At 41.1% G+C, this 133,376-nt stretch overlaps 6 protein-coding genes and 1 non-coding gene across 16 annotated transcripts; 4 read left to right on the forward strand and 3 right to left on the reverse strand.

Annotated features, from left to right (window-relative positions):
- Positions 1 to 4,457: 4,457 nt before the first annotated feature.
- On the forward strand, positions 4,458 to 10,002 carry sgo1 (shugoshin 1). 5 transcript variants are annotated; one of them, XM_040120841.1, is made up of 10 exons: positions 4,458 to 4,617; positions 4,696 to 4,967; positions 5,149 to 5,357; positions 5,534 to 5,586; positions 5,708 to 5,772; positions 6,024 to 6,893; positions 7,010 to 7,141; positions 8,602 to 8,769; positions 9,003 to 9,174; positions 9,264 to 10,002. In XM_040120841.1, the coding sequence occupies exons 2-10, from the start codon at positions 4,823 to 4,825 to the stop codon at positions 9,421 to 9,423; spliced, it is 1,974 nt and encodes a 657-aa protein (XP_039976775.1). In that variant the 5' UTR covers positions 4,458 to 4,617; positions 4,696 to 4,822; the 3' UTR covers positions 9,424 to 10,002. The 5 variants fall into 5 exon arrangements, with proteins under 5 accessions (XP_039976775.1, XP_039976778.1, XP_039976776.1 ...); XM_040120844.1 differs by having other exon boundaries at positions 4,713 to 4,967; XM_040120842.1 differs by having other exon boundaries at positions 4,747 to 4,967.
- A 142-nt stretch (positions 10,003 to 10,144) lies between these two features.
- kat2b (K(lysine) acetyltransferase 2B) lies at positions 10,145 to 18,879 on the reverse strand. Of its 2 annotated transcripts, XM_040122618.1 has the most exons (18): positions 18,587 to 18,879; positions 17,354 to 17,480; positions 17,064 to 17,209; positions 16,875 to 16,961; positions 16,579 to 16,760; positions 16,283 to 16,474; positions 15,968 to 16,071; positions 15,670 to 15,795; positions 15,049 to 15,182; positions 14,377 to 14,585; positions 14,168 to 14,294; positions 13,956 to 14,066; positions 13,278 to 13,421; positions 13,053 to 13,167; positions 12,888 to 12,918; positions 12,400 to 12,463; positions 12,175 to 12,259; positions 10,145 to 11,673 (listed from the first exon to the last, which is right to left on the reverse strand). In XM_040122618.1, the coding sequence occupies exons 1-18, from the start codon at positions 18,785 to 18,787 to the stop codon at positions 11,480 to 11,482; spliced, it is 2,379 nt and encodes a 792-aa protein (XP_039978552.1). In that variant the 5' UTR covers positions 18,788 to 18,879; the 3' UTR covers positions 10,145 to 11,479. The 2 variants fall into 2 exon arrangements, with proteins under 2 accessions (XP_039978552.1, XP_039978553.1); XM_040122619.1 differs by lacking the exon at positions 15,670 to 15,795.
- A 2,753-nt stretch (positions 18,880 to 21,632) lies between these two features.
- LOC120786746 (ras-related protein Rab-5A-like) lies at positions 21,633 to 27,707 on the reverse strand. 2 transcript variants are annotated; one of them, XM_040122359.1, is made up of 6 exons: positions 27,490 to 27,707; positions 24,103 to 24,321; positions 23,435 to 23,586; positions 23,152 to 23,274; positions 22,791 to 22,884; positions 21,633 to 22,554 (listed from the first exon to the last, which is right to left on the reverse strand). In XM_040122359.1, the coding sequence occupies exons 2-6, from the start codon at positions 24,266 to 24,268 to the stop codon at positions 22,439 to 22,441; spliced, it is 651 nt and encodes a 216-aa protein (XP_039978293.1). In that variant the 5' UTR covers positions 24,269 to 24,321; positions 27,490 to 27,707; the 3' UTR covers positions 21,633 to 22,438. The 2 variants fall into 2 exon arrangements, with proteins under 2 accessions (XP_039978293.1, XP_039978294.1); XM_040122360.1 differs by having other exon boundaries at positions 24,103 to 24,324.
- Positions 27,708 to 29,181: 1,474 nt separating this feature from the next.
- Positions 29,182 to 29,254, forward strand: trnaf-gaa. The gene has a single exon. It is a non-coding gene; the product is annotated as a tRNA-Phe (tRNA).
- Positions 29,255 to 29,571: 317 nt separating this feature from the next.
- On the forward strand, positions 29,572 to 33,165 carry otud6b (OTU deubiquitinase 6B). Its single transcript, XM_040121798.1, has 8 exons — positions 29,572 to 29,877; positions 30,617 to 30,765; positions 30,921 to 31,019; positions 31,318 to 31,518; positions 31,682 to 31,802; positions 31,927 to 31,988; positions 32,083 to 32,189; positions 32,671 to 33,165. Exons 1-8 carry the CDS (start codon positions 29,802 to 29,804, stop codon positions 32,753 to 32,755), a joined length of 900 nt encoding a protein of 299 aa, XP_039977732.1. The 5' UTR covers positions 29,572 to 29,801; the 3' UTR covers positions 32,756 to 33,165.
- A 489-nt stretch (positions 33,166 to 33,654) lies between these two features.
- On the forward strand, positions 33,655 to 35,718 carry lrrc69 (leucine rich repeat containing 69). The gene is made up of 8 exons (XM_040122468.1): positions 33,655 to 33,851; positions 33,960 to 34,086; positions 34,189 to 34,261; positions 34,460 to 34,655; positions 34,816 to 34,887; positions 34,991 to 35,092; positions 35,228 to 35,407; positions 35,604 to 35,718. Exons 1-8 carry the CDS (start codon positions 33,678 to 33,680, stop codon positions 35,709 to 35,711), a joined length of 1,032 nt encoding a protein of 343 aa, XP_039978402.1. The 5' UTR covers positions 33,655 to 33,677; the 3' UTR covers positions 35,712 to 35,718.
- Positions 35,719 to 57,913: 22,195 nt separating this feature from the next.
- runx1t1 (RUNX1 partner transcriptional co-repressor 1) lies at positions 57,914 to 116,121 on the reverse strand. 4 transcript variants are annotated; one of them, XM_040122531.1, is made up of 11 exons: positions 115,451 to 116,121; positions 79,215 to 79,352; positions 77,156 to 77,397; positions 74,371 to 74,460; positions 70,329 to 70,510; positions 66,325 to 66,587; positions 65,373 to 65,461; positions 64,337 to 64,532; positions 63,435 to 63,503; positions 60,603 to 60,793; positions 57,914 to 59,692 (listed from the first exon to the last, which is right to left on the reverse strand). In XM_040122531.1, the coding sequence occupies exons 1-11, from the start codon at positions 115,476 to 115,478 to the stop codon at positions 59,372 to 59,374; spliced, it is 1,809 nt and encodes a 602-aa protein (XP_039978465.1). In that variant the 5' UTR covers positions 115,479 to 116,121; the 3' UTR covers positions 57,914 to 59,371. The 4 variants fall into 4 exon arrangements, with proteins under 4 accessions (XP_039978465.1, XP_039978463.1, XP_039978464.1 ...); XM_040122529.1 differs by having other exon boundaries at positions 60,603 to 60,835; XM_040122530.1 differs by having other exon boundaries at positions 65,364 to 65,461.
- Positions 116,122 to 133,376: the final 17,255 nt, after the last annotated feature.

Consider the following 133,376-nt stretch of genomic DNA (forward strand, 5'->3'; position numbering starts at 1 on the left):
TGTTAGACAGCGCTCTCCACCACCATCATCAAAACAATCCCAGGATTCCAGAGTCTTGTAGGATCAATGCCAAGCTGCACTGAAGCTGTTCTAGCGGCATGTGGTGGCCCAACACCTTACGCAGACCCTTTATGTCCGTTTTTCCTTCGATTTGTCACCGTTTGTCACCACTCATACTTCTAAGACGGCAAAAAAAGTGAGAGAACTGACTGAAAGAATAGGTCGACATTCTAGAAAATACAATTAGCTTTCTTGATGAGAAGACTGATATCACTTTCATATCTGTACAGCAAATGTAAAGCTACATCTAGCAGCTGGTTAGCTTACCTAAGCATAAAGACTGGAAACAGGGGGAAAAAACTAGTCTGGGTCTGTCCAAAATTAAAAACCAAAAAAAAAAAACAACAACAACAAAAAACAACTGCCTATCAGCACCTCTAAAGCTCAAAGTGTAAAAAAACAGGTTGTCATGGACATTTTGGGGTTTACGTAGTGTACTATTTCTTCACCAGGAGCAGTAACTTCATGGAGTCTCTCTGCTTGCACAGATATAGTCTGGAACATAACACCCCTTTAAATGGCTAATTGTTTGTACACTTTGGTTTTTGTGCAGCAACCAAGATATGCAGTGTTTATTAGTGAGTTCTAGAGGTCCTGGTACGCGGGTTTGGTTGCCTTCTGACAGAGGGAGGGTAGCTGTTTCCCTCCCGTTTCCAGTTGTCATACTAGGCTAAGCTAACCAGCTCCTGGCTACAACTACATATTTACGGTACAGACCTAAGAGTAGCGTCAATCTTCTCATCTTATTCTTGGCAATAAAGCAAATACATGTAGTCCCAAAAAATGCTGAACTATTCCAGCATTTAACAGCAAAGTCAAATATTTATGTCTGTGACCTTAATATGGTATTTATTTACAGGATCTGATTGAAAAATAATCACGTGATTCAAAAATTTAGTAAGTTAGTATTGTCAATGTTATGACTGACTCATTCAGAGACCTCACAGTCTTTGACCATTTTATCAACAGCAATCCCTACAGGTTAGACCCGCATTGTACGTTTAAGGCTGGGAGTCGTACACCACAAGACCTGTACAAGCTGCCCTGTTTCTCCTGCTCTAGTGGGCAGGCAGAAGTTGAGTGGGCAGAGGGGAGCTCTGGCACAAGCATCATCTGTCTCTTCCACGGCTGTCCAGGGAGCAACAGTTGAAAGTTCAGACACAGCCGTCAATTCCAGTTCTACCCTAATTTACCCTATTTATTGTTGCTGTTGCAGCATCAGTATTATTTAGTCCCTGTGAGGCTTTACAGTCCTGCGAAGGCAGTGTAGCAGTACGGCGCGGAGCAAAAGATCAGTAAACGGAGGGGATGTTGGCTTTGAAGTAAATGGCTCAGCAGGGTGTTCAAGAGCAGGCTGTAAGGCATAATGACCAAACTGCAACCCACAGGGAGGCGATTGTGTGTCTGTGGCTCAGTGCTGCTGTCGTCTGGGTTCAAAGAGATGTGCTGTTGAAGGACTGCTCCTTCAGTTTGGTTTGTTGGCAGTACAGTCAGACGCTGGACAGCCTTACATCCATAGAGGGAAAAACTGTCATGTTAGAATCCCTCTGCAATATGAAATCCATAGGATGGCCCAGTTATAGTAGTCACTGCACCATTAGACCAGTTATTCCCTCTAAATATGGTCATTTTGTGAATTATATGATACATTTTCTTCTAATGTTGGTGTGGAGGAGGCATTTGGGGCATTTTTTGGACAAGAGACTATAAAATTTAACTCTGATTGTCACCCATACCCACCAGATTAGGGTTTGTGTTGCCGACTTGTGCCTACCAAGGTTTAATACCAACATGGGTACCTGTTCTTGTAGGTTCCGTGCTGCAAGAAAATGTACCTTTTCACATTAAAATCAGTAAATATTGAAAATTCAAAATTAATTTTCAATTCTTGCTTATGTGATTTTTTTTCACAACACTGGTTAAAATTGTATTGTATTTTTTTTAAATAATCTTTTTTTTACATTTGATTTGGGGTGATTTTATCCATGATGATATAATTTTTAATTATGTTGGTAGGTTGTTAGTGTAATGTCACTTGGTGTTCTTGGACTTCACTATGCTATGATGTTCTCCTTCTTGTAATGTCAAATAAACTAAACTAAAAAAACATGGTAAAGATGTAGGTGGCAACCTGGTTATCTGTCTACAGTCTCCCATCAACATAAGATGCATAAAACAAGATATAATCTTGATTTCCTGAGCAGTTTCTGCCTTAAAGTTTGCTCTTGGGGTTGAGTACACAACCTGTGTTATGATTTCATTACCATAAATAGTGAGTATGGCGCCGTACGTGCATTTTCCATATTAAAAAGTAGGGCTGTGTATTTTGGCCCCAGCTGAGGTGAGTACACGGATTAGAGCTAATACTTTTCATCTGTTAGAAAAGCATATAATCTTTTCACTGGCCAGTCAGACTTTCTGGACAGGGATGGGTGAGTTAGAGATTTCTCACTGGACAGACCTGAGTTTGTCATTGCTTAATAATGATGTCAGTGCATCACACTGGTAGATGAATACAGTTGTACTAGCTGGTGTTACACTAAAAAAGGTGATGTGTATCTGTGTTGACATCCATAGTCATTTGTTCTTTGTATCTTTACTGTGCTTAAATTTCTCTTTTTCTTTCGCTGCCACAGCATTCACTCCATTGTTATTTTCAGTCCCTCCTATTCTGTCTTTTTCCTTCATGTGTGATAATAAGTTTCTCTCCAGGCATCTGAGACGTGGATAGTCAGGGGTCGCATGAAATGACTACGTGATGGATTTGTCCATTAAAGCAAGCTGAGCTAAAACCTGCGGAGTCCCTGTGGGTGTCTTTCTGTCTGTCGTTCTATGTTTCGCTCCCTCCCTCTGTCTCTCTTTTTCTTTTTAATATAAACGGACTCACAAAAACACACCACTCACTATTTCCCTACTGTGAGCGAACAGTTTTAACATTTACTTGCTTTTAGCAAGAATAATACACCTTTTAGGTAAACAGAAGTGATCTAATTATTAAAACAATGAGTCATTACAGGTTTGTAATGACTCATTTAGTCACAGAGCACTCATACCTACAACACTTACTCAGAAACCTGACCCATAATAAAAGGCCATGCCTGTTACTAAAAAGAACTTGTGATATTAGCTGCAGTGTATGTGGGATTTTCAATTTTAATAAAATTTTTATTTATTTTGTTTGTAATAAAGCTTAACTGCTACATATCCTTACTTAAGGAATATGGAAATAATCCCATTGAGAACATCTGTGAGAAAAGTAAGCTAAGTCAAGAACTGTCCGTATGCCTTTCGTGAGAGTTTCGGCTCAGCTGAGGCACCCTGCTGAAGTCGATTGTTTTCAGAGGGTGACACTGACAACACCCAGGCTTTACCGTAGCCCTTTCTGTAGCCTCAACATGCCATTCAGTTGGCTGTCATGGACACTATATTGGATCTTAAATGACAAATGGTCCAAATGGATGTTACATTAGCTGCAGTGCCATGCAGGAATGGGGTAAGTTTCTTCCCCGCACCCTGCCAAGTAAGACATGCCTGTTTGACTTGGGAAAGTAAATGGGATCATGACTAGGTATTCACTGTAATCCAATATTTACGGAACATTTATCGAGCAAAACCTGAGAAGGGTAGGAATGGACACTTATGGCATCGAAGCAGGGTTTTAAGAGAGAAAGGTGGATGTATGCATACATGTATATGTGTGTATATAGGCCTTATGTAAAAAAAAGAAAAAAGAAAAAACAAAACACAAGAAGATAGGAGGCTGGACACTGGAGCATAATGTCATAAGACCTACTGGCTCAAATTAAATTGTGCATTCATATAATAATTGACTTGCTTTCTGAGCTACCGTGTTACTACTAAGTTTCAGAAAAACCTCAAGGAATGTAACTCAAACACCGGCTGTCTGTGAAATTTCAGATTAATACAATTATCAACTCCATCCACATGCAGCAGAGCACTTCATAGGGCACCGCTCAAGCTCTAACCTCCAGCAGTCAATTATAAATAATCAATTAGTCATTTTGGAGGGGCTGAATGAGCCTGACCCTTGATGAGTATTCATCTAATTTCCATTTTTAAAGAAATGTACTATACCTCCATTTCCAAGTGGTGCATGTTCTCCACCTTGCTTTGTTTGTTTCACACAAGAGAGACAGACAGGAAAAAGGTGAAAAGATTCCGACCGAAACGCCAAGAATTATAATTAGATATTTGGTGTGCAGTGTGGTATTCTACTGTTGTGACTTAGATGACCGGTGTATGCAGACGAATTGCGAACACCCAATCAATTACACCTCCTCTGCGGGGAAATTGAGTTCAGTTTCCGCTGTACATTAGCGCCATCTAGCGAACGGTTACTTCACTGGGAGGAAGTGTCGTCTTCTCAAATTCCTACCAATCAGCAGCCGCGGCTCAAAATTCGAACGTCAACTCGCCGCGAGAGTCGGATAAACTGAGATCAAATTGATTATCTTGGCTGTGTAATTTGAATAATTAACGCATTTTTGTTGAAGTTATAAGTAATTTACCAGCTAGCTTGGCGATATACACATGCTGGTAAGTTGCTTTCATGTATAACGTCCTACTAGTCTGCTACTGAAGATTGCCTGTCGGATTGACTAACGTTAACGTCAGCTGGCGTGCTAACGTAGCTAGCAGGTTAGCTTTGTCATTTGTTTTGCCGAGGTTTATCATCACCATGCTGCGCGGTTGAACGGCTGGACACCGTAAAGCAGTTTGAACTGGTCAAAGATCCTGAGCCATGGTGAAAGAACGGGCCCAGAAGAAGTCCTTCCAGCAGAGTCTGGAGGACATCAAGGAGAGGATGAAGGAGAGGAGGAACAAACGGCTGGCCAGTGCCTCAGCTCCCAGCAGAGGACGGTCCAGAATGATAAACAAAAGCAGTGGTGAGGAAAAGAGAGCTTAACTCGCATTGCAACAGTTTGATTTAAGTTCAGTACTTTCCCCACAGTTAGCCTGACTTAAATCAAAATATACCCATTGATTGATTGAAGGATGTACTTGCAAGATGCAGGAAGTGTTGACGTGAAGATAGGATTTTGCCTATATTCTTCTGTTTCCTCCCAGGGGCTAACTCCACACACACCATCCTGAAGGGAGTCCAGTTGAACAACAAGGCGCTGGCCGTAGCCCTGCAAGCTGAGAAGGACAAAGTGAGGCAGGCCAATGCAGTGATCCTGCAGCTGAAACGAGAGCAACAGGCCCTGTTCCTTCACCTGCTTCTGCTCAAGAGGAAGCTCAAGGAGCAGGAAGCTCTGGCAGCGAGTGCTTCAGAGGTACAGTTTGGAGATCTGTCTCCGTTCGTGTCCACGTCCTCTCCATGTTTCACATTGAGGGGGTTCTGGGTTTTCCTCAGGGTTACTCAGATAATTCAATAAGCCATGTAAATATTTTTAAAGTATCGTGTGTCATCGTAAAGGGAAAATATTACTTTCTTTGTGTTTTGATTTAGACTAATACTACAAACATCCTTGTTGAACCTCATCACCACGTGAATGCGGCAAGGTAACTGTTTTTTTGTTTTTGTTTTTTGTTTATTAAATCAAAAATTCATCACAGAAAATGTTATCACATCCTTTATCCTGAGTTTTACGACTTTAAATATCTGCAACCTTTCAATTTACAGGAGAAAGCGGACCAGCCAGAACCTTAATGAGCCCACTCTGTGCAAAGCCGCACCAATTTGTGCAGGTATACACACATATATTCTCTGTTGTTCCCAGTCAATATTTGGGATTAGCTATAACAGTTAACTTATTGTCAGCTGAGTATTTTTATATCACTGACCTGAAGCTATAGATTTTTAGATCTTCACATTATGTTACGGCTTTTGTGTACAGTTTACATTATTTTCATAAACTATTGTATTTGTCCTCATTCTCAAATAGAACAAATGTAATTTATAACATTGATTTATTTTTTTGTGGTCTTTTTCTTCACAGAGCCTCAGCCCTCTGAAAAGAATGGACAACCTGAATGTGACAAGCAGGTTATCTTGCCATCTACAGTGGGTGTACGGCGTCGGCACGCAGATAGAAGAAGCAAAAGGAGATCCGAGCGTGTGCGGGAACAGAGGTCGTTGAGTGAGGGGGACTGCATCGCAGGCTTAGGGGCTTTAATAGCAAGTCCTATAAGCAGTGACGATAGAAATCAAGATCGGCCACAGCAAAGAGCAGAACAAGAAATAGCAGATCCTATGGACACTGAGGAGTTTCAGCACTCTACTCCTGAACCTGTCCCACCTAAAAAAAACAACCAGCAGCAGCCCAATAGGAAACAAGCCCAGCAGCAGCCCCGCACCAAACCAGAACTGGCTGCACGGAAACCTGAGAGAGGCCGCAGACCAGAGCGAGCCCAATTAAAGAAACCATGGGAAAATCCCAAACCCAGAGCCCGCTCCAAGAGTCGGGACCGTTCAGCCACACGTTCCAAAACAGCACCTCCACCACAGGGCAATAAGCTCAACACCTCACTGGGTTTTAATGACACGTTTGACTTTAACTGTGAAGAGACAGTTCATGTCACACCCTTCAGGGCAAAGGCAGAGGACAATCAGCTGGCCGCGCCCATCAGCGAAGAGGCTCCACAAAGAGGACAGCCCCAAACTGAAGCATCGCCTGTCACTTCCCAACAGAATGAGTCCAGCTCGTCATCACCAACTTCTGAGTCAGAAGACAGCCTTTATGTCCCTCAGAAAACCAGGAGGAGACAGACTTCACCGGACAAGACCAAGGTGATCACCACTCGTAGAGGCCGGCCCTCTAAAGTCGTCAGACAGAAAGAAAGCATCCCTCCAAAACAGGAGATCTCAGGTGAGAATTTAGGCTTGTCGTTTAAACTCCAATTTCCTTTTCATTTTAAAGCATCTTAAGAGAAGTTTAAGTGATTACAGTAAAACAATTTTTTTTCATTGTTTTGTGTTATGTAGTCTTTAGAGATGAGGAGTCAAGTCCTAAGGCTGCAGAGCCTGAAAAGGAAGAAGCCCATCTCCATCACTCCCCTGACTCTAGTTTCTCTAACAGCCCTGACCCTGCGAGGATGGGACAGGAAAACCACCAAGGTGACTAAATGTTCTGAAACATGTTGACTTTGTTATTATGTTATAATAATGTTATAGTGTTCACGTTCTTATGCCACAGGCAGAATGAAAAAACATGGTGATATCTGCATCATGTCTGAGTATTTAGGCAGTAGTAATAAGTAGTAATAAGCAGCTTCATAATTTATTTTTTATTGATTCCCTAACGATTAATGATCAGTTTTCTGTGTGGTGAAAAAAGTAGACCTACACAGGTTTTCAGCATGAACACAACTGTTTTATTCTCTCTGGGTCTGAACACTATGTAGAAACAGTAGGAAAAGTCATGCATGTGACTCAGTTGTGCAAAAGCTCCACTAATTAACCACCCTTTTCATTTAGATTTTCTCAGTGAGAGAAAAAATCTGCTAAGCCTGCCTGCATGGCGCTAATGTTATTATAACATAGGATATTTATCCTCTGTAATCCTCGGGAAGCTGTTGCACTCGAGCGTGGAGCGTCAAATACACGGCATTCCCGTCATTTAAGTCCATGTTGCGTAGAAAGACGATTTGGCATATTGCTGGTGTTTCCACCCGTACTTGAAATGACCATTTCACAGAAAGAACAACTTGCACTGCCTTCATGTTTCTTCATGAAACGAAGCCACGCTTTGGATGTTTCTTCCTCTGCTACGACCTTGTTGAAAGTTTCCAGCAGCGTAGACACATGAGTTTGATGTCATTGTTTTGCAATGTGTGACTCAGAAAAACACGCTGGCATTCATTAAAGGAATTGAAAAGCTCGAAGGCACACAATTCTGATGGTTCAGACAATTTGGAACTAGCTCTAAACTGGAATCGGTTCTTGATTCCCATCACTAAACAGGCAACACATTTCCCTTTTCTTTCCCATTGTCCATAGTGCTCCTTGAAGGCTGGGTGAATGTGCTTGTTTTGATAGGATGTTAATTTTAAGCACACTGGGTATTTGCTGGATTTCTCAAAGCTATTTCATGACAATACTCACTACTAACCGGTGTTCCAAAAACATAAAAGAGTTGATAAAATGAATTGCTTGCCTTCAGGCCTTTTGCAGTGTGATGTTAATAGAAACTTTATTGACATCCATCTGTTGGCCAGACGAATGAGACAAGGAAGTTTTTTTCCATCTGTCATATTCCTATGTGAATTTGGGTTTGCATCAACTAACTGCTACTTCTGAAATTAAATCTATGGGCACATAATGAAAATTGTAATTTTTTCCTAGTTAAACGCATTTCCTGCGTAATGTTTTCATTTCACTCAGGCATCTCTTCACACAGTTCATCTTCAGTGTGTCCCAAAAAGCTGGCCTGGTGTTATCATCCTGTCTCATGATGAGGTTACTGTGTGATGTTTTATGTGACCTAATAACAAAGATGTCTGAATGGCTTGTTTTTGCTACTGGTAATTTTGTGAATTAAAGATGGTTATGTGTGTTTGTATGTCCTGATTTCTCAGAGCCTCACAGGGAGGTTATTGAGGATTGTTTGCTCCCTGTCAGCCCTCTGGTTGAAGCTGAGATGATGAGGATAGACAACGTCCTGTCCAATTTTGGAGATTCGTCCTGCGACGCTCCATCTCTTTTACCCCACCAAACGCCCCAGAGGATCAAGACGTGCAAGAAACGTAAGTTTAGAAATCTCACACTATGACTGCTAAGGGACAAGAGCTTCGTCACAACATAAGTGAGCACTTGGGAGGCTTGGCCAGATGATGTTTTCATTGTATTATCACTTCTCTATGCATTGGCTTCAATGCATTCTGTTTTAGCTGTTCACTGGTGTATGGACATGAATACACACAACTCCTGTTTCCTTTTCTCTTTCTTGTGGATCACATCTTCCCCCACGTTTCTACAGGCGGGCTTGGTGTAAGGACAGCAGGGCGGGGCTTGAGTCTGTGTGATGTGACCAATCTGTCCCCTGCAGCCTATCGCAAGTTCTCCTCTGATGCCCGATGCTCCACTCCTGTTCCTGCTCGCAAGCGCCGCTGCACCATGGTGGTGGACTACAAGGAGCCCTCACTAAACGCGTGAGTTCACACGTTAATGCTGCTCTTACTGTAAATGGTTCAGTTGTCTGCTGCATGAATGCTCAACAGTTATACTCTAATCATGACAGGAAACTTCGGCGTGGAGACAAGTTCACAGACTTGCAGTTCCTCCGTTCTCCTATTTTCAAGCAGAAGTCGGACAGGAGGTCTGTGCAGAAATCAAGGAAATCCATGAGTGGCCAGCAACCATTTGAGAAATACAATGAGTCGTTTGTTGGATGTCGCTGAAACTAGCTACCTTGTTGTGAGTGTTGACTGGCATTGTCAGTTTTAAAGTGCTTTTAATAGAGTTTTGACAAGTGACCATTTTGTTTTCACTCTTAAGGTTGTATTTCTTTTATATGATGTGATTTGTGTGATATGTAATGCGACTGTGATCAGTTTGTTTCATGCTTATTTTGCATGTTTATGGTTTTTCTTCTCTCCTCCATTTCCCATCTTCATCTCTAGGTAAACGTAGTAATTGCTATTTTCTGAAGAAAATATTTTACAATTTTTTTTTGTCGTCATCTTACCTCTGTTTCTATTATGAGATCCTGAATATATTAATATTCCAATTTATATCTTTCTTTAATTGCATCTTCTACTGTATGATGTGACAATAAACTTTCTTTCTTCATTTGCTCTATTGCATTATACAAGTTTATATTGATGGCTGTGCTGGAATGACAATGAATATGATGAGCTTTATTGGAGAGGGGTTTGTTTATCCTGACAGGCTTACATCTGAACACATCAAAGTTTAGATGGAACTTGATTTGTGTCATGTCATTCTTGAATTGTTAATTAAAATCTTTTGAAAATGAATCTTGGCCAGTTTCCCTTATTGGACCTGACTGGCATATAGAAAGCTGTGTCCTGTCATCTTTGCAATTGTAACTAGAGGTGTAGGCTAGGAAACTTTGATGTCCTTGAATTGAAACACTACAGACACTAAATTAGCCTCACTTCTGTTTTATTCAGTCTATAAAATAGGCTAATACTATGTCATTAAAACCAATTGTACAAAGAGCATGAAATCATTTTTCCAGACATATTACAAAATGTATTTTTTCCTAAAGTTTGAAAAGTACAAACACCCTTTTACAAAACAGCAAAACTACATAGTATTGCACAATCTTGTCATTTATCTCCAAAGTATAAAGTTATCAATCTCCATCTGCAGGACAAAAATAAGAAATAAATTAACCTTGTCTTAAGCATAATTCTTTTAAATTACAGCACATAAATAAGATTAAACTCTAGATAATTAAATTAGTAATTAGTCAACAGCTGTAATTTATACGTCAAACAAATTCTGAAGAAAAGATGCTCTTATTATGCTTACTAATACTTGGAAAAATAAAAGTGCATTTCGATAGTCAAACTGCCCTAGGTGGCTTATACAAAAAAAAAAAAAAAAATTTTTTTTTAGTTCTGAAACAGAAAATATATGTTATATACACATTTAAAATATACAGTGGGTATAAGTGCTTTAAAATAATTAAAATCTGTACAAATTTAAAGTATGTATTCCTCTTTTGGCAGGATGAACTCATCACAGACAAACTTTGACCTCATTAATGGCGAGCATGCTCACAGGAACAAGATTATATAGACAGGAAAATCTGATCTCTCAGTCACGGTCCTCAAAGGTAACACTTGTTTAATGACTTAATACACAGTATATGTCATTACTGCTCGTGACATCTCTACCTGAGTCAACTGAGAGGAGGAGGCAGGCATTCAAGAAGGCAGGCGATGAAAGTATAAAGGGACAGGAGAGAAGAGATGGAGAGAGACAAAGTAAGGTGTGTGGTGACTCTCCAGTCAGCTGTCATTCTGTGTTCCCCTTCAATGTCTAACAAAAAAATAATAACACGAGCTTTCCACCCTGTTTAATATGTGTGACTATTACACCTTCCACTGTCCTTTCTTTCCATGGGAACCTGGGATACTTGATGAACTATGAAGACACAATGCTTATTTTGTTTCATATCAGCAACAGTATCACAGGTCGTCCCTTCTGGCCTATCTTTCAGTGTAAATATCAGTCTAAGCTACTGATTCAGAATCTGGGCCTGCATGCATCAAACCCTAAAAGAGTGCTGATCTGAGACCCGTGTGCACCTTTTACATTAAGATATGTTTCTGAAACCTAACCGCTCCAGAATCAGTAGTCCTACTCTCGGATTGCCCATGCACATAGCTGTCATTTGCATTACTTATTCCCTAACCTTGACCACTTATAGTCTGAGGACCGACTCATCTTTTTCTAAGGTAAGGAGAACCATCTTCTTCTCATCTACTTCTCAATCAGGCCTGCTTCTTTGATCTTGGTGTAGAAGAATTTCTCCAGTAAGTTGGCACACTTGTAGTACTCGCTCTCTGGAGGGTTGTATTCACGACAGTTGGTGAAGATACGCTGCATGTCGGCCATGAACAACTTGCGTGTTGTGTAGTACCTGCTCTTCAGACGCTCACTCATTGTCTTGAGGTCTGTGAGGAGAGAAAAAAGTGAATTTTTTGAATGTGAAATGTGATTTCTATGACTAAATTTTTTTTTTTACAATTATGATGCACTCAGTGGTTCAATATTGTAAGTACACTACTAAAAACAGAGCTCTCCTCTTTATCCACAGAAGACACACTTAGTACTGGTTTTGATACCACTTGAACAGAATTTAACAGTGAAAACCACTGAAATATTCTAAATGTGATGTTTTGGGAGCTACGTTTTTATTCCAAATGATCCACACTGGTTCTGTTAAATTGAAAAACAATACAAGTGCAAGTACCTTTTGATTAGACTGATAAATATAGAGCATGGGTGTCATGGACTGCAGTACTTTCATCTGCAGTGTCTCACTCCTTACCTCCTTACTTTTCAGTGCCATTCTCTCTTTTATTATTCTTTACTAAGCCTGATTTTTGGCAAATGTGTTCCACTTTACCTTTTACTGCACCCTGTTGAACGACTGTGGTCATGTGAATACATACCCATGGGGAAGCGAATCACTTGGTAGTACCCAGGTGCCTCAGTTTTCTTCACAGGCTCCATGAAAGGCCAGGCGTTTTGGTGACTCTATGACATGAAGACAAGTCTCGTTAGAAAAAGGTGTGTATATGTGATAAAGGTACTCTGAATGTATGTGTGTGTGTGTGTGTGTGTGTGTGTGTGTGTGTGTGTGTGTGTGTGTGTGTGTGTGTGTGTCTGTCCCTCACCTTCACATGTTGGAGGATGGTCTTGAGAGTGCTGTACAGTTGATCAGGGTCCCTCAGTTCTTTCCTGGAGTAAAATAAATAAAAATGCTAACACATACCATCACAGTTGTAATAATGACAAACAGTGGTGGAACAGTAAAGATAACCGGATTGGAAATAGTTGAAGTGCTGTTTGCTAGTTTGACATGTCCAGGTGCATGATGTGTTATATCCAGGACATTAATATGAGCTATTTTCCCACTGTTGTCATGCTTGGGTCTTAACTTAATGAAGTGCAGACAATGTAAGACTCTTCTCCTCCTATCATTGCTGTTTGCAACACTGCAGACCTAAGAGATCTAATTATGTTTCTGTCATCTGGTCTCCAGGCCTCAATTTAGAAATCCTGCTTCTTGCCAACATGGGGAAAACATTAGCCAAGTCATTTGGTGGGCCAATGCAAAGGCAGTCTGCTAAGTTCAAATCTTTTACAGTCGGGTCACACTTACCCTTTGCCTACAGGTTTCCAGCCAGTTTCACCTGTTAATATAATGAAACCAAGATTAGTCCCATATATATTACTAAAACTGTGGAAAATTGTTAAGTATACATTTGAGAAACTATAGGATAGAGACATACTGCATACTTTAAAGTCCATAGTATAAGTAACGTACGTATGCCAGGAATGCTTTCTATGGGAATTTGCCGAACTCCTTCCTTAAAACAGGAAAGTCCTGGATAGACTTTTCTGATCTGAGCCTGCTTCCTCTCTATCAGCTTCTTAATTATCTGAGAGAGACAGATGACAATTGATTAAAAGATTGTGAGTGCAGGGACAGAGAGAGAAGGAAGGATTTTAAACTTTTAGGTTTTAATTTAAAATTCAAACACCCACACACCTCCTTCTGCTTCTTGATGATAACAGAGAACTCTGTGTAGGGGATGCTGGGGTTGAGTTCACAGCCCATGAGTGTGGCTCCCTCATAGTCCTTGATGTAGCCTACATACTTGGCCTTGGGAACTTTGATGTCCTTCGAGAAACCCTGAGAGAGGGGAGGAGATACGTATCTGTTTTCTGGGAGAGGAATATACAGCAACCACTGCAAATAATTAGCCCTCTTAAAAAGCAGACCCACCCTTTTTTTAAATCTATTTTTATTATGAGATTTTCAGGACAACGTAAAAATCAAAAGACTTACAAAAAAGTAAGTCAAAAGACCAGTGCAAATACTGCCAAATGGTAGCAATTAAAAATGTTTTGAAGAAATTTGTAAAATGTGTGTCAGTAACGTAAAACACAGGAGATGGCAGCATTATCAAAAATAGCACAGTTCAATATAATTCCTTAAAACAAGTTGATTTAAATTGGAAGCAAGTGAAATCATCATTACGTAAATGGTAGATTTTTTTCTGCTTGTTTTATCAAACTTCTTTTGTTTTTGGAGGTCATGAAAAGGATTTTATGTCTACAGGGTGAAGAAGTTCAGGAGGGACAGGGGACAAAAGCATTGCATCTTGTGACCAAAGCAGCTATAATGTAACAAAGCGTGTACCATGCACATTAAAGGACATGTTACCTGTTTCTTGAAGTAGCCAATGGCGTACTCATCAGCATAAGTGAGGAAGTTGAGGATTTCATGCTTAATGTGATATTCCTTCAGGTGGTTCATCAAATGGGTCCCATAACCCTGTAGCCACAAAGCCATACAAGGCAAAGGTCAAAACTGACCGATTAGACATAATGAACTTTTCATGGTACACCAAGATGAGAAGCAGGGAGCGCTCTCACCTTGACCTGTTCGTTGGAGGTGACGGCACAGAAGACGATTTCTGTAAAGCCCTGCGACGGAAACATCCGGAAGCAGATCCCTCCGATCACACGACCGTCCTTGATCAGTGACAGAGTCTTGTGCTTCCTGTCAAAGAAAAGATGAATGTTACTCACCTCCACCATGTCTCTGAATCTGATAAGTGATGATGGAGTACGGTTCTACCCACGGATCAAAGACCAGCCGTGTGATGTACTCCTTGGGCATACGGGGGAGCTGGTGGGAGAACACATTCTGGAGGCCGACGAGCCACATCAAGATCCTCTTATTGGGCTTCTGGTTTAGGGAGTTACCGATGACGTGGAATTCAATCACCCCCCTGCGCTCCTCTAGACGGGCAGCTTCATCACGTGCGGAATGGGCTGACAGCAGACTGGTCTGAACAGGAAGGAAGGTACGAAGTCACGATTATCACCCTTGCTCTCATCATCAGTATCCTCATTAAAAAAAAATCGTTTTATAGGGTGTTGATATACATTATTTTCACTGTCTGTGTGCACAGATTACTAATTCTAATGTAGTCACATATCTACAGATCAGATCAAATGCAGTTTTCTGGGAAAGATCTAGAAGACAGTCTGAGTGTAGATTTCATTAAATGTAATTCAAAAATTACTCTTAATTAGATTTTTTTTTTTTTTTTGCCAGATGGAAAACACTATTTTCTCTATAATCTCAATTTGTGGGGAAAAAAAAAATCACAAACTAATAAAACTCATACTGATTAAATTTTTAAAACAAGCACAAAGCCTTGAATTCAGCGTGACATTTATTACGAAACTCTACCTGTAAGTCAGAGGGACATAGTTTATATTGTTTCTTTGATTTTTTCTGCCTTTACCTCAGGAATGGCGGTAGGGTCGGTGATGGTAGCCATGACTTCATTGATGAGGTCCATGGGGATGTCACCCACCACCCTGGGTCTCTTGTTTTCCTCATGGGGAAGGGGGTCTGAGGCTTTACGCTTCTCTCCAGCTATGACAGTGCATGGACAGAGAGGAAGGTACTCATCATCATCACATATCTTCTCACCAGTGGAGTATTGTAGCTAAATCCAAACAAGAAGTTAACCAGCATTTAAGATCAGCTTACAGTGGATTCATCTCCAGTTGTTGCCTATGCATGATGGAAAGAACTGACCTACTTTCAGTATGTTAGCAGCAGTTCTGGGGTGCATTTCAGTTCTGTTTCTTGATACAGCTTTAGGGCCAAAATTCAGTTACGTTTCTCGGGAAATGTGTTAGTTGCACTTTTCGGTGATTCCAAGTCAAAGAAAATTTCTTTGAGGCAAAGGAATCTTGTTTTAAAGCAGTCATGTGCCAGTGCTACCACAGCTCATAAACAGGGTTTAAACGTGTGTAAAACACAAGGCTAACTTTACTCTGGTGCTCACTGTTTACTGTCAGATGTGAGATGTTACATAATAATGTGGCATCACTGCAATCAGGTTTGACTGTAACACCTGGGTTTGGCTCCAATACAGATGCTGTTTTCCTGGCTGGACTGACACTGCCACCGGAGGATGGGTCCACTGACACAGGACTGGTGCTGTAGTACAACGGCCTGGCCACAGGGGGCGCACTGATAACTGCAAAGCAACAGAGAGCTCAATAACAGTATTAGAACATGTTCTTGTTCAATCATATTCTTAAGTGACATTTATTACATTGTCTAAAGAGGGTTCAAAAACCAGGAGTCGGCTTGAATGGTGTGTCTGTACGGGTGTGTGTTTCTGCTAGGCCTGTGAGGTTGTGTCTTACCTGTGTGAATAGGAATCTGCCCTCCTGACGCTCCTGCCAAGTAGTCTTGGCTCCAGATCGGAGAGCTGTGGCTATACACCTCCTCCTCCAGCATAGACAAGAACCTGAGACAAAGAAAACACAACAAGCGACAACTCTACTATGTTAAAAAAGGTTGTCAAGTATGCATATGTAACTACTGTGTGGTTTGATACTGATAATGCGCAGTGTATGAGTGAGTGATTGAACTGTATAGTTATGCTGAATATATATTAAGGTTTGTGGTATGTTTCTCTGTGCACAGTCTCAGAGTTTCTGTATGTTTGTTTTTCTTACTTGGGAAAGTGTGTGAGAATGAGTGTGCGCTTCTCAGGTGGCAGCTTGTCCTTTTCCTGTCTGGCCTGCTCCAGCAGTTGTTTCCTCATCACAGTGAATACTGAGCGCAACAGCGTCCGGCCGAAGATCTGAGTGGTCTCGTACCGGGGTAGACTGTCGCAGAACTGAGGCACATTGCAGTAGCAGAGCCATCTGTGGTGAGTACACAACAGAAGTAAATTAGTTTAAACATGACTATGATCGTGGCTGTAAACAGGTGTAATGCATGTTGATAGGACATGTTCTAGTCTTGCTACCTGGTGTAGTTGGCTTTGTATCCAGCTGCATCATCATTAGGCACCCTCTGGCGTCTCTGGGAGGGTGTCTCCAGCTGCCAGTAGTTGATCTGGTTGAGAAACATCTTAGCAAGCTCCATGATTGTTTGACGTTCCTTCGATGGCAGGTGGCTGAATTTGTACTGGACAAAATTGTTCACCCCCTATTTGGGAAATGCAGGGAAAGAGAGAATTAACAAATAAAAATGAGGACACACTAAAACCCTAACCTGTCTCAAAGTGTTAGTTTTGATGCGCATCTGGACATGTAATATAACCTGCTCAATGCTGGGTTTTTCAAATGGAGGACTCTCCTGTGCTTCTAACATTGGTTTACCCATCTGTAGAATGGACTTCCGCAGCAGCTGAAAGATAAACAGAAAAGGAACATGTGTGTTTACTTGTACACAATGCAGGTTGGAAAATCCTGTGTTTGTATATTTCTGACTGTAAAAGCAGAGGCTTACCTTGAAGAGGGAAAAGTAGACCTGCTTAGTGTCGGCATCCTCCTCTTTGTGAACACATGTGTAGAGGTACTCCACGTCCAGGACAATACCTAGAAGTCTGTTCATTTCATCCTCGGAAACATTTTCTAGATGGGTCACATGATCACCTGGGAGACATGAACAGAACACAGACTGTCAATATGGTAAGTGAAGAGTTAAATTACCCATCCGCAGCACTACCAATACCTCTAACTCTAAACATGTTGGTATTATTTTCTTCTGTAGCTTCTTTCCTAGACATGCCGACATACCCAAAGTGTGAGAGCAGCTCCGACAGGGCTCCTGCAGGTTGACTGTGTTGGACTGCTGGTCGGTTCGGGGGGGTGTAGGAGGAGGGTTCTGACTTTTCCAGCCATTACACTTACACGCTCCCTCAGCCTACGAAAGGCACAGTTCAAACTAGTAAAAGCAGGATCAAACACAAGCATAAATTCCCCTCATATTCAATGAACCACCTTTCTGTACTGTGCAACATCGATTCATACTCAGTTGTCAAAGTCATTAGTAATAAAACAATGCGGGTTATACTGATCTTTAAGGTAAAACAAGCATAAAATATTTTCTGAAAGTGAAATTATTTGCTGCTTGTAAAGTTGGTTATGATGCTTCATGACTGGCAGGTTATCAGACACTTGCAAAGTTTTTCTGCTTTTTCATTTATCACTTCAGTGCCTACAAAGTAAACAGTGTACTCCTGGTGCTACTACTTTTTAACAGTACGGTAGTATTTTTTTCTTTTCTTATAAAAAGGCCATAGCAGCATGCAAACATTTTCAAACTTGACAAGGCCTCTCAGGTTAACGGAGATCTGTACTGACTGACTTCGTTCGGTATCAGGAGGTGGGGTGAGGAGGCCTGTCACCATCAGCTGGACGTGCTGCACTGAGCATGCGCTTTGAAACAACAACAAACTCCGCCCCCCCCCCAGCAGCTGTCACCCTGTCAAAACAAAGACCTCGTCTCTCTCTGCGGATCATACACTGCATAAACCCAATAAAAACCTCTCTATATACCACCGTGCGTTGACAGACGGCAATGGGGACGCTGTGAAATGTCCTGTGCAAAGCATTAGACCGCGCACGAACACACTCTGGGCTGCAGCCCTTGTGCACCCAACGCAGCTACTCCCAAGGACCAGCGCCAAGCCAATGTTTACGTTCACCGACCCCCCCACCTTGACAGAAACATAGTAACGCTGTAAAAACCAGCGGGCAGCTTGCAGCTGAAAGACCCCCGCTTAAAAATCCTGTGGTAGCAGTGAGGCGTTAATTAGCGAGATTTTCAATATCGCTGTTTCAATAATTGGCTCGTGCATGCAAAATGAAAAAAAAAAAAAAAAAAAAAAATGAAGTGCGGCAATGGCTTCCTTTGCTGCGCTTGCATTTTGTAAACTATTGCAATCACGCACAGGACATACGCTTCGAAACGACTAAGCCCTCAAACAGTTGCGCATAAAAAGTCAGCTATCTGCAAATATAGCGTACTTTGCAGGAGGAATAGACTCCGAGTTTCTCCAGTTTCTTCGGCCGAGGCGAGGAGCGGAGTTGCGCCTTCTTCACGGCGATACGTGCGGATCCTCCAGCGGCGCCGGAGCCCTCCGTCCCCCCGGCTCCGGGAGCGGCCGGAACCAGCCCCGCGGCTCCAATGGCCGGCGAACCTTGCTGAATCCCAGCGCTGTCGGCCATAGTTCGCACCGTGCCCCGACGGGACCCCGGCCCGGGAAATATTCGCTCTGCCGTCCGCTCTATTCCACAAGCGGAGGATCAGACATGGCGCTCATCCTTATTTTCAATTTCTCACTGTAGGCCCATTTTCCTCCGCTAGGGGAGTCAAATGGGATAGGCCAATTCCACAACAATCCAGGGAGGAGAGGTCACAAAATGCAGCCGTTTGTAGCAAAATTTCAAGGTCAAATGTAATGGAAAAATGTGGCTTGCGGAGCGGTATCTGAGCTCACAGTGACTGGTGGATCATGATCATTTCATGCAACCCAGAAGACTTACTGGAATTAATAACATGACCTTTATTTTAAAGACTATATTAATGTCACATTATAACGTAAAAAATATAAAAATTCTTGGTTCAGCAATTTTGTTCATGAGTGAACAGTTTGTTGAAAGGAAAGCACACAGGGCATCTCATCAAACTTAGACAAATAAAACTATCAGGATTTTTTTTTGACCCATACAGAAAAGTAGTCAGGTTAAATTTCAGAGATTTGTATATAAAAATGTATATATCAAAAAATTTGTGTCAAGTTGAGAGGTAGGAGACAGTAAAACTGTAAGTCATAACCTGTAAAGTCTAAACCTGACAAAAAGACAGTTAAAAAGATTTTTTCAAAATCAATTTCTGAGGGCGGTTCTTGAGAAAATGTCACCAAGTCCATGCACACACACATACACGCAGCCTGATTACAATAATAAATGATCAAATTTATTTCAGTATTTATTTGGTCATTACATAACAGTACTGTAAAATCTTTGCATTTAAATGTTTTCGGCTGCAATTAAGTGTTCACGGCAAAAAACATACAATTTACATCCCTATTCCGTGTTAATTCATTTATTCATGAATCACCATCGTGCCATCTGATAGTTGTTACACTGTTGCTACAATATTGTTACAATGTTACTGAGATGTTATGGCGGGTCCTACAGTTGGTTAATTAAACCGTTTTGTATGGTGACTGACTCCTCTGGAGCTGTCTCTGGAGGTCCAGGTCTACTTACAGGGAGGAGTACTGGACAAGGCTTCGCAGCCTGATACTACTAAAAAAAAGAATTAGTGAAATCCAATAAAGAGATAATGTTAAAAAATAGAAACCAAAATATTTGGATATTATTTTTTTCTTCTGAGAAAAAAGTACAAGACAGACAACTAAATAAATGCAATTTCATTTTTTTGTTAATAACACTACACACATTTATAAAGACCACCACTGATTATAATTTAAACATTTGTGTGAAAAAGGAACAGCAACAAAACTTCAAATCCAGATTGTAGCTGTTTTTTCTGCTAACTGTACAGTTATTTTATGATTATCTAGACAGCTCCCTAGCAAGCATTAGTCCTGTCACCGGTAAATCGAAAAAAGGTAGACTACACTGCAACACCGTATTTACAGCATATTATTTTTATGTATGTGTGTGTGTATATTATATATATATATATATATACATAATATATATATATATATAATATAAATATACATATACATATATATATATATATATATATAAATATACATATATTTATATACATATATATATATATATATATATATATATATATATATATACATAATATATATATATAATATAAATATACATATATTTATATACATAATATAAATATACATATATTTATATACATATATAAATATATATATATAATATAAATATACATATATTTATATACATATATATAAATACAAACATACACACACACACACATATATATATATATATATATAAATATATACATACACATATACATATATATACATATACATACATACACACACACACACACACACATATATATACACACACACACACACACACACACACACACACACACACACACACACATATATATATATATATATATATTTATTTATATTTATATCACACTGTCTGTAATTATGACAAGATATATTAATGAGCATCATTAGTGCAAGGCATGAGTAAGACAGACCTGTAGAAATAGTTATTAACCACATGTATGTACTACAGTATGAATGTATGTGCGTGTGTGCATTTGCATGTGTATATAACAATGTGTGTGTGTGTGTGTGTGTGTTCAGAGGGAAGAAGTCAATGTAATGTGTGTGTTAATGTGCAAATGTGTTCAAACATACACAAACATAAACGGGCACGTGTGAGTGAATCTATGGATGAAATCTGTCACCAGCCAGCCCAGGCCCAGTTTGTATACACTGACACATGACTGTGTCTAAAGCACTTCCTAATCAAGAGAAGATGACAAGTAATTATGATTCAAAGGTGATTATGAAGCAACCTTACATATTGCAACTCCCCACTCACTACCATCACCTTCGCTTTACCATGTGCAAACCCAGCAGCAGTCCAGCAACATTAACAAAATGGAAAAGGTCATCTGCATTAACGAAATCATCCAAAGGCAGAAACTCAAGAGACCCCAGTAATAACCACAAAGAGGTGGTCTATACAAAATAAATGAAACGACACTGCATCAGGAGGTGGAGAGGTGGTGACACTGATGTGTACCTCAAAGGCCCGTGTGCCATGTTGTGGAGAAAGCTGGGTGCAGCAGGGGGTTCTGCTGTGCTGCAATGGTCCTTGCAGACACTCCAAATCACAGAGTAAATACTGTGAAAGATTGCACAATGCCACTAGGGACAGCTAGAAGCAGGCATGGCCCCAGAACGGAGCCTTGGGGCGGTAGAAGAGAATGTACACTATTGCTACTTTGGGTTTAGTTGGGAAAGGACATGGATAGCAGTGGACAGGCAGAGGGAATCAGACAGAGAAAAAATAAAAGGACTACAATCTACTACTGTTTTTAAACTTTCAGATAAAAGGGTCCCAGTTACAAAAGAGTGGCATAAAGTTTTGGGTTCCTCTCTGTCTGTCTCCACCCTCTGCCCTTCCTCTTTCTCAGATTCATAAGAATACACAGAATACACTCCTCTTCTCTAATAGACTTTTTTTTCTGTGCTACTGCAGACAAAAGTAAAACACAGTTTTTTGATTTTCTATTTTAGGCCATGTAAGTATACAAGTATGTGCATCCATAATTTTGACAAAATTACAACAAAAAATAATTAACAAAATTATCAAAAAATGAACAAAAACAGAAGACTGGTTTTAGAAATGCTGTAGTAAAGTCTTAAGCTATCCCAGAAAAGGGAAGTGACCACTTCCTCTAAATGAAACTCATATCTACACATTAGAAGAAAGATGATGGAAGGAAGGGTGCACTAATATTCTCTAAGATCTGCTGCCATTCATCTATCAATAATAAGTGATAGATGTAACAAGCTAGATGGCAGAAAATAAGAAACAATGGTTAGGAGGCTTCACCAGGTAGCAGCAGAACCATGATGTAGGAAAAGAGTCAGAGCCATGTTGAGAGATGAGTGTAATGGCATTGCCTTCTCTACTGCAAAATGAAAGCCGGGCACAGGGCATCTTTTCTTGTTTTGCCGATCAGAGGATTGGAGATAAGAGTACAAGACATTGCATTAGTAACTGCAGTGGCATTCAGGGCATCAGCCGCTTTAGTTACTGCTATACAGGTTGGTTGGTGGTTGGGGGTGGGGTGTGTGTGTGGGGGGGGTATTCTTCACGTTAGTTACTGCAGCATGAAGCGTTGCCTGGCTGGTCATGTCCTGTCAGGATCACTCCCCGGTTCCGCCCACTGCTGGCTCCTGCAGCCTGAGGCTCACTCTTCGGCAATCTCTTTGCTGAAATACAAAAACAAACCAAACTAAACAACAATAAAAGAAACTTCAACGCTTTCATCTGAAGGGAGCAGAAGTTACAAATTAAAAAAACTTTTATTATCCACACCTGACTTAAACTATCCAGTCAATCAGAATTAATACTTTATAGAAATACCAGTGGGACTAATCAATTTGGTTCCAATAACTCCACAAATGCACTGGCAAAATCTATGAATTAAGTGTCAAGAGTTACCCACCAATAGCCATAAATATCTCATTCACATTCATAGATGTCTTAGCCGACGTCTCCATGAAAAGTAAGCTGTTGTCATCTGCGTAGGACTGGGCATCCTGTTGACATAATGTAAACACCACAAATTTTCAATAAGTCTTCACACAAGCATGCATTCAGGCACAGGAGAAAGACAATACGATGTGATATTAAGAATGAAAGTCTTGGCAGTAGAGGTTAACGGATCTAATCACGTGTAATGTATGTTCTGGATGTAAGCACATTAAACATTTCCGGAGGGGTATCCATTAGAAATAAGAGATGAGTGTTCCCAAGAAGTGCACAAAATAAGAGTGATTGTGAAGGCACAGTTTGTTTGGTCTAACCTGGAAGTCGACAGCTCTCTTGTTGGCCAGGTCAGCTTTGTTGCCTGACAGAGCGATGACTATATTAGGGCTAGCTTGTCTCTGCAGCTCCTTCACCCAGTTCTTTGCCCGTGCAAAGGACTCCTGCAAATAGAAGAGTAGCTGTAGCTGCGCTCTAACTTCTTGTACAAGTAGTCTGACTGCATCTTGCAGGCTGACTACATCACAAGTCTCATCAGTAGAACTTAAAGTGAGAACAATGTTGGGAAAATTGCATAAAGAACTGAGAGGTGGATGAACGTGCCTCGTTTGTGATGTCATAGACCACAATGGCAGCCTGTGCTCCTCTGTAATACATGGGTGCCAAACTGTGGTAACGCTCCTGACCTGCAGTGTCCCAGATTTCAAATTTCACTGTTGTGTCATCTAGACAAACTGTCTGGGTGAGAAAGGCCGCTGAAGGGATAGGATAAGGTGAGGGGTGAGTCAGCATTAGATAATCAATATCTACACCAAACTCTTTACAATGCCATGTAAATAAAAATGGTCATAAATATGTCAAAATAATGCATTATCATTCTCATTACGCGAGACAAACTGTAGTTCACATTGTAGAATTAAATTTTACTAGAAGTGGAAAATTGAGTTACAAAATCCATTTAAGTTAAAATTCACCACTCTGGCAATGATCCTGACAACTAAATAAACATGGTTAATTTCTCTGAAGTTTTTAATTTTGGAGTTTTTTAAATTTAATTTTAAGGTGCTGTTGTGACAATAGCAAAGCACCCAGTCGGCTATAAATATGTGAACTTGTCCCAAATCTCAAATAATTAGCTAACTATTTGAAAAGGCAAAATCTGTTTAATTCAGACATAAATATACTCCTGAAATCACAACACTCCACCTCTTTGATCTACAACCAACTGGCAGCTTGTGAGAAACAGCCTGGCCTGTTGATATGAAGCTCACCTCCTATTGTGCTTTCCTGGAATTCATGGAACTGGCCCTTGACGAAGCGAAGCACTAAGCTGGACTTCCCAACAGCTGACTCCCCCAACAGCACCAGCTTAAACTGACAGATCTTGTTCCCTGCATTGGGTCCATTGGGTCTTGTTGCTCCTCCCCGATTGGCCATGACCTAGTCAGATCCCCCGTTGTCCTGTGTGTCAAACCTCACTATCAGGACTTCTGCTGAAAGAAACCAAGAGAAGAAATAGGTTTACTGACACTGAGTAGTAAGCACATATTAAACACCGAAGAAATAAATAAAAATAACAAAACATATCCGCTTACAATGAGCAAAATATGCCCAGGCATTTTATGTTACAATAAAATTTTCCCCACCACTGACAAAATTCAAGTGTAATACCAAAATAATCAGACAACAGTGTCTGAATTTTGTTTTAGAGCTGTCAACATTTACTGAAATACATTTTTTTTTCCCCTTTGTTTTGATATGATGAGGGACTCTACAGGGCTCAAAATAGAACAAATATATCTGGTTTCCTGATCAACACACTGGTGTGAGACATACAGTTTAACTTTGTGCAAAAAGTGGAAAAAAAACCCTACTGACAGTAATCATTTTGTGTGAGCAGTTAGTGCTGGTTTTAAATAACAGATACTTTTTAAAGGGAATTACAGATATAGGACTTGATTTGCCTAAAGGTCACTTGTATAAAATACATGAAAAGCAACTTTTGACACTGGAAAAAAGTGGCAAGACTGATCTACTTCAGTGTAAGTGAACAGGATCCATACTGCATGACCCTTATTTTGCAAAATACTAGGCTGTGACCTTTTTAATCAGGCTTATCTTAATGAACACGTTATATGTGGCATTCCTAGAATTCTGAAGAATATTGGAAGGATGGGATGCAAACATTTGCCATTCTGGTGCAGTTTAACAATACTAAAAAAGAGTAAAATCGTTAGTGTACACATGTAATATGACATGTAAAGAAGGCACGTATTCATTACCTATTTAAAATAAAATCATGCAAGAAAATCAGAAGACTCAAATGCCAAGAATAACTGTGTATCATTTAAAAAAATTCAACCATCATACAAACCATACAAACTAGACCTACAAGGGCTAAAAAGGCTTATATTTAAAGCAGCGATTTTCAACTTTTTCAGGCATGCCCCCCTCCAAAAGCTTGTTTGTTTATTTTCCCAGCATAGATCATATTCATTCAACTTGGTTTCACTCAATATTTTTCCACTGGTCGTCCACGCCACCCTTGCAGTGACTCTATGCCCACCAGTTTGAGATCCACTGATCTAAAGTAATTAGATATGGAGGCTCTACTCTATGCACCTTCTTATTATATAAAATTTCAGTGATTATTATAATAAGGAACATTAGCCAGCACATGCAGTAACAGCAAGCAAAGGAAGTGTTGTCAAGAAACACAACAGTTTCAGGAGTTTTCACAAATTTCACCCACTACTCAAGCCTGTTACATCTGCGAAAACCTCTATACGGATAAATACCATGCATTCATGCATTGCTTACAAACTAATTTAGGAATGAAGTGCTGACATATTTGTATAGACTAGATGGCTGTTGTCAGGAGATAATCACAGTCTGTGTCACATTTTGCAGGGAGAATTTGTCCTAAGCATGATTTTTGGAATCTTATCCCTGAAAACAAACATGACTATATTGACTTTCAATGTGCTCCCCACACCAAACTCCCTTATCCAGGAGATGGAGATGATGCATACTGAAAATTCAGATACTCTGTCATACTCATATATGCTCTCTAATGCAATAAAGTACAGTGACTCCGCAAAAAAATACCTCTGTGAACTGTATTAGTCACATCTTTGCTGATATTGTCTCTGTGAGGTGTTGATAGTGAACATAGAGGCCACCGTGATGATGTTGTACTGCATTATATTATATTGTCATAATGCCATCCACTATTGTCACCTTTTTTTTCCAAGGCTTTTGTATGAAACTGTATTAGAATGTTTGGGTACCAATTTTATTATGCTTAACTGCTATAATATTGAGTGGATATAGCTTTATTTATATTCAAAATAAGACTACAAAGAAAAGTCTAATAACCTGTGGAGCTCTATCAGTCTGTCAAGTCTTGGCTTCAGTCATCAACATATTAAAGCACTGATATATAAACTCTTTATCATTAATTTATGAGAACAATATGTACACAAGTTTAGTTTTACAAGTCTAGACATGAGAAGCAAATTTCTTCAATATAATTACCTCTGTGTGTGTGTGTGTGTGTGTAGATAATTCACATCTGTGTACACCCTTAATTTATGACTCTGATGAATTAATAACAAAATTAAGGGGAATTCAGCTTACAAAAGGCTTTCATACAACTGTCAGATCATTACCCTAAAATACAAAACGCATCCAGGAATGGCGAATAACACTATCTTTAACTGAAAGGCTTTGGGACACAAAGCCAATGAGAGTCACTAGTTAGGTCGTTACAGAGGTTATTAGGTCAGGCATTTATCTTTCATATTAACAGAGAAATTTAGGCAAGAAATCTTTCAAACGTAAGCGAGCCAAAGGAAAACATGCGCATAAGAAACTGCAGCGACAAAGCAGTAACTGTGTTTAAGTCTCATGACAGGGACTGTCAACAAACGCTACGCACTAACGCTGTCGTTAGTTGACTGTAAATACACTTCTCGTCTTAGCTGTAGCCTTGTATGTCTTTTGATTTTAGAGGGGGACGCCATTTTCCAAACTGTTTTTTTTTTTTTTTTGTCTAGCTAGTTAGCTTACTTTCAGTTAGCCTATCTTAGCTTTTCAAGTGGCCAGCAACGCTAGCCTCCCCATCACTTAATGTGCAGCGCATAAAAACGGTAGGCTCTGTCAAATAAAATCAAAGGTAATACAATAGGTTAACAAGCTAGTCATTATATTGCTAGGTAGTGTTATCAAACTGTAAAATTGTGTTGGGTGGCTAACGTTATCTAATGGGGAGTAGCGAAACACTCAATTAACAAACACTAATGTTAGCTTGATAGCACTGTTAGCATTCCAGGCACTGATCTGATTCCACCCACCAAGCTGTTAGCTATCACAAAGTCAACTATGAGCCAGACATAGGGCTTGCTATACCAGACATTATTTGTCGCTTGCTCTTGGAACCACATCGACACAGAAGAGGAAGAGCTGTACCCGTTAAGACGTGACAAAGGCCTGTGTTTCTGCATTCTTTTGCCTATCAAACATCACCGACATTAGCTGTAGTCAGCTAGCGACAGCGCTAGCTAACGTTAGTCCCCGATGACAACTGAGCAAACGTTAGCTTTAGCCAGTCCGCCAGCTGGAAAACACAACTTGTCGACTCATGTCAAGTACGTTACCTGAGAGCCAGACGATGTTTTGAACTTTAAATACCGCCGCCGTGGTATTTACACACGGAACCCGGGACACTGTCGTGAGGTGATGCTGGAGAAACCAAGAAAAATAATTTCAACAATCCCGTCACGTCTCCTCCTTCCTTTCTTCTCGCAACTTCCCCTTAGAACCAAAACACAAACAAGCTCTTCCGCCCCCCGTGCCACGTCACACAACACGTCTGCCTTCCAGAAACGAGTTTCTCCGCCGCAGCACCTCTAATACCTGTATTTAATTGGCTACCTACGAACCCAAAGACGTTTTAGTGGTAGTAGTTCATGTGATAATTCTATTCCATAACATATTTTTTCTAACAGATTATGGGCCTGCTTTATATGTAGGCCTGTATTATCCCTGGTCTAATATTCGCATTTATGTTTTGAAAATACAGCACGGTTTATATTCTGATAATACTGCATTGTTACATAAGCGCATATTAGCCCCATTTAATATTTATAAATATCAATGTCTAGATATGGCACATTTTCATACTGTTATTAATAATAACCATGCAACTGATGTTTAAAGCAGTTGTTCTCAACCACCCATTTAAATGTAGTCTATTTGACGTCCTTCGCACGTCCACAGAAAGACTATAACTTTCGTGTGGACGTGGTTTGTGAGCATTTCAATCAAAGCTTGATTTTCCTTTTTCAGACTATTTTATTTGAGAAATTTTTAGAGGCCTGAACCCAAAACTATTTATATCACAAAATAAACATAATTTTGTGTAACAAAATATATATTTTTTAATCTCTCATATACCTTTTATCATCTTATGAACCTTTTGATTTATCTTGGGTCCACTTGGGGTGTTCATAACCCCGGTCGGGAACTAATCATTAAACGAACATTGGAGGGAAGAGTGATGTGATGTTTATGTAAATGCAGGATTTGGAGAAAAGGGAAAGTGAAACAAGCATTTTGTAACAGCCGTTCACATCATCTCAGATAAAAAGTTGTGATTACTTGACCAAATTCAGATCCACTGTATGCGTTCCCTCATTGGCCTAAGATAAGATCCTGCTTGAAATTTATCTCATTGGATTACAATGAGATATTGGCACAAAAAAAAAAAATTGATTAACTGCAACTTTCTTTGTTTGCACCACAGACATAGAATATCAGCTACGGGTCCTCTATCCTCCATCTTTTAGCCTCTGTCTTGTAAAGGGATCCGGTGACAAAATCTATTTTAATTTTGTTAATATTGAGCTTGTTTGTTGTAAAGTTGTGTTATCAAATTGCTTTATTTATTACTGTCTATCAAGTAATTGTCACAAAGAAAACCTTGGGCAAGGTAGTATTATTCTATCATGGAGGACAGTTAGGCTGCAACCAACAATTATTTTCATTATCAATCCATGTGACAATTATTTTCTTTAATAACTGAGTGATTATTCAGTGTATAAAATATCATAAAATAGTGGGAAAATTCCCATCATTATTCCCTGAAGCCCAAGTTAACATATTCAAATATCTGGTTTTGTCTGACCAATAGTTTTCATACTGTAGAAAACTGGGAACCCAACAAATAGTCACATTTCAGAGGCTGACAAAGTGAATTTTTAACTAAAAGTATTAAAGTTTATAAATTATCAAAATTGTTGCCAGTACATTTGATCTCTTTTAACTAATTGCCGAACCGTTTAACGCATGCCGAAATAGCTCAGTTGGGAGAGCGTTAGACTGAAGATCTAAAGGTCCCTGGTTCGATCCCGGGTTTCGGCAGCTAGTGGGCCGTCTTTTCACCACCCATTTCCGGGATGGCTAGGGTTACTTCGCAAAGCATTGTTTCAGCTCTGGAGCACTGTTTGGTGTCAGGACGCCCGAGAGAATAATGAAACGGACGTGTACGACACCAGCGGCCTGAACGGGCTGTCTTTTACCCTACGGGCCCCGATAATAAATAATTATGCCCATGGCAATGGTGATTGGATTATACAGCTACAGTACATCAAAGCCGGGTGCTGTGATAGGATGGAACTGTAGCACAGTAACGAGCCAATGGGCGGCGGTATAAGCAACGTTAGTGTCGGAGGTGAAGAAGAAGAAAGCTCCACCCTGCCCCATTCGTCTTTTCCGGATGAGGCCATATAAGCATGTGTTATTTATTGTAGAGTATATATTTTTCATCTCGTGTCACTGATGTGCCGTATTTTACAACTTGGACATCGTAACACTTTGTTTATCCAACGGCCGCCAGTTTCATGTAGCCAAGGGTCTAATTGGACAAAGTGAGCAGCAGCAGCAGCAGCAGCGGCGGCGGCATCCAGTCATGGAGGAGTGGGTAGCGGAGACACCGGAGGAGCTGCTGGCAAAGCAGCACCGCAAGGAAAAGAAAGATCTGCAAGGTAGCTAACCTCAGCTGTTCTCACTCGTTCTGACCATGTACTTAAAATATGGCCCTTGCTGTCAGTTTGTGTGCACTTAATGTGTTACTTTATTTATTGGAATTCAGGCCGGTTTAGAGACAGCAGTAGTAAGACACTGCAATGTTACAGGGGGACAATTCCGAGCAAAATGTAGAATCCACAGCTAGAATAATATCATTTATTTCATTATTATCATTTCTAGGTATTTACCAGTCCATCGCCAGTGGCTCACAAGTTTTAGGTTAAAAAACACTGGGGGTGCTGGAGGACTGCTGCTGCAAAGGTCTCTGTGGGTTGAAACTTTCAAGTATCTTGTCACTGTAGCCGTACGCCGATCAGTCATGTCAAATATCTTTTCCATCAGCCGTCAAAGGCAAAATCCCGCATCTGACATCACAGATTGGGGTGTGGCCAGACGACATACGTTCAAAAGTTATATTCATACGCTCTTTCTACACCCTATTCTAGTTGACTTGTATATAGACATTGTATGTTGTTGTTCATTGTTCTTTTTTATCTATATCTATATTTATATTTATGCGCATATTTTTTTCACCGACAGGTATGTACATAACAGTTATATGCTCACCTATCTTCTTTCATCTTTGGATTACTTTATTTCCATGTATATGTACACATACTTGACTGTATGTAGTGTGTCTTAGCTTTATTGAAGTATTGTTTTGTCAGACAATCTTTGCTTGTGTTTCGTTTTCAGCTAAAATCCAGAGCATGAAAAATGCAGTCCCCAAAAATGACAAGAAAAGGAGAAAACAGTTGACGGAGGAGATTTCCAAACTGGAGGCTGACCTCAGTCAAAAACACGAGGAGGAATTCAGGCAGCTCAAATCTACAAATGACACAATGGTAAAAGCAAATGCTTTTTGGTACAGAAGCAAAGTATACACAGATTGCAGTTTGTCGCATTTGTATCTCATGATTCATGCTTACATGAAGTCTGTTTATTAGATTAACGTCAATTTGCAACATAACTGAAGCTCTCCTCACTCAATTTTTTCAAGGTGGAAGAGGTGATAAATGGAGTTGAGAACATTAAGATGGAGGACGGAGAACAGGAAGAGGTCAAACATCCACGAGTAACCAAGGCCCAGAAGAGAAGGGTGAGTTACAGGTTCCTTCTCAAATAGGACAATTATATTTGATGCCTATTGACACAGTCAGTGTACAAAGGTAGAAACACACTTCCCAGAATCCCCATGCCCAAAACACTACATTCTGAATAATATACAGATGTCAATACCTTAAACAGTAGTATGGTTATTGATTATGCCTGAACATTTCATCTATGATTTGTTGTTTAATCAGCAATCTTTGTTTGCTTCCATTTAAAATTAGTTTAGTCTCAGTCATGGTTCCAAGTACTAATGAAATACATTTAACTGAAACGATCCTCTCCAGGACAAGAAGGCTGCCCAGGAGAAGGAGAGGGAGAGCAGGATAGCAGAGGCCGAGGTTCAGAACTTGCAGGGTGTGAGGCACCAGGAGGGTCTGAAGCTGGCTCAGAAACTCGCCCAGCAACAGCTTCAGATCAAGGAGATCTCCTCTGATGGCCACTGCATGTATCGTGCCATTGAAGATCAGCTGGCACAGCGATCAAAGGTACGTATTGTCATAGGAGTAATACAGCTGCAGCAGCGGTTTGAATACATAATCAGAAATGTGAGGAGCAAAAATGGGCAGTCTAGATTATCTACAGTCTAAAATGGCAACTTTCAACAGGGTTTATATACAAAGATTACATATTGTGTATGCTTCGTTTTAGACTGGGTTATCCATGAATGTGAAAGAACTGCGGACCCGTACTGCTGAGCACATGAGATGCCATGCTGATGACTTCCTGCCTTTCCTCACCAACCCCAACACTGGTGACATGTACACAACAGGTGACACTGTTATCTTTGCTTTGGTTCAACAACCAAAAATGGTAGCCATAGACATTCCATGTAGAAAGTAATTATGCGTATGCACAGTATTAAAGCAAGTGTTTCTGGGTGTATTGGTTTCAAGATGAGTTCGAGAAATACTGCAGTGAAGTGGAGCACACAGCAGCTTGGGGTGGACAACTGGAAGTGAGTTGTTTTAAAATTTCTCACGGATACACTGTGCTGTTGCTCCTTGTTCTTTACAATAATTACTTTCTTTTTGTTGTCTTTTACCCAACAGCTGCGAGCTTTGACTCAAGTTCTCCACTTGCCGATAGAAGTGATCCAGGCTGACTCTCCAGCAGTAAAAATTGGGGAGGAATATGGCATTGAACCTATCACTCTCGTGTATGTTGTTAATATGTTGTTATTTGTTTGGGGTTCAAGTTGTAGTAGCTTAAGTTTTAAAATAAATACAGCAAATTAGTAAAAAAAAAATACAGCTGAGACATACTTGCAAGTTTGAATATCATCTGTAATTATGTAAAAGAAGGGTTTATCAAAGGCTCAACAAAAGACTTCTCTCGTGGATCATGGTGTTGCTTTCACTAGTTAAGATAAGTGGGAGCTTGAGTAATTGATATCTGAAACATGTACCGTACTTCTTCATGAAGGGTATGATATGACAGTTTTGGATCCTCATTTAACTGCATTTAAATGTCAAGAATTGATAACATCCCAGCTATCACACAGCACACTAAAGCAGCCGTAGACAGACAAACTTGTATAACTCGAATCTATGCCTAAGGGTTCTGATGTAGCTTTTCAAAATTTGGAGAGCCTTATCTAAGAGATTTTGACTCAGATTTTATTTTCTCATTGTTTGCAGCTACATGCGTCACGCCTATGGACTAGGAGAGCACTACAATTCTGTGGAGCGGCTAAAGGACCCAGCCAATGCAGAGGACAGCTGAGAGACAGCTTAGTCTTGGTGTGACATAAACCAATTTGTGCAATGCAGAGAGTGTTCAAATCACTCACACCAGGGGCCCCTAAATACAAACGTATTTGAACGGGTGGATTGCGCTAGTGCAAATAGCATAAAAAAGAAATTAATCTGTTAATGATTTTACATCGGACACCGCTGGTCTATCCCATGGTGCCCCTGCAGCCCACTTTGGGAAAAAGTGGTGTAACAAGTACTATTTAAGCAAATCCACTTGGGCAGGAGAGCATGGAAGAGCACTTGATCATGCATGTCACTCAACCAAATGTCAACAGAGTCCTGACAGATTATTTAACTTTTACAGTGCTCCTGGAAAAAACTGAGTTGCGTTGAGCCTGTAAATCATATCAATGTTTACATAAATACATACTAATGAGATTGAGTTGTGTCATTGCCTGATTTATGGTATTTCTGATTAGGAAATATTGACTGTATTTGAAGTGATGTTTTGTTCTGTATGAGTGATCATCAGGAGTCACACACAAACACCCATATGTTCTTAAATAACAAATACCGGGTAACCATTATCTGTATGGAAAAGTGAAAAATAGCAGTGCACTCCCGTCTCATTCCAGATTTTTCATTTATCCTACAAAGACAACCACAAACGCTCTTCCTCAGGTCTAATTTGAGGTTACCATGTTGTGTTGCTGTACAGAAAAAAAAAAAAAAAAAGCTCCAACGTCTGTGTCATGTCTGCCTTTGGTAAACTGTACACACATACTGGAGGACTAGATCTTCCATTCCACTTGCCTTGCATTTGCCATGATAGCAAGATATTGGCTATACTGAGCTGCCAACACTAGAGGTCGCCACCGCGCGGCAGGCAATCCTCATTTCACAAGCGTCTTGTCGCCATGGAAACTTGGAGCAGACGGTTGGTTCAGCAAATGGCCGAGTCGGTGATTAGGGCTCTATATGGTAAATCGACGTCGTTAAATTTGAGTTCAAAGAAAATAAGAGACGTCCCCACGGGTGTTTCCAGATTAACAAACCTCTCGGTTCTCCTGCTGAACAACAACTCCATCGCCGCGCTGCCTGCCGAGCTGCGCTCTCTACGACACGTGAGTCTCCTCTCTCTCCCCGAAAGTCGCAGAGCCGGCACTTTAAAGGTTTCACGCACCAAATAGGTCTGTGATTAAACTCCTTTCCCTTTTGACGATGCGAGCAAGCTGGCGGAGCTGAATTTGGGGAATAATGCCTTGAGGGAGGTGCCCGCTGTGTTGGGCCACCTGGGGTACTTGAAGAAGCTGTATCTGTTCAGCAACCAAATTACAGCGGTGCCACCTGAGGTGATAGGTAGGTTCCGGCTGTTCTGCGTCGTTAAAACCTCGGAGGATTTGTCCAAAAAACACCAAAGCTAAAAGGGAACCCCATTATTGTCATATTTATGTTTTACAGGTGGATTACCGAACCTTGTTGTGCTCAATCTGAACCACAACCAGATTCAGAGACTTCCACCAGAGATTAAAAGGTACATTTATGGCACCGGGGTGTCCAGGGAGGCTCTTCAAAACTGCAATAATTGGTTCTGAAGACGGCTACTCATTTTATATTTTTACATGTAAGGCTAAATTGTTGACTTGCTTTCATCTCTGTCTCTGAAGAAATGGTCAAATGAAGGGCACAAAGGGGTTAAGGATAATGGTTTTCTCTGTTAAAAACCCTTCAGTTTAAGCAAGCTTCAACATCTCAGTGTGCTGGACAATAAGCTGGAGGAGGTCCCTGCTGAGCTCGGTCATCTCCCTAAGTTGTCTGAGATAAACTTGACCTCCAACAAGCTGTCTCGGCTTCCTCAGCAGCTGTACCAGTGTAAAGACCTAACCAAGCTACACGTAGCCAGAAACAAACTGACCAGCCTACCAGAGGTGGGTGTTCACTGATGTGATCCTTAACATGTCAGGAAATGCTTTTGTCCTCAGCTCACACCTAAACACGATGAACAGTTTTCTTAGTCTTTCGTGTTTCTGTGATTTTTCTCTGTTTGTGAGAGCAATGCAGAATTTGAATACTCGTCATGTCACCTAGGGAATTAGGGCACTGACAAAACTCCAGGTCGTGGATGTGGCTGGGAACATGTTGTCAGTGTTCCCTGCTGAGGTACAGTATATACTATTACCTAATTTAGAGCCACCATGCTGTAGAGAAATCTAACAAAATCTGGAAATAAATCTCACTGTCTGCCTTGGGTGACCCCGTCTAGTTTCACCTGCTGCCCCTGAAGGAGCTCTACTGTGAAGGCAACAGGTTTGTGCGCTGTGAGCCAATGCCATCGGTGCAGGATGCAGAGGTACTTACATTAAAGGTAACTGTCAAAGAAGTACGGCAGACACAACAAGACCTAATGTATTTATCATCCACTATGTAAGAAATCTAACAATATGTCTTGGTCTTCATTCAGTAAATGTCTCATTATTCTTGTTTCATCTGTGTTTCCCAGGAACTGGTTGCCAGATTTGTCTTGCGGGAGGACAGGAACAGATCTTCTCTGGTCCACAGGATGCTTCCCCACTACCCATGTCTGACTGCCCTGTTGGCCAATGGCAGCTGCTGTGCGCTCTGCATGGGCCCCATCCTCACCACCTGGCTGGAGTGTGTGCATTTTATCAATCTGAGGAAGGTTAGGTGATTGTTTTCAGCTTACTATCATTGAATTATGGTAATGTGCGAAAAGATTTGCTTAAAGATTGTGATTGAAATTATGTGTCTATGACACCTGGTGTAGTATATATGACTGCTACACTGCATCAAAATAGGATAAATATGTAGCAGCTCGTGTAATGAAATGTGCTTTGTCATGATTATGTGTGTTACAGGACATGAAAATAAGGAGTTCGCTAACTGTTCCAGTGCGCGCCCTTCTTTGTTCATACAAGTGCTTTAATAGAGATGGACACTCCTACTATGGTGTCGCTACAAGATAAATACAAGTTCATTAAAAAAGGTACTATCCATAATCTTAGTCGCTCTCTCATCTCGTTTTTGTACCTAAAACTGTGGACTGTGTCTGTTAATACTCATAGTTTAGACCTCACCAAGAAATGTATTTCTGGCAGTAGTTAGATGTGTTAATTTTGCAGTAACATTTTGAGATTTTGTCCCTTCAAAAATCTCATAAATGATATTTGACTCTGTGGTCACTAGATGGCAGCAAATGAACATTGTAATTTGCACATTTAGTTGGACCTTGTTTCAGTGCTTAACGCAGTCCTCGGCTGAATTTAGTGTACATTTATGATGCATGCCAACTAAATCTTTCATAAACTTGAAGGAGAAGTGTCAACACACTATGACTACAAAAATACATTTTTTTAACCACACATAATTTACATAAAACCATAAATGCATAAAACCTTTTTTTCACATTGGTTTGTTAGTGCATGTATGTGATATATATCTATTGACCCTGAGAATTTTCACTTTGTGTTTGTTCAACACAAAGGTTATATGAAGCCTCAACCATTTCATTTAATGGCAATGCCTCTAATATGTGAACGAACAATTTACTAAAGTCTGTCTCCTAGATATAGTTTGTCTGTTTAAACTTGGTGGGCTCCTATTCCCTTGTCAGTGCTGATCAAGCTGCAATAAGACTCCGTAGCTGCCCCATCTCTATATCCATCTCCAGCCAGTGGCGTCTGTTCCAACCTGCTAGACAAGAGAAAGACAGAGAGAAAGATAGACAGAGAGAGAGAGAGAGAGAGAGAGAGCGAGAGAGAGAGAGAGGGATGGAGAGGCAGAGAGAACTTCATTTCTAGAAAATTAATTTCCCATCCACGCCTCCAGAGCTTGCTAGCTCGTTTGCTAGCTGCTGCAGCCGCTGCTGCGTGTGTCTACTGAGTCGGAGCCTTATGCATAATGCATCAGGTTTAATTGCAAACCCAGAAACTAATGACTTTGGACTGGTTAACAGCAGGGGAGCCATACATCTCGAGCAAACTGAATGAAAAATCAGCTCAGAGGATAGAAAAAAAGGAGCCTAGCCCCTAATTGATGAATAATTGAAGCAGCGAGCTACAGGGCATAATTGTGACATTTTGTTTCAATCAATTTCCAAGTGGTGTGGGCGAAAGTGCACTTAAAGGGAAAAGGCGATGACAATGAATGAGAAAGAAGGAGAGAGATAGAGAGAGCGGTTGGTGATGGAAATGGACGTTGGGTCTTCAGTCATTGCAATGACATTTGCTGGGGCGAAAGACCGGTCTCATTCAAACACAAAATGACTTCTCTTTCTATCTCCATCTCACTTTGTAGGTTTTATGTCAAACTCCTGTTATGCCACTGTTAAGTCACTTTTTCATTTCCAGCCAATAGATCTATATCCTTTTTAAATTATTTCTTTTTTTCATTTTCACTCACCTTATTCATTTTTAAAGTCATTTTCAAAGCTACTGTACATTTACAGCACAGAAAGGTGAGGCTGCCATCTGTGTAAGTGCATGTGCAGTGTTTGTGTTTTCAGCAGAGGCTAGATTCCTTTTGCTGTCAGCTTAGGTAGTTTACTCTCAGTTAGCGTATGAGGGCAGTGGCCCAGTAAGCCAGTGCAGTGTGGTGGAACTAAACACCACACCAGTCTGTCTTGGCTCCATTGGTGTTGACTGGATGAAGCCTGGGGGTCAGGCAGACAAAGAGAAGCAGGCAGGGCCACTGGGGCACAATGCCATTTGAGCTTATGCATTTGCACCACATCAAAACTCTACCCAAATACAGAAATCATGAAATGCCCAAAGCATAATGCCTATAACATTTTAACATTCAGTATTCATCAACAGGACCAGGCTTCAATAGAGTATAGGTGTTTTTTACACCCATAAGCTTACAAAGTTGTGCAAAAATTCTTCCTAAAAATGTTATATTATCCCTAAATACTGTAATCACACTGGATACCATCATAATGCCCATTAACTTCAGCTTTGGTGTTTTATAAATACAAAGCACTTCACAAGAATATTTTGCATGGAACATCACTGCAGATTTTGCTCTCCTGCCTCCGGTGCTGGAAGAGAGCTGTATGTTCACAAATCTACATTCAAACTTTTTAAAGACTTAATTACCATTACTAAGATTACACAGACACTATTTTGTTCTGGGGTAAGTTTTACCACAAATGATAGATAGCTTCACTAAATATTCACTAGATTTAAATAATGACCTCACAATGTAAATTAAAAAACTGTTTTTAAGGGGTGTAGATGAACATGGCAGATAAATAGGTCGTTTCAATCTGCTGGCGCCATACTAATGGATGAAAGGCCACCAGAACGTGCTTTCTTGCTGGCAGCAGATGTTGTTTCCTGAAGCAGTGGAGCAGCAGCAGCAGTGCCACTAGCTCAGTGGCCTATGGACTTGTCTGTTAGTTGGTCTGGTGTCTGGTGTCAAGCTTTCTGCACGTATTCACACATACACACATGCCTCTTTAACACACTGCAGCAAAGCAAATTCAATCACTCTACCCACTCTGCACTGATGGCCCATCATCAAGATAATTTTGCCCCCATTGCTTTGTTTTCATCATGTCATTCCACTGAAGACATAGTCGCACCCCCACATGTGTGCAGACACACTTTTTCCATATCACTGAGCTGTCCCTTATGATTGTCATATTCAGAGAGCCCTGTGCTTTTGTACAGAATGTTTCTAAAAACCACGCACAGCTTGATTGACATCTATGGAAATGAGGAGCTTGCATCCTCAAAGGAGACACCATACGGATGGGAGCAGCACACCGACGAGAGGCATCTACAAAAGGCGCTTGTAAATTCCTGACATGTCTAGCATATGTTAATGAGCCATTCTCTTGCTCTGATATAATTACTGTGAGGGGATATTGCCTTTGGTGGAAATATTTGTCTCGCATGGCATGGCTACCTCATGGGGCTGAAAAAAGTAAAGAATGATAAAGTAGCAGGTGCATAAATTCTCATTTACCATGCTTGGAGGTAAGGAGAGTGATGTTGGCAAATTCACTCAGGATGATATATTGGGTAGAAGGCACTGTGGGTTCATTACATACCTCCTTTGTTAAAGTGCTTTCTGCAGTCATGTATCGTTTGTTAGGGGGTATTTAGCCTGTCTTGTCATTTGGAGCACTTACTTTGGATGTCTTTAGAGGAACCTATGGCTGCTTTAGCTCACATTGCATGTTGGGGATAGAAAAGCCAAGTGATACATTGGCTAAAAGCAGAATATAGGATGCTGGTTGCGAGCTTTTATTGTTATGAATATGATTAAAAGTTGTGTGTTTGCTGCTGAAGGTCATATGCGGCCTTATCTCTGTACTTTTCACTGTGTTTCTTATCAAGTCTTTGTATTTTCTGTTAAGGCTTAATGCATCCTTTGCATTTTCTGTAGTTGTATATGAAGACACATTTTTAAGTTTTATGATATTTTGCTCGAGCAAATATTTGCAGCTGGTTCCAGTAACAAACACTGTCCAGCATGATATCTCTACTGCAACACTGTAGCATGTTTAGTCATTTTCAGAGAACCATCAAAGCCGTGATTGCGGTCTTCACCCCAGAAGAATGATTGGACACTGGCTCACCCTGATTTCTCCTCTTCCTTCCTTGGGGCTAGAGCAGAGGTGCTATTAAAATGAGTAGCAATCATTGCTGAATTAGGGGCCTTGTGACAGGAGAGAGACAAAAACAGCCATTCAATAGCGAGTGGAAGGCCAGTGTCATAGCCAGGAGTGTGCACCACTCCAATCAGTAGAATCTATTGTCGTGAATCGCTGCCCATGACAGAACTTGGTATTGAGCCACTGGCAGAGTACCAGGGTGTTGTCTGGTTGACGGCTGCACAATCAATTCTGTTGTTATACTAATGACTGTGGGCACTAGGGGGCAGTATGATTCTCTGCTGGTCCTCCAGCAGATGGGGAGAAAGCTGCACTTACGCATAGTACACTGACATATGCCTGATGAATCGAAGAGATAGAGCAGCTAATAAAAGCAAGAACAATGAGCTGTTATTGGAATTCAAAGCTTAATTGAAATCTAGGCATCAGATTGGAGCATTGTAACACACAAATGATGATAAAATCTAATAAGTGCAGCCAAATATGGGAAAAGGCGAAAGTTTTCTTGCACTCATTGATGCAAAGAAATGGCAAAGACACCAGATGTACAAGACAATAACTGTACTATCTCTTCATCAAAATCAATCAACATATTCAACAAAAGAGCTTCCTTGATATAGATTAGAAGGTGAGAAGAAATACTCTAGACAAATCAGACTATAAAAAGATGCAAAATGCAAAACAAAGGCACCCAGATGTACCAATCCAATAACCCAGCTTCCTCCTAATCTTTTCTATTTTTCACATCACAATATAATATAAATAACATTCTGAATGCAAATGAGTAAACTGTCTGTCCATTGAGGTTAAAAGCAATGCAATGCCATTACTGAGCCTTTCCTCATTAGGGGAGCTGAGACAAGAGTCCGACCGTCAGGCCAGCAACCTCTCTCTGGCAGTTCTGGGTCAGCACCAACCACACAGCAAAAGCACCATTACCACGCTACATTTGTCAAAGAAATGAGACAAAAGCACTGCTGGAACTTCAAAAGAACAAATAAATCTTTAATCTTGAGTGTCTTTGAATCTCTTCGAAAGTTTCCTCGGGTTTGGTAATAACAGGGACTGTGGAGAGGGACGAAGAATCTGTGTTTCTGTTTGGTCGGAAGACAGTGACTGTTTATTTATTTGGGGAACAAAACCGGAGGGAGAACAACGCTGAAAGAGATGTAGATTGCATTATATCTTTTGATGTTTCTCCAGATAGTTCACTCAGTAGAATGCATTGTGGTATTTTATGTGTTTCTTTATATGCTGGCATTTTCCAAAACTAGTTCTTTATTGTGTGATATTCATTTCTATGGTTTTGATACTACTCCTAACATTGTAGTTGAACTTGCATATCCTCTAGCTTACATGCATGTAAATATTTCACACTTTCTTATAGCTCTTTTATTTGATTCATTACTCTAAACAATCTGGCATATGAATTCAACCTGTCAGATACACGTTGGTGAACCTGCTGAGTCGACCCTACGAAGTATTTCAGTTCCAGCTCCACTCTACTTATCATCAAATATGATTGACGGCACATCATCTCAAAACCCAATCTGAGGTCATGTGATGGCCACTGGAGCATACCCAGTATAGCAGAGCAGCAGGCGGGTGGGACACCAGGTAGCAGCATCTGGTCTCCGGGTTTTTCTAGAACACACAGTGCCTGTGGCGCTGCAGGCTTGGCTGGCCGAACATCTGTCTGCGATGTGCAGGCCGGCTGGATGAGCAGACCCACAACCCAACCAGCCAGCCAAATGCATGTCCTGCACACATGATTTTCCTTCAGGATTATGTGGGTTAATGTCTCTGTTATCTCAATCTGACTCTACTCATTCCTGTCTGTATTTTTTTCCAAAGCTTCTGTCATTATTTGCTCTTGGTTCTCTAGTTTCTCTAAATAAACACCACATTTCTCTACAGCTCCGTGTTTATTAATGCTTCATTTCTTGTGGAGCAAACATTTTCTTCCAACATCACACAATTCGCAAAGTAGCTATTGCCTACAGTGAAAAATACTGGAACTAGAATCTTATTTTTTTGCATATTGCCTTTGTTGTTACAGTAAGATTCCATGTATATTATTAAGTTATAACATTCAATCATTTTACACAGTGCTGAAGTAAGGAAGGTACTTTTGTTGCTCAGCTTTATTTTTTAATCCTCTAGCCAGTATGTTTGCCATTTCAAGCACATCTGGTTTTGTAAACAGACATGACAAGAATGACTTTCTTTTCTTCTTATATGACAAATTAACATTTTGACCTAATGATGGCGCTTGATGAAGAGTAAGAGATCACCAAAATCAGTATGAGTCATCCTCTGGAGACCATGAATGTCTGAACAAAATTTCATGGCAATCCATTGTCGAAATATTTCAGTATGCACCAAGGTGGTTGAGCAACTGACAGACAAAATCGAATTGAAAGCAGCCCTCAGCTCACTCTACGTTTTAAATACCATGATAATTTTTAATGGCTCTAACTCCCGGTTCATCTTTTATATATAGCAGATTTAAAATTCATAGGTTACAGCAACGTAGACAGAGAAAAGAGTTTAGTATTTCTGTGTTAGAATGGCAAGGACCTGCTGTGAATCAAGAGGCAGCAATTGTAACCTTGCCAGGATAATTGAAGAAACTTTGCAGCCACTGTCATGTCAATCAAGCATTCATGTGCCATCTCCCTGTGAAGAGGGGTAAACATTTTCAAGATAATTACGAGAGAGTTCAATTTGACAAAAGGCGACCGTTTGCATGTGGTTTTAATGAAGCAAAAACATTCTGTATGGGACATTTTTTTTTGTGTAATTAGTATAAGTTGAATTTCCTGACAAAAAGGTGTTAATGCTCTCAATAGAAGCACCAATTAGTTTTAACATTGTGACAACCCTGCAGTTGCATTTGTAGCTTATTTTATGCGAAATGTAGTTTACCTTTTTCCTGTTGCTATGTTATTGTGGCTAAGTAACGGCAGTAGGAGTGAAAACAAGAAAGGCACGATAACTCAACACTCCACACAGCCCAGACCAACAGAAAAGAGCAGCATGATGCATTGTGCCCGCTTGCCCCCTTCCAATCCAGCCTTGCCTACAACAGATGGCCATCTCTCCCACAATGCTGAGCGGTCACAGATGCCAACAGAAGAGGTGACAAACACTCTGCAGGTGTCTGTCCCTCTGCGTCCGTGGCATGTGTGCACATTTTTGTGTGTGTGTGTGCGACAGGGGACAAAGAGCATCTTTCTTGCACGGAGAGGAGAATTTAATTGATAGCAGAGGACAACCTGCAGGAAGGAAGGAAGTGCCATCATACAGTATGCTAAATGGATAGCTTGGCACAGACTGGCATAAACTATTGGCACAGATGCAGTAGAAGTCAACATTACTCATAATGAAATCTTATATGAGTACGTTGAGTCTCTCTTTTCCTAACAAATGATTTTTGAAGCATTGTTTCCAGAAGCACCGAGATCTGTTTGGTGACTAATATCTGAAAATGAACACTTGGTGTGGGTAATGCCATCTCTTATATAGGACCTTAAAATGTCATGTTCACATTTTGCATATTATATATGTTTACTTTTCTTTAAAACTTTAAACTGAAAAGCAAAAAATGTATTTCCTATATCACTGCTTTATTTCATGCTGCAGTGTAGGACTGCTTTTGACTGCACTATGCAATCTGGTCCCTTTCCCCGTGTGCTGGCCAGGCCAGGTGTGGTGGTTGGCAGGGGCTAGAAGAGCCAGGTGAGCAAGCTGCTGGCCAGGTTCCCTCCAGAGGCTCGCTAGACTGACCAGATACCAGATGGCTGTGGAGCACCAGCAGGCAGGCTAGTACACTAAAACACAAACATGAGAACACACACCGTTACATACATAGTTATATACACATGCACACACACAGAGACACTCTTGTGTGCAGTAAAAAGGAGAGCATTAGGAAACATTGCAGCCCTCCAGTGAGTCTCAAAGCGAAGTGCTTAATGTGTTTTTACTGTACTTCTCTCCCAGTAGCCGTAGTAGAACTCATGCACAACACAGTCATATACAATACAACTCAATCTACCTCAGAGCTCACATAAATGTCAATCTGAAAGTCTAAAGCTGGACTAGATCAGGATGAAATTTTGAGGGTTTATTGGACTCCAGCTTTGGTGCTTAAATAAATTTGTTGGCATGTGAGTTAAGCTACTAATGGAAATGTTTGCCTACAGTTTGAAGAGATAGTATAAACAAGGAAATTATGCATGTCTTAAAATATGGTACTGTTAAAGTTGAGCTGTTATTGTATAACCATGCTACACTTTGTCAAACAGGATCTAGTATGGAATGAGATTTCTTCTGTTTCATTTGCTGTAGCTAAAGATTTCTATGCAAATTGAATCTTTCCAAGTTGCTAGACCATTATTTTTTTCAGTGTACATTCTCTCACCTGCTTCTAAAAAGTAACTGAGTAAAAGTGGCTTAACAGCAATCACGAGTTTAAGCACCCACTGGCCACAAGTCATGTTACACATCATATGAAAGTTGTTTAAGCATATTGCATGTAAACCCACAGTATTTGTGTACCAGTATTTCAACATAACTAGCCTTGCAGTTTCCACACAGCCGCCCACGCCGGTAATAGACTGCTTTGGATCCAGGGGTTGCTAATCTAGAGCTTTGACTCTCAGCCCAAACCCGATTAGCCTGCCTCTTTGGGTTTGGCTTGATTCAGGATGTAATTCCCTCTGGCTCGAATTAGGTCAGGTTTAATTTTATTCAGCCCCCCCCCCCAAAAAAAAAAAAAAAAAAAAATTAGAGCATAGTTATAAGCTTGTGTGAATTTTGAATTAATTAAAGTATATTTTGAATGTAACAGCATTCTTCATCTGATGTTGTAATTTTTGATGTTAAAGTTTGTTGTTAATACCCTACTCTTGCCTGTAATCATCTTATTGGGAAGCACCCTAGAATCTACAAATGGATCTTACTTCAGTAAAAAGGCCAGGTCATTTTAGAATAACAGCAAGCCAGGGTTAAAATGACTCTTTGGCTATTATAGTAGTAGATTTAGGTTCAGGCCAGGTTAAAACATAGTCCATGCCTAATAGGGTTTTTTTCAGGGCAGAGTTTTAAAACTTTAATATATTCCATTTACTCTTCTACCATTGGCGGAATTCACCATATCTGACAAGACCTGACAGCTATTGAAGCTAAGGCCACAAAAAACCCTTTATAGGTTAATACAGTGTCTAGAACCTGTTTAAACTCTGAATAAATTCCATCCAGGCTTGTAGTAGCAGTTGCTTGCATGTATTAACACAGCAGTGTCTAAGACATTAAAATACCACATAGCTGGTTGTAATACATACATGCAGTGCATAAAATCCAGCTTCCATACAGAAACAATGACAGGCTTTTTTTCCGCATTAACTGACTGTTCATAAATCACACTTGTGGGCTTGGCCGGGAGAAGACAGATCGGCCATCTGTAAATATTTATTCAGCATCTCTATAATTAAACAGAGCCAATGCATCATGTCAGACATACATGCCTGATGACGCCTGCTCACACACGGCGCTGAATAATATAGTGTGGCACAACTTGGTCAAACATTTGTTGTAGATCTGAGAGAGAGAGCGAGACAGAGACAGACCATGAAAGGGAGAGCAACGAAGTGACGAAGGATGGATGAGTCTAACATGTTAGAATAGTAAAGGACGGATTGATAAATGCAAGATGTCATTTGACAAAGAGTGATAGTAGAAGAGAAATCAACAGATGAAATGATAAATACAAGATGTTGCAGGAGAGAGAGAATGGGTGAGAAAGATAAGCAGCAAGGAAAGATGAATCCATGGTGTCAGAGGAAACAAAACGACAGAGTGGGAAGGTCTGATGGAGGAAATAGTTTCATGATTGTCTGTCAGTTGCTGTTTGACCTAATCCAGCCTACCACTGATGGAGTCCCACGTCTCCATGAAGGAGATGAGTTGGAATCATGATTCACTGGGATCAAATGTACCTAATTCTCAGGATATTACCATTTGGAGTGAAGTTGAAGTTGCAGTGATACCCTGTGTGGGTGTGTGTGGGCGACAGTGGAGGAAAAGAACTTTGGATTGGCAGAGATATTCTGTAAGTCTCATTGGAAGGAACTTGAAGCACAGGCTAACAAAGTTTAGTCATTTTAGCTGGACGGGTGGTGCAGACAGGAACTGAGTTCTGACTATCAAATTATGCTCATATTTACCTCTTTTTACAAAATATAAAAGCAGCACAGCACAAAGTGAATTATTTCCTTATCCATTTAAAGATGTTGTCCCTGAACTGTACAGTTAGGGTTAGTTTGGCCTGCTAATGCTAACATGCATTGTTGATTGTCTGAGCTCAGTAGCCACATGATTGCTGCATTAAGTTACTTTTGTCCACTACAGAGCTAAAAATATAGACTCCGAAGCAAACTCAGCAACAAGGCTTGATGAATTAGCTAGATAAAGGCATTAACTGATGCATGAACGTATTAGTCTCCGCATAGAAAATTGTCTTAGCCCTTCATGCGAGCTGTCAGTCTACTTCATACCACAAAACAAACAGTACATGACACATACTGAACACATGTAATCCACATAAAGTAACAGTTACTCACCTTGACCTGATGTCCCACTGGACCACTCTGTAGAAAAACACTTACTACACTACATACACCTATTCAGTTGCAAACGGCTAACACTGCTTACCCAGTCAGTGACAGGAGCTCTTTTTCTGGTTTTCCTCCATCAATTGCAAGTCCAGCATTCACTTATCCCTGGTTTGGCTTTACATCACTGGAGAGAAATATCCAAGTGTCCTTGGCCCCGCTAGATGTTTGACTTCCCTCGCCGCAGCTGATGTTTTTTAAATCAGCAACTCAACCATAGAGACCGGCAAACCAACACAACGTGGAAGATTGCTTAGTGACTCTCAGTGGAATTGTCAGTCTTTTGATTCAATATGTATACCTGTAATATTACTTAATATTGCTTTACACATGAGTAGCAGGAAGTAGTAGGAGTTGCTCAAGTAGTGTGATATTTTTGTTTATTTTGTTTATTTATAGTGTATGTTATTAAAATTTAGAGAGGTATTGCGTGGTAATTATGGTCTATTGTCATCCTACATGTGCATGCCTTCTATGTGTGTCTCTGTGTGGAGTTTGTTTATTAGTGGCGGATTGTGTCTGGATTTGAATCCATATGGGAGCTGCCATTTCCGATCTGAGACATTTCACGCAGATACAGAACAACATGGCAACCTCCCTCTGCCCCCTGACAATCGATCCTGGATAATCTTCATCAATCTTCCCCGCTCTCACACCAATCACATTTGTGTGTCATGGGAGGGCAAAGAAGTCCCATGTATATTTCAACAAAATATCTCAGCCAATCCGCATTGCAAAACTCAGAGAAATTTGACATTTAGAATGAAAAATTTATTTCACAAACAAACCATTATCCAATGAATAGCTTTTCAATCAAGATGATGGTTTGACGTGCCTGTGGTGTTTCTATCACTTTTGAACATTTTTATTAATACATAGCACTGGAATAAATTCATTTTATATTGTCCGCAGGGACAACCTAATGAAGTGCTCCGTCATAAATATTCCATTGGCTCTGTCATGCTTTTCTTCAACTTTCGTCAACTCATTAATATGAAAAGTTTTTTTCTGACAATCAGGACAAACATAACATGTAAAATAGCACACTGGAGAAACATTTAGAGTGTATTGTTAATAAATTAATACATTTCTCTTCAAGACAGCAGGAAACTAATAAGACAAACTTTGAAAAAAAATTCTAGGTTCTCTTTTTACTAATTTTTTTTTAATTTGACAACAGTGTATTTTTGCCTGAAATACAGCCAATATTTTATTGTCGGAAAAGATAAATTAACCTCTGCAGTATCATCCTCCTGAAACTACATAAAAAACTACTTGTCACTGGTGTAAACAAATCTACCCTTGACAGGTGAGAACACATCCAACCAATTAAAAATGACATAGATGAGTCTAATGAAGAATCATCAGTGAAAAATCAATGAAGAATTATCAAACCGAATAATCACTGCATTATTTATTTGAGATGAGTCTGTCCTGTTCACTAACTTTTGCAAGTGTATTGGTCAAGCTGTGCAGACTTTAGTACGTGTTTATGATACCCAACCAAACGTATTGACATTTTATTTAGGCTTAAAAACCACCTTTAAATGCAGAGCCATTGTAGCAGCACCCCGCCCCATCCCTTTGCTTCCTGTAAACTCCAGAACCCCCAACTGCACACACACACATACCTCACATGCCCCCTCAGAGAGATGGATTGCATGTGTTCCCATCCCTCTCCTAGGCCAGCATCCAGGTGCACAACAGCTGGGTAAGCCAAGGGGAGGGTGGTGGATAAGGAGGGATGGTGGAGACAGAGGACCAGGGATGGGTGGATGGAAGTGGGGCCAGGGGGTGTAAAGGATGCTCAGGAAGGAGCTATAAATTTCCTCAGGAGCACTGCGGGTGCTTATGGCGTCTCCTTGTCTGTCCAGACAGCAGTACTAAAGTATGGTGTTGCTGTGGTGGTGAGCCCAGTTTCATCATGCACACCTGGTGTTAGTTAATTTTTTTCTCTCTGAGAATAAGCTCTGCTCTGTGCTCTCTACTGTCCCTCTTGATAGACAAGAGTAGATCTCTGTAAGTGTGAAAGAAGAAAGCATAATAGCGGTTGTAAACAGGAGAAAGAATAAAAAAGAGGAGGCAGAGATTGAGAGAAGAGCGTCGCGTGCAGAAAAAACTTCCTACTGATTCACAGCCCTCCTTCGGTGCTTTATTTAAGATCGGAAAAGATACATCACAAGCACTCAGTAGTCACATACTCTGAATGTTCAATGTGGCCACAGTCAGTCACTTTGACTTTTTGATATATGGCTCCAATGTGTGATTTGGCCCAAAGTATGCAGCTAATGTTTGCCTCTGTATGCCTCCAATGCCAGAGAGAAAGAGTTATAGGCTCGACTGACCCATTTGTAGCAGCGGGCACTTTTCAGGGAAACACACCACCATTCTTTGTATGTCAGGTCAATGAACAGGTTTATTTATTACTGTTCAGAAAGCAGGTGGAAAGATTGAATATGCTAGATTATTTCAGGAGTTAAAGAAAATACCGCTAGAGGTAGCACACAGAGAAAACAACCCATGACAGAACTTTCTTATTCATGATCTTTTCAATTGTTGATTATTTTCTAGACAATACAGATAATAGAGTTGTTCATTTATATATATTTACAGCATTCAACTTTTGACAAATGTCCTCTGGTTTGTGGTATCCCTTTAGAAAAAAAATGTATTTGAATCTCACTATGTGAATTTATATACTTTTTATGAGGGTGCAATGTTCGTGTATGTCTTTTGTATACTGTGTCAAAATGATTATATATTTATGTAAGTTTATAAACTGTAGAGCTGAAACAATAAGGTGAATAAGTGAATATTAACCAGCAACATTTTTCACTATTATCTGACTTTTGATAAATTAAACTGTTAATCAAATAATCAAGAACACAATGAAAAAAATTATGTTAATAATTGTTAGTTGCCATCGTAATCGCTTGTATGTTTTAAGTCATGTATGTTTTCTTGCACAAACAAACATCTCAGTCAAGGTTATGTTCTATCTATGGACCAATTCATTAGCGATCAAATTAAACGTGGATGATAAAAAAGGATTTCCCAACTATCCATATGTTGCAGGGTTTATACGAGGCTTCATGCAGTGTCTATAGGAGAAGTCTGTGTGGTATTTGACTGGTATGGGATGGATCCACTGAGCAGGAAACAGTGGGGTTCAACATGACGGATGGAGTGTGATGTCCCGCTGTGCGTTATGGTAAACTGCTTTTGGATGTGATTTGGCTCAGTGGGTTTAGAGTGGAACCGAATGAGAGAGAAAATACAACATTGGAGAAGTGCTGTAAAGTTACCATGAGGAATCAGCTAATGCCAGTGATTTGTGTGGTGAGACTGAAGTGTATTACCTGGTAAATGAAGGGCACATATAAAATAATCACGGAAATCACTGTAATAATCAGCTTTACAAAAAACCTTTCCATATCAATATGCACTTCTTTCATCAACACTTTCATAGAGACCACATGTAGAAGCATATCCACATAAACTTCAAATAGTATCATGTGTATGTGTGGGTGCTATACTGTATCTCAGCATGTCATCCATCATGTGGTAAAGCCGCAGTAGGAAGTATACAGCGTGTTTGGCCTCAGCTCCTCATTCAGCTCTCATTGGCCATCAATCACCTCCTCTCTACTGGCTGCCTGCATGGGAAGAGACCTCCTGTCTTCACGTCCTAGCAAGATGTTCACTTTGGCACTTAAACACCCAGACACATAAACACACACACACACACACACACACACAAACGCGCGCGCGCGCACATACATGCACAGGAGTGAAATCATATACTTGCTCACCCATGAAGTCAATGTCAAATATGGAGTTTCAGAGAAATGTTTACTTACTGTGAGGTTAGTCACTGTGAGACTGCAGCGCTACTTATTTGTGATTTGATGGTCTGCCAGTTCTTGAAGTTAAATAGCTTGTTTATCCTGTACAGTTCAATGAGAATTTGAAAATGTCAAGGGAGCGTCTTTAATCACCACAACAAGCACTGTAAAAGGGCAGCATTTTCCATTTTGAACTTATTTTTGAGCTATTTTAATAATGAAAACCATGGATTGCCATCTTATTTTGTGCAAGATGCAACTTGAGATTTTTTGTTTCCCAGTATATGGGAGATTCTCTATTATTTTGCACTTACACTGTCACATAGGATATTTTCCACTGACAATGATAGGAGAAAACTGTGTGTTTTAAATCTTTGATATGCTGTTTGTGAAACTGGGGGGAAAAGCTGTTACATGTAACAGTGTTTTTCAACAGACAAATGTGATCTGAATTCACCACAAACCTTATTTCTCCCTGTTGAACAAGCATATGTGTCTGTGACTGTGTATGCTTGAATGTGCATTTCCCTTTGTGTGAAACAACTGTGGCTGTTTCTACTAGAACAAATGCACACTGGATTACAGGATGTTGCCATGGCTGAGGGGGGGGACTGTGGTGGTGGTGGTGGTGGTTGGGGTGGAGAGTAAAGAAAAGGAAAAAAGATTACTTTTTTTTCTATTGAATCTTCCTGGTGAGTTTTCACTCTCCCCCCAGGGACGTAAGGAAGCGTTGTATATTTTTCTCTCCACTCACCTGCTGGGCAGTGTATGGAGACCATTACTTGACATTGATAGCTGCATGGGCTTTTGTCCTTGGCCTGTATGTGCCACGGCTGAATACACTCTACTGCACTGCTGAGGAGACATAAGCTTAGGGCGTTCCCTCGCTCAGCAAGCTACAGTGTTTTGTGGTGCAATTGCAAGCTTGTGTCTGATGCATGGCATCTTTCCTTCCCAAAGTGTTGGACTAACTAAGTAACTACCTTCTAATTCAACACTGATGCATGACCCTCCTCCGATCAGGAGGGAGTCAAAGTGGTTTATTGGGTCACAATCTCCTATATAAAAGTGTATTGTTATTTGCTTTCACTGAGTCATACATCATTTGAAACTTTGATATTTGCGGGGCATTTTTAACAAATGCTACTGATAACAAGAAAGCATTTCAACATCATATCCTTTACCCCTGACTTCCTCACTCTCCCTCTCCTTCTCTCTGTCTCTTTCTCAGTCTGGTTCCTTGACTCCCATCTTTTCCTCCAGCACTCCTCATCCATCTCTGCCCCCTGTCTCTTTTGCTGTTTTTTCTTCTTCCTCACTACTGTTCCCTGTGTGTGTCTGAGAGAGTGAGAGAGAGAGAGAGAGAGAGAGAGACGGATAGAGAGAGAGGCAGAGAGAGGCCTGACACATGGGCCCAGTTCCTTAATAATGTCATTCGGTGTGAACGCTATTAGCAGATTACCCTTGGCCCAGGGCAGCCTAGCCATGTGCAGGAACTAGATAACCTTGTGTTCGGTAATTTAATATCAACACTTCCCCTCTTTTCTTACCACGCTTTACAACACACAAATACCCTGCTTGTCCCCTCCGGTACTATTGCTTGAAGAGAGGGAGAGAGAGGGAGAGAGAGAGAGAGAGAGAGAGAGAGAGAGACGGATAGAGAGAGAAAGGGGGAGGGGGATTACAAGATAGTGACTTCTTGAAGATTCCCTTCCTCTGCTGAGAAGTGTGGCAAATCGTCCCTTGTCCGTGGATGTGAGAAAATACATAAACAGGCTTATAGTGAAAATTCCATCAGATTTAATGCAGTGAATTTAACTCAGCGCAACATCAAAGGAGCCGCCCATCTTTTAAAAAGCCCTGGATGGGGTAATGTCACCCCCCCCCTCCCTCTAGTTCTTCTCCCGGTGTGCTATCATAGGCCTAACATTTACCACATATCAGGCCCATATGAAAAGCGCAGAGGAAATTTCCTGTCACACAGTTTGATTTTGTAAGGGTGGGTGAGAGAGGCAGTGGCAGACTGGGAGAGAGCGAGAGGGAGAAAGAGAGAGACAACTACCACTTAAAGGAGCAGGCCGTTGTGGAATCAAATCCCACGCTCTATCCCCCACAAGCTGAATCGCAATCCTGCATTAGCCGCGATATCACACTTCGTCCTGCTGCTGCTCCTTCTCCCACCGCCTGTGAGCCAAGCGGGAGCGAGAGGCCAGGCGGCGCGGCCCTATCACTCACCGGCACTCTCTCACACCGGCATTACCACGCCTTTATCTCATCTCCTGCAGCCCGGCACGGCCGGCCGCCTCTCGGTCCTCCAGGCTACTTTACTAATAACCTATTCCTTATCAGTCACCGTGCACCTCTGCCTGTGATCAAAGAGCCAATTAATGGAGCGGGGAAAGGTGAAGCATTCAAATAATGGAGACAGCTGTTTTTCTCTGTTTGAGAAAATCCATTTTGTATTGTTATCGGCTCCAAGCAGCTCCCCCCCGACCAGCGCTTAATTCAAGTCGCTGTCTGCTTCTGCCTGGCTTGATAAGACAGAGTGAAAAAAGACAAGGGGAGAGAGAGCTGGAGATGAGGGGGGAGAAGAAAAGAGCCCTGGTCACAATGAACTTTATGTAGAAGAATGTGGCAGGAATATCACAGCAGTCCAACTCATCCCTGAGCTTTATCAACTCCAAAGTGGTTCAACACAGATAAAGATTGGGGATGGGGGGGGGGTCGTGAAAAGGCAGAGCTTCCAGAGCTGACGAGCTGCTTTATGGCTTCACTGTCATTCACTTTGAAAGGGAGCAGCTGATCCCAGCTCATTGAGGTCCAACACAATCTTGTCAGGCAAAAACCTGAGGTTAGTTAAGAGGTTAATTGTACCATTGTCAGAGCAGCATATAAATAGCTCCATCAAAGGCTCATATCTTAACAGCTTTGTTGTAATGTGTATCGCTCTCCTTCATTTTCACAGCTCCTACAGCCTTGTCAGCTATGCTTGGTGACATTTTAAGGCAGAGGGTAAGGTTTTTTGCAACCAGATGTCTAATCAGGTGTCTGAGATGCTACTTGATATAGCCCATCTCACATACTAGATTCAGTCATGATCAGGCTGGTTTGTTTCTCATGTTACGAGCAAATAGTCCTTCATATCCAGGAAACATATTAATGGAATAGTAATCACTGCTTACTAGGTCACAAACTGGCTCTAGCTGGTTCTGATTACTGTTTGTCTTCTTTCAAACAATACTGCGAGCCCCAACACTTGCCATGCACCCTCAAAATCAGTCATTTAGTTTTCCAAGCTACCAGTGCTCATTTATCAAATAATGGCGGCTGATCTCTTGAGACTAATACACATGACTTAAAACTGCTAATAAAATAGTCGACAGCCAGTCAGACGAAGGGTCAGGGGAAATTTGTAGACATCCTGACATATGTGACAGTCTTAAGCAGATTGAATAGATATGGTGCCCTATTGTCAGTGGAAAGTATTTCAATCCCTCATTTGACCAACTCTGCAAAAAGTTGACTGGTGATGTGATGTCCCTCCCGCATGATGTCAACATAAAATTTCCCCAGGATACCATCTTTATAAGACAAAAATAGAGACAAATATTTTTATGATTGCAAGTTTTTCCTTTCTTTCATTAAGTATTTACATCTGTTTGTCATGCCCAATTAAAGTGTTTCAAAGAAGACTTTATCTTTTGGATATTATATAGAATTAGTTTGTATAATGTTTTCTCTGCGGGTTTCGGTTCAAACTGTATCTGTTGCAGCACATAATGTGGGCAGTGTGTTAGAGAGCGGATGAGAGAAACAGACAGTCAGTCACAGGAAATTAAGGAGTCATGGATAGGAAAGAGAGAAGAAGTACATTTCAAGACCACAATTATTCTGTTACAGTATCCCTGATTACGGTAAAAGCTCTTCAGGAAGGTCTGGGTGTCTCAAGGATGATCTGTAGGTGTGATGGCTAAAGTAGTCACAATTTGGAATAATGAGGTTCTATCACACCATCTTTTGTGAATAATGATAATAATTCACATATTTCCCATCGACATATTCCAGATCTCTGATAAGTTCTTCAAAATAAAAGATGAAGTGCACAGTTTCCAAACTGTGTCTTTAGCTGAAGGGTGGACAAGCCAATAGAAAATTCTAAAAACACTGCAATGGTAGAAAAGTGCCCTGTAATAAAGACTGTGAGGGCCAAAGCCTGGAAACAGGAAGGACAGCCATCACGCTGGAAAAATGAAGAAGCTGTGTATGTACTCAGCAGTTTTTAGCTATACGGCCTTCATCAGCATCAACAGCTTTTCCACTTCTTATTGCCTGGATGTCCACTCTATTTCAGCAACTGCTGAATAAATTCAAACTAGAACAAGACAGTCATGTTTTAAATTGAAATTGACTACTTATTCTCATGAAACTGACTTGCACTAAGTAGCCATGAGTCCGATAAAGGACTGTGGACTGTAATGTCACACTTTTGGATCTGTTCATATTCCACCCTGTCTGAAATTTATACCCATAAAATAAATAGTAAGCAAGACATCTGGTGTGTGTGTGTGTGTGTGTGTGTGCGTGTTAGTGTGTGTGCGTGCATGCGTGCATGTGCGTGCGTGTGTGTGCGTGTTTTTGTGTGTGTGTACAGTAACTGTATGTTACATTTACTACTGGGGGGGACTGAAATTGGGAAGTTCTGAACAACAGTAAGATATGCATTGGCAGATGTCTTCTTCCTAGACCTCCATTTCACATTTTCACCTTACGGTCACACAGCTGGTATTCAACACACATCAGAAAACATAGCTATGTCTGTGTGATCTACAAATGCAGTGTTTTATTTGCAACCTATACTGCGGTCTTTTTCTTTTTGGAGCAACGACTTCTTCGACGACTGCCCTTCACCACTTCCAACTAGCTTTTTGCCCCACCATTGAAGGCTCTGGCTCTAAAAATTAATCAGCCTACAACTTGGCATTTTCAGCATGGTGTATGATGTCTAATCTGACCTTGCACTTTCTGAGTATATATCTAGCCATAAGGACGTTCAGGATACTCCAGCGATTTAGTGTTGCACTTCCATAAAGTTGGGAGACTCACGAGAGACAGATTAAATAAAAGGTGGTCAAAGTCAAAGCAGCAGAGGTCAAGATATCTTGACTTTAATGTCTAGTATGGGATCTTACACATCCCTTAATACAACTCAGTAGCATCCCCCTGCCCACCTAAATGCCTACTTCTTTCAAACTCCACACCTCCGGTTTGTAATGCAGGATTTCTGTAAAAAATGTAAGTCTCACTGTAAGTCCAAGCTAAGATAACCCTGAACTAGGGCAGTAAAATTAATGGAGTGCTACTTTAATTTTGGATATGCTGTTGTTTATATGGATAGTGCTGCTTATCTTTGATACTGCAGCTATAATGAAATAACAAGAGTCTCAAATCTCCGAGGCAGGTATTAACATATTTATTACACCGTAAAGAGAACAACAATACCAGAATTATACTGCAAAGTTTCACAGACTGACAGACCATAGTTTACAGCCCAAAAAAGATTTTAAAAAAAGAAAGTAAAAGAAATAAAATCAACAAGAAACCACAGTTCTGACATAGTAGACTGGAAAGTTCTCTAGAGGACACTGACCCTAAGCGATGGAAAGACCGCTCATTGTCAGCCTACCACTAACCTGTGGTTTTCATGTCTCAATTAAGTATTGCACAACAACTTCAAATCATTTGAGCTCTTTTTTTCACAATAAATTTTCTCAAGAGAACGCAAAAAAAAAACAAACCCTCCCACCCCTGAAGTTCAACTCACTCCCCAAGATTAATGCTACGGCCTCTACTGTTAACTGTTGGCCCCACACATCCTCCCGATGTTTCTTGTTAAGTAGGAAATTTAAATAACATTTCCCCTTATTGTGAAAAACAGGCATGCCTAAATTCATAGCCTTAGTCTTTTTATCTGTTTATTCTTTTTTACAAGCTTTTCCTTTTGTATACCCCCCCCCCCCCTTTGAATTTACCCACGCTGACAAGTCGACAAGCACTTTAGCATGTCTTCACAACAGAGAAGAGAAAAGGAGAAAAAGTTGGAGGGGAAACGGGAGAAAAAAGAGCGAGAGAGAAACAACATTTCTTATCTGTGACCTTAGCTTGTGTCATCGAAATAGGAATTGACAACACTTTTCTTTAAAATTAGCACAATTTTTTTTTAAAGTCTGTTCAAACAGTTCAAACTCTTTATGTACTCTAGAAACGCCACAGGCATAAAGGAACATAACAAAAGGTTTTTTTTTCCACTTTTTTTCTCATTTCTATTCATTTACGCTTCATTTATTTATGAGGTCTGCATTGTTACCAAGTAGTGATATGGTTTTGCAGCTGTATGAGCTTCAACTTTGGGTTTTTTATTTTCCTGTTCTCTTGTGCCCATTTGGTTTCGACTAGACCAGTATCAGCGTCGCGACTGATGCTCTTATCGTGCTGTAAGAGGTAGAGTGAGACTTGTTTGCCACCGAGGAATTTGTAGCAAAACACACATAGAGGAGGGAAGAAAGAAAAAAATAGAGCTTCTCAAAGAATCATTGAGCGATAATGTTTGTCTTACTTTTTTTTTCTTTTTTTTTTAACCCAGGTTTTGCCCTGATAATGATGAACACACACATTATTTGTTGGATACTTTCAAATACACTAGTGTTAAAACAGCTTGGCTGTTTCTTCACAGCTTCTGAGGAGTCGCAAGTAGGGTGTCAGACACCTTTTTGGATTGTTTAACCCTTTAGAGTCAAGAATGTAGGTGTGTATTTTATTTAGACAAGAAGGGAGAGATGAGGAAGTACAGAGGGAGAAAACTGCCCAGAACCTTTGTGGGCCTCCACTTGTTCCTTGAGGTCTGAATTTGTAACGCGCTTCTGTGTAGCACCAAGGAGTTTGGGGTGAAGAGCCTTTGTGTGCGTCAGGGTAAGTGCTCTCTTACTGCGAATGAGAGGTTTGTTTGATTTATGTTGAAGGTTTACAACAAAGCTGTGACTGATTATCTATCCCAAAAAAATGACATACTCTGATAATAAAAATATAATGAATATAAAACAGCTGTCAATGGCATTGGTGTGAAAGCCCAGTCTCAGATTCACCTCTTTAAGAATAAAGAACTTAACTGCTTAAAGCTGAAATGGGCACTTAATCTGACATTTGTGTAATGAGAAAATGCACAAACAAGATTGAAAAATATCCCAAGAATTTCTTCAAAAATGGTCACAGAAGTTATCAGTGTTCATGTCACATTAGTTATTATTGCTCCAGTTGAATGTTCATTATGTTTAATTCACACCTTCTCATTTCACAATGCAAGTTGAGTGCTATCGGTTTCCAGAAGGGATTAAAATAAATGACTTTATGAAACTGAAGTTGGTTTTGTTCCGTGTAAGTGTGAACAAAATCTACAGAAATAAATAACCAAATGTTTCTACGAACAAACCTCTTTTGAAAATTGTTTAAATCAGGATTTTGGTCCTTGGTGTCAGTCTTTGGCTGTTTTTGGTGTTTTTTTTGTTTATCTCTTGTGTTAATACTGTGTGTTACCTGGTGCTTTGCAGTGTTAAAGCTGTCAATCGGAGTCTACACCTCTGCATTTGGAAAGTTAGTTTGTTAGAATATTTTTTTTTGTATTTTTTACTTTTTTTCTTGGTTGTTTTTCAGTTTTTCTAAAAAATAACAACTATTTAACAAACGTTCAGTAATGTGCATGCACTGTCCGTAACTATGCAAAAAAAACCCAAAAACATTATGGCTGCTTTTGTTAGCATGTTAAGGATGAAAAAAAAAGTGGGTTTGGTGATTTTACATTTTTCCACCCCCAGCCCCCACCCCCGCAACCCCAAATATGTAAAAACAGATTATGCTATCACTACATACAAAATGGTTGATGAATTATGGCTCTATACCGACAACACAAGTATGTTGAAAAGAAGCATGCCGAAATAACCTCTGTGACAGTGCAAATACATTTATGTATGTCCCTTGTACAAAACATTTAGGTTAGCATTCCGCGCAACATGCTAGTTCTCAGAAAAGATCTGGGTCGGACTCAAGTAGCAGCTCTGAGATATAGCTTGTGTCTTTTCTTGAGGAAAAAGGGAAGTAAAACTTATAGTAACTACCAGGGATCTACCACTTACACACAGAATAGAAAAGCAGCTTGGAAAAAGTATAACACTTTTTTTTTTTTATCTCTTTTTGCACCAGCTAGAGAGAGAGAGAGTTATGAAGGACTTAGAGTTGTGACTTGGTTGAAGTACTATGCATTGTCACAATCGTCCAACACATATACAATAAATAACCATTGATGACACCACAGGACAGAAGTCTTAAACACCATGACATCTATAGAAAAAGAACATGAAGAAAGATGAAAATGTTTTTCAGAGCTGAGAAAGGAGGGGAGCGTCTGGGGTGAGTCTCCACACTGTAGGTTTTCAGTTCTGTGTGGCCCAGCGGCTGCTGTCCGGGTGATTTGACAGTCTCACCAGTGGGATGATGACTTCACTTCCTGTTTGAGAGCTTCTCTGATCCACCAAGCATGCACGTGTGAATTGTAGTCAGTACATCCTCCACATGTGCAGTTGGCAAAGTTTTGTATCTTGTCCAAGAATTCTTCCTTTTACATCCTTCAGGGAGACGGATTTGTATTTCCCAGCCCACTGACCTGGATATTATTACAAGTGAGAGGGAAATAACATTGGTTGAACAGCTGGCTCTGCTTGCAATCTGCTTCACATCTGCCCATTTCATGGCGGTCTGTGGACCAGAGATTGAGTCCATCCCTCTCCCCTCTCCATGCAGCAAATTTGTTTGTCTTTCAGAGTATTTAAATCTAATTTCTTTCCTTACAAAGAATGTTGATGACATTCTGCTAGTTAGTTATGTTCCCTTGGTATACTGTTTGGTAAAATGTCTTCTTGAGGTTGACTTGTCTCATGTCCCAGGTACAGGAAGGAAATAAGCGCTAATTCAAGGATGGAAAATAAAAATAAAAACATTTAAAAAAAGGGGAGGTCAGATATACTTGTCTTGAGTTCACGGCTATCTCTGCTCAGTCTCAGTCTCATATTTACAGGAGAAAATAAGATAAGCTACAATGACAGCAACATTAACAACAACAAGCACAACGACAAACAGACAACAAGAGTAGCAAGTGTAACGATAAAAGGATGTCAATATTTAAATTCATTCATTCAAAACAAAGAATATCTTTGTGTTTCTTTAAAGTCATGGCAAGTCAATATGACCTGATTATGGACCCCCTCCTCCTTCTATGACTACGCTGCAAGATAGACAGAAGCATTGCCATCTCTTTCTGTTAGCCATGTTAGCTTAGCATCTTTGCAAGGCAATGTAGACAGTCATGCTGTTTGTAGGGTTGAGGGCTGGCTGTTAGGCCCTGGAGGCCTTTTGCCTCCATCCTCTGTGTGAGTCTCTTAGCGCGGTGTGCCATCCAGGGCAGAGGAGGACGGGGTGCTGGGGGTGGATGAGCGAGTGGTAGCAGCAGGTGGGGTGGCAGCCGGACTCCCAGTCCCGCTGCTTGGGGTGCAGGCTGATGAGCTGATGGGAGCAGGGGTCTCTGACCCGGGGACGCCTCCCTGCTGTTGGCTGGCCTGCTGCTGCTGGGCCTGGAGGGTCTGACCGCAGACATGGTGGTGCTTCTCCCAGTCCTTATGCTGGCAGAAGGAGCCGCAGTAGCGCGCCGTGTTGCAGCCGCTGCATGTCTCACTGGCCTTGCGGCCACAGTTCCAGCAGCTCTGACAGACAGATAGAGACAAAGTTAACTAACACAAAAAATTATTTAGCAATAGGATTCACAATCAGACAGATCATTGGCTAGTTCCGCTGATGAACTGATAATCGATAAAACTCTAATTAGGAGCCCTTGTTTTTGTTATTTTATGCATCTGTTCACACAAAAATATAATCATCTGTTTGATGAAAGCCAGCATACAGCCTTATTAAACAAAGAAGTAGCAGACACGACAACAAGATGAGCAACAGATATCAGTGCACCAGTAATAAAACAAACCTCTGCTTTTACAACACTTGAGCTTAAAACAAACCACAGACAGATCAAAAATCCATATCTTATTACACTTAGGGCCCCCATCTATATCTTAGGTTACAAACAGCTTCTGAAAGTTCTCCTCTGGGGCACTTCTCTCTCATAAACATCACTCCTGCAATTGATGGCAGATGTGAGCCATATTTCCCTTTCACTTAACTGATTAAACGGCAAGGTCTCCAATGGTGATTAGCAAATGAAAGCGCCTTCCCTTTTCTGCTCTCAGCTGAATTGGTAACACCTTTCTAAACATGCTAGCTACTCTGTTGGGGAAAAAAAAGAGAACGGAGGAAAGCGAGGGGATTGGCTTTGTTTTGCTTTATTTTGCTAACCTCTAGGTGCAGGGACACTTTTAAAGCTGCAAATAATCAGCAACCTTTTACTAATACGATGATAAGATGAACAGGAAGGTCTTTATAAGAGAAGATGTGTAATTTTTGAGTCACTAGAACAGCTGGCAACAAAAGTACATTGAGAGTGACAACAATACCACAACTGCCAATCAAGAGGACGGCAGAGACAGTTGTCGTGATGTGTTCGCAAGATTGAGGGCACACCTTTTGATGTTTGGAAGTGTCTGTGTATGTGTATGTTCCTACCTCGCTGGAGTCCTCCTGCTGGTTGATTATGGAGAGTGCGTCCTCGGCTGCCTGCCGCTTGGCCTCGGCTACCGTGCGCTCCATCTTGGCCCGCTCGCTGCTGATCATCTCGTGAGCCTTGCGCTCGGCCTCTGACACGGCCTTCTGCAGCTCTGACATGGCCTGCCGCTTTACCTCATTCACCGCCTCTTCTGGAAAGAGTGTGGAGACAGAGGAAGTCAAGCCTCCCGTACCTGCAATGTAGTTCGCATTATATCATCCTGCCGTTGGGACTTCATTTTCAATTGGTAGACTGCAAAATTTAAAAGAGTCATTTATGTTTTTACTTTTGTCTAGGACACCACAGTCACTATTTCTGGATAGAAACATCTCTCACACAAACAAAAGGAAATAAAAAAATTGATTCCATTATGATTTGATGATCATTTATATAGAGTGGTGCTTCACTTTAGTTTTTAAATGAGAATAAGCAGATAAAGTTAGATAAAGTTAGATTTTTTGAAACCAATTCCAAATTACAGAGTCATTTTGAAAATATGTGTCATTATAAAAACAGTAACATTTTTCTGAAAGTTTCATTCAACAGCAGTAGTGCCTTCCAAAAGATTAATGGTGAAAAGCTGTTTCATCTGCTAAAAAAAACAACGCTTTCGCTCATTTTTATGTGAGGAAAAAATCTGAGAGAAGACATACTTTGTAGTTCTGGAGATGATGAAAATTATTTTCTCATGGCAAGGAGAACTACTTTAGCTGTTTTAGTTTATAGCTTTTATTAATTCCAAGATCAGTTTTAAGCATAGAGTAGCTTCTGCATAGAATACACCAAATTTAACCAAGCATCAAGACTAAATGTTTTAAATATATATAACACACAAGTCATGAGTTGCTTTCATTAAATTATTCAGGCGCTCAGGAATGAATATTTGTCAACCATCATCACTTTTGCATACCCGCATCTAATTAATAAATTCTCATGACAGTCACTGTGACACGTTCAATCATTTAGATCCTCTAATGGGTCAAGGTGTGGTGTTTTAATTGAAAAAAGCTGAAATTATCTTATTTGAAGATAAGCAAACAAAATATATGTATTATTTTTTCTTTTAATTTGAAGAATATCCTCGAGACAACAGCATGAGCCAATTAATCCCAGGTAATCACTCAGAAAATGTGCTTATGAGCCGGAGCAATGTGTTATTTTATACTTGTTTTGTGGAATGAATAACCTTGCCGCACGGGTGTTAAGCGGTGGAATTCTAACCGAACGTCAAAGCAAAAGGAGGGCTTTTTGTTTGCTCCCATCAAGCCTGTAACTTGACTAATTGTGTATGCAAATCAGGCAATTTATATTTAAATTATGCATTTCCATTGTGATCCCAGAGGCCCATGCGGTGAGGGGAAGTGGGAAACTGGTAGGACACCGTGCAAGGTGCTTGAATATTTATCACCAACTGTAAACATTTTGCCCATTTCAAACAGATGTATTCACCGCCACACTCCATTGTGTTAAAAATCCTTTTTTCGCAATTCTCCCTGGGTCACATTTAAATCAGTTTCTCCTCAGCCAGAATATAAGTGACTGAAGTGAAAAGGATAGCAGAAGTAATGAGAAGGATGCAGAGAGAATGAAAAATAGCAGTCAACATTTATCCTACAGACAAAAGATAAATGCAGCTTTACGTCTGACAAATATGCTTCATTTTACTTAATTTCCTTTGTACAAATTAGACTTGTATTACAAATGTAAAATCTGTTTTAATACCTGACAGAATGTGTGCTCTCATAAAGACACAGACATTTTCTCTTTATTATGACTGAGCCAAATTTTTAAACCAGGGTGGTTTGTCTTTAACCTACTGTGCTGCCTGAAGTCATGGAAATTGCCATGGTGCCTTGTGATATATGCCTTTTGCATGGAATTGTGATTACACACCAAATGTCTTAGATGGAAGATCGATCAAAGCTGGCGAGGGGAGGAGATTACTGGAGAGCAGGCAGAGTCCCGATGGTGATACTCAATTCAATTTAAATGCATATTACTTGTTCTGAGTATCTCACACATCATGCTTGGTCAAGCAAGGGGACAATTTCTTTTCTCCAAGGGGTTTAAAAAGCAGATATACTGTATCACTGACGGTGAATACAAAGTGGATTTCCTCAAGCATCGAACCCTCGGCGGAGAATTCTTTCAGTTTTTCAGGACAGTGATAATGGCGATTGCATTTGCACTCATCAGTTTAAAGAATGCTGTTTGTGAACACTAAAAAATTAATGGCAACTAATGAAAGCTATTAAAGTAAATTTCGATACTTGACACTAGCTGCAATGTCTATCACTAAGGGGATTACAAAAATGCCAAAAGCAAAAAGATACCTCATCTTTCTACTGTACTTGTAACAGCAGAACCACTGGACCAGCTGTAATAGCTACTTATGTCCGTTATTTGAGTGTTGCAATTAAATCCTTGTACAACCTGACATCATATTTGGAGTGTACCAAGCGTGGTGGTGACACCCTTATTTTTTTAACTTCCTACTGTGTCAAATATAAATGTTTCTAATAGCAGCCTGACACACTAATTCAGTTCTACAATGGAAGGAGGCTGCAGACAGCAGACTATACTGGGGATGAGACGGGAGAATGGGGTTTAAAGGAGGGCCTCTCAACCACTTCCAGCCCTCAGTCATCTGGGTGAAAAAGATGGCCTTGATTGCTACGAAGCAAAATGTCTTAAAATCTGCAGAGAGATAATGAGAAAGAGGGAGAGTGTGTGTGTGTGTGTGTGTGTGTGTGTGAGATGATGATGATGGCTGGCATAAAGGTGCAGCTCACCAGCTTTCTTCCAGATCTCTTCGGGGACGTAGCCAGACACGGGCCGATGCAGCAGCTCCCTGTGAATTTCTGGGAAGATACAAACACACAGCCACGGTGACCAAAGATCAGCCTATATTTTGCATGACATAATACGAAAGACTGTGGAACGCAACAGCATGTTGTAGTCTGTTGACTACTCCGATATTTCCGACAAAAGGTTTAATGGAGCTAAACCTAAAAAGCTAAACATCAATTTTTTTTGGCTGATGCAATAAACTAGTGAGATATAGGTTTTCAGGGGATGGGAACATGTTAAGCTGTGTAATATGTAAGGCTGACTGTCATCGGTATAGGCGAGCTTAAGAGTAGGGGACTTGAATTGAACCTTGGGGGACTCCAGATTCAGTAGCAGCCTCTCTAGACATAAAACTGTTGGAGAAAATTAAAAAATACCATCCTTTTCATGTAGAATGCTAGCCAGCTAAGTGAGAATGGAAGATTTTAGATCAGCTTATAATAAATAATTATAGGGCTGTCAAGGCTGTGGTTTGACAACTGCATATTTAAGAAACTAGGAAAAATGACAGATTGAATGGAAGTGTTTATAGTACTGTGTACAGGGAATTGGAGCAGGTGGAATGAAAATTTCAAACAATTAAATGCTACTGATGTCTTATTTAAAATATAAACCCATAAAGACTAAAGTCGTTGGAGATATCAGAGCAGAACTTAAATTGACCTCTACATGAAAAAAGTCCTTTGCATTGAATAATTCACCAAATTTTACCAACTGGTTATTTGGTGTGTGTTGGAATCACCATGAGTCTGACTGTGAATCTTAATGGAACAGCCTTGTAAACTTACAGATACCCATTTTATGTTCATTAATAACTCTAATACACGTATGTGTGGTCCCCTACCTGATGTTGCATTTTCCTGTGCTGTGGGGCTCTGCTGCCTTGACTGCCCACTAGTGGTGCCCTTCTTCAGCTCTTCAGCATCGCTGTATCGGCGGATCCAGTAGTTGAGCTCCTCGCGGTCAGCCTCCTGGCACCGCCGCAGTACCGTTAGCGAGCGCCTTGTTTTCTCCACCATGTCCATGATACAGTTCAGCAGCTGGGAGTGACAGAGAGCAGACATGGCGCTGAGTTTACACATAGACGTGGATGATTGATTGAAATTCAGTAAGGATGTGGTGGGGTTCTAAATTAAAGCCGACATCTGTCATGTTATTTTTGTTAGTGCATCACTATTCTATTCATCTGTATTGTGTGGTGTGGTTGTGGTTGTGAGTGTGGTTGTGAAAAAATAGCTGAATATTTTGGAGACACTCTCACTGTTGAAATGTTGATCAGGTTATTCACACCTTACACTTACTTCATCAGTTCAGTCATTAATTTATTGGTGTTCTTATTATGCGATTGGCTGATAAATTTTCACTGCATACCAGCAACAGTGAGGGGAAACAGCATCACACATGTAACATTAGATGTTCTATCATATTTCATGTATTTTAAACATATGGAAAATTACACATTGCATCTTTAAAGGGACTGGATTAACCCCGCTGAGGGTGAACACGCAACCAACAATTTATCAGTATTTTCATTGCAGGCAAACATATTTACATGAAGGCATGCACATGCGCGTCTCCACTCTAGATAAAAAATCGTGACTATTAGTTTTGATATGCATGCAGTGTCAAACCTTTGTTTTGACTGATCTATTTGATCATTTTTTAAAAACAGTCCAAAAAACATGTAAAGGTCTTTTTATTTTGTAAATAGCAGTTAACACACATTTTACAATGTAACAGAGATTTATAGTAAAATGTCATACTGGGTATGGCCATTTAATAATTTCAAAATAACTGAAATGAAGACTTAGATAATCTCTGTGTCTTACAGAGACAGAACTGTAGGGTATAGTAATAAAAAATGTTATTACTTTTCTTACATGGTCAAGGTGCTTCCACTCCTCAGCCCACTCTCTGTCTGTCAGCCTGTGGTCAATCACCTCCTCCTGCCTGGTCCCAGCATGCATACCTGTAAGAAAGAAAAAAAGACAGACAGACAGACAGATAGAAAGATAAACAAAGGGGAAGTCAGTATGATACAAAGGATCTATATAACTTTCATCAGCCACTTGCTTGCTCTCCCTTTCATCTATCCTTCTTTTGGTCCCTGGTTGGCACTCTCTCTCCTTCAATTTCTTTCTCTCCCTCCCTACCTTCCCCTTTTCTTTGCCGTCTCCATATCTCTTTCCCACCCTTAGGGCAGTACTCAAATGACTGAGATCCTAGTCCAATAAACATCCATCACAAGGCGAGACATGGTAAATGTCTCCTATTTTTAGAACATAGCCGAAGTTGTCATTATAGCTTCATCAAGGCTTCGTATACACAGAAAAAGTTCTCTAATACGACGACACTGTGACTAAATGTGCTTCTGTGTCGCGCTCGTACATCTCGCGGTGCATTACTTCAGTCGGCCATCAGGTTTCAGTGGGCTCAGTTTTGATGTGTGCTTTGTGAGGCCTTGCAGTCGGAGAGACTCAGTCCACATGCTGTACCAGCAAGCATCCACCAGGCTGAAGTGGACACTGACTGATTATCATTAATATGAAAATTACTGATCTTGGTATATAAAGAAGTGAGAAGGTTGAGCATGATGTCAAAATTATGTAACTTTTGTAACTGTTTACTTTTGTATCTATAATCCCCTTTATATTTTTCTTGGTAAAACTACTGAGTAAAAGCTTTGACACTATTCCATATAGTGGGGTTTGTTTTTGTCTCACAATCCAAATATACTTACACACACACACACACGCACGCGCACACACACACGCACGCACGCACGCACGCACGCACGCACACACAAGCACACACGTACACACATGTTCTCACCAATGGACCTGGCTCTCTCCCGGATCTCCCGATGATTGGAGGCGGGGTGTCTGTAGGTGTCTCGGTAGTGATGGGCGATGGCCATGTCGTCCAGCCTGTAGTGCTGCGGAGGGAGCGGGCCTGGGTGGGGCAGGCCATTGGGTTGGTAGGAGAGCCCATTGGATGGGCTGAAGCGCTGGGCGGGGCTTATGGTGCATGGCCGTTTGCTGGGGTGAACATCTGGGTGCAGGGCACCATCTCGCTCAAAGCCATTCTCTTTGGTTCTGGGTGGAGACAGAGAAAGACGATTTTTGAGTTTGTTTCATTATCACTGCATCTAGCACTGTATATTGATACGCTTTTTCTCCCAGTGGGGTGCAATAATTTAATTTGCTTCTAATAGGATAGAATTTTGCAAGAATCCTGAAACAACCAACACTGTATTAAATAAATGCAGAATTATTTCACGATACTGGCAAAATGCTTCACTTGTTCCGAGTAAACTAAGATTTGAATATGAGACCAAATATGGCTGAATTGTTTGCTGTTGTTTCCAGATTTTAACACATTCTTGTTACACTGACGGCCTGGCAAATAACAAAAGACCTCTCATGGATCAGGAGAAAAGAAAAAGGAAATAAAAAGAGGGGAGTGGAGAGGACCCAGGCACAGTGTGTTGTTTATATCACACCTATTTCGTAAAAATGACTGATTCAAAATGTGTTTGTTAGTTATTACATACAAGAGCCAAACTTGATACATATCATTACAACAACTGTTCCTGCCCTTTGTGCTGTGGTAAAGATTTGAATTCAACTTCTTTCCAGACCAAGAAACTTCCATAAAAGAATGTTTTTCCTGGAATAATCCTGGAATTCTTTCATTGAATACCTGTCCATTCCTACACACACACACATACACAACTAAAGCTTGAATGTGTGTGCTCGCACAAATTAACAGGCACACACATATATACATACTCACACAAGTAGCTTCCAGGGGATCAGGTGGATTTTTGTCAGCCTGCTTCCGAAGATTAATGTGGCCAGGTGTGTCTGTGTGTGTGCAATGCTTGCACATATGTGCCTGTATGTCTGTGTGTGTGTGTTCTTAGCTTTGTCAGTTCACAGTTAAATCTTGCCAACCTCCCCCGACTATCTGCAGTTTCCTCCAGTTTCCTCTCTCTCTCTCTCTCTCTCTTTTCTTCCTCCCCATCTCTCTCTCCGATGAACAGATTGAACTTCTTAATGAGCTGTTTTTATGGGCTCCTAATGCTCATCCACAGCTCTCCATATGCTCTTTCCCTCCATCCGTCCGTCTCTCCTTACCTCCCTTGACTCATCCATCCATTCTTCTCCCCCTACCAACCACACTCTTATCTCCCCAGCCTTCCTGCTCGAATAATGTTTATATCTACAGGCACTGGGGTACATGCATGCAAACACATTCACAGTCACCTATACAATGCAATCATGTGTGCGCACATAATTAAGTTTCTGTAGATAAATACATGCCCAATTTACATGAACATGCCAACAAACCTGACATTTTATTACGGTTATTTGTTTATGAAAGACACAAGCTTCAGTCTGGACCCCTGCTCTATCATGACTAACACGCACGCACACATACACACACATATGTCAAGATTTCAGCAACTGGGTTCGCATTGTCTCTTTGGTAATGAGATTAAACGGCATCTCATAATGAGCAACATTCATATACAACTTCTAGAGTTGATCAAATAGTGAATGAGCATTTTTTTTTTTTTTTTTTACCTCATCTGTAGAAAGACTCCTGCCTTTATTTTCGACTGGCTGTTACAAGAGACAGGGCTTTTATTTCTGAATTCCTGTGTTTAATAAGTAGATTTTATCATGTTTTTGTAAAAATAACTTTCTGTTTTTTGGTCTGCTCCCCTTTTCTGTTATACAAATTCAACATTTACCCTATTTCACATTAAAAACCTTTCAGTTTTTCAGAGGTCATGATTCCTTCACTTGCCTGGAAGAGTTTTATTATGAAACATCTTCAATATGTGGCAACTTACATTAACAAAAGCAAGTGAAACGGATAAGAATTAATCAATTAGTGAGTGAGAACAGTATTTCTGCTAAAAAGAAAACTCAGAGCAATGGAGTGTTGAGTATTGTATAATTAGATTGTATGCCATTGATGAAATAATGCTGTTAAAATATGCTGAATTATATTGAATTTACCATGCATACCATTACAAGACACGTACCCCAAGCTATTATTTAAATATCAGCTTTTGTTAGAAAATTTATGGAATACACTATATCTATGCATTTTCTTCACATATGCATATTGTACTGCGATACCACTGGTCTGGCTTCGCAGACCATGGTATTAATCAGGATGCTTTGATAGTGCATTGTTGTCTGTAATTAAGGATTCCCATTCAAATTCCAATATTCCAACAAGAGGACTCCAATAACCGGGAATGCAGAGCAGAGGTAAGCATAAAGCAGAGGTGCTTAGCCAGCCGTATTGGTGCTGGAGCCTCATCTGTATGTGTTATCAGCCCATCTCCCTAGGTACACACATGCATACACATACACACACTCACATGTACAGAGGTGCACACGCACGAACCATCCTTACGCTTTCACACTGGATAGAGAATCATGCACACACACACACACATTCAGACAAATAGACCACATTTTCTCACTGAATACAGATGCCTACTTACTTTCTCTCTTTCTCTCTCTCTTTCTCTCCATATATTCTCTTTCACATTTACACGCACATCTTTTCCCCTAAGCTCACTCCCCTATGCACCACACGGCCTGCAAATATGCAGGTATTACAGAAAAAGTCTGCTTATCCGACTGTCAGGGGAAAAGAGAGGTGAAAATTATTAATATCGCATTCAGCATTTTTGTCCCTCAAAAAATATAAAAAAGTACATTTTCCTCTCCCCTGTCTGCATTCAAAATTTGAGACCCCCTGGAATTACTCTCTATTTCAAAAGACCATGCATGCATTGTACTCGTAGCACAGGCACAAACTCACAACAAAGCGCAAACACAAAAATGCTCACAAACTTCTTTCTAAGAAGTTAACAATGCTCAATAATGTTTAAAGAGAGTGCATTTGTATGGGCATGGGCATATCTAATAGAATTTATTAAAGGTTTGTTAGTTTCAGTTATTATTCTGATTAGTAAAATCCCTTTGTAAAGCCTTTTTCGGAGAAAATGCATACAAATCTGGATGTAGATTCTAAAGTTATGTTTAAGTAATATTGCAAATTTCCAACACATAATGTTTCGTTTATTCAGCCGGGAATGAGCCACAGTTTTAAACATGCACAAATGTTCAACATTGGTCTGGAAAGCTTTTGTGCTCGTTTTCATTTCTGCTGCTTCGGGGGGAGACTACTGGAGAGAGGACTATGGGTTTTTACACTGCTGTGGGATCCTGGAAGGCACGTCTCACTGCTTGTCCATTAGAGCAGGGAACATTGAGTCATTACGGAAGTCCGTGACAACAAATGATTGTAATGATTTGGTTGGGGGCTTACTTCAAGCATGGAAGCAAATGATAACTTAGGTGTCAGAAACATACACACCGGAAATATTCATACACACTGCACACTTTTCATTAAGACACAGCTATCCTCCTTCGTTTTTCTGTCCTCGGGATGGTTGTGTGTCTGGCTGCATCCAGGTCTACATTTCCTATCTCTTTGTCTCCTCAGTTCTGGCACATTAAGAGCGGGAGCTGGGAGCAGAGATGTCCAACGGAGCACGTCATGAGGCCCAGTGGAGCACTGACAGAAACCTCCCATACATACATTAACAGATCACACTGTTTCCTTGTATTGGCTCAGCTTGTGTCTGTGGAGTAATGTATGGGCTCATGGGGATGCAGGCAGACTCAAAGGAATTCATGCATGGGATCAAATAATAGAAGAATAAAAATTCACTCAGTAGAGTAAGATTCACTCAGTACTGAAATCCTATTTCCAAAGTGGGTTTAACTTTCTGAGTCACCCACCTGTCTGGTGTCCTTCTCTTGCCGTTCTCGTTTACATCCAGCAGGAGTTCAGAGGAGTCTACTGGGGAGGTGGTACTGGTGTCCAGGAGCAGCTGCTCGTGCTGGGCCAGGTACTGAGCTGGGTTCTGCTTGGCCAGCCTGGCACAGTGCAGCAGCTCCCTCTGAAGAAGCGGCAGGTTGGCCTAGACAGAAACAGCACTGAATTATTAGAGGCAAACTGTTTGAAACACTCCTCTTTCTAAGAAATTCTCTGTTTCCTTTTCAGCTAAATTGGGAAACAACGACAATAATCCGTCAGATTCTGAGCTGAGCTGTGTATACTAAAATGTTTTTAACATTCAGACCTTGTAGTGAAAACAAAATAATGCAAAAAAAATGTTTTATTATAAAATTCTAAAAATAATAAAATGCAAATGCATTGTGTTTATGTTGCTGTAGAGCTAATTAAAGTCAACTTAGGCTCTTAAAAGAGGAAATATGCACTTGAAATATAGAAGTGGTACTCATCATCAAAATATTATAGATTATTGATTGATAATTGATTATTGAATGTTTTATGTCATAAGACAGATTAATTCAATAAAACTGTTGCATCTCAGAATGTAAAGCTCTACAAAATAGAATCGGCACACAGAGCTTGTTCCCAAGAAATATATCCGATAACACATAAAACCTTACTATCCCTCAGAGAGAACAGAAAGTCCAAAACTCACATAAAAATACGCTGCTATAATAATATAAAAATAATAAGTTTTTCTACAGTCTTTTCATTCCAAAAAAACCAATTTGAGGTAACAAGAGATCCATTGCTTCCATGTCACCTAACCCCTGTTTGCTCATTACCACTGAACCAGGACCACTTCCTGTGATCTAGAGTGCATTAACACTTTCTCTATGGCATATACACTTTTTCTTTTTAAAGAAACAGCAGCTATTTTCTCTCAGTAACATCGGGGTCTGCTTTCTTGTGTGGAGTTACAGGTTCATGCAGGTATGTGAGCATCGACTTCAAAGACATCTGATGGGGTGCATTTTGAAGCAAGGAGATGAAAGTGTTGCGTCAGGCAGGTTCATAATGAGAGTGGGGGCTATTTTGGCAAGGTACATCACAAGAGCCTTTGGAGGGTCCAATCTTTGTAAGTTTTAGGTCTGTTAATCTTTGTTTTGTTGTTAATAACATAATCTTTCTCTAAGTCTCTTGCTCGGTCTTTTCCTTTCCTTATTTTTTTGAGTTTTATAATCTTCTCAATGCTATAGGCTTTTATCCACTCCATCCCTTTTTTCCTCTCGTCCTACATTAGCTGATGAATTTGCTTCTGTGTTTCTGACCATTCGATCTTGCCTTTGCCAACTGCATAAAAAAACAATACTCGCAAAACATAACCATGATTTCTTTAGTAGTATTTGTACCTAATCATACAAAAATCCCTCTCCAGTAACTGGCTGTAGTAACAGAAATGCCAAGCACTGGCTTTTACTTTACCTGCCTGAGTTAATGGTCCGTTAATAGTTTATGATCATAATTACTCTCAGAAAAAAGAACATAAAATAGATTGCTTTGACCCTGGTGAACTCATCTTTCATTAATTAGAGGTCATCCTAATTGGCAGAGATGTGGGATGCATTAACAAAAAGACTGAGTCAAGAAATGCGGACCACTGAAGAGACTGATCATTTTTCATATGATAAAGTATGGAGATTTGCTTCTGTGTAGTTACAGTAACCGACATCTGTACTTGCGTAAAAGGAACATTTCAAGTAGTGTTCGTTCAGCTGCTGCAGCTAAAATCATCTCAGGATGATTTATTGTGAAAATGTTGGATTTGTCCTTTTGTCAAACGGTGCCAAAAAACAATTCAGAATATGCCACATCCAGGATATGCTGCACTTCATCAACTTTCTGTTTCTGTGTAATTTGCTGTTGGAGGAGAGTCGAGGTGACTTTGTTTTTGCACGTTATATTGTCTCGTTTCAATTACTTCCTATCACCATTCTCCTTCTCTTTAGCTAAATGTGTGTATTCCTCTGTGTCACAGCACTCCCCTCACTTCTGCCCGACACAAGAAAAACAAAACACTTGAAAGCGAAGATGAGAGCAAACTTTAAAACAGCACAACTTTAACTTGAAACCAGAGAAACATTGTTACTTTTGTAAGCCTGCTGTCTCGTGTGGCGGGCATCCTGCCAACATATCACGTCACTGGAGCTGTGTGGTTTATGATTGCCTCCTTCCAGTAAAGAGTCCCAACCAATTTGTGGTTTAGTATTAAGAGAAGGGGAAAGAAGTCGAGTGGGTTTGGGTAGGGGTGGGGGGACCGGAGGGGTCGGCTCAGTCTAACATTAGTGTAATGAAAAACTCTGGCCCTGATGCCCGTTGTTGCAGCTGTGCTTCGATGCACCTATAAAGCTCCCCCACACCTCCAACCGCTTGCTGCTACCATATGGTAGCCTGCATTAAAGGCCCCGCAGTGGGAAGACACTAAAATTAGACTGGGGAGAGAGAGAGGCAGAGAAGGAGCGAAGGAGGGAAAAAAAAGTTGCATCTTTGATTCTGCAGCCATCCCAGTGATACACTAACCATCTGGCGAGGAGAGGAGAAGGGAAGGAGGGACTGGAGGATGGGTGGATAGAAAACAGTATATAAACAGAGACAGGAAAGCGATATAGATATAGATATAGATATAGATATAGAGAAAGAAAAACGAGAAAGTGAATGAAAAGAAAAAGGGATGAAGAAAATGTATGGATAAGGGAAGGATGTAAGGAAGGAGAGAGTGAGGACACAAAGTCCCTGTTTGTGTTGTTAACGGCTAGTAGTGGGACCAATTTCTGCCCACATCCACGCAGGACCTCAGTGGATAGTATAAGCTTGTGGATGTCAGTTCACACATGCACACATCTGCAAATTCACTCTTGCACGCCCACAAAGACAACAGAAAAAGGGTCGATATTGTACTCAGGGAGAACTAACTGTCTTGTTTTCATAAATAACATTTTTCTCATGCCTGTCACTCAGACACAAACAGAACAGGGACTGACAGATAAGGGACAGAGAATATATAGAGAGGAAGAGGCAGATAAATCAAAAGGAGGATTGAGTGGAAAAAGAAAAAAAAAAAACGTGTTAGACCCTCAAATCCAGCTGGCATCCAGAATATGTGCCTACTTAACACAAAATGCACATAAATGGCCACTATTCCACCTGTAGATACAAACCGAAGAAACACCATCTCTCTTCATTTTTATCTCCCAGGTTGGAATAAAGAAATGTGAGTTGTGCTGTTGTTGACTGAAATAAGGTGACTGGTGACAAATGAGTTGAAGCAAGGTCACGGCTGGGTGCTTAAGAGAGTACTCCTTCCTCTGGTAATATACCATGCTAATGGCTGAAAATGGGACATACTTGCTGAAAATATGGCTTAGTGGGATGAAGAATCGATGATAAAACAAGCCTGAGAGAAAGAGGAGAAGGAGGCTGGAAAGGAGCACGTGAAAGGGGATGTTGTCCTTGTGCCAAAACCACATTCATTGTGCTCAGCTCCGGCACATGTTAAGAAAGATTCTTAAAAAAAAAACCAAAAACAAAAACTTCTTTATAGTGCACAGAAAAATTATAGTCGGAACACAGTTGCTAACTGTAGGTTAAAAAGAGTAAACCAAAAAGAGGCAGGGCTGAAATGACTTATGCACTATTTAATTTTGGTGGAGAGAGAAACAGACAGATTAAGAGAAAGAAAACAGATGACAGCAGATGACTTAACAGACAAAATGAGAGCGACAGTAGCTTGTGAAATTGCAGAGAAACTGAGTGACAAGCAAGGAAAAACCAGGTTAGAGATAGATAAAGAGAGAGATAAAGATTTGAAGAGAAGAGAGACTCCAACAATAGTGAGAAAATAGGGAAAAAATATCATGAACATAAGTATGCACATCTGGATCTGGGCTGGCTAAAGGTTTTCCAGATTTGGTCAATCAGACAGACAGACAGGCAGGCAGGGAGGCAGGCAAACCCTCTGCAGTAATTGTATATTTGAATATCTACCTTCAGAAAGGGTATGACAAAAGGTCGCAGAGGGAAGTTGGTGGCTTCTTGGAGCTTGGAGTGAAATTCCTCTATGGTTAACGTGGAATTCTGGAGGAGAGAGAGAGACAGAGAGCAAACACTTGAATCCATGTGGAAGGCATTAAGCGATAATATTACTTATTGGAAGCTAAGCTATATCCTGGCCTGGAGTGAATGTTTCAGGTTTTTGTAATAGGAAGCATATGGGCAGGCCACAGTGAAAAGAGCCACAGAAAACAAAGACACACATCTCCTTCAATCAGCAAAACAAATACACATGCAGAAGTCACATCATCAAAAAATATGCAGCATGATATAGATTTTTTTTTTTTTTTTTTGCCGAGTATGCTCTTTATGAGCATGGACATGAATGTTGCTGGGCTTTATCATTCGTTTACATACTTGTCTAAACATTTCCTTGCAGTTGAAGGGTTTGTGGACTTGTTCTGACATTCAGTCTATTTTTGCAATTAGTGCAGGTCTGCGTATTTGTGACATGAATGAAGATGGACTAATTTTTTGCGGTGCATTCCCTAATTTCTGTCCAGTAAAACAATACATGTCAGTTCACACACAAGCTTTCTGTTGTATACCTGTACATGCATGGCATCCTTGTGCTTATCAACATAGTAAACGGTATGATCCTATCACACGGGTGCCATAATGCTCCCCGCCTGTGTTCCCTCTCCTCATCAGTGCCAACTGAATAACTGCCTGCCTCTTTTCACAGACCAGATAAGACCAAGGTGACCAAAATAAATTACAGTTGCATGGGGTGGACCAGGCAAATGTGCAGTAGACAGGGAGGGGGGTAGTATACTTTATGGGTATTTTTTATGTTATCTGTATGGTTGCAAACAAGAAGCATATACAGTATGTGTGTGTTTTCAAAAGTGGGTTATGCATTTCAGTTTGTCACCCCTCAACATGCAAACAAAGTCTGGTCTCTATCTTTTCTCCTTTGGCTGCCTGTAACTCACATTAATGGCTGACAAGACAGCAGTGACACTATTTTTAATTTTCAGCATTAGGTATTCCCAAGATGCAGAGAAAGTGGAAAAAGAGGGAGAAAGAGGTGATGCACATGGGAGAAGAATCTGCTATATAACGAGCAAAAATACAATCAAAAAAAAAAAATCTAGGGAGACAGAGAACATAAAAAAGCTGCAGATATTATTTTTCCTCCCCACACTCTCAGCCTTATTTCCCAGACCTGAATTTTGTTACATTCAGCCTTACATCTGTTCGCCCAGATTGCGTAGGGGCTGTTCTTGACAGCTAGTGAAACCTCCTGAGTCTCCCTCTCTCCCTCTCTCCAGCACACAACTAGCTAATTAACGGTGTCACACTTTTCAATAAGGCAGGGGGAGAGACAGAGAGACAGTGAGAGAGAGAGGGAAAGCTGGAGAAAGAAATGGGGGGGGGGGGTATGCAAGCCAAAAGGACACAGGAGAGGCATGTGCATATGCAGACGGTGAGAAAAATAAACATAGTGAAGCCAAAAGGAGGCTATGCTCTATGTGGCTAATTAAAAAATTCCTCCCTCCATCTCCTCCGCCTCCTTTCTGCACAACATTCAGTCACTATTTCTGTATTCCCCTGTTTGTTATGCTCAAATTTTCTCAGATCACACAGACGTGCGGTAAATCTTTAGATTTGCACATATATTTTATACCAAATGCTCTCGGTGTTATAGCCTTGATATAACAATGTCAGCTAAGCTGCAGAAACACATCTGTCTCATCAAATCTCTCTTTGCAATTTTACTAATGAAGAAATCTCTGGTGAAGAAAATATTTCTGCACATGATGTAAATTAACATTTACATAGGTCCAGTTGTTATTCTTTGCATACGTGTTGTTTATATACTGTATTATTTGTAAAGTCATACAAATTTTGATTTCGACTTTGAATAGCACGCTGTTTTTATTTCCTCTATTCGCTGGATGCTAATTTGGGTTGGAAGTGATTATCTGTAATGCTTTAATTTGTGCATCCTCTTAAAGCTACAATCATCTATTTATTGCAATTCCTTCTATTCATTAGCCAAATAAATAAAGAAGGTCTTAATATTGCAACTGGCTGAGTCATGTTGGGTTATCAGGCACCTGCACAACCTTAGTGATACCATTAATTTGATGTTAAAAGAAGAAGCCTAATCCTTATCGCCTTGTGGCTCTGGTTTTCCATGCTGTGGCGTGTTGTATTTCAATTTAAATGAATGCGATGGCAATTCAATCCAGAATGGATCAGGTGCACAAAAATGGTAGTTTGAGGGTTTGATGCCATTCTTTGTCCTTGACAACAACATACTTTCAGTGTTTTTGCAGGCATTGCTTTACACCGAAGAAAACACGGCAAAGTACTGATGGATGTCCATCCAGAACGCAAAGATTTGCAAATTTCTCCAAATGTTTATTTTACACTTATGGCTGGAGGGCCAGATGGGTGAGGTTTCTGACATAAGAAAATAAAAAAGGCTTTTCAAAAATACCCCTGGCGGTTTTTCATAATTAGCAATAAGTATTTCAAAGTTATTTAAGTCTTCATCTCTGTGACTGACAACTAACCTGACACTATTTAAACTTTCTTGATTCAGTAAACCTCTTCCATCTGGTACTTCAGGCATGCTGAACAAACGCTAAGAGTTATTCTCAAAAAGCCGACTTATATATTCTCTTACTCCTGCTAATTTAAGACCTGGTGTCAGCTTTCACTCTATGAGCCCCTTGAACTACAGCTCACGCACACAGTAGCTACTCACCACTAGTCCTAGCACTAATGTGCGGACCCGCTCGCCGATTTCAGGTGAGATGTCGTTGCCAAACTGCTGTAGAGTCGTGAGGAAGCGCTTGAGCTTGCTGAGCTGCCGGGCGCCACAGGCCGGCGGCAGCTGCTGGTTGGCCAGTGAGGATGAGGAGGAGGAGCTAGGACCATTGCTGTAGCCGTTTGGAGGAGATGGAGCGCCATTGAGTGCTGTAGGAGAGTGGCTACTGCCATTGGTTACTGCGTGAGACAAAGACACAAATAATAGTACTAAGAGGAAGAAGGCCAAAATGAGAGCGATTATATTTTTGTCAAGTATAATTTCCATAGAAACACACTGTTGTGCAACAGAAACACTACGCATCACTACGTTTGCTGTAGACAAATCACTAAGAATAACCTAAAAACCTGACAGTACCTTTAACGAACACCAACAAAGAGAACAACATAGGTCAGCTTCATGGAGACCTAACCACTGATTTGGAAATGATTTACATTCCCCTGAAAACATTCACAATCCTCAACATTTGTTTCCAATCATCGCGGCTCGTTTGATCGTTTGCGGCTTCTTCTCATAAAAAACATATTTCTGCATTTGGAGACATGTTGCCTCTCTCCACCTCCTTCTCCCTTTCCCTCCTTCCGTGCAGTCTAAACAAGCAGGGACAGTATGACCCCACGTTGTGCCAGAGCACAGGAGCAATGTGTGTGTGTGTGTGTTTGTGTCTGTGGGGGAGTTGGTGTACAAAGAGATACAAGGCGGCATGAAGCTTTCTCTCTAATGAGATTAGGTTCTGACTAGCGATCCACTCACTCCCCCTCTGGCCGCCGTCCAAAGCCGCCACTGTAAAGAGAGGAGAGAGACGAGATACTCAAACTGCATCTGGTAACAATTACGTCGGGTGGAAATCAAAGCATACTGCTTTGTTAAAACCTTCGGCATGCGTAATGAGAGAGCTGGGCCTTTCCTCCCTCATCGCACGGAAGCCCCAACGTTAATTGTGGAGTGTGAGCAATTGCACGAGAGAGAGAAAGAGAGAGAGAGGCAGGCAGATGCAAAGAGAGAGAGGGAGAAGATAGATACCATAGACTAACAAAGGGTGAGTAAGTGATTGAAAGAGAACGAAATAATGCCTCTGTTGCAGAGAACCAGCACTACTAGTGCAGTTTCTCTGAGCATTTAGAACCACAGGGCTTCTGATTCTTTGATTCTAGTGCTCTTCGTGCAAGTGGTTAAGTATGTACTTCTAAGTGAATACTACGGTGTAATTTGCTCGTCATGGGCTATGTGCACGTCATGGCAAAGCTCCAAGCGTGGGCGTTAATGAACTTGTTGGGGGAGTTGTTGGGAATGACTGCAATTTAGAAAAGCTCAATGCAACTTGTTAAGAAGGTGCGGGGATGTTGATGTTTTTTTTGTCTTTTTATTTTACAATTGTATATCACATCTATCTTTGCATGTGTGAGCACACAACGCTGTCTCCTACAAATAACGTTTCTATGCAATTATGGCTGGATTCAGACATTACACTCAGGGGCAACATATTTGTTAAATGACTTAATCCACACATTTATTAATGGCAGCAGAGGTAACAGCATGTTCCGATACGTTCAGTATCAATGTACAAATAGGAGACAGGGGTGGAGCACATGTATATGCTCTGTTTTAGTCTGTGTTGCTGTGTGTATTTTCATAGTGCGCGTTAAGGTGGAATTATACTTCTGTCGACTGATGTACATTGGTCCTGCTGTCACCTTAAGATTGATTTTTAAAGTTGAGCATCACCATTGTATTTTATGTGGGGATGCAGTAATCCAACTTTTTCTGAAAATGGCTTTATTAGATGTGTGTTACAGACAAGGAAATTATTACTGTGCCTTTCTCCAACCTGCTTGATGTCTCCACCAGCAAGTGAAACTTGTAGACTAACATAATTATTAAAATGTCAACCATCTAACAACATAACCGTTTATTTTTTGAGGATTCTAGGTGATGTGCACTTCCGCTGCTACACCGTAAACCCTTAAATCAGAAATATAAATCTTTCTTTACTCACAAGTTGTGGGGGTGTAGGAGCTGTTGCGTGGCGCTCCCTGTGTGCTGGGTGGGGGTGGCATGGTAGGGGGGGTCAACCTGGACTGTGTCTTGACGTCCGCAGGTGAGTCGGGCATGGTGGAGCGCTTCCCAGTGTGATCTGAAGCAGGACAAAGAAGGCCAAGAAAAGATTATAATAAAGTACCAAACAAATTGGGCGAAAGCTTAACATAGGACATAAACAACATTTCAGGGCAACACATTCCAAGTCTGTGTGCCTGGAAAGACTTATATCATCATTTGAACATAAACAGTGGCAAGATTTAATATGATAACAAAGCTCCTGTGAAGTGCACCAGGCAGACTAGATCTGAAAATAGATGGCTCACCACATCATATGTCTGCGTGTCTTGCAACAATGACACTGATGCATATGCTCAGACTGTCAAATGAAAAATGAGAGCGAAAGAGAAAGTAGAGACTCACAGACACACAGACAGACGCCTGAGAGGGGAGCGTAAATCTGCAGCGAGTACGGGTCTCATTCCACCACCATCTGTGCCATCCTGCATGCCCGCTGTACAGAACGGCGACACAACACCCCTCCCTTCCCTGCTAACGACCGCAGTGCTCATTATACACACAAACACACACACACACACACACACACACACACACACACACACACACACACACACACACACACACACACACACACACAGACACACACTGCCCTAATACTTGTATCTCTGGATACTGTATACTCACATCTGTTCAGGATGGGAACATGGCAGACAACCAACTAGTCAATGAACTAATTTCAGTTCAAAAACAAACACAAGCTAACTGTTCTCAACTTGTGTTTCACCTTTGATATTCAATGATACTTGTGACAAAATGAACCCACACCTGAAAATTAAAGCAAACAGCAGAAAAAACAGCATAATCATACTCACACTACTTATAAACAATTTCAAAGAAAAAACATTAATCAAATACAAAACATTTTCTTTGTTTGCACGCCCATCTTCACCTAATTTAGTTGCTTTGTGCTCAGCAGATAACTGACCATATCAAATGTACGAGAACAGCAACAAGACATTATCAGAGCCTTGCACTGGCGCGGGGGCTGAGCCCATATTGTGCAGGGTAAGATACACAACTTCTCTCATTAAAAACAGTAACAAGCTCGTCACAGAGTCAACCGAATGTTATCAACTGTCTCTGTGGCACATTGTGAAGGGGAAATTAGAAAAAAAAAAAGGAAGAGAGAGGAAGGAAGGCAGAGGCTGAAAAGATAAAGGAGAGAGAGAGAGGAGGGAAGGGAGGAGCTGCAAGAGAAACAAAAGTACTATCTGTGACATTGGAAACATACAGCTACAGTCATTGAGGGACTGCATGTGCCATGATTCAAAGACACACACGCACAGTAAAGACACACACTCTGTAATCAGGGTAGTGAGGGTACATGTTCCAGAAATAAGGTGGTCCCTGTCACACATTCTTATCATTGCAGGGACACCAAAGACCCTCACACGTGTGTGTGTGTGTGTGTGTGTGTGTGTGTGTGTGTGTGTGTGTGTGTGTGTGTGTGTGTGTGTGTGTGTGTGCGTGTGCGCGCGCGCGCAATTTAGCAATTTAATCTTCTATTTAACATGGAACTATGTTTATTTTCATACTTTTCCCTCAACATTTCCCTTTACATGTATTCAAGCATGTAAAGTACATACACAACAGACTACATACATGTTAGTGCTCCTCTGTGCCGACTGTTTGGATCCATAGTGTTACGTTTAGGCAAAATGAAAGAGAAATACGGATGTGAGAGAGACAGGATAGCCTAAGCCTGTTAGCTAGGCCCGAGCCTCAGTAATACTCTGCCTTGCTGCTGCCGAGGTGCTTTACTTTAGTCACGCTAACTCGGCTTTAGCAGCCAAGCGAGTGAGAGATGGAGATGTCACTGAATTTCTAAATAGAGCACGCTCCAAAGCTCCACAGCTCCATTTCCGAATTCAATGTTTAGGACAGTTTGGTTTCTTCTTCTTCTGTTGACTTTATGAGAAATGCGCAGAAGGAATATGAACTGAATGAAACAATCAAGCTTGCCACAAGATATATACAAGATACAAATACACACCAGTTACACAAGTGTCTTGACCAGTAACACGTTCAGGAGCGGTAATGATTGGTTTCTCTAAGCTTTAAATGTTTACCCTGAAGCACTGTGGCAAAAGTGGGGAATCATTTCTTGGCACAGTTTTCAAAGAAACAAGTCTAAAATACCAACTAGCTGCTCATAGAGGCTACATTGTTCCTTATGTTCAACCAAACTAAAATGATTTGAACTCATTCACTGACTGACACTGCCAGTCCAAGAGCTCCTCACCGGTGAACTGACGTATATATGCAGGAAAATGCTGTCATCACGATATCCTCTTTTTACATGGTGAGAAATTGTGAACTCTTAGGGTGAACTGGGAGGTGTAGACCAAGACTGAAAACAAGAACACAACAGACTCTGAGCCCAAACCTTTTAGGGTTAGTTGGATAGGTTCAATTTGCTCTGAATCTCTCAAATTTTAAGGTTTGCGTTTGACTAAAAAAGATATTTAATTCTACTGTTAAAATTAATTTATTATTGTAAGTGTATCACTGACTAACACTAAATAGAAGCTTTAGCTTATAAATGGAGAATTGCAATGATATGCGAAGGGAAAAGGGATAAATTGCAGGAGAGCAGCATGAATGGAGACAGAGTAGAGATTAGTGGAAAAAAGCCGAGTGATTAGGAAACCAGAGAATAGAGGAATGGAAGTGAAAGAAGAGTCAATGTGAAGGGAAGAAAGGGAGAACAGAGCCACTGTCCAAACCTTTAACTGTCTATCCACTGTGCTTCACATTTGGTTAACTGTCTCTGTCTTTCTCTCTCCCTACCTCTTTCCACACACGCTCACAAACACGCACATTCACTCTCCATCCTCCCAACCTTGCCAGACTGAGAAAGGTTTACTACTCTAATTTCACCACAGTAAAAAAGTCTGCATCTGACTATTTATTTTATAAACTCAGGATACAGCAGAATAGCTAGTGGAAACATATAATCTTACCTCAGGCTGCCAGCTATCATATCCTGTATGCCTGCCTAAAAAATGATCTATGAAAATACAAGGTCATTAAAAAAGACGGCCGGGTGACAGGACCCAAGGTAATTCATCATTTTCCAGTCAAACACAAAGACCATACATGTATATACTTAAGGAGCCCAAGTTAAATACAGAGAAGTCACCATATCACACATGGTTTTACTTATCCTGTTTCAGTGGATCTTTGAGCTCATGCCTTCCATAGTGCTGTATATTGCCTTTTCTAATTGTGTGGTAATGTTTGGCCCAGTTCACATGATCTATTGTTAGATAGTAGGACATCAAATTAGGATCTAAATCATCTTATAATTACCTTAATCTTTGAGACTAGATAAGGAAATTGATAGAATAAATGACTGAAGATGCAATTTGGAATCCCTAGGGTGCAAATAATACAGAATAATTCTTTCTTTTTTCAATTTACAGCAAAGTGGGGTGTTTAAAGAGATGGTTGGAACATTATTCCTTGGGGTATCATTCATTTGAAAGGAACATAAAAATGTTTTTTAAAACATTTTTTTCATAAATAAAAACTTCTAAAAAGTCATTTTGAAGCCCAAAAAGAAAACACATAAGGATGGAAAAAACACAAATGTCTAGACTCAAGATCCACCTGAACTCCAGCATGGCACCATGGGCCCCGCGGCAGTATGAAAAGATGAGTTTGGTTACAGGCTTGTAATTGGGGATTAACACCTGGGTCAGTGTTATCATTGGATGGCAGTCGTCCGGTAGAGATGAGAGAAACATAAACCCTGAAAGCATTTGAAACTCATCCGCAGTCCCTCAGGTGAAGAAGATGAAGGATAAAGAATGAATTAGTGTGAAATCCATGCACACAGCAAAAACATACACACACACCCAGGCAATAACATATTCTCACTCTCTCTCTCATAAACACACAAGCTCACACGCACTTTGTGATTTATAAACAGAATCTTCTCTGTTTCTTATTTGATTGAGAGCACTGCAAAGCATATAAGCAGAATAAAATCAATGGCTTCATGCTAACCAACAAGGGTTGCAACCCACCATTCACTCAGCAATTACTATGCCACTTGAATCGATAGCAATACTCCCTCCACAAGGTAATTTACCCAGTCTCTGGGAAAAAGAAAAATACATCTTACAAGTGAAAAGACATGACTGTGTACTATCCATTTTCACGAGCAAATACAGCATGTACATACTATATATCTTAAAATAAAAAATGTATGCAGAGACAACAGTCAGACGAGCCTCCATTTTATTATGGCGATAGGGCGAGGCTGAACAATAGCAAGTGACTTCATGCATAATTCAGTTCAAAAAGAACAAGCATTCTTAAACAACTTTGAAAACAAACTCGGGCGTCTCTTCCAGTCTAATACATGTGTTAAAAGTTAATGGCTGGACTTAATGTACATCTGTTGTCCATTTATTAGCCCTGTTACTGCACCATCAGCTGCATATTGTAAGCAAAGCAGCAGATCTGTGGCCAGCAGACGGATGGCATTCCAGGACCGGACAGGTATCGATGTGAAGAGCTTTAATGGAAAGGAGCGATGAGTGCTTTGACTTTGCCTAACTCTCTTTACGACTTCGCAGAAGTGCTGTTGTCCAGGAATTAATGGATTTAAGAGGATGACAATGGTTGTTGAAGAGGCAGCAATTAGCTATAAAGGAACAGAAGAGCCTCCCAAATGTATGTTGATTCACTTGTGCACTCTATGCAGACAGAGGTGCCAAAACTATTGATGATCATGCCTATGGATGACAGAGATTAATGTCTTACAACCAGCCCTTGTGCGTGGTTTCATATCAAGCATTTTAAAGGAGCTCTTAGTGCAAATATTGGTAATACAGGTGGCCCGAATGAGAGTCAAACCCATGAGAATACCAGGGCTGTAGTGGTACTTGATTAAATGTACAGTATCTACTACATTGTCATCCAGCTATCATATTGTACTGTCAATGATAATTACACTGGTATCTGATTGAATTAAGTGCTCCCGTGAGGGATAAGGTTGAATTTGCTTTGTCTATATAAAGTCAGGATTACACTAATAGCAAAACACTGTTAGCATCCTGTGTAGTGTGAAATCTTTTGGTATAAATGAGTGGTTCCCACCATTTTTGGTCAACAGTGCCTTCCCTGAACTCTCTACCACAGATTGTATATGTCTTTGAGCTGTGAGCAGTGATGTTCCTTTCACGGATTGTGAGAAAACTGTGAACAGTTTTTAGAAGAGTGATGAAACATTCATAGATATCAAGAGAAAAACAAAAGATATAAGGAAAGTTTCCTATTTTAATAATCATCTTGTGCCCCTCAGATTTATTTTCAACCTACTGGATCAGCCAAGGTTGGAAATCACTGGTATACTGGTACATATGGATAAACCGTATTTTAGGCTTTACTCTACACTTCGTTATCATTTGATAATGAAACATAAGAATTTGAATATACTAACCTCTTACTCTCTCGGAGGCTCCCTGTGAAAATAACAAAGTAAAAGTTGAATTGCTCCTGTTTGTAACTTCATTAATCTCTTTACAATCTATCCCTCTGACTTGTAGAGCGTCCCTAGAAATGAAGCAAAACCCTGGACATCTACCTGCCACTCACAAGGATGTCTTCACACTTACATCACCCATTTGCATCGTCCATGATTGCGTTATCCTCAGTGTTTGCAAAATCTCCTTTTTTTCCCTTCTTCGCCTTTTCTCTCCCTCTCGCTTGTACCCTCTTTCAGCCGAGCTCAAAGAAAGGAGATTTTATCCCCCTGCTGACTTGTGATACACGCCTTTTCTAAGGTTACATGCAAGTTACATCACTCGCCTAAAACAAGGTCGTTGCAATGAACGATATCTAGAAAGAAGGCGGTCCCTGAGAAACAATTCAATATGTTACAGAAATGACTTTGCTAAACCACAACTCGAGGCAAAAATACAATGTTACATCAAAACCTCATACATTTCATCCCCATACACAAAGCAAGGAGGTCATTCCGTATTCAAATCTCCTTGCGAAATGAGGACAAGATTGTCTAACCTTGGTATTTTAGATTATTCATAGAGGCTAAAATGACTTCAAAGTCTATCATCAGGAGATAGAGTCAAACAAGCTCCTTCACACACTTCATAAGCTAGAATTGCCCTGTGTGTATGTATGTATTTGCATGAGTGTATATGTGCACTCTGATCGTACAGTTGGAGACCTAGAAAATGATGTGATAACAGTGGCAGTAATATGCCACTCGAGAGCACTTCACACGGGCAAATCCCATTCTTCAAAACGACAATGGATTTCAATCACGCTGGGTGAATTTTCGAGAGTTGGCGGCTGTGACATAAACAATTTACGGTGTGCTGGCGCCTGGGAGAGCACAACATTGTATTAGTCAGACATAAGATATCATCATTATGGAGTTAAATGGAAAAATGCATATAAGGTGACCCACTTATGCCCTGCATACACACAGGCAAACATACAATCTAGACATGCATAACAACTTCAGCGCACGCGTTGATATGTAGGTGTTGAATGAAAACAGCGAGCCTCTGAAGCTGCAGGAAGCCTGTGAATTGAGCAGCAAAATCCAGAACATGCCAATGTCTGTGCAAAATGGTGCCTCTGGGTGTGTTATGCCCACACACACACACACACACACACATACATACACAATACACAATAATGTGTGAAGAGAGGGAGCAGGACAGATAGGTAATGGAATAGATGAAGCGATACAGAGATGGTGTGATAGTGGCTTGTGGTGATTGCTCTGTGTGCTTGGTACAGATGTGGAGAGAGGGAGCGGGGGGGACAGACACAAGAGAGAGATAAAAATGGAGAGAGTGAGAGGACGGATGTGTTAAAGAACACAGCTGAGGGACAGGTGGGGTGATTGAGATTCAGATGGTGTACACAGAGAAACAAGAGGAATCTATCGGTATGCAAGTGTACCAACCCTTCTTCTCTTTCCATCATCCCCTCCTCTAGACCATGCACACACACACACACACACACACACACACACACACACACACACACACACACACACACACACACACACACACACACACACACACACATAGATTCATCGGCAGCCAGATGGAGCAGTATGCAGAGCATGTCCCATCAAACTCCACCCGCTTGTCAAGAAGATGTATGGCCCCACTGCAAACCCACAAACACAAATACATACACAGAGTTGCAAGGATGCAGGCGCATACCGCAAGCAAAACAACACAACTCTCCCTTTTTCTGTCTCTCACTCTCTTATATACACACATAGATCTGATTTCCATCATGTTATTTATTTCTCTCCCCAGCAGATGCAGGATGCAGAGGAGAGCAACAACACCATCAGTGTGCCCGTTTGGACTTCTCTTTTTTTTTTCTTTCTACCCATTTCTCACTCTCACCCTCACCCTTCCCCTCTGTTTTCATTCTCTCTCTCTCTCTCTTTTTCATTTTCTTCACGTCGGTCCCAGCTTTCTTTCCTTCTCTCTATCTCCTCTCCTTCTCCTCTGTGAAGACTCAGTGGTGAACACACATTCCTCCTGTCGGTTCCTATTCACCGGTGGCTGCTGCTTCATCTCGTTTCCCAGCAAAATTACAGTAAACGATGCAAAGACTTTGGGCACAGTGTGATATAGCTTCCCCTTGGCATTAATGAGGATGTTATTCAAAAAATCAGCAATTACTCATTATGCATTTAATGCATATATCATTACAGGTTACTTCATGGGTTCTGCTCAAATAGTTATTAGTTAAATCTCTTTTTTATCACAACTAAAACACTGATGTTAGTTTCTCTCTTCAAAACTTAGCTATCCTGTGTCTTTTGATGTTTGATGTTCCTGGAATCCTCATAGTCTATTAAATCAAATTGGATGGAAAAACCTTGACCATGAAAGAATATTAGTTTGACATTTTTCAAACTAATCAGGGATGGAGCTGAGACTCAAGGAAGACTTTAATAATGGTAATAATTTTGTGATTAGTATTGAAGTAATTTGTCACAGGAAAAAGAAAACACTATTCTGTGGACTGGTACCATCTAATGTTTTCCTGACTGGACAGCTGGTGGAGCAGTTTAAGAGTTTAATGTGGTCCACTAATCTGAATATCATTTAAAAAAATTTTCTCCAACCACCAGTCATATTTTAGACATATGGTGCATTTGGGAATTTGGTAATCTGAAAAATGGCTCACTAGCAAGGCAGGAGTGTCTCCTTGAGACCAACTAATACTGGAGGAATGTTGGGGTTAAAGGTCACAGTGTTAGCTTGTGATGTAATATTTCTATCATGAGAAAAAAGGCCCTGAAGTCCATCATATTGGTCCTATTTTAGATAAAAAACTGTATTTTAGCCGTGTAATAAATTATAATATAAGAATACAACGCAAAAGAATATGTGAGAAACTGCAGTATCCAGAATAAGTGTTTTCCCTTTATCATTATTCTAAATGTTTTGAGTTTGAAGTGTGCTTTGCATCTATCTTTCCTTAAATTATGGGACTATCTTACCCTAATGCCATACATAAATAGACTTATATATAGACTGAGTATAATAATGAAAGAGTGATGGTACAATTACAGCAGTAGAGCACTGCAAACAGATCTGCTTTTGATCAGTGTTGACAGTCCTTTACATCTCTCCCCATATCTGTATTTTTCTCTCAGTGCAACATCGTGTGTTTACAATTTATCAAGCCAGCAAAGACATAAGGAGATTTCTCAATCGCACACAAAGGTCTGAATACCATCTGTTCCATCACACAAACATCAACACACACAAGCCTGCACATATGCACACAAACACAAAAATACATATACTAAACATACAAATCCTTAGACTACACACACACACACACACACACACACACACACACACACACACACACACACACACACACACACACAGACACTCGACTATAAAACATATGTCGTGCATAACATTAGAAGTCCTTCACTCTTTTTCGAAAAATAGATTTATAGTAATGTCTGTTTTACCCATCTGTTAAAACAAGGCCTCTCTTGCAAAGAGTGGGAGAGGAAGCAAGTGTTAAGGAACAATAAAAATGATTCACAGTGCCCGTTACACGTCCTCTTGAATCGAACCGATTCCTGCCACATCTTGTTGCCAGGCAAAATTGAACTACAGGGTCTTGTAAAAGAAAAGAGAGGCAATGGGAATGGGTGGTGAAAAAAATACAGAAAGAGGGTAGAGTGGGGAAAGAAAAAGGTCATGGAGAGGTAAAGGTAAAGAAAAACATGACAGTGTGACAGAGCGAGATAGCAAGAGGAAGAGTTGTCCATTACTATAGGAATAGGTGAACTGAAACATATTGCCATTAGTCATTTTTCCACAGCACAGCCTCGCAGGGCTCAGCATATTTAGAAAACTATTGAAAGTGTTGTTTATTTCTATAAAGCTGGTCTGTCATTGCCATTGACAACATGATGCTAAAAAAATGATATAAACGTTGTTTTCTAGGTAAAATAGAGTGATAAAAATCAGATGTAAACCTTGGTGAGTTGTGATTGTCCATTTGATGGAATCCAATCTGTTGAAAATTGCTTTCTGTTTACAGTTTGGTTCATTTCTGATGCCATGCTGACACAGGGCCAAGTCAACCCAAATGGATCTGGGTGTTTTCCCAGACAAGACTCTATGCCAGCAGATGACGACTCACACTAAACACTCAACACACGTCCTAATGCTAACGATACATGGCTTTATTTTCCTGAGCTTCACGGACATCAAGTGGGTTACCTTTCTTGCCTTTGTTATATAGTATGTATATATGTTGTGTGGCTGAAGGTTAATATTGTTGCAGCATATGCAAGACAATACTCTGTATAGTACACAACAACAACCTCGCTGTGGAGGTCTCATTGTAAGTCATACATTTTTAGGTCTATAAACACAAAGCTTTTCCGCAGTCAGTGCTGAGAAAAAAATGCACAAGTAACACACACATACATAAACCCCCTATGAACTGCTTGACTCTTGTAGCACAAGCACAATTTAAATTCACTGATGCATCCACTCCAACTCTAAACATGAACTCATTGATACACACTGATAAACACACAAATGCCCAAGTGGCAATTTGTATCTTTTTGCCTGCTATGCCCCCTTAAGCTAAATGGAAGCTTCTGTCTGCAGCTAATTTATATGTGTGTGTGTGTGCGTGTTTGTGCGTCCATGCCGCAAGGAATCATATTCCTGTCTTGGGGAACAAAATCAATTTTCAACAGACGGTAAAGGCTCTCATGTTTTACATGTTGGTTATCTTTTACTACTGTATGTGGAGAGAGCCAGGGGTGCAGAGGGAGAGGAAGGATGGAAGACTGGTGGATGAATGGAGTGATATACAGTGCTGGCTAAATCAGGGTGCAGTTATTGTGTGTGATGGGTAGAAAAACAGACATGGACGAAAGAATGAAACATGTGGAAAAAACAGTTCAAGAAAGAAGGAAGAGGTAGTAAAAAAGAGGTGAGGACACTGAAGAAAGGGACTGAAAATGAGAGATAAAAAGCGCCTATGAGAGACAGATGGGGAAATCAAACACGAGAGGCAGAGGACGAGTGCAGAAAAAAGAGGGCAGAGGCTAACAGTATGGGAGGGAGGGTTCCTGGGGGGGACGGTGGGGGAGGGAACAAACCGTCTGCCTGGTGTTTTCAAAATATCACATGACGGCTGCCATGTGTTGGAAATTACTGCCGGTTAACTATCGTCCCCAAAACCGCTCCGAAAAAATATGTCTGCAATTTATGAAATGTGTTCCAGAGCTCTGCTAAGTAGAACCAGATTTGCAAAACTGGAAAAAAAAACCTTTACCCCTCACCGCCCCTCCTCTGAAAACCGCTACTCTCTTTTCTTTTTACGTTCCCTCTCCCTCTCCTCCACCCCACCCCCCCTTTCCCCTGCAGCAGAAGATGTTTAAAAACGGGGTCTTAGTCACATCTGGTGAGCAGGGAGCCAGAGAGTGGTGGCTGGTGTGACCTCGCATCAGGGCATTTCAAGGCTTACATAGTGTGTGTGTGTACCTGCGTGTTTGTGTGTGATATGTTGACCATGGTTTGCTAATGGCTCTGAGTGGCTGAGAGTAGAGTAGGGCTAGAGACGAAGGAGACGGAGGGACTGCCTCTGCTCGCTCACACGCACGCATGCACACGCACGCACGCACGCACGCACGCACGCACACGTAAGCAGTACCACCACGGCCATTCCAGGTCACCAATGTGTCTTTGTCACCTTTGATTTAACCACCACACACTTTCTTCCTGGCTCTTTCCTCTCATGGTTTCACCTTTCACTGTCTCACCTCCCTGTCAGTCCACAGCCACCTGGGTCCACTGACAAACAAGACGAGAGCTTCTCAACATTGGGCAAGAATACCAGTTCACAACAAAGCCTTGACATAGGGCGGACTCAAATGCCTCTTACTTAGTCTCAGGCATTTAATCTTAGTGATAGTTTTGTGCATCTCATCTAACGTTACCAGCGCTGACGCTGGGACAGTGACACGTGACCACGTGACAGGCTTACAAGTTCAAAAAATTGAAGCAAAAAAAATCAAGCATCTGGAATAACTTCCATATTTGTGAAGGTGACTCCCAAAAAATCAAGTGCCAGATATGCCAAAGGAAACTGGCATATTACAAATATACAACAAGTCTGGCAAATCACTTGAAAACTGCAATGAACAGCATAGCTGTCGCTGACGTCAGTGCGACCTGCATGCTAACAAAGCATAAAGTTGAACTCAAATTTCTGTCTTTTATTCAGTATGTGTGGTATAAACAGTACATAACTTATTTGAGGTTTTTATGGCAAATAAAATTCAGGATTATTTCTGTTATTGATTTAAATATTAAAAAACTTGTGACCCTCTGATGAAAACACAAATAATACAAAGAGGAGGGTGAAAATCAAGTTGAAAATACCATTTGTAGCTCAAATATGCAGGCGTCACAGGACTTAAACCACCAGCCTAGTGTCACTTCCTGTTTCCTCCTCAAATCCAGGTATGATTCTCCAGATTGTCACCAAAGTTCATAAAACTTCCTTCTGTAGGTTTATGGAACCTAAGCGTATACGGCTGTGGCTCAGGAGGTAGAGCGAGTTGTCCACCAACTGGAAGGTCAGTGGTCGGATCCCCGGCTCCTCCAGCTCGCATGTCGAAACGTCTTTGGGCAAGATACTGAACCCCAAATTGCCTCCTTTGTATCATCGGTGTGTGATTGTGTGTGTGTATAGAAAAGCGCTATTTGCATAGAAGAGTGCCGAATGAATGTGTGTGTGTTTTTACTGTTACTTTGAGTGATTTCTCTTTCTTTCCCCCTCATTTTCTTAGCCAAAACTTTCTGAGCTGTCCTGACTGCAAAAGGACCACCTTTACTATAAACGACAGTGAAGTGTCTTTTTGCAGCTGCAAACAAAACAACTTTTATCAGTCTGAAAAATGATCTGCTCATTTTATAAAATTCTGGCATCTTTCAGGGGAAACTGGAGAAATTGATGAGCCTTATAATTACTATATTATATATGCTGTATATGTCATAATAAAAATACACACAATTAACCAAAATTATTGTTACCTGAAATTTATTAAAGGACCAGGGTCTAGCATTTAGTGGCATTTAGCGGTGAGGTTGCAGATTGTAACCCCTCCCTTTCCAAATGTGTAGAAGAACCTCCGGTGGCCTTCAGGTAACGTATAAATGTGCAAAGGCCCTTTCTAGAGCCAGTGTTTGGTTTGTCTGTTCTGGGCTACTGTAGAAACATGGTCGTGCACTATGGTGGTCTCCGTGGAAGAGGACCCGCTCCCTATGTAGATATGAAGGGCTCATTCTAAACGAAAACACAACGGTTCTTAGTTTCAGGTGGTTATACACTAATGAAAACACAATTAGGAATATTATATTCCTTTTCTGCCAATAGATCCCCCTGACTCCTAAAAACTGGTCCTTTAATAAATGTAGCTACTAAATATCAGTGACAATGCCATCATTTATCTGAATTGTGTGGGTAGAATCAGTTCTTTTTCTTATCTGCTTTTAGCCCTCAGTAGCCAGAATCCTCAGAACAGTACAGTAAAAACTTTGCTAAGACTTCATGAAAGTTCATTCTGCACTGTGGTACACATGTTGCCGTCTTTCTTCTGCAGGAGGCGCTTCAGATCACTGACCTTCCCACATCCACCTCCCACTCTCCATCAAACAACAGCAGCTTTTAACCGACCCAACTCTAAACTCTGTCCCCACACCCACCACCGATACTACTAATAGCATCATCACGACAATCCCATTGTTTTGTTTTTCTGCACCATAAACACAAATACACACACGCACTGACACACACACACTGACTCAGACACACAGCCTAACCGCTCTCCAGTGCTACAGATGGATGCCACCACTCTCTCTGGAGCGGTGCCAGGGCCAGCTAGTGAACAGCTTGCCTGGCACAGTGCTCTGTGTGTGCGAGTGTGTGTATGTGTATGACTGTGTGTGTGTGTGTGCCTGCAGAAACGGTAGCGAAATAGCCTAGCACAGATGGGTGGCCAAAATAACCCCCCTGCATACACACAAACATGGAAGAATACAGGCCCATGCGCTTACACACACACACACACACACACGCGCACACACAGGCATACACATATGCTCCAGAATAGAGACACGCATGCAGACACAAACATGCACACACACCGTGTCTTGGATCTGCTTAAGTGTTCCCGTCCTGCAACACGCTACCACTTGCACAGCTGCTTCCTCAGAGGTACACACACACTTATAGACTCACTCATACACAAAGTGTACACACAGCAGAGGATTGCTGTTACACACACACACGCGCGCGCGCGCACACATCTGTGCTTAGTTTACTCTTCCTGTTTAAAGCATGGGAAATATAAAGTCCACACTCCCCACCCACGCACATGCATGTACACAACCCATCGCCACCACCACAGACAGACATATGCATTCCTGTGCATCTGCCACACACAAATACACACACAAACACTCACTAATATGGTCCTTTCTCCTCAGTAGCTATTCAACCTTGTATGTATCTGCTTGTTTTCTCGCCACACAGAGAAAACATCAAGGCATTCAGCTGGAAAGCCTCCAGTGCTGGCAACCTGCCAGCAGAGGCCTATAGATCGGCATGATCATAGGAGTGTGTTAAGACACATCACTGTTTAATGATTCGACAATGAAATTAAGACATGAAAGCTCTTGCTGGAACAACAGAATCAGCACAATGTAATTACAATGCAGCTGTGTATAGTTGAAACCGGTTTAAATGCTCAAGTTGTGACGCGAATTCTTGTGAAGGCAATCTGATGTTGCTTCATGGTTTGAATCTGGGTTTTTTCATTAGCTGCAGCTGCACGGTAACAGATTCATGAAGTGCTGATTCTGAGCAATCAATTCTTGAAATCAGGAGGTTTTATTTTCATTTACGGTGAAAGGACCCTCTCTATGGATCAAACAAAGACAGAGAAACTTTACCAAGTGAAGAAGTCAGTTGGTAGACAGCCTGCTAGTCAGTCAATGAGCTGAGGCGGCTGGCAGCAGATACATTCGCCCCGGTACATAGGGGAGAGCATGGTGGCTGGCAGTGCCAACTGTGTACTGCGTAGACGTGCCAACTCTGCCAGCCTTGCAGTGTCTGTTTGCCAGTGCCATCTGGGAAGAACAGCTCTGCGCACATACAGTACCTCTCCTCAGCTCAGAGGGCGCAGGCACACACACATGCACGGATACACACAAGAAAGCAAGGGCAGACATGCACTCCACATACATGCAGTGTGCACAAATATACATGCTATGAACACTGCGCACACATAAAGGCACACGCACATGCCCAGCCGGCCACTGACAGCTCACCATCTGTGAGCTGCCTCTGACTTCTCCCTCTGCTTCGTTCTCTGCCCTTGTCTTTGCTTTCATAAAGTTTCGGTCCCCGTCTCCTCACTTCCTCACATTCTCTCATCGTGTCTCATCTTATCAGATGAATTTCCAAACCACAGAACCCTACATTATTTCATGACCACCTGTGTATTGACATTTTACATGTATTTTTTACAACATGGCATATAAGATTAAGATGTGCCAACACTTGACAGGTCTTTTTCGGGTTACCCGAAATTGAACAAGACAGAGTCGGTCCACAGAGGCTCTCTGTTAAACATCCTTTCCTCTTTTTGCTCAGTCCCTCCCAATCAGATGTACAGATGAGATGAAGGACCAAAAGACGTATCCTTAGGTGGTTTACTCATAGTAAAGCACATTTGTATGCAATAGATATAGGCTTGGGCATGCACACATATAAAAACCAATGTCAGATTACCCTGAATACATCACATAATACCTTTGAAAACCAGCAGGAGAGATGAAAAACGTGGAAACAAAAGGAGTGAATCTGAGTTAGTTAGAAGTGTTCTTCACAGCGTTCTTCAGAGTGGAAATGACAAAGACAATGGAGAGAGAGAAAACCAGTGACAACAGCAGCTTAAATTGATAAAAGGAGACAGGAGGGGAGAGGAGAGAAGAGGTGAGGAGGGAAGAGGAGTGGAGCGGAGAGGTGAGGTGAGGAGAAAATAAAAAGGAGGAGGAGAAGAGAAGTCAGGGGTAATATGAGTTCAGAACTGTGGAATTCACATCAAAGAAAAGCTAAAACAGGTCACTGTCTTACCAGAGTTTTGCCTTGGGTGAAGCTCTCTCTCATATGTTTCTCATTTAAACCCTCTAAACCACTGTTTGAAAATGAAGGCCAAGGAAAGACACAAGTACTCTACACATATTGCATGTCCTTTTTTTTTCCTTTTTCGTTTTGTGGCGGTATGTCCATATGAGATTTAGGCAATTAGCTAATTTTTCTGAACATAGTACCAAAAAAATCATTATTCTTCTCCAGATTGTGTTTCGTTTATCTTAATATTTTCATTCCTACATCACAGTTTTGGAATACCACCCAGCTATTACTTTCCTCCTCTACAACACAACAACTTTAATATTGTCAATCACAAATTTCCCTTCTCTTCCTATTCCTTGCTGTATTCATTTCTTTCCATCTCACTGGACACCACTACCTACGATAACTGATTGCCCCCCCCCCCCCCACAAACGTCCCTCTAGCAACTGCATATCACCATCAGAAAGATCTAACATGTTCTTAACATCCACCCAGTGCTCATCCTTCTCTATCTCTGTCCTTCTCTCCATTCAACCGCCCCAAAACACCACATGCTCTGGCAGTGGCAGAAGAAGTAGGCTCATTACAAACAAGGAAAATCCATTTGGAGCAGCCGTCTGCTGCTTCTCTGGCCCCCTGTAAACTCTCTTGAGTAGAAATGCCCCACATCTATCCTTTTCTTTCCTCTGCCTCTTCCATTTCATGTCTTTCTAAACATCTTTCTCTATCTCTCATTTTTGCTGTCTTATCTGTTTCTCGAGCCACTCACTTACCCACCTTTGTACTAGCTTTATATTCATGTGTTCATGTGCACCAGGCTAGGGCTTTATATCATGATGCCGAAAAGAAGTAAATCATCAATTTGTGTTTCAGTAATGAAAATATATGCAAAATAATGTAATTTTATCATGTAAAATAATACTGTATATTTTCACTTACATGAGACAAAACTCGTCACACATAGTAGACCAACACTTTCTTAAATTTTAATGACATTGCTTGAAATCATTGATTTGAAAAAAAGAATTTGACAAGGGGGCAATAGGATCATCTCATCTTCACGAAACAATCATACTGCAAGTTGCTAAATGTTAAACTTAAAAATATTAAAAAGCTTTGTAGAGCCAGGGGGAACTGCAGAGTTGGCGATAACTCTGGGTGGGTGGGCTCATCAGCTACCTGATTGCCTTTACATCTAGCCATTTCATCCATTGTTAATATAAAAATAATGATTATAGCAACTTTAATATTGAATTATTGCCCAGCTCTACGCTGGGTTCATTTATATGATTCTTAAGGCAGATTTCAGTTGTTACTCCCCGGCTAAAGCAGGGTAACAACGTTTTACTAAAATTTGAAAAAAATGACAATAAAAAATCACACTGTGGATGGCTAATGTATCCAGTACCTACAGGAAACATTTATCATTTTTGTTCAGTGACCTCAAACTTATAGTGTAGGTCCATTCAGTTAAACTAATGGATTGAATCGATTCTAGGCAGTGGTTTTTGCAGTTAGAAAATGAGTCACTGCACCATTTCCTGTCATTTTCTCTGTTCTCTTCCTCATTTCTTCTCTCCACATACCTCTCCTCCTCCTCTTCCTGCATGGTTCCTTTTTCTCTTTCCACTCTCACTCTGTCTTTTAAAAGCCCTGCGTTTCTTTTCACCCCTCATTCCTCCCCCCAGTGCTCTCTTTTCCTCTCTCGCTCTCTCCTTCTGCTCTGCCATCAACACAACATCTGATTAACATATGTCTGGGCTTTCACTCCCTGTCAGCTTGCAGGCATCTGCGCACAGGCACACAAATTCACACAATCTCATGCATAATGTCTTAGGTTCAGGAAAAGCAGAAGACAAAAATGGCACCAAAATTCCCCTGATCCTCCTTTTAACTGCATTTACTTTAGAACAGAAAGGGTTCTGTGTGAGTGTGTGTGTGTGTGTGTGTGTGTGTGTGTGTGTGTGTGTGTGTGTGTGTGTGTGTGCCCATTATAGTGAGGATGAGAGACAAAGCATCTTAGCAAGCAAGCAAGCCTCCCATTCCCTAGTGAGCTGCTTAAAATGCCAGTAATGGAGGAGAGAGAGAAAGGGATAAAGAAATATAATAAGACAGCAAGAGAGATGAGATAGAGACAGATGAGAGAGAGAATATCTGTGTGTGTGTGTGTGTGTGTGTGTGTGTGTGTGTGTGTGTGTGTGTGTGTGTGTGTGTGTGTGTGTGTGTGTGTGTGTGTGTGTGCATGTGTGCATGCTGATAAACAACAGCAATAGCTCCAGCAGCTCCCCTGAGACTTGTGGTCCCTAAAATTACTCACATTCACATACACATAGTCTCTCTCTTTAAGCTCATATTTCATTAGCAGAAATTGATACAATGTATTTGGTTTATTCAATAAACAGCAGTTGGGAACATAACTTCACATCCCAGCTTCCAGTTATTGTAATCAGAGATTATTGTTTTTGATTATTTTCAATCCTAGTGCCAGGAAGGCCAGCCATACTAACCAGTACCAGCCCGTGCCAGTCAAACTAGATCAGTCAGCATAGTGGAAAATTTTACCTGATAAGGATTTATTGGCTCACAGCCCCAAAGAAATCATCTCATATGTGTGGAAGCGCAGTGTTGCAGGATACTGAAGCCTATTTTCAAGTCATTTGTTCTCATTCTCTGTCCCAGACTGCCTGGAATCAGTCCCATTTTCACCATCTCATCCGCAACAAAAACATGTAATAACAGCAACAGACGCAGGCAAACAAACAAATACTTTAGCGAGAGGCTTGCCAAAACACATAATCCAACTGACAGCAACAAAAGCTTTGCAAAACTCCACTGCCAAATAGTGATGATTGTTTGCATCGGTGTACGTTCTGTAAAACCTAAACCTGTAATATTTGCTTTTTATAATGGCATTCCCTGCCATTTGGACACTTTTATTAAAAAGGGACAAATACATTTGAGGCACTCGCATTGCAAATACCACATTTACAATTGTATGGGATATGACTCGTGCTGTGTTAAATTACACTCTCTGTGTGTGAGTGTGTCTGTGAATGAGCATCAGAGGCTTACTTTATGCAAGTATTAAACAAGTCAACGTGTCAAGAAGCTACAATACTGTGGCTTTAAGTAAGCTTGCTGAATCCCAAACCTAGATTGCCCTCTTCTCGTCTCCTTTCCTGCCTCCTAACACCCCCCTTCACCTCCTTTTCAGACTATTAAAGAGTCATTCTCAGTATATGGGTTAATATATGTGCTTAAATTCAAAACAGGCAAATAAAAGGCTTTCTTATTACAGGCGCATTAACAAACTGAATAGTCACACAATGCTGATGAGGAGAAATGTTTTGCTTAGAGGATTTCATCCGAGCGTCAATGCTGTTTTGTGTGGGACGGAGCCTTCCTATGAGTATCAGTGTGTGTGTGTGTGTGTGTGTGTGTGTGTGTGTGTGTGTGTGTAAGGGGGGGTAGCTTGCTTTAGAAAGAAAGAATGGGAGTGACTTTTTGTGGAAGACTTGATAAACTCAATAGAGCTTTGGAGGGCCCACTCAATGATGAGTCAATGAGGTGGACTTGAATAGTGGGGGTGATGGAGTGAGACACATGCACAAAATGCTCTCTTTCTCTCTCTCACACAAACACACACATAGAAGTCCCACGAGACAGCCTCCGGTCACTCGACATGTGCAGGTTTAATGGCACAGAGCGATGTGAGGGAGGGAAGCGAAGCAAGAAGAGAAATAGAAATCTGCAAAAAGAGCATAGATGCAAAAGCATGTAAATGGGTTGTGTTTGGACTGACATGGAAGTACAACACATCACCACACGCCCAGACAGACCTTCTATTCCCTTTCCTGTCCTTTTTGCCCACTAACCCCTGCTTGTGTGCTGTCAAAAATTGATGTGTGGTTGTTTGTGTGTGTATGTGTGTGAATGTGCAAAGCCTACAGAATACACAGAACTTCACAGATCCAACCCCAGTGGAGACCATTACTGAATCTCTACTAGACACACAGGGAAGACATAGTCTGAGAGAGACACAGAAAAAGAGGCAAAAGTGTAGAGGAGAGGAGGGTGAGGGGTGGGAAGAGAGAATCGGAGAAAAGGGGTGATAGAAAGAGAGGGTTAGTGACAGACTGGCATACAGACACACGCAGATTGAAAGATAAATGAAGAGATATTCTGGCAGCGCTACACAACACTGTGAGAAAAGGAAAGGGAATATCAGGGCAAACGTCAGTTCTCTTCCTCTCTGCGACTTTCTCTCCCTTTCTCCTCTTTTGCTGTCAAAGGATCGACCAAAGATGGCCTCAGCTTTGGTGCAATCTGATGTAACTCGCCAGAAACAGAATCTCAATACTGCATATCAAACATAGTCATACCCTAGTCATCAAACTGAAGAAAGAGGCTTTGTGAAATCTGTCCAAAATGTGTCAGACTTTAAGCTGGACAGTTAGTGTATCTAACGGACTCTAGTCAGTGTCAGCCCTTAATTAAGCCGTGTATCATTTCAGTAAATGAATAATTTAAGAGAAGAGAAGAGAAAAAGGGAAAAGCAAGAGTTAAAGCTGACACCTATAGAAAAAGGAAGGTCAAATGAGAAGGTGGAAGGAGGAAGGATGGATGAAGAGAAAGAACGAGGTGGTTGAAAGAGATATGAAGGAGGAGAGGAGGAAAGTAGAGAACCAGCTTGTGTAGAAGTGCAATGGGTCACAACAGGCGCTCCGATGGGGTGCAGTCAACTGCACTCTTCCTCTGGTCACACAATGCCTCTGAGAGTGTGTGTGTGTGTGTGCGCATGCGTGTGTGTGTATGTGTGTGCACATGCACAATGGCTGCATGAGAACAACAATTCTGGAAGAAGGGCGGTTACATATGGGCTTGGCCTTTGTTTGTGCATCAATGTGTGTTGATGGTAGTGAGAAAAAGAAGGAGCTGCAGAAGGACGGCAAGTGAAAGCGAGTGTAGTCGAAACGGTGCAATCAGCGGAGGAATCAGCGAGCGAGAGACTCCCTGTATGTACGGCAGGTCCCCAGCCATCTGGACATTCTACTCCCCTCCTCCCCCTGCCTTCCTCCCCCCTCCTTTTCCTCTCCTCTCCTCTGCCGACTGGTGTGCTATTCATGGCGGACCCATTTCACCTTTCAGTGTGTTACGCCCGCTTGCCACAATACATGCTAATGAGGTAGAACAAATGACTTTTTTGCTGTGGGTGCATGCATGTGTGCGGGCCTGTGTGCGTGTGAGTGAGTGGGTGGATGCGTTGCTGAATACTTCCAATCTCAGCTGCTCGCTACCAAACCAGTCTTAACTGCCGTAAGAGTTGTTGATGGTTATGCAGAAACCATTTTTTTTTCTCACCTGAAGGCACGAGATAGCAGCAGTTTGCTCTAACATGATCTGATGTCTCTGCACTCAGATGCTTGATTTCTAAGGCACTGGAAACAGTAAACTCCCAGTGTATCCAGTAACCCTTTTTACAAAGAGTCTAGGGAACTATAATTCAAATAATCTTCCCACTGTGCCTCAAGGATCAATAGCAAATAAACCATATGATCACAATAGGGCACTACCCCATTTCATTCCAGCTGGGGCAACCTCAACCAGTCCTTTAAATCCTCACCCATAGCAAACTTCTATTTATCCAGCACTGAGTGACTTGGCTCCGTTCCAATCTGATCTGCTCATCGATGATAAAGTGGATATGTAGCTGTCAGTGGAGACAGAGGAGGGGAGCGTGTGCACATTTCCAGTTCTCTGTAACACATATGACACGAGATGAATGGAGCACTTGATTTGCTGCAATAGTACACGAGACAGCACAACTGACATTGGCAAGAGAAGTGGCGAAAGAGGAAAAAAAAAAAAACAAGCAAGCAAGAAAAAGGAGTTCTACGGTGTTGAAAGATTGAGGTGCACGATAGAAGCCAGAGAGAATAGAGGAAAGCAGAAGGAGACATTTGAGAAGAATAGATGAGAACAAGAAAAGAGGAGAGAAAAATGTGTAGAAATACAGACAGAATGATAAACAGTTTATCAAAATCAACTCCCCCTCAAGTCCATTTTGAGCAGGAGTTGCTATTCTCTTCTCTCTGCATCACTAGGTGGCGCTAATGATACATCTGTACACCTGCCAACTCTCTCCACGTCCTCTCTTCCTCCCTCTCTCTCGCTTTCCAAAGTGAATCACTGTGACAGCCTGGCTTGGCAGTCATAATTAACCGAGTGCACTAGCTAGTGTAGCGCTCCATGCAACACAGCACAGTGAGCCAGGAGTCTCAAAGGGAGAAATTCACAAGGCACAGAGTGGACTGAGGTCACAGTTTGAGTTGTGGCTGGGAGGGTTTGAGGAAATATGTGTTCCTTCAAACCAGGGGACACTCTGTGCAGACACCTGAAGCACTCAGTGTCAAAGATAATGAGGGGTAAGTGTGCAAATTTCAAGTTATTCTTAAGGGTGGGGAGAAGAAAGGGACCTGTCGTGGCCACTCATTTGAGTATCATTGTCTTCACTATGGATAATTATTGCTGCTGGGCTGCTGATACAGTCAGTATTTGGCCATAAAGTACCAAATTATCCTAAAAAATACTGTCGTCCATATTAGTTAGTGTTAAATGTAGAGACTCTAAAAAGTGGTTAAAAAGCCTGAGGGATGATTCCCTGCAGACCTTGATTTTTGAAAAAGAGTTGTATAAAAAGTATTTTGAAAGTGGCATTATCTATTTAATATCATTAAAAAGGTCTGCCATTGCTAGATTTGTATGTAAATGTACCTGCTTCTGAATCTCTCCCCATAATCCTGAGCAAGTCATTTTTGGATCACATTTTCTACATGTAAAACCGCCTTTATCATGCAACAGCTGTGGAACAAATTGTGCCATTAAGTTGTTTTAACACCTAAGGCATCCAATTAAACTACTCAATTCTCCTTATCAAAGTCACAGTTCACCCAAAACAAGGGAAGCAACTTACAGGGATTTAACTGTTTCCACAAAAATAGCCTTAAAATCAGTTTCACAGCAGTTATGATGGACTAATGGAAACAGTGCCACAGTTCCTTTAACTAGTACAGCAACAGGAACCAGGCCATTCCTGGCTCCCCTCCCGGCCCCCGGGGCCCAGGGCCCAGCCCAACTCACCACACAATGGGCCGGCAGAATGAGAGGAACCACCGGCCATCTAGAGATAGCCCTGTTGGTCAGGAACCAGAAAGGGAACCAGAAGGAACCTGGGAGGGGGGAGAGGATGGGAGCCTAGAGGATGGGAACCCAGGGGCGCAAGGGAGAGGAGAAGGGTGGGGATAGTTGGCTGGTCGGGGTCAGGATGTGTGCGAAGGGGACAGTGTTGGGGTGTGTTTGTGTGGAAGACCGTATTGCACTGTTGAGATAAATGTCTTGTTCCCATGCAAAACATGCTATGGGTTGCACACATGCACACACAGCAGCGCGCACACACATGATCAACTCAGTCACTAGTTCTGTCTCTCCGGGTCCAGGATGTTTTTGCCTGTTTTCAAGTAATTAAAGCTGGAACAGCAATTGTGGGATGGAAGGTGGATAGAGGATAGTTGATGGAGCAGGGAAGGGGGGTTGGAGGGTGGCGGTGTGACCAGTGCCCTTGGACCTGACCTCGCTGTCGTGGCTCCTGCCTTGAGTAAGCGCACTGTCCTATCTGCCTTCCTCAGACACTGCCTGGGGCATCAAACAGTGAGTCAAACCAGAGTAGCAGTGGTCTATTTACTGATGGGAGTCAAACCGTGGAGACAAAAAATAAAAAGTGGAAGAAGTGAATTAAGTCAGAGGCAGAAAGCGGTCTGAATGTGGCCCTAGTCCTCCTGACCAGACCTGCTCCCTGCTCTATTTCGGGGGTCTCCAGTGAGACACACATACATACACAAACACACACAGTGCCCACTGTTTCCATGACAACAGGAGCAGCAGATATGCTCTCCCAACTGTCAAAGGACACATGCACGTGCACATATATGCACATGCAAATATACACACGCAGTTCAAAGATAGGCAAGTGCTAATAGTGCTATTTTTTTTAGCACTTCTTAAGCTACTGGTGTGACAGAGAGAGAATAGGAAGCTGAAAAATAAAGAGACAGCAGAAAGAGAAGGGAGAAAAAAGAGAAAGAAAGCAGGATTGGCTTACTAAGATTGCTGAATTTAAAAATATATTTTTACACGGAACATGGACTCCGGATTTTATTGCTGGCAATGGCTGAAGTAGCCAATACCTCTTTCAACGTACCTACCACTAGAGAAAACCTGAACCCAAGTATGGCGTCTCTTTTCTCATCAACCAATGTTCTCCACCTGTCTTTGCCTGAACCAGACTCACCATGTGTCTGACTGGTAAAATAAAACACTGTGTCCTTGCTTCTTCCTCTGGCACAAGGGCACCATTACTGCTGCTCTCAGACACTAGAGAGAGAGAGAGAGAGAGAAAGACAGGGACTGTACAGCCCCTCCTAAACCAAAACCACTCAGCAGTATCAGAATTGATGGTTTTCTGGGGATGGAGGGATGTCAGAGTGTCCATGTGAATATATGTATGCGGTGGAGGCATTACTTGTGTATTATGTAGGGATGAAAAATACTGTCTTTTCTATCGCTGTAATTCCCGGAGAACAACAAGATTCAGTTCTGTATTAGAAGCATATACATTCATACAAATTTAAGGTCTGTTATTCATGAATTTAATTTTCTTTCACTGTCACATTCATATTGCCATCCAGATTCTGAATTTAATTTGCAGGCTGTGAATAAAAACACTGGCACATTTCAAATGAGAAGAAGCAATAAATTCCAAATTGGTACGCCCTAGTGGCACAAACGCAGTAGCTGTTTTGTCTTTACTGGCTTCTTAAAAAAAACAAACAAAAAAAAAACAGCTGTATCCATCTTCATGAAATAAGGCAGCCTCGCGCTGGTTCTTTTAGCTGTGGGCTATGTATGTCACATTTTACAAGCGTTCTTCACATACCCTGAATACAGCATTTTTCCCAACCCCTTAATCCCTAGTTGTACTTTTCTATTACAGTAGAGCAGCTATATATAGTGTATACTCTGGCTCGCATGTAGCTGTGGTTGAGACTTGCTGTGTGAACTCCTTGACATGGACTAGTTAAATATAGTTTGACTGATTTCATATGTTGTTTTTCCCTAAAAGCTGAAATGCTTCCAGCATAGAAGCAGTTTAGCTGCCTGAAAGAGAGACAGAGAATCTCAAAAACACGTTAGAGGTCTGAAAGCTGAAGCTTGTATCCGAGCTCAGCAATTTGGAAACTCATAAATGTTGTTTAACATCTTGTTCGGGGTTATTTCTTTTCCCCCTCCCTTTCTGTTGTCTGCCACTACCCCCATCTCCCTCCCTCTGTGGCTTCTGGCGTCAATCTCCAGCGGTTTAGAGTCACTCACAAATGTGTCCCACTTGCTTTTCCTCTCCGCTTCCCACTTTCTCTATTTGCAGGGTCTTGTTCTCCAACTGGCACAGACAAACAGGCTTACATCAGAGCCACAGACACACAACCTCACTCACCCTGCCTAATAACCTGGCTTTCATTCTAAAACATCAGAATCTCATTTTGGATTGTTCCCACTGGTCTAACTAAGTGCTGGTACCTAATGCCTGAAAGTCAGCACTCGCAACAGATAGAAGCGTTCAGTCCACAAGAATTACAGTATGTCAGATCACTAGACTATCTAATAGAAAACTTATTTCCTGATTATTACGAGGAAATATTTATTCAATTTGGCAAAGCCTGCACCTTATTTCCTCACATGATGGATGTCTTATTTTGGTACAAATCTTCATCTCTTTCCTTTCTTGTCTCCCTATTTCACCTTGCTACACCGCTCTCCTTGACACCGCTCACCTTTCTCTCTCCCCAATCTCTACTTTTGTCAACCCTTCCCCTTTTGTAATCATAATCTAATCCTTTGCAATCAATTCCCCATGAAGATACCACATCCGCCCCCATCACACACACACACACACACACACACACACACACACACACACACACACACACACACACACACACACACACACACACACACACACACACACACACACACACACACACACACACACAATCACACAATCAACGCAGAGAGTAAACAGAGGTCTGCAAGACACAAAAGCAGCCATCACCAGGCTCAATCCTCATCTCAACACACTATTACCTGCAAAGAGATTTTTGGTAAAATTGTGGTTGTATCAGTACTTATATAAACACAGAGACCGTGCTAATTCACTTGCACTAAAACTACTTTTTGGATGTATCATGTAAAAACAGACAACAAGGAAATGTGTGTTAGGGTGTTGCACTGAATTATTAAAACCAACTTAGTACATTTAGCTACAAGAGTAATCCCTTTTATATGGTAATGGTATACAAACATGGGCTCAGTCTAAACACACCAGTGTGCTTGAACCAGTGTATTTGTGCTTCCTCCATCCCTTGATCAGCTGGTGACTTGGTCTTGTTATTACCCTACCAGGCAGAAGCCCGGGGCAGTGCACGACTAATGCATTAGTGTCTTTGGCAGTAAGGGGCATCTGTCATGTGTGGGTACATGTATTTGTGTGATTGTGTCTTGTAGCCTTGGGCTACATGGCAAAACCAAAGACTCTTGTTTCATCCAAATACAGAGACTGTGCGTGTGGTATGGTACACGTTGTGGTCTTAAAATGTATTTGACGCTGCATTTTAGGGTTAATTTTCTTTTCATAAAATTCTATGAGACTGTGTTGTGTTACAGGAAAACACTGATTTAATGGAACATAACTGGCGTTAACAATGAGCTCAGCATGCTTTTGTTAGGCAGTTAAATGACAAAAAGTATGACAAGGGTACGTGGTGGAGTAAGAGTGGTATGTATGTTGTACTCGTGCACACAAGAAACAGAGGTAGAGATTTTGTGAATTTGTGTGTACGTGCGTGTCCGTTTGTGTAATATGTCATGCCATATAATCCTCAAATGCTGCTCACCCTATCAAATACGCACCACTGACATACACCACCTTACATGGCACACTCAAAGCACACTTTGCATTCCTTCATTTTAGATTGACAACCCTGCCATATGGTGCTGAGCTGCATATCTTTGTTTGAATATTCAACTTCTTACTGTCTGTGAGCATGTGGGAGACCGATATGATGAGTGCACACCTGTGTGTCTGTTTGGGGATGTGTGTGCATGTATTTGATGTGTAGTTCAGGCCTGTGTGTGACATGGTTAAATTTGCAAACATAAACTCGCAGCTGCGCCACAATATGCGATCCCTGCGCAGCTGTGAATTATACGTGGACAATTTAATACTGCCAAAGAGGAAATAGCAAATTAAGATCTTGGTTTTGCTGTACTGCTAAAGTGTGCAGAAAGTGTTTGGCTGCATTTATTCCCTAACAAACGTGTCTTCTTCCTACAAGTGAAATGATGTGATGCGTCTCTGATGCTATCACCCTGAGTAGCAGCTTTATGCTCTTCACTCCTAAATGGGCAGTCGAGGTGCAGAGAGAGACCCAAGGGTCCCACTTGAATGCTAAGGGGAAGGGGCTTTTCTCTCACTAAAGCATCCTCAAACTAACATTGAGGCAGTAATTTGTCCTCTCACAGGGGAGGCATAAAAACCAGAACCCCAAATTCTTTGCAGTTATGGAAAAAATGAAGACACACAAAAGCCAAAATACTTTATCTCCCCCTCTAACTGAAAGTTATTACATTTTCTGAATGGTATGACTTTCTAATGGTTAGCATATGTGAATATGTGTGCGCAGAGAGAGAGCAGTAGTTGAGGCTAAGTTAATAGCACAAGCAGAGGGGGAACTGTGAACCCTTGGCTTATAAAGGATACTTGTTTCCCTGCCGCACCGAAAACCAGATGTTGATAAAGAGACATAGGGGGAGGAGAGAAGACAGATGGGCAAGAAATTACCGTCACTTGGGCCAAACATCTTGAAACATCTGCAAAAAAATTTCGGACCTTACAAGGGGAGATGGATTTATGCTCTCTCCTGGATTTTTATTGCTCCGTGAGAGCCCTTCTCCCTCCTCTGCTCCGCGCCTACTCTCAGTGTAACCAGGACTAAAGAGTTTTGCCGCAATCTGGAGCTGTTTAAATCCTGGAAAAAGCTTGGATTCTTCCACAAATGGCTTTATCGTGTAGAAAAGACAAACACGTCCGTATTCTGTAGGAGCCATAAAACTTCAGTCTGCACAAGTTCCCTAACTTGATATGAAACACTATAAATGTCAAGGTACATTGCAATACAGACACCAGTGTGTGTAGACATCATGCACATGTGGGGCCAAAAACATTATACATATCATATTTCTAAAAGTGGAGTTTGGTTACCATGGAGACAAATCATCTATGCTACAATGAAACGCGCAGCTGAGGATGACATGTCCATATGGCGAGAGTATGACAGAGGGAAAGAACAGATGCTTTGATGAAAGGGCTGTCAATCGCAAATCCATAAGAGCAGCTGGGGTCATGAATGTATATCAGATGACACTATAGATAGATAGATAGATAGATAGATAGATAGATAGATAGCTAGATAGCTAGGTAGTGTGTAAATTTAGAATGTAAACTTACTTTCTCTCTGTCATTTTTTATTTACTGCACTCTGTCTCTCCCAGTTCTAAGGTTTTCTATCTGTAAGACACACACAAGCCCACACACATATACACATCCAAGGAGAGGCCGCTCTTGAGATCTCCATCTATTCATCGATACACAGCAACAGCCTCACACCTAATCCCCCTGCCCAAACGGAATTGCAACAGCTTTCTACTTAACCACCATTTTCAGCCAGAAAACCAGGAGGTTTTTTTTTATCCCAAAAACCCAAAACCCAGTGAGTGTGATTATTCTGAGCTTAATCTTCTATTTTTTGGAGGTGGAAATGCCATCAAATATAATTTTTGTTGAGATAAAATAGACTGTAATTTTGTTCCCGGCGAAGATTATATCGACTGTGAGCATACAAACACTTAGCGGGGTGGCTAGCAACAATTCAGGCTATTGAGGATTGGATGGGGATGAGGGGGGACACGAAGAGAGGGAAATACTGCAGACAGGATGCACTAGAAGTTTAACAAAATGGGGCTTTTACTTGGCCCCATTTGGTGAAAATGGACTAACTCCTTCCATTTCTTTTTGTAACCCCCACTATCTCCTCTGCCACCCTCCCTCTTTCTCTTTGAACCAATTTCTAAAATGGCCATTCCGTGAAATAACTGACACTCTGCGCTTATCATTTGAGGCACCTGCTGTTGGTTTGACAACAGGACAATCGGACGGAGCAAGTGACCGCCGTTCCATTGTCCTATCTCCCTGTTTGTCTGTGACACTAACTGACAACAGCTGGAAGCCCCCTCTTCCTACAATACCCATCATGGAAGTCAAATTCAACCACAAAAGAAGAGGGCCTCATTATTTGGCTGCAGTGGTGTAATTTTAACCAGCATAGAGAGGAAACAATGATTTGGCAGTGTCTGTTGATGTTTGATAAAAGGCTTGGAGCAACTAGAAGTCCTACAACAACAGTGGGCATGTCTACTCTGCAGTCGTCAACTATATTTTATCGTGAATATTAGAGAAACACATCTTAAACGCAGATGTGTTGACTGCACTTACTCACGCATACACACATGGGTGTAGACATTCCCAATACGTGAACGCACGCATGCGTCTATCTCCTAACACACACATACACACATAATTGAACACACAGACTCCTACATCCCCATCTCTCCTTCTCTCTCTAGCTGTAATTGACTGAACACGTCAATACTCGGAGGGAAAAAAACAGAAGGTCCACTGTCTGCATCTATTGATCTGTGCTCCTCTCTTTCTCGCTCTCCCTGTCTGCTGATCTTAATTACACTTCTTTTTACCAGGCTAGCTGAGGCTCCACTCCACCGGCTGCCCTTTTCATAAAGTGTATCGTCCAAATCCATACAACAAAATTAATGTGAGAGAACGGAGCTGTAAATCAAATATCAAGGGTATCCAAGCTGATAAGCCGGGATGGTGATCGTAAATTATGTCTTTAAAAAAAAACAGAAAGAGGAGGGCAGGAAGAGAATTATTTTCACATGCTCGTACAGGTCCGTGTTAACAATGTAGGATTTTTATGCAGTAAGCAACCTTGGTTTAGGTGATTAAAGCTGCTAAAGCGTGACGGGAATGACTTGAGGTTTTCCCCCACCCTCATTCTCCCTCTTTCTCATCTACTTCCTCTTTCTTTGTGTCTCTCTTTGTCAATTTGTCTGATTTTCTGCCTGCCTGTTTGTTTGTTTTAAGAGCTGTCTGTCTGTGCCCACCCCTCCACCTCTCTCACTCTGTCTCTCTCTCACAGACACACACACACACACACACACACACACGCACAAGGACAAAAACGACTTTTATGGCCAGGTTTTATGGACTTGTAGCAAAGCAAGCTGGTCCATTCTTTAACAATCGTCCTCTCGTGAACTAGGGAGAAAAAAGGCTCCTAATCGCACAGTTTCACAGCTCATACCCCCCATCAATCAAACCTGTCTGTGTGTCCTCAGCATTTGTGCGCGCGTGTGTGTGTGTGCTCCCACTCTCCATCATCCCAAACCTCTGCAGAATCTCAAAACAAAAGCTATTAGAGATGACAGCGCAGTAATCTCTTTCAACATTCGCCCACACACTTTTCCGTTTCATACCAACCTTCACAAAAGACATGTAAACATACACATAAACATATACAACCAAACAGGCACACAAACACACCTCCTCTACCACCCCTGAATTCCTTTCCCTTCCACTGTCTAGTCTTTAAATGTAAATTGTGTGACAGGTGAATTCCGAGGAGGTGAGCGATAACGCCTAACATCTTCACTCGGCCACATTATCACTGGTCCACATCACTAAGAAGTTCCTATTCAATATTGTTACCTTTGGTGGAGTGCAGGGAGAAACACACTTTTGTGTGTTTTAGTTTTTGTATTCTTTAGACGTACTGTATAGACACCTGCATGTGCACTTACACTCACACACAAACACACAGTCAGAGAATCACATCCAGTGGTTTATCTCTTGGAATAAGAAAAGGAGCTTGTCAGGATGGCACATTGTATGTATCTGTGTGTGTGTGTGTGTGTGTGTGTGTGTGTGTGTGTGTGTGTGTGTGTGTGTGTGTGTGTGTGTGTGTGTGTGTGTTTGTGTGTGTGTGAGTGTGTGTGTGTTTGTGTGTGTGTGCGTGTGTGTGTGTGTGTGCGCACGTGTGTGCGTGAGGGGAAGGCAATGTGCATTAGGGCGATTACAATATCAGCCGACTCCAGATGGAGGCAGGAAAATAAACAGTGGGAGAGAGAGAGAGAAAGAGAGATCGAGGGGACAGACATCATGAGAAGGAGCCTAAAAGAGAGATTCTGTATGTATGCGTGCGTGTGTGTGCGTGTGTGTGTGTGTGTGTGTGTGTGTGTGTGTGTGACAGTCTGCCTGTGTGCGATACAGTTAGAGAAAGTGAAGTTAATTAGCGACTCAATCCCAGTCTATATACAGAGGACCGAGAGGGCAGTGTATGTGAGAGAGTGTGTGTGTTTATGTTGCCCTGCACATGTCTATCAGTGTGTTTTTTAGCCCGAGAAACCTGAACGGTGGTAGATACTCGTGGCCATCTACCCGAACAACTGAAAAACTACATTTCCCAGCTTTGATGATGCTGCTTGTACAGCTGTCTCTGTGTTACTGAGGATGAGGGAAGAAGAAAAAGTTGGATTCGGTCACATTCAGGAAGTGAATTACTATCAATATGATTCCCCGTTTGGTTCCTAAATGGCTTTAAGTGTAAAACCTGTGAAGAATTTACTGCGTCCATGAAACATGATGAATTGTCAGACTCTGCCCTATTGGCCTCTTCTTCAGTTGCCCTATAAGTCTAATGTTATCTGGCGTAAAAACACGAACAAGGCTAATAAATTCAGTTTGTAGTGCTCACTGTTGACTTTGACATTAAATAAGCCCCTGTAAAGGCCAACTCACAACTAGAATAAAGCCCTCTTGCTTTTGTGAGCACAGGAGAGGGTGCACTAACGCACATTTATAACACACTTGCAACACAAATGCATAGACAGAGACACACACACATACCTGCAAGTCCTTTTATACCACTGCAGCTCTTTCATGGGTGATGAAATTCAATAAGCAGTGAAGAGAACTGCCCTCTCACTGATAACCATCAATGGGCCTATCGATCTACAAGGGCATGTGTGTGTATGTTAGTGCGCGCACACACCCTCCGAATCTATCTATAATTCACTCTGGGACTTGGTGACAGACGGCTCTGAATAATCAGTACAGATCTATACATCTTGAAGGAGTGCATGGAACAGTGGTTTTAGTATCCAACGCTACAGCAGACATTTGCCCTCTGACTGAAACGTCTTCAAATGAAACCTGTACCTATTTCAAAACATCCTGCCATCTCTATCTTTATATACATATTCTGCTGTGTTTTGAATGATTCATATTTTGAGTTTTACAAAGGAGACAGCAACAAACCCTCCAGACTGGACTCAACTCCAGGACATTGTATTTATCTAACATTCCATTAGCTGACTGACGCACCAAGAAAGCTCACTTATTCCAAGTATTAAATTGTAAAACAAATTAGCAACCAAAACTGTCCAACTCTTGAGAACCTACAGCATTTATACCATATAGCATAGCCAGTTAGGGATGGAACTCATCATTTTCATTCTCGAATAATCTGCTGATTATTTGAGAATGAATAATTGAAAAATGCCATATAAAATTTCTCCAAGCCCACGGTGATGTCTACAATTTGCCTCCTTTGTCCGACAATCAGTCCAAAACCTAAAGCTATTCAGTTTTCTCCCATATATGTAACAGTAGAGGCTGGAACTGGAGAATGTTTGGCCTTTTTGCTTGAAAATGACCGAAACTATTTATCATGAAAACATTTGGCGATTCATTTTCCGTAAATCGATTAACTGACTAATGGTTGCAGCTATATAGCCAATCATAAATGAAGTAGCTCGTGAGGATTGTGAAGATTCTGCAAGCCAAGATCTAAAATGACAAGAACAACATGCCGAACAAAACATGTATCCAGCTAAACATTTCAAGTACTCCCAAACTAGCTCAGTTAAAACAAAATGAGGATATGGAGACACAACACGTTTGAATAAACAGGCCTCCGGTGGGAGAATGGCTCATATACATACTGTATGTAGCTATGAGAAAGTAAAACCTTCCAGTTGATACAGAAATACTCAAGGGGCTTCGCGGTGTAGCTGGCATATTAACTCTGTTGAGTCATCATCACTTATTCACCATATAGCAAACCTGGACTGAATCCAAACTTCTGTGTGTCATACTTAAAAGAAGTGCTTTGTAATTATATCACAGCACTGGAGCCTCAGTGTGACTCTACATTAAAGGGAAAATCAGCTCTTTTCGCCTCTAAAATAATAGTAATTTATTGTTTGGGGTCGTGATCTAAATGCAGTGTTTGGATGCATGTACACCACTAGAAAGCTATAAGATGCTGTTGGTGTAAAAAGGAAGAGGAAAAAATGCAGATAATCAAAGCAAAGTTACTGTGTGTGTGTGTGTGTGTGTGTGTGTGTGTGTGTGTGCCATCCACACACCACAGCCTATGTGTGTGCTGACTACACACATGGAGTGTTTTTCAACCTGCCAACGAGGGATATGTAGTGTTTCTGGTTGTTTCTGTGCCTGTGTGTGTGTGTGTGTGTGTGTGTGTGTGTGTGTGTATGTATGTGTGAAAGCGAGAATAAAATGGCTGCCATCATTTTTTTGCAAGGCCACGTCCGTGTCTGCGAGAAGCGGTCTGATGCATTTGACCCTATAGCCTGAGAGCTGGAGGGGGGGGGGGGGGGCAGGAGGGGGAACAGGTGTGAGGCAGGCTGGTGGCTGGGCAGATGGCCCCTGGAAGTGCTAGCTGATGCTGTAGAGCCTGAACCACAGTTAGCAACTAATGTTAATACAAGCCTGTTTATACAGTGTGCACAGACGTACACATGGATGCAGCTACACATGCGCGCAGGCACACACACACACACACACACACACACACACACTGCTAACCTGCAAACAGCACTTTTCATTTACTCTTCCCTCATCACCAGCTTTGTTTACCTTTCATTTACTCCTTGTCTCTCTCTGTCTGTCTCTCTCTCTTTATCTCTGTAAACACTCACACTCCAGGTAATGGTCTTTTCAGTCAAGTCACTACTTTAATGGAAGTCCCAGTGGTTAAAGAATGGAAAAAAAACAAGAGATGACAGAGTAAATGATGGCCAGGGTAAATAATTTTAACAGTCTATCCACTGCAGTAAATAATAATAAATAATGACAATTAAAACTTATAATAAAAAAGCTTAATGATACTGAATCTCAAAATAGATAGAATACATATGCATCATGACAGCCCAATAAAAATGCTAGTTTCTTGGATTCACAGGAGACAAGATTTTCTAATTTTAACATACTTACATACTTTGTTTTCTTGTTAATAAACACAACTTGTATCAATGCAAAATGCGCATAAACACCTCTATTCCTTCCCATCTACATAAAACTCAGCAAAGACTCCATCAGCAGTTGGTCAAGCTTTTGAGAGGAGTTAACAATCACCCTCTTGGAGGCCTACAAAGCTTTGCATGGGACTATTCGGCATGCGTAAGAAATGTCCAAAGCCCCGTCGGTTTCCAGGAGATATTCTCCTCTAATCCGAGCCGTGAGAACAGCCGGGCATCGGCAGCAGGTTGTGTCCCAGCAGCCTCCCTCCCTAACCCGCATGCCTGCTCTTTTCCCAGTCGGGGGAAAAGATTCCCACTGGAGTAAAATATAGCCCAAACCCTTTAATTTCAACCCTTTGCCAGTCCATTAAAAAAAAATGAATCCGTTTTCTGCTTCCCTTTTTTTTCTTTCCTTTTTTTTTGTCGCGCTTTTTGTATGTGATGATGACAAAGTCGTCGCGGGTGGAGATGGAAACTTCACATGGATTCGAGAAGATGCGGTTGACAGTTGTAACAGAGCTCCGGAGTATGTTTTCAAATGCAAACTCTGAAATGCAAAGTCTCTCTAAATGCTTTCCAGGACGCCCGGGCAGAGGTGACAGCAGAGGAGAGGAGAGGAGGAGGCTTTCCGGAAAACACAGAGGGATGACAAAGTCGCTGCATCAGAAAATCTTTCCACCAAAACTGCGAACATCAACAACCACAATTTCTTGGAAAAGAACGAGTAATGACAAAATGTTTACTCGTTTCTTTTAGAAACGATTGGTCACCAGGTTTAGGATTATTCTGTTTGTTCAGCGAGAAGGGACTAGTAAAGTAGTGAATTGGCCTTGTGTTATTTTAATTTGGGATGAGGGGACCTGCATACTGGCAGCTCTCCGTTGCACAGCGTTGTCCATCCCGTGCTGAGGAGTGGCGATGCACGCCTCGTTATAAAACTCATAAGCGGAGTCTGAGCGCCCGTGCTCCCCGGGGGTTGTCAGCCGTGGAGTGAAGGCTATACCTCGCTTTTGGAGAGCCTTCTCGACACATCGAAAGGCTGCCACCGAACTTGATCCGCCAACTTGATGTCGCCTGTTGCCCGAGAGAGCAACCCTCTGTCCTGGGTTCGAGCCCATGGACGGGTGTCTGCTTTTTATGGAGACACGGGGCAGCTGCGAGTTGGCGCCCCTGTTTCAACAAACCGAATCCGTCATTTATGGAAAACTAATTGTTCTCTTGATATCACAAAAATGAACCGATTACTGGCTGTTCTTCGAAAGTGTCCCCAGACACACCAAAGGGTTAAATGGTCAAGTAGAATATTGAAATCTTCTTAGGCTGGTTTTGAGCAAAGTTACGATATTCAATTAATTTACAACTAAAAAGATTCTTAAATGGCCGTAAATTAGGCTGATTTAAAAAGAAAAAAAATCTATTCTCACTACTCATTTCCCATTGGAATGAAATGTGTTTGTGACCATAACATAGTGTTACAGATACAGATACGCACCGTTCGCTCCTGCGATCGATGTGTCACCTCGGACGGTAAAAATAAAATAAAATTATTGCTGTAAATAATTCGAGAAATAACGTAGTAGCTGGCTCGAAGTGTTGCCATATATCAATCTAAAGCCGGAATTCCGAAGCACAGTACATTATACTTACTTTACAATAAAATGTATTAACAACGCACAAATCGAAAATGTCAAATTTTCTAATGGGTCAACAGCTATTTCACCTTTTTTTTGTTGTTGTTGTTAATTTGGCTCACATATGTCTCTATGACCGCACACAACACTACAGCCAAGGCGTAACTGGGAAAATAGTACAACCAGTATAGCAAGGTAGAGCTCAACTTACACTGAAAAGAGGCAGAAATTCCCACCATGCGGTACGTTGATGTGAGAGGGCTAAATAATTTCCAGTCCTTTTGACTCCGCGCAAGGTCCCCTCGGTGATCCACTCGTGTCAGGGAAGACGAACGCTACAGAGTCCGGCCAGCTCCGAGGGGGCTCTGGCAGTTTACTTCCAGCGGCTCCGAAATGCGGTTCAAACTCCGACAAAAGAGGACGGGCAGCTCGCGGCTTGCCGTAAACGACCAGTCACTGGGGATACGCGGGATGGGACAAGCCGGGAGTCTTGTAAGAGCACAGAGGCAGAGGAGGAGGAGAGATGAGAAAGAGATGGAGAAGAAGGATGCAGTAGTGCGCAGGGCACCCGTCTGATATTTCTTTGACTCGTCTTCGCACTTTCCTCCAGAATCCTTTAAACTTCCAGTCGCTCTTAGATTGTATGAATCGTTTTTTTGTTTTTCTTTAAATATGAGGGGGGAAAAAAATTTCATGCACACACCCTCGGTCTCGGGGCTCCCTGTGTTCTGCTTCTCCGTTGGCGTGGGGAAGAGGAGTAGCGGCGCTCTGCCTCCAGTCGGCGGTGCGCAGCAGAGCCAGGTGGCGGTGGGCGGGACCGAAGCGCTGCTGAGGAGGAGGAAGAGGAGGCGACTGATCAGCAGCCAGCATCTGTGTGTCTTAAAACAGGTTGGCAAAAGCAGGGTCGGGTCAAGTCGAAGTGTTTTCGTCTGTGCCAGGGGCTCCCGAAGCTTTTTCACGTCAAGGGCTCCCAGGGAGATAACCCCCTTAGGTTAGTTACCCAAGGGCACAGGAAAACGTGTGTATTCACATATTGTGTTGGTCGAGAATTAAAGGATAGGTCCAGAGTTTTTGAAGTCTTTCTTGAAACAGCACTTAACATGCTCATATATAGCTTACATGAGAAGCATCAGAGGTCGCTGCAATTGTTTCTCCTGTGCATGTGATGATAAAATTTCTCCCTAATGCAACTCCAGTGTAGGTGATGGGGGACAAAATCTACAGTCCCAGTCCCCTTGCGGTCCAAAAATGAAAGCGCAGACTTTAAAGTCTAATTCTTAGACAAAACGAGTGGGTATCCTTCGGGTGTTACAACAATCCTCCAACCTGAACGACCATATAGATCGTTTGTCCCGACCCTCTCGGTGTGTGTCCTGCAATAGTCGCACCTCTAAGGTGGAGGCATACTGGACATTTTTTGTCCTGGGTGCAGTAATAAACGCCGGTTAAGCTTAAAGAAAAGTCACGGTTTGGTTAGATTTAGGCACAAAAAGTACTTGGTTAAGTTTAGGGGGAAAAAAATGGTTTGGGTTAAAATAGCTACTCCCTTAAGGTTACAGGACGTTTGTCGTCATGGTTACAATAATAGATGCGCAATTAAGGTTGTGGAATGCCTCTGGATAAAAGAAACAATGATAACTATTGGTTTCAAACGGGAAACAAACAGCGACTTTTGTGTGAAAGTCCTGTGTTCTGTCGACCCATCCATCCACCCCAACCTCGTCGTAACACTGTCACTCTGTATAACCTACTACTTCACCTGACTTTCTCCTTTGCTCCCGTCATAATTACCACGGCCACTAGCGGTCACCTAACCATAAAACCTAACTATGGAGCGCATTAAGCTGCTTGTACAGACGACCGAAGGGCTAATTTTTCACAGGAGGACAGTCTCTCTTTTTAGTATGAAATTCCCTGTTTATGTTACAATCCCTTCACTGCAGCTTAGCATGGAAAACACTAAGCGTGTTTCCATCCACTTTTTTAATGCAATTGACTGAGGTGGAAAACGTGGAGTATCGATAAAAACAAAAGCAAACAAAATGCAATGGAAACAGGCTTAGCAAAGAAATCATACATGACACATGTGACTTAAACATCAGTCACAGATCTGTGTGAACCGATGAGAAGACCGTAACCTTCCTCAAATGAATGCATAAAGCAAACATCAACACCGCATTGCCATCCCATATTCATGGTTTTTGTTTGTTTTAGGTTTGACTGGAGCTCTTTTAATTGCGCCGCTTCATTGTGCCCTGTTCTTCTGCAACAGTTTAATGGCACCCACTGGAGAATACGCACCATCAACTGTTTATCCGGTTCTAAAAATCATATAACGGTAGTAGATGGAAATGCATTTATATGCCTTTTCTTTTCACAGTTTTCTGGAAATTCAACAACATTTGCATTACATTTGTATGGAAACTTACCGTCTGTGAAAACACAAAGAGGGAATTTGTGTACAAAAATGACTAACTTTGGAAAATAGTCACTTGATTTGCATTGCTCTGACATATTAAGCCACATATTTGCTTCAGATAAACGTTTTTGCACAGAAGAAGTACAGTAGATCCTTTCTATGGCATTGTATTTGTGCCTTATTATAGAGGGCACAATGGGACACAGAAAAGCCATACTTGTCCCCTATCACTTATCTTAAAATTACTTTAATAGGGGTTAAAATTGCTTTATTAGGGGCTCTCTTTTTGTACGGACAAGAGCAACAATTAGAGCAACCAATAATTCTTTCAATGCGTATATAGGCATGTATCTATTGTTTTGAGACAACCTTGAAAAAAGGTGAACCTATCCTTTAAATCTATGTTAGCTTTATGTGATGAGTTATTTGTCATTACAGTAAAACCAGTGATCCAATCAGACAGAAAATGAACTTTTTTTTTTTTTTCTTAGTTCGGAGCCCCTGGTGTGTACTTGTGGTCCTTGGACTCCGCTTTGAGAACCACTTGTACAGACAGCAGTGGAGTGTCATGGACAGGAACCAGCCAGCTGAGTGCTTGAGGAGCTAGTTGGCTGTTGTGTGTGTGTGTGTGTGTGTGTGTGTGTGTGTGTGTGTGTGTGTGTGTGTGTGTGTGTGTGTGTGTGCAACAAAAGTAGGACTGCGTGATGCATGTCTGCATTCAGACACACACACACACACACACACACACGGACACACACTGAATCCCTATCTTTCCCTCAGCTGAAAAAGGCAAAGGCAGGCTGGCCTGCAGTAACCTAAGGCAAACACTTTCACCGGACCATCTGGAAGTCATCTCGCCTGCAGAGCCAGTGAAAGCACAGAGCAGAAGCTACGTTTACAACTCGGTGATAACAACTGGTCCACTTGAACTGCATGGTTGAACAAGTCATGCAACATAGCCCATTCATAACATCTCATTAAAACATTGTATTCCATTCTATTCTATTTGTTCTTTTCTATTATATTCTGTTCTGCAATGCCTATGTACCTGTCACCTTGCCTTTTGGCTGAAACAAACTATGGTGGTGTTAGCAAGAATGATTGATGACTTCACTTAATTCCAAGACATTCCTTTATGAACATTCAACAATCTGTTTTTGTGACACATTTTCCTGAAAACAATCAACTACTGATAGTTACATGGTTTCTAATTTCCAGGTTATACCTGAAAAACATCATCTCATTCAGTGTGTTTTTAATGGCAAATATGAATCCGTTTTTTAATGTACCTTATTCAGCTAATGAAGCATCATCACAACTAAAGTGACACTGACTACTTTTGTCTGTCACGTACTGTATGTAAAACACTCAATGAATTGTTATTTACTCAATGCAATCTCTGTGGGGAAAAGATGATGCCATTACTGGCAATTTTTTGCAACGTTGCCATTATGCATTTCTCTTTTTTATTTTGTCTTTCTCTCTCCCCTCTCTCCCTCTCATCTCTCCCTTGTCATCTGGAGTGCTTCAGCGGGGGGTTACATTGTGTTCTCAAAGGGAATATGGATAGATACAGTCCCCTGGCACTCTCACAAGCACAGAGCAAGGACTCTCTGCTCTACTTCCATTTTGCAGTCTGGGTCCTTTTGTCAGTGGGCTACGCAAGATGTGTGAATAGATAAAGGGAGAGAGGGTAAGGGATGGAAAGGGCGGGAGGGAATATTGACCGATAATAAGAGAGGAAAAGAAAATCAGACATGACTCATGATGAAATGAAGGAAGAAGGGAAGTTTGTGGTGAGTACATGTCTGAGAAAAAAGTGGCCTCCGAGTTGGAACTGAGAAAGGTCAGGAGAGGTTTAGAGGTAATGTGCCCTCTCAAACTGAGCAACCAATCGTGGTCAGAAAAACCAGCGAGGCCGTGAGGATGCCGTCACTCCTCGCTTATTTGTGTCCTCTGGTTTGTTCCCGGAGAGCTAGTTCTTTCATGACAATCACAGCGAAACATCTTGACGGCCGGAGGCACAAAGATAGGCGTTGAGGAAACCTGCAAGGGAAAAGAGAATAGGGCAATGATCCGTGTGTGTGTGCGTTTGTGAGTGTGTGTGTCCTGTGATAACGGTGCGTGAGAGCAGGAAACACACAGTGCCTGTTTTTGCTGCAGGGGTTCCTGGAAGTCAGCCGCCCAGTGTGATCGCCGACATACATACACACACACACGTGAGGACACATGCACACACACACGCACACACACAGGATACCTCGCCTCTGAAAGGGAAAAACATGCTGTGTCTGATACATGTGCACACAGACAAGCAGACTTCCTGCATTTTCCCACCTACTGGGCGGCCACCTGTAACATAGTCTCACACACGCACACAAACTTACACACACACAAACACACTCATATTCATGGGAACAAATACTGAATGAGACAAATAGAAGTTGGGAGTTGACAGTAAACAAGTGCCAATCGTACCCCTTCTAATTATCAGCCACTGGATCTACATAACCTGAGGCCAAGCAGCCTGTCAACACCATCAGTGCCACTGGTGTCAAAAGCAACAGGAGAAGAAGACACACAACTAAAGTAAAGCAGCTTACTTAGTGCTGTATTTTCTGATCTATATGGAACATTAAGATAAACAGGTACAGAGTGAGGGACGGATGTTGATGCTAAAAAGGTTGCATCTCAGGCAGAAACACTTACATGCATGTCAAGGAGCTGTCCATTTATAGCAAATGGTTATACATTTAGAAATGGTAGAAAAGGTTCTGCTGAGAGACATAATCTCGCTTAATAAAGACACACGAACAGGAATCGTAGTTATATCAACAATATGAAGAATATCACATAAGGCGGTTTGGGTGGTGGAGGGTTGAGCACTGACATGATTGTAATCAACAGAGTAACAGTGATAAGTGTCAGGTTATAATGTCCATGGTGTGCACATATAATTAGATGTTCCTTGCCACACAGCTGTGAATGAGTAAATGATTGTGAAGCATACTGGAATCAGCTGATGCCAGTCACCCAGTACAGGTCCGAATTCAGCATCCATCACAGACCTGCAACTAACGTTTGACTGTTTATAAACCATTACCAAGATCCTGCCTTAACCAAGTGTTTTTGTTGCTTAACCCTAGCATACCATAGCCATAGTTTATATGCCATAACTACCATTTTTACCTAATCTTAACCACATCATAGTTACAATGTGTAGATATTATGGAAAAGTGAGAATTTTTAAAATGTAAGCATCAAATGTAGTCCAGGGTTTTTCAGAACTGTCCACTCTCAGCTCTCGTTTGGCGATAGGTTTGTAGCAAAACAACACATCTTACAACGAATAGACTACAGTCCAGTTTTCCATGAGACTAAGTGAAATATATATTTATACACCACCCCAATTAGTGTGCATTGTGTAAATGTCATGTTTTCGGAGTAAAGGACATGAATTTCTGTTCAGTTCTGAATGCCGAAATTCCTCCGCAGATTGAATTGTGGTAGACAACTCATTAACAAGAGGAAATTTGGGTGCAACAGCAAGTAAAGTCTTCTTTTTAGAGAATAATGCTCAAGGTAACAGTAACTTTTGGAATTGTCCTCAATAAGTCAGCGGAGATTGAATACTTGATGAATCTTTGACAGAAAAAAAAAGTTGCATTGATGGAGACAGGGAGTGCCAGTCTGTCAAGGAAACAATGTGGCTTTTATTGAATGACCTTACAAGGTTAATTGGTTCGAATGTGCACATTGAAAGAGACAGGGATTTTGTTAACTACATCAGATTTAATATTTGAAATATTATTTTAACCTGAGATACTGCTGCCACATGGCATGACTCCTTGACTGCAGTATCAACATGCCATTGAAACACACACACATTTAATACTGAAGTGTATCAAAATCAGTTATTTATCTTGTCACAAAATAAATATTTAAATATGGCATGCCGCCTACATTATTCTACAACTCATGGATAAAGTGTGAAAGGCAATAGATTAAATTCAACAAATCAAACAGAATCCCCAACCCTCCTCAGATAGAGATGGAAAGGGATTGTGGGAGGGAAGAATAGAGAAAAAGCTGCATGATGGGATAGCAGCTGCAGTGCAGCATCTTATGCAGGTACAGTGTCTGGAGAGGGATCTCTGTCACTCACTGGGGTATTATGGAATTCAACCCACTGTCTGGCTCATAGCAAAGGAGAACAACTAAGTGGGCGAAAACTGACATCCTCGCCTTCTTCCATGAATGTAAATGAGTCTCTTCAACTTCTAGAGAAGACTGGCTGAATATCATGACAGCGTGCAGACATGTAAGACAATAACTTTCAAATCACACTACAGATAATGATGTCTTTTTATGTCAGAGTATATCACAGGACAAACTCCATGTCTAATGGGCAAACGGATAGGTCGTCATCTTAACAAATAAACTACATTAAAATATGATAGAAAATATTGTGGAAGTAGACAAATATCCCTACAGTATTGTCTTTGTGTACATCAAATCCCCAAATGGCAGATACATATACGTCTAGCATTGCTTTTCTGCGGGGGCCTGGAGGATAGCCCACAATCCTTTGAGGTGCTGTAGTTTTCCATCTGCATTTGATGTGAACACAGGAAAAACACATCTCCCCTTGCCACCACACCGCCTATCTCTTCCCATCTCTCTCCTCATCTTCTCTTCACTGCTGTGTTCCCTCTGGTCGCAAAAAAGACAAAAAGAAAAGTTGATAGACAAGAGGAAGACAGACAAGATGCAAGAAATGTTCTGTTGCTTTCCCCGTCAGTCGGTCTAGCAGAAAGTTGTTTTTTTTTTAAGTCAGCAGAACCTCTGAAAGTTGAGTCCTGGTTTTACACCGGGGAGGATGGAGTGAATCCATTTGCCAAGACGGGACTATGTTTTAACAACTGGAAGTGTACTCAGTCAATGAGAGCTTTACAACACATCTCAAGAGTATTTTCCAATTGCGTGGGCAAATTAAGAAGCCAGATATACTTTACGTATCCTTGGGATTTTATACACACTACAACTCGCAAAGGCATATAACTTGAACTGCTCATAGACATACATAAACCTGAATTGTACAGAAGCTCCCACCATACCCAAGGTTTTCATCCAGTACAGAGGAACTAATTTATAAAAATGCATAAGCAATATGGGCATTTCCTTTTCTGTGAAGGTTTTGCCCTTTGTAATTCCTACCCTACCCTCGTAGCTTTTCTTTTGACAGCTATTCTAATCCCTTTGTTATAATGTCGCTTGGTTGATGAATAATCTCATGAGCCTCTTGATGTTGGCAAAACAAATGTACAGTTGAATTAAAATGATAAAACTACTCATCAGCTGAGAAAGTAATTAACCACCTAACAGTACTCCTTTGTCTTGGGAAACACAAGTGTGTTCTTGACACGCTGTTTTCGCCAGCTCAAGAACACACTTTCAATGTTTATTCACATCACACAGGGACATTTAATGCCTTTGGATGTATGAGCACCTTGGTGGAAAACATTTCAGTCATTAAATTTTCACATGATCACCATAACAATGGTGAAAAAATGTTGTTTTCTTTAATTATGGCTCTATTTCCCCTATTTTTGTTTGGAGATATCATTCGAACTGCATTATATATGATTCTGCCCATTGATATACCACATCAGGTGCAAAGGTAAATGCAAATTCAATTGCAGTTTGAAACAGTACTATCAAGGTTCAAATTAAAAGGGCAGTGAGGCCCTTTGTTGAGCAGTGTTGGGCAAGTCACTTGAAAAATGGAATCAATTACTCACTCACTGTAAAAGTTGTTAAAAGAAATAGAAAACAAGTAATTATGGTCTAAAAAGCAGCCAGTCAACAGTTTGGAGGTATTAATTGACCATCAACGGCTAGCTTATTGTTAGCCAGGGTGACTGCACAGAGCACTACAGAAGTCCTACCTTCATAGTGAAGGTGTTGGGTTGACACATCCCCAACTCTGAACTAAACTAGCTCATTCCTGAGTGAAGGCTTACCAGTGACTCATGTTAACAAGTCAATAAACAAGATACAACATCCAACTGAGACAACTTTAGTTTCAGGGTGATGCATTTTTTCTCTTTAGGTAGAGACTAAATGGCTCCCCATACCTCCAGTTAGTGAGAACGTGTGCAAATGTGAAATAAATATACCAAACAGCCATTATCTAACCACGCCTGCATACTTATGTTGTTATGAAACAGTTTGTTTATGGATGTATGTATAATAGCTGCCAAAGGTTGCTGTCCCTATCCATCATCATCAACCACCTTGCTATACCTCGCTTGCAGACCTGACTTCCCAACTTCCCCTGAATCATTGGCCAGATGGCCCTCTCCAACGCTCGCCCGCTTTACACACCTGATATGAAGCTATCCGTCATCTGATAATGACCAAGCTTTGGCGGTCCCCCAGCTGTGGCCTCTGCTGCAGCATTGGGCACTGGCGGGTATCGGGGATGGGTGGTGGCGGGGTGGTGCACAGCCTGACTGCCCTTCTGATGGATTAGTGCCAGGTAGTGTGGCTAGGGAGGGGCTGGGGGTGCTTACGGGTGTCCCCCTAATAGGATTCACAGTGATCCAATGGACCATGGAACAGGTGGAAGCAGAGAGAGCGACAATGGGGAGAAAGAGAGGTGTGTGTGTGGGGTAGGATAGAGTACAAAGAGATGGAGTGTAAATCAGAGAGATAGCAAAAAAGAGATGGAAATCGGGGTAAAACCATTTTAAATACACCAAAAGCTGTGGAAAGAAGAGAACAAAAATGACAAAACAAGCTTGTCCTCATTTTACCATTTAGTAGTTTTGATGAAAATCCGTATACATCAAGTGCCAAAGCCCAGCTGTAGGAATTATGACCATTGTCCATCTGGAGCAAAGGAGGGAATAGGGTGACAATGTTATACAGCGACAGAGTCAGCAGATGGAGGAGGACAGCGTGTTTGGACATCGGACTTTAACACGGGAGATGTTGCAGTTTGTTTCCTGTTTCCAACTGTCAGTCAACATTTTTTTTTTAAAGCATCAACCTAATTGTTTCATAACCTTAACCACGTGCTTATTATTGTAACCATGATGGAGAAGGTGTCATAACCTTAATGAAGTAGTAATTTAAACCTAAACCTTGATGTTTCCTTAACCTTAACAAAGTACTTATTTCAACCCAAACTGTGAGCTTTCCTTAAATGATTTCATCTCACTGATAGGGGCAATAGTTTAGAAAACACTTCTGGGTGTTATACTAGAGAACATGGGTAAAGAACGAATTTTGTCATTTAATTTGGAGGACTTGTTGACTTTGACATGGGAGACTGCTGTTTGCTTTCCGTTTCATACCGACAGTGAATGCTGGTTTATTTTAACCATGCCAATTATCATTTTCTAACCTCGACCAAGTTGTTATTGTGCCTAAACCTAACCAAACCTTAACCTACGCGGTGTCAGGACAGTAAACGGTTTCATTTTTGCAATTTTGTTTTTTTAACTGTTTCTGAAGGTACTGAATAATGTAATCCTGGTGATAGGGGCGCCAGATCAGAATGCTTATCTGTGTCGCTGGACAAAAGACAAGCCTGTATATGTTTGCATGACTGAAACAAACTGAATGTGAATGCAGACACCATGGGAGAACAGAGAAGAGAAGTGGTTTGGCAGAAGGGGGTATGACAGATTTTTTTTTAACCTGAATTTTAACGATGACAACCATGCGTAAGCTGACAGTAAAAATATTTTTCCTACAGCATAAGTGAGGTAAAAAATTATCTTTGCCTTACTAAAATGATTGCTATCCACACATTGGATTGCACTAAATGTGTTCGACTGTAAATAATGACTTTTTAAACAGTTAGCTAGAATACTTTACTTGTTAACAATATCTTGGTGTTAGAGTGATTGACAAGAGAAAATGCCTTAATAGCTTATGTTGAGCCTAATGTAGCAGTGTTTCCGACTTTACACACGCCAGTGCACAGCGAGGGAGGCTGGCAGCCCAAATACAGTATACACAAACACACACATACACACTCACATTCACAGACATACATTTACGCTGTTGCTCACACACTGATACACACACACTCACAGACCGGCGGTTCTCATTAGTGTCAGTGTGCTCTAGGCAGGCAGGGCCCCTGCAGCAGTCTTCAGGAGTCAGAGGAACCATTTGTCAGTGGAAAACAATTAGCGGGGAATGATCCGTTCCATTGGTTTTAATGAGTAGAGCCAGGTCACTCTGCTCACAGCGGCAACACGCAAAGGTCGTCAAAGGCTGAGAGCAACGCACACCCCAAATCACATTCATGCATAGGCGAAGAAACACACACACCTTTGTTCATTTTCACCTCTTTTTGCTGCTTCCAATATGCACACACTTAAAAACACACATGTCCACACACTGATGCAATCACACACTAACAAATGGACACACTCTGCCACCTCACCTCACACCCACCTATTTCTCATCCCTTTCAAGCAGTCCATCTGCATCTACATCATTGCAGGCTTTGAAAAAGCATCATGGTAAGTGAAGTCTTGCATAATATTAGTAGATTATTGTGCATATATGTGACCTTGGATAGTACTTGTGGCATAATTGACAAATGTAATGCATACAGCATGTTAGTGTGGATGGTTAGCTGTGATATGGTAGCTATAGTAACACATGGAAGAGCCATATACCTTTATTTTCCATTTCAAAGGAGAATAATATCATATGGGAAAAAAATGTCAGTAATGGGAATGAATTAATGTCAGTTATCTAACTATTGATGATATAGGATGCACAACATTCAGATCTATGCTTAAAGGTTATCTGTCATATATTTAAACGATCATTCTTACTATCTGACACACTCTACAGGTGCACTAAAGTAAATAAAACAAGTAGTTGGATATTTTAATACTGGAAGATGTTTGAGTTGTCAAATTAATTTGATTGAAGTGGTAAATTGTAGTAAAAAATAGCCAAACGCAGAGATAAATAGTTACTTAGGAAGTACTTAATTTGTTTATCTTCAGGTGAATTATGATTGACCAAAATACCCAGGACTGACTCAATATTTAGGTTAATTATATTTGACCTGAGGCACATTAACCAAAACAGACAGATAAGTGCCTAATTTCACTTGAATCTGGCATGGAATGAATGTTACAGGCAAATAACAGTCCTGCACAGTCCCATACAGTACAACATTATACTAGCCTGTCTGCCCATATCTTTCTTTAACATTCACCAAAACTAATTGGTATCAAAATTCACATGTAAGGGAAAACGAGTATCTGAAGCTAAGACATTTGCTGGCAATAATATTTAAATTTGCATTGATTAGATAGAGCATACATTTTAATTTTATAGAGATAAACCAAAATAGCTTTTGCAATTTGAAAAAATCTATACAGAGATTCACACAAATGCAAGTATTTGAATATATTTAATACTTTGATATTGAGTGTTTTAAGTTAAAATAAAATGGTAAACTGCATGCACATGCACACAGTATAAATAATAAAAAAAAATTAATATCTTTGATTGAGGAGATATACAGTGCAACAGGCTTCCGTATTTTGTCCATGTATTTGTTGAAATAGATATAGACCCATGTAGAGACAGGTTTGGTTTAATGCAACCATGTATTAACTTTACATTAGGTGCATTATTTAACATTTAGCTTAAATAAGGGGCACTTTCCTAGTGCCCCCTTCCTTTAACACACAGACACATACACACGTATGGATGTGTGTGTAGTTACACCAACTGTATATAATATACTCTACATTAGAGTAGCTTCCAAAGTGTCACAAAGACAATTTTCTCATTTAATAGATTATCTTAAACGTCTCCAGCTCCTCTGCCATCCACAACATAAACAAACCACAGTTTGCGCTGGAATGGCACTTTCAGACAAACTGGGAAACGCAAATTGTTGAAGAGTGATGTACCACATAACAGGACTCTCAATGTCAGTGTGTAATAGCTTTGATTTGAAGAGGGAGAGAGAGCAGTAGAGTAAGAGAAATGGAGACCACCTATGGAAACAAACCAGGGTTCATGCAGTGTTCACACAGGAAAGGGTTGCCCAACACTATCGCCACTTCACTGACTTTAATGGACACATTAAGCAAGCAACGGCCATTTAGCAAAGAGCCCACCTGGTGGAAATGCAGCCCCTAAGCACTTCCCCCCATCCCATGGAAAAGACCTCATAATGGTTTCTGAACAGTGTGACAAGTAAAATGGGGTGGTGGGAGTCTGGGTGTTAATAGGGGGAGTAGCAGTTTAAAATTAAATTCATAGTTATTTCTATAGTACTGTAAACCTCAGTTTCATGTTGTAAATTGAAACATCTCACCTCAAGCTAAACCGTAGTAAGACTGCAGTGATGTAATCAACTGGGAAACGCTGGAGCTTCTGTGTAGACACTGAAAAATAAGAATTTTATAAACAACTAAATTAAATTTATTCAAGTATTTTTTGGAGGAAACATAGTCCCACCCAGTTTTATTTTAAAAAAAAACATAACAACAAAACATGTATATTAAACAAAAAGGATCATTGTCAGTACATTTAATTTGATTTTCTACAGTATACATCCTGGTAATTAAAGCATGATTTTTATGGTTAAGCAACTTAAAACACAAATTAAGGGAAACACCTTGCACATGCTGAATAAAGCTAAAATGATTCCCCCAGGGGGTACTTCTGCAGCTGCCAGGGGGTATGTGTAAAGATTGTGAAGTAGCTCCGCTAATTTGAAAAAATAGATTTAAAAGAAAAAATCCACATATTTGAGTTTAAGAGGAAAAAATAAATACACAAATTGGTTTACGAATTTGTGTAAGGCTGATTCTTAGTACATTTATCGTCACAATAACTAATAAATTACCAGCTTCAATGAGCCAACTGCACAGGAAATGTCCCCCACCAACATGAATCAGTTACAACGTCTTAACACCACATGCTGAAATTAAGAGTGACTGGAAACTATTTAGCGAGAGAAGAGAGAAGTCAAAATGGATAGCTAAAAGTAATGGGCATAGTTGCCCAAACCTACTGAACTACGTCTTGTGGGTAAAATGTAAAAAGAAAATATGTAGAATGTAAAACTAATAAAGTCTAGTAGGACAGTCCTGCGATATATTTTACCTATATATATATATTTCTGTATAATTGTACTAAAGAATGAAGCAGAAATGTTAGACAACCTTCATGAAAAAGACATTACTGACATGAATTTACTCAAGGTGATTTTCAGTGCAGATGATTCAGATATATATTGTGTTTATTTTGTTGCAGCTGTCAGGGCCTTGAGCACAATTTTAGAGATGATCTAAAGAATTTTCCTTGATGAAGACATTTTGCTTCCATTACAGAGAGGGATTAGAGAGAGGGTTTTTGTGATGCAGTCTCTTCTTCTTTCTCTCTCTTGCTCTTTCTCTCCATCTTTCTTGCGCACTCACTCATATGTTTGCAAAGTGCATCAACGAATGAAAGGATGTGTCATTGCAATTGGAACAATGTAATTAGAAGTGCCAGAGAAGTGGAAAGCACTTTATGGTGATAATGTGGCACAGTAATTAAGGGGAAATATCATGACCCTAGAGCTCACGGCTTTTTTAAAAAGAGTCATTTAAGCCCGAGATTACACAGTGATTGTCAAACCATAGGAGGAGAAGGAGGGGACTGAATGTAGAAAATTAAACCTGTCTTGATGGGTTACATCAGTGATGAAAGACACAGGTTCAGGACACATTTGCATGTATGTGTGAGTGTGACAGCGGATGGACTCGCAAATATGTGTGTGTAGATACACGGATTTGTGTCTTTGCTCGTAATTTTTCCTACAGTTTATGACTGAATCCAGTAATGAAAGACCATCAGATTTCCTGCACAGCTGCTGTTTTTTTGTTTCACCAGAAGAGGAAATGTTGGATGGTATTAAATATCCTGTAGCATATATGAAGAGTAGTCAGGCTTAAAAACATATAAATGTCTTTTTTGCAGGCATCACGTCATATTCAAACACAAATTCAGTACAATGTATGTGTGTTGTGTTATGGCAGTCATTAATATTTTGACACTGTCAAGCTCCAGTTGCAGAACAACAACAACTAGAGGAGTTAGACAAAGGAGAGAGGGGAAGAGAGTTAGACAAAGGGAACAAGGGAAAATAGAAGGGGAGAGATCTTGGTAATGACAAGCACTTCACAGTCAGAGCCGACCTCCTTCCACCCACACACCCCAGTGAGATAATTCCTCTCCAAATTGCAATCAAAGCTCAGAAAAACACTTGATGAGCAGAAGACCTTTCAGCCATTAACTTGCCCAGGTCCTGGGGTTCTGCTTTTTAAATATTACATTTCTTTGAATGTGTTTTCTGCATATTTTTTTTTCTCTCTCTCAATTATTATTCCTATTTCTGTTTGTCTTCATCTCACCATTAGCACTGTTTGTGAATTATTGATATTCAAGCCAGTCAACTGCATTAACAAAAGAGTATTAAGAAGTTTATTCACTTAATTACCTTTTTTTTAAAAAAATCCTTACGTGCATATTCAAATGACCTGGCTCAAATGTATTAGACAAAGGACCGCATTCAGGAGATGGCTGCTACTTTGGACGTTTTCTTCTAGTTACTGCCCCACCATAGGAGCAAAAGCAAATGATGAATGATCATCAGACTGTAGGACATAGAAGTGGAACCAAATATAACCAGCCCAGACAGCCGATGGCATTAAGGACACACCGTAAAGGATTCCTCATTGTTATATGCAACAGCAGGAAATCATATCCAATTAAAGAAACATCTTAGTTGCTCAGCAAGACTCAACATCATCTAGCCAATATCCCCTAACCAGTGTGGTCACCCATTTCGCCAGAACATGTGGGTGTGCTGATGAGGAGTATCATGAAATGGAAGAAGCACAATCTCTCCAGAGGATTGAGACTGGGATGGGGGTGTTTGAGTGAAAATGCTGTGTGTGGGTGACGGAGATGGCTGATGTAATATTTTCATGTATGGTTGGGTAAAATGTGAACAACAGGTCAGTGGCCTTAAAATAAACAGTGTTAATCCAGGATAATGTGGCAACCCATTTCAGCGTTCTTATGACCTGCCTGTAGATCCCCACGCAGGACTTGAAAGATCCCGAATAACAGAGAAAAGAAGGCTCTGTCCTCTGCTGTAGATTTGGTGTCAAGTGACTCTATTTGTCATAATTACGTGGTTGTAAAGGGAAAGTCTAGAAAAGGTCTAATCCATCTGATTTAATTAAGTGCAGTCAGTCATTTGAAATGAGCAGAATAGAATTAATAAGCACACTGTAAATTTGCATTTAAACCCATGTAATTATGCCTATTCAGTGGCCTCACAAGCACACTCATTTTTTCAAAAGAGCAGAAAAGAGACAGAAACAATTTCTCTTTTTTCTTCATTTGATTCTGAATCAATATGCAGCGAGAGGAAGTGGCTTAAATAATAAAGAAGCCATCTGATGGGTAGGATAGGTGCTAAAACATTTCTTTCCTCTTGAATAAGGAAACTTTGATGCCTAAGTAATAAGAATTATGCATCTAAACATTGACATGTCTGTCAATATGCCAATGTCAGCCATGGAATAAAAAATGTCCCCAAAGGGTGGAGCTCTTGAATCATTGAATTTGACAAAAATCATCAATTTATGAGCAATTTTATTATTTCCAAGTTAACTGTTCACATCAAGCCTAAAAACTAAAAGCACTTCAAATATTCAACTCAATATAAATATTTTCCCAAGTTTTTAACATTTTAAGTTCCTTCTTGCAATATTTCATAAAAACCCACCTATATATTAATAGTTGTGTCTTCACACGCCAATAGCAAAGCAATTATTGAGACGCAACTGCAATGCCCTGATCATCTCCATGTAAATCCAAGTGTAAAGTATAGAGAAAAGAAATATGAGTGCCACTACATCACAACACAAACTTGTTTCATAAAGAGAAGGATGAAAGAAATCATTTTGACCAACCGATGAAGAGAACCATGTCTGGAGGGATAGTGGGAGGGAAGAGGCCCTGACCTGCAACTGCACCAAGCATTAGTAAGTGGAGGAGACACTGGATCATTACAGGTCTATGAAGCTCAGTTGGTGTTGGGGAGTCTGGAGAACAGTGCGTGGGTGGGTGAGAAGGAAATAGAAGAATCAGTGACTGCCTCACTGGATGGTGAACTGGCCTACTGGTTTACTGACTGGCTGACTGATTGACAAGGTGACTGACAAGGTGACTGTTTATGTGTTGGGTCTTGCATGGATGATTCTCTGAGATGCACTGAAGCATTTCCTTTGGAGAGAGCCCGGCACGTGGAAAACTTCCTTGACTTTCCTTTTGACCTGTTTCACTGGAATTCGCTTTGCAGAAAATCTCTAGAAGCTCTCAGTTATAAAAGATGAACAGCCTCTTCAGAGATTGGTGAATACTCTAAAATAATATTCCAAACAGTTCTACATTTCAGCCCAGTTATTCCTCTGTTTAAACAGTCGTGCTATTGAAATCTAGCAGTAACTGTAATTTTCTCAGATTGCAACTTTGCCTTGATTGCTGATTTTGTTTAAAACCCTGTTTTATTTTCATGCATATTTTTGAACTGTGAAAGCATGTCAAACATAATTTTACATGCTGTGTAGAGAAATAACGGCACACAAATAAACATCACAGCCTTGCCAACGCAGCTTACCTGCCATGGAAACAGCTGAAATGAACGACCTTCCACAATCCTTTGTTCTATTTACATTTCAAATTCCGCCTAAGCAACTCCACCTCTCCCACTGAAAACCATATGGACATGATGCAGGCCCAAGTTCTAAACAGATATTACACCTTCCGTCACAAGCAGCGCTGCACATCTGTCTTTTTACTAGGAACAGCTGAAAAGGGATTTTTCGACAGAAAGTATGTTTGTACATGTGTGTGTGTGTGTGTGTGTGTGTGCGTGCGTGTGTGCGTGTGCACGTGAGAGAGATAGGCTAAAGATTTGTTATTGAAAGAGAGAGGAGTGACTGCCTACGAGGATTTACTGTATCGTACACATCTATGCTTTTTTCCCTCCTCGATATCAGAACGCTGCCTCGCACTCCCAAGATTTCCCAAGCGGCGTCAAGTCATTTCCAAGCGGCTTCCTCCATCTTGCCGCTAATCAACAAAGTTAATTTGTTTCCCCATTTATTTTTATGAATCCTCAAGCTACCACACTTGGGTTTCGGCTGCTCCACGATATATTTCTCCAGCTAACTGGCAAAAGCTCTCTTCATTTATCAGATCCACACAGCCGGCTTATTACAAGAGTCCTCTTATCTGTCATATTTCCTTCCAGTAGCGCTGCAGTGGTTACAAATGGGACTTAGTCTATCTGGCTTGGAGCTGATGAGGGGGGAAATGAAATTATTGCGATTAGATCTGACCCATATGCTGGAGTGCTTGGCGTGTGTGTGTGTGTGTGTGTGTGTAGTGTTGGCAGAGGTATTGCGACTTTATTGTGTTTGTGTGTCTCTCACAGTGGTGGGTGGCAGTGGCTAGCAGCTAGATTAAGGCATTAGGCAGTGCTTGCACCAGTGAAGGTGGATGATAGTAAAAGCATATCTTTTTCAGTCGGAAATATTAGCTAATGTTCAGCATTTGAATTGCTCTCTTTCACTCCTTTCATCTTTCTTTATTTCTC

The sequence above is a fragment of the Xiphias gladius genome, chromosome 24, assembly GCF_016859285.1.
Source record: "Xiphias gladius isolate SHS-SW01 ecotype Sanya breed wild chromosome 24, ASM1685928v1, whole genome shotgun sequence".
NCBI classification, from domain to species: domain Eukaryota; kingdom Metazoa; phylum Chordata; class Actinopteri; order Istiophoriformes; family Xiphiidae; genus Xiphias; species Xiphias gladius.

Coding starts and splice junctions, on each gene's coding strand:
- sgo1 (XM_040120840.1), top strand. CDS start 4,823: ATGGTGAAAGAACGGGCCCAGAAGAAGTCCTTCCAGCAGAGTCTGGAG. Junction 5,587..5,707: donor CACCACGTGAATGCGGCAAG/GTAACTGTTTTT, acceptor TTCAATTTACAG/GAGAAAGCGGACCAGCCAGA. Junction 5,773..6,023: donor AGCCGCACCAATTTGTGCAG/GTATACACACAT, acceptor TTTTCTTCACAG/AGCCTCAGCCCTCTGAAAAG.
- kat2b (XM_040122618.1), bottom strand. CDS start 18,787: ATGGCCGACAGCGCTGGGATTCAGCAAGGTTCGCCGGCCATTGGAGCC. Junction 14,067..14,167: donor CCTCCAACGAACAGGTCAAG/GTGAGAGCGCTC, acceptor TTGTGGCTACAG/GGTTATGGGACCCATTTGAT. Junction 12,919..13,052: donor AGAAAGCATTCCTGGCATAC/GTACGTTACTTA, acceptor TTATATTAACAG/GTGAAACTGGCTGGAAACCT.
- LOC120786746 (XM_040122359.1), bottom strand. CDS start 24,268: ATGGCCAATCGGGGAGGAGCAACAAGACCCAATGGACCCAATGCAGGG. Junction 22,885..23,151: donor AGAGAGCTGTCGACTTCCAG/GTTAGACCAAAC, acceptor TTATGTCAACAG/GATGCCCAGTCCTACGCAGA. Junction 22,555..22,790: donor TGAGATATTTATGGCTATTG/GTGGGTAACTCT, acceptor TTTGTATTTCAG/CAAAGAGATTGCCGAAGAGT.
- otud6b (XM_040121798.1), top strand. CDS start 29,802: ATGGAGGAGTGGGTAGCGGAGACACCGGAGGAGCTGCTGGCAAAGCAG. Junction 30,766..30,920: donor AATCTACAAATGACACAATG/GTAAAAGCAAAT, acceptor AATTTTTTCAAG/GTGGAAGAGGTGATAAATGG. Junction 31,803..31,926: donor TGGTGACATGTACACAACAG/GTGACACTGTTA, acceptor ATTGGTTTCAAG/ATGAGTTCGAGAAATACTGC.
- lrrc69 (XM_040122468.1), top strand. CDS start 33,678: ATGGCCGAGTCGGTGATTAGGGCTCTATATGGTAAATCGACGTCGTTA. Junction 33,852..33,959: donor AGCTGCGCTCTCTACGACAC/GTGAGTCTCCTC, acceptor GATGCGAGCAAG/CTGGCGGAGCTGAATTTGGG. Junction 34,888..34,990: donor TGTCAGTGTTCCCTGCTGAG/GTACAGTATATA, acceptor GACCCCGTCTAG/TTTCACCTGCTGCCCCTGAA.
- runx1t1 (XM_040122528.1), bottom strand. CDS start 115,478: ATGGTGGGAATTTCTGCCTCTTTTCAGT. Junction 63,504..64,336: donor ACAGGAAAATGCAACATCAG/GTAGGGGACCAC, acceptor GTATCTTCCCAG/AAATTCACAGGGAGCTGCTG. Junction 60,836..63,434: donor AGAGATCTGGAAGAAAGCTG/GTGAGCTGCACC, acceptor ACTACATTGCAG/GTACGGGAGGCTTGACTTCC.